Source organism: Salvelinus namaycush, chromosome 2 (genome assembly GCF_016432855.1).
Source record: "Salvelinus namaycush isolate Seneca chromosome 2, SaNama_1.0, whole genome shotgun sequence".
NCBI classification, from domain to species: domain Eukaryota; kingdom Metazoa; phylum Chordata; class Actinopteri; order Salmoniformes; family Salmonidae; genus Salvelinus; species Salvelinus namaycush.
This window is the reverse complement of record NC_052308.1, coordinates 60,029,169-60,173,347: the sequence shown is the minus strand read 5'-3', so window position 1 is coordinate 60,173,347 and position 144,179 is coordinate 60,029,169. Positions and strand designations below refer to the sequence as shown.

Below are 144,179 nucleotides of genomic sequence, written 5' to 3'. Positions count from 1 at the left end.
CGATTCCCCCTTGTTTTACCTGGATTGTTTCATAGAATCGTGTGACTTGTAATATATACGTGGTGGTAGATAATCCATAGAAGTTTATGCATTACGTAAGTGTACATCATGCGGCCTGGGGGCTCCTTGTGTTTTGGTGCATAGGCGCTAATTCCATGCTATACAGTCATGTGATCTCCCAGGTGAATGCGTTGCTAATACAGGGTCAAATAGGGCGCTGTTCCAGGTGGTCTTTTCTGCCATCACTCTGTAGAAACGATCAGATCGCACAACGTCTAATCTGCACAGCACGACTCCGAAAATAAAAGGCCTGAAACGCCACCAAGGTGGTCTTGCACCTTGACCTTTTCGACAATGTTAAGTTAATGTACTATATGCTGCAAACATTTTTGGGTGGTATACCGCAAGGCTCTGTCATCAGACTTGCAGATTTGACATAGTAGCCTACAACGATGTGCCATGTTCAGGGATAAGCATAAGCACAAACAAACCCCTGAGCGACACATTCAATCTAAAGGGCAAACAAAAAGATATCTATAGGGGGAAAAAATCTAGAAGACATCAAATATCATAACGCCTGTTGATAGTGCCCAAATGAACATGTGAGAAAATATTGTGGCAGGGGGATGTTTTGTTCTCCTTGGATCACAGGGGAACACTAAAGGAACATCAGAAGACTATGAACAGATCTCTGAGGAATGTCTACACTACTATCTTCTAGTACACTGAAGCACTTAGGGAAGGACATGAGTTATATGCCCTGGAAAGTGTGTCAGAGAGAGAAACTGCTTGACAACAGCTGAAGACAGCCTGACCTATTTACAAGATGCGATGTGGACAATATCCCAGGGACGCAGGCAGCTCACCCCGAGGAGAACGTCTGCGTGACGTCTAGCCATTAGGAAAAAACCAGCAGTAAGGCGGCATCTCCAAGAGAGCAATCTTCCATCCAGCATCCCTGCTCTCACTGACTACAGAGAAGAGACGCAAGCCATATTAATGTTGCCAGAACCATTTGTGTATGGTATGGTGTGGGTGTGTGTCAGGGGCGTCATGCCTACTGAAACAGAATGTGTATCCGTTTGTATGCTGAAAATACAGATGCTATTGTTTATTTTATGCTGAGTTCATTCTAAGACATCGAATTTGGCCATGAGTGCCCCCTCCAGAAAATAGGTTGCATGATGCCTTGTGTGTGGAATGTATACTGAGGAGCAGGCTTGTTAGCAATTCCACAATCCCTCTGAACTCCACCACAAGCAAACCCCTAGCAGCCCTCTGATAATGTGTCTATTTTACTGTAAAGTGTACTGAAAGTGTGTAGATTTTTTGTCGCTGTTGGTGAATTCCAGAATGTACCAATTAGAAACTACAAATTATGATTACGATGTGTGTCTTACTGTACAGTACTAGAGACTAATAGATAATAGCACTGTTAGATCAAGTACTCCCTAGACTCCTACTGTTCATTGTTCATTACTTACTTAATCCTCCTTCATCCCCATTGGGACATATGGCCACAATGAGGCTCCCTCCACTTCTCTATGTCCTTGGCGTCAAGTTCCTTGTTCATTGGTTTGTAGTAGCTGGCTGTCTAACAGCGCTGGGTGTGTAAGCCCCCATGGTATCACCTGTCATGGCCGACTAATTGTCTCAATGCCAGAAGGGGTCACTCTGACACTATCAATAAGGTGTCTGCTCCATCCAGCAATGGAGATAGGGCCATTTCACCGTCTCCTTCTCAAGGCTGTAGTGACTGAGTGAGAATGTGTGTTTGTTTTTCTCACAGTCTTGGTCTTTTAATGACGACCTATTGAATTAGCACTGGTTAGCATTAATCGCACGTTGTTAATACGTTATATATGCTGCAAGCAAAGGTCATTTTCTTCATTGGGGTCACGGTGTAGCTTATTGACTTGTCATTGGTACTAACCTCTCGGGGTCATCTCTAATCGACGTATTAATTACCTGACGTGACACTTGAGTGATTTCCTTGCTATGCATCGCCAGCTAATTATAGCTTGGCCTTGTTGCTCTTTCACAGCATAAGCATAGGCATACGATTTCAATGACCTACTACTGTATGGAGTGGAAGCGTTTAGGTGTAGTAAGTCCCAATTGTAGGCTATCTGTGTCAGTAACACAAGCCTATTACAAGCCTTAATATATAACCACAGAGTTCGTAGTTCTGCAGATGGCACCTACATGCAATTGAATAGGACAACATGAGAGCCGATTCATACAATAGCCCCTTGATGGCAAAGTTCTACTTTTCCTCATGAGGACATTTCCTCCAGGCATGTTCATGAAACATTAATGTCATCATTAGATCTGCCCACCTGCTCCTTCCCCAACTAACAAATGAGTCACATTATTCATTATAAGACTTAATTAATTAATTCTTTTTTAAAACATTTTAGTCATTTAGCAGACACGCTTATCCAGAGCGACTTACAGCATTGAGTGCGTACATTTTCATTCGAACTGGTCCCCCGTGGAAATCAAACCCACAACTCTGGCATTGAGAGTGCCGTGCTCTACCAACGCGATATTTTATTCATCTATATTACTTTTCTATATTCTATTCTACCCTATATGCGCCTAGTCCTATAGGACTTCCTCTGCAGATGGGGTCCCTGGAGCAAACCACACTGTGTTAGGCTGTAAATGAGTGTGAGACCTGGTCTCACTCAAGCTGATGCCTCTCGATGTGTTACAGGAGGGGGGGGGGGGGGTTAAGATGGTTGCCTGCCTACACACATCTTATATAGCAAGTGCACAAATGTCTAGGGGCATTGTCCTATTGGTGCTGTTAGGTACTCAGTATTACCACACACGCACGCACGCACGCACACACGCACAATTGTTGTTCTTCACATGAACCAGTGGTTTTCTTTTCAGTCGTACACACTGCGTAAGTGTGGATAATGTATTCGTGCTGTGTCAAAAATGGACTCCCACCACTACAATGTGTCAGTTGAACGGTTTTGGAGTGTTCATATATACGTGTTGTAATGTTAATTCTACTACTACTGCAAAGCCAAGCAGACAAATGTGTCTATGTCTCAATTTAGGGTTGCACACTACTTTTGACCAGGCCCATATTCTCACTCTAATCACCATGATAACTTAGTGCGATTGACTGGATTTGAACCTGGGTCTGCTGTATGTCACAAGACTGCGTTACGCTACTGAGCTACGGGAATTCTCCAGGTTTTAGGCAAGGTTACTTATCACATGAGCTTGTATCAACGAGCCACCTCAAATCAAATCAAATCAAATGTATTTGTCACATACACCTGGTTAGCAGATGTTAATGCGAGTGTAGCGAAATGCTTGTGCTTCTAGTTCCGACAACGCAGTAATAACCAACGAGTAATCTAACCTAACAATTTCACAACAGCTTCCTTATACACACAAGTGTAAAGGGATGAAGAATATGTACATAAAGATATATGAATGAGTGATGGTACAGAACGGCATAGGCAAGATGCAGTAGATGGTATCGAGTACAGTATATACATATGAGATGAGTAATGTAGGGTATGTAAACATTATATTAAGTGGCATTGTTTAAAGTGGCTAGTGAAACATGTATTACATAAAGATGGCAAGATGCAGTAGGTGGTATAGAGTACAGTATATACATATGAGATGCGTAATGTAGGGTATGTAAACATTATATTAAGTGGCATTGTATAATTATATGGCTGCAAGCCCGAGGTCGGTACACCTATGACAACATCCCCCACCCCCCCCCACACTGATTAGCATCGCTAGCATAGCGTCACAATTAAATAGTAGCATCTAAATATCATTAAATCACAAGTCCAAGACACCAAATGAAAGATACAGATCTTGTGAATAAAGCCACCATTTCAGATTTTTAAAATGTTTTACAGGGAAGACAAAATATGTAAATCTATTAGCTAACCATGTTAGCAAAAGACACCATTTTTCTTTGTCCACCATTTTTTCTCAACACCAGTAGCTATCACCAATTCGGCTAAACTAAGATATTGATAGCCACTAACCAAGAAAAAACCTCATCAGATGACAGTCTGATAACATATTTATTGTATAGGATAGGTTTTGTTAGAAAAATGTGCATATTTCAGGTATAAATCATAGTTTACAATTGCACCCACCATCACAAATCGACTAGAATAAATACACAGAGCAACGTGTATTACCAATTTACTCATCATAAAACATTTCTTAAAAATACACAGCACATAGCAATGGAAAGACACAGATCTTGTGAATTCAGACAATATTTCAGATGTTCTAAGTGTTTTACAGCGAAAACACAATAAATCGTTATATTAGCATACCACATGTGCAAACGTTACCAGAGCATTGATTCTAGCCAAAGAGAGCGATAACGTAATCATCGCCAAAATATATTAATTTTTTCACTAACCTTCTCAGAATTCTTCCGATGACACTCCTGTAACATCATATTACAACATACATATAGAGTTTGTTCGAAAATGTGCATATTTAGCCACCAAAATCATGGTTAGACAATGACAAAAGTAGCCCAGCTGGTCAGAAAATGTCGTGCGCCATATTAGACAGTGATCTAGTCTTATACATAAATACTCATAAACGTGACTAAAAAAATATAGGGTGGACAGCGATTGATAGACAATTTAATTCTTAATACAATCGCTGAATTACATTTTTTAAATTATCCTTACTTTTCAATACAGGTTGCGCCAAGCGAAGCTACATCTAACAAAATGGCGGCATAAGCGATTAACATTTTTCGACAGAAACACGATTTATCATAATAAATTGTTCTTACTTTGAGCTGTTCTTCCATCAGAATCTTGGGCAAAGAATCCTTTCTTGGGTCTAATCGTCTTTTGGTCGAAAGCTGTCCTCTTGCCATGTGGAAATGCCCACTGCGTTCGGCATGAACTGGAAACGTGCCCAGAGGTTCAAAGTGTCTCAGAAAGCAATGCCTCAAAATCGCACTAAACGGATATAAATTGCTATAAAACGGTTTAAATTAACTACCTTATGATGTTTTTAACACCTATAACGAGCAAAAACATGACCGGAGAAATATTACTGGCTAAACTAAAGCTTGGAAAAAGAGCAGGTCCGTGTCCACCTTGCATCAGGCGCAGCTGGAAAAGGGACACTACCTACACGTTGTGTTGTTTTATAGAGGCTCTGATTGCGCAATCGACTCCATTCAAAGCGTCACCACGTAATGACATCCAGGGGAAGACGTAAGCAGTGTTTGTATCCTCATAGCATTCACAGGGACCTTTAAACTGACTCCAGATCAGGGGCCAAGATGTCTGAAATCTGACTCCATGTCAGGGAAAGTGCTGTAGAATGAGTTCTGTTCCACTCAGAGACAAAATTTCAACGGCTATAGAAACTAGAGAGTGTTTTCTATCCAATAATAACAATAATATGCATATTGTACGAGCAAGAATTGAGTACGAGGCCGTTTGAAATGGGCACCTATTATCTGGCTACTCAATACTGCCCCTGCAGCCATAAAAAGTTAAAGTGGCTAGTGATACATTTTTTACATGTATGGCAGCAGCCACTCAATGTTAGTGGTGGCTGTTTAACAGTCTGATGGCCTTGAGATAGAAGCTGTTTTTCAGTCTCTCTGTCCCTGCTTTGATGCACCTTTACTGACCTCGCCTTCTGGATGATAGTGGGGTGAACAGGCAGTGGCTCGGGTGGTTGTTGTCCTTGATGATCTTTTTGGCTTTCCTGTGACATTGGGTGGTGTAGGTGTCCTGGAGGGCAGGTAGTTTGCCCCTGGTGATGCGTTGTGCAGACCTCACTACCCTCTGGAGAGCCTTACGGTTGTGGGCAGAGCAGTTGCCGTACCAGGCGGTGATACAGCCCGACAGGATGCTCTCGATTGTGCATCTTGTAAAAGTTTGTGAGTGCTTTTGGTGACAAGCCGAATTCCTTCAGCCTCCTGAGGTTGAAGAGGCGCTGCTGTGCCTTGTTCACCACGCTGTCTCCGTTACGTTAGCGCGTTTCATAAATCGACTATTGTTGTCATGCTATGCTATAGAGTTGTCAGAAACACCAGATGGGACCAGGCTGAATTAACACATTATCCATGTCATAAACATAAAACAAAGATGAATGATAACAAATTCAGAATAATCTGACGAAGAATTGATATAAAACGGATCCATAGAGACGGAAAACCCGCCAACACTACCTCTTTCCCATGCCTGCCTATTCAGACATTACAGTACGTTTGTTTATGCTAATTTACGACATGCAAATGACCTCCACAAAGCAAACAGAGAAGGTCTACCCCAATCTCACAAGAATCTAAATTGAAGGGAAAGACAGAGAAAAAAAATGTCCACAATCTCCACATAAACTCTGACAGATTGACAAAACCCATATGCAAATGAACCAGGATGCTCAGTTGGAGGAAAACCACAGTGTCACCCAAAGGCCGTTTCTCTCCTCTGCTTTGCGACAGACAAAATAAAGAAATGTTCTTTCACTTCTCCTCATCAACCGGACCAGGGAATGACAAGTCAACAAAGGAGAATGCAAGAGGGGAGCATCCTAAAAAAGGAAGCCATTGCAGGGTCCTGCTGAGCCGGTCGTAATGCCAGTTGCACAATTAACAGAGGCAGTATGAGGAAATGGAAGGAAGACATTAAATATTGATCCCATGGCAACAGTGTGTGGCAGCCATGCTATGTTCCTAACTGGATAACAACCGGTGCCTTAGGACAAAAAGGGTACCTTAAATGTGCCCTTTGGTTGTGCTGCTTTTGGACAACGGGCCTTTTTTAGTGAGTGAGAAACAAACCGATGTAGGACTGTCATTGTGTCCTCCAGCCCCTATCCTACATAATTACTTTGACAATATCAGTAGGTCTCCACTATTTCTCATAGAATCTGCACAAAATGGCACAAATTCTTAAAATGACATATGGATTCACTGAAAAAGAAGAAAAGGTCAACTTGACGACAGCAGACCATGGGAGAGGAGATCCAAGAAGAAACACAGAGACAATCTACATAAACTGACAACAGTATGGACACATGATTGTCGGATGGGTGGTGAAGCAAGTGGAAGGTTGACGTCTTTGAGGAGAAAATGATCGGAACAGACAGGAGACTGACGGCTGAAACAAGGCCTGTGGCTCCTTTTCCGTCAATCAAAATGATTGACAGGTTAGACGGCATGGGGGAATCTCAGTTCCTCCAGGCACTAAAGACAGCATTCTTAGACCCCTTACCAGCGCTCAGCATAGGCCCTATAAGAGTAAATGTGTGTGTGTGTGTGTGTGTGTGTGTGTGTGAGTGCGCCAAGGGGAGGCCTACCCTTGGTGGGAGTCGTTTTCCTCATCAACCTTGTACTTGTCAACTAAGACCAGAAGTAGAGACCATTTATCTTCTTGAAGGTACATCATCAACCCTCTAAAAATAAGAGCTACAACTGACCCCCATTTCTCTCCTGTTGGCTACATTACAGAGAGAGAGAGAGAGAGAGAGAGAGAGAGATTGGGTGCTCTCCAGTCCATTTTTCTATGTTCTGTCTCTCTCCTCGTTATTTTTAGGATGGTTATCTGTCAATGCTTTGTGGTGCTTTGTGACAAGGCTGGCAAGGAATTTGTTTTGTTGTACACAGACAGCTCGAAGAATCCATCACTGTGCTGCGCTCGCCTTCAAAAGTTTCTTGCTCTTGGCCAATGACCTTTGCCAAGCTGTTTTTTTTGAAGTTTTAACATGTATTGGAAATGACAAATGGGAGCACTATTTTTCTACCAAAAGATTAAGAAGAGAGAGCTTGCACTAAAGACCTGCAAAGGAACAAATAAAGTTTGGAAAGATTTTTTTTAAAGTTCAAGGGACACTTAATTTTTTTTAACACGTATTTAATATCTCCAGCATCATAACAGTGTCTGTCAACACATTTGACAATGATGATTTTCTACATTCTGTAGTCAAAAAGATTTCATATAATATTGACACTGGTGATGCTTAATGAAGTGTCCCTTTAACATTCAGCAATAAGATCCATGTAAAAATGAAGCCATAAAGCTGTGTACTACCAAGTTCTAAACCACAGCATGGTTATCATTGGAAAATCATAAAAGAGTTGTGAGAGATGAAATTCGAAATATTTGCATAGATTTAACTGGTTTCTATTACGAGGACAACCGATTAAACATGTCCATGGTTCTAAAATGGCCTCCAATGAGAAACATGACTTGAAAGCGTTCCACAGGGATGCTGGCCCATGTTGACTACAATGCTTCTCACAGTCGTGTCAAGTTGGCTGGATGTCCTTTGGGTGGTGGACCATTCTTGATACCAGTGGAGGCTGCTGGGGGGAGAACGGCTCATAAAAATGTAAAAAAAAAAAAAAAAAACGGAGAAAATAGATTGGCATCAAACTATGTGTTTAATTTATTTGATATCATTCCACTTATTCCGCTCCAGTTATTACCACAAGCCCGTTCTCCGCAATTAAGGTGTCACCAACCTCCTGTGCTTGATACACACGGGAAACTCTTGAGCGTGAAAAACACTGGTACCTACTACCATACCCCGTTCAAAGGCGGTTGGTGGCACCTTAATTGGTACCTACTACCATACCCCATTCACCCTCTGGAAGGCCCACATACAATCCATGTCTCAATTGTCTCAAGGCTTAAAAATCCTTCTTTAACCTGTCTCCTCCTCTTCATCTACACTGATTTGAAGTGGATTTAACAAGTGACATCAACAATCATTTAAGGGATAATAGCTTTCACCTGGATTCACCTGGTCAATCTAAGTCACGGAAAGAGCAGGTGTTCTCAATGTTTTGAACACTCAAGTGTACCTTTTCCATCACTCCTTTTCCTTCAGATGTTATCATCAGGATTTCTATCGTTCTCTATTGAAGCATCAATATTCTATATCGCACCGTTCCATCAGTTCCATTTAATTCAATCTACAGTATATGTCGGGGGGAAATGGCCCTTCAAAGAATTATCGTTATTTTACCTCTCGATAGAAAATTCTACAGAACCATGAAAGCAGGGTTCCAGCTACATTGGCTCTTGGCGAGCATTAAAGAGATGGTCCACTCAAAATATCTAACATGATTTATCCACTTATCTTGGCTATAAACAAAGCGTGAATCACTTTTCCCACAGTTCTTTGCCTGGGCCAGTTCATATCGCCCACAGTTTACTGATGGAGGTGACAGAGACACATAGTCAAAACATGACAACACAGGAATGGGTTCATTTACTGTGCTTGTCACATGTAATTCGTTACTACTGTAAATACATATGGCCTCTAAATGTGGCCTGTTGCTGGGATCAGAATCCTCCAGAGTTGAGGCATGAGTGACTGTGACACTGCAGATAACTGAGATGTGCCTGTATGTGAGGAGCCTGTATTATGAGAATCGAAGATGTGGTCAACATCATCTCACAGAGGAATCTGAACCAGTTTCAGATTGTTAAGGTTTTGAAATGCGTAACACGTGTATGTCCTAACACAAACTCCTTTCCTGGTGTTTTTCTTCTCAGCGGTATAGTTGCGCTGCCATCACCTTTATTCATAGAGTATTCCAACAACTACAGGCACTTTTTTTTGTGTGAGAACAAAATTGTTTAGGTACAATATACACATACATATAATTTCATATTCAATTCATATTGTATTTTCCATTCATTTTTTCCCATACGTTAATTTACACATACTGTACATATATATACCTTTGGGCTGCCTTTTGTTTTGACATAAATACAAAGTATGAATATAGCAGGTAAAAGAAGAGAAACAAAAATAAGTGAGCCTCCCCACAACCTCCAACCCCATTCCCCCAACCCCACCCATCCAACATGTCTCCGTCCAACCACCCACCTCCTGTGCCAGTGCTGCCTGCCAACAGTAATTATCTCTGATTGTTTTAGATATTCAAGGAGCTATCATCGTTAAGTAACATAGTAGATCCAAAGCATTGCATATTTACATTCATGCACTTAGAAACACATTTTGTAACTTTGTCCCAGAAGCATTTAACTGCAGGGCACTCCCACATCATTTGAAGGAATGTGCCTGCCTGATTTAGGGGACCCAGAACTATAGGCAACTCTAACAAAATGGTGTTCTGCATTCTGTTTTATTTCCAACAAGCTCTCACAGTCTCACGTCAAAATTAGACGTTCACCCATGTTTCTCAAACGTCAGATTTCAAAGTTGTTACAAATGTAAAATGTCTAAGTATTTAAGGTTAGGTTTCGGCATTAACTCCCAATAGTTAAGGTAAGGGTTAAGGTTTGGGATAGGCTTAAAACAAAGATTTAAAAAACGTTATATCACTGGATTCGAACTTGAAACCTTTGGAATCAGAGGCAGCGCTGTCACGTTCTGACCCTAGTTCTTTTGTTATTTCTTTGTTTTAGTGTGGTCAGGGCGTGAGTTGGGTGGGTAATCTATGTTCGTTTGTCTATGTTGGTTTTTTTGTTTGGCCTGGTATGATTCTCAATCAGAGGCAGGTGTCGTTAGTTGTCTCTGATTGAGAATCATACTTCCGACCTTTTTCCACCTGGGTTTCGCGGGTGGTTATTTCCTGTTTAGTGTTTGTGTGTTTCACGTTACGGGACTGTTTCGGTTTTCATTTTGTTTCACTTTGTTAGTTTGTATTTTGTCGTATTCATTTCTCATTAAAAGTCATTATGGATACGTACCACGCTGCATTTTGGTCTTCCGATCCTTCCTACTACTCCTCATCAAAGGAGGAAGAAGAAAGCCGTTACAAGCGCTCAATGTTGCCCCTAGTGGCTGGTTTCCACATCATTTCCCAACATTCTCAGACATGGATGGACGTTGAATGCTGATTTGTATCACGGGTGACCTGGGTTGGCTGGGCTACAAAAGGCAATCAAGCCATACGTCAAAACCTATTTAATTTACGACTCCAATTGCTTGTGAGAGATGTAATGAAACATTTAATTTGGCCTAAAATCCCTTGAACATTGGTCAGTGTATTAAGCTGTTTTGCAAAAAGCCAAATGGATTTTCATGAATAAGTTAAGGACGCACAGTACAAATTATATGTCAGAAGCTTGTAGGGTAGTGAAGCCTAAAGTGGAATGTATCAGAGCCCTTTGAAAAGTAGCGTTGGGGTGGACAAAACTCTCCTCATACGGGGCACTAAAAATAATGTTTTTCATTTTTTTTAACAGATTTTTTAAAAATTGGGCAAACGTAACCATTCCTAAAAAGCCAGCTTCAATGACACATTGGTGAACCATGAAATTAGATAAAAAGCCTTACTGGCTGAATAAGGCCACTCTGGTACACAGAGTACGTGGTTTTGTAGCTCAGTTGGTAGAACATGGGGCTTGCCACGCCAGGATAGTGCACGCATGACTGTAAGTCTCTTTGGATAAAAGCGTCTGCTAAATGGCATATATACACTGAGTGTACAAAACATTAGGAACACTTGCTCTTTCCATGACATATACTGACCTGGTGAGTCAAATAAAATAAAATTAAATGTTATTTGTCAAATGCGCCAAATACAACAGGTGTAGTAGACCTTACTGTGAAATGATTAGTTTCCAAGTAACCAACAATGCAGTTCAAGAAATTTGTTCAGTTAAGATAGATAAGTTAAGTTAAGATAAAAAAAATAAAAAAAATCCTAGTAACACAATAAAAGAACAATAACGAGGCTGTATGTAGGGGGTACCAGTACCGAGTCAATGTGCGGGGGAACAGGTTAAAGAAGGATTTCTAAGCCTTGAGACAACTTGTATTGTGTATGTGTACCATTCAGAGGGTGAATGGGCAAGACCAAAGATTTAAGTGCCTTTGAACGGGTTATGGTAGTAGTTGTCAGGCGCACCGGTTTGAGTGCGTCAAGAACTGCAACGTTGCTGGGGTTTTCAGGCTCAACAGTTTCTCGTGTGTATCAAGAATGGTCCACCACATGCGGAAAGCATTGGAGTCAACATGGGCCAGCATCCCTGTGGAACGCTTTCAAGTCATGTTTCTCATTGGAGGCCATTTTAGAACCGTGGACATGTTTATTCGCTTGTCCTTGTAATAGAAACCAGTTCTAGAATCCATGCCCCGACTGAGGGCAAAAGGGGGTGCAACTCAATATTAAGAAGGTGTTCCTAATGTATATATGACGCCATGACATTACATGACAGATGGCATTAGCAAATGTGAGTTTGCTTCCTGTGAAGGAAATGCTTCCTGCGAAGGAAATGCTTCATGTTCCTGCACGGTGGTGTGACGTCTACGTATACAATTCTTTCAGCCTTACACTGTATGTTGTATTCCTCTCTGAAATCTATGTGTAGCAATGCAAATGCCTTGTACATCTGGCCTTGTGTGTTTATGGATGTGTGCGTGCGTAAGGGAAATGGATGTTGTGTTTTGCATTGTATACTGACGCAATGCTCAGGGGATTTGAGAAGAAGGCCTTGTCTTTGTGGCAACTTCATTGCCGATTACATGATTTGTTGGCACAGTAACCAGGTCACCCGCAGGATATGACTGTTACAGTCAGCCTCCTCTGGTGAGTTAGATTTCCACTGTGCATCCCTCACTGTTGCACTTGGAAGTTTGCAGACTATTTGTTTCAAGTTTTTTATTTTTTTATTTTTTATTTCACCTTTATTTAACCAGGTAGGCTAGTTGAGAACAAGTTTTCAATTACAACTGCGACCTGGCCAAGATAAAGCATAGCAGTGTGAACAGACAACAACACAGAGTTACATATGGAGTAAACAATAAACAAGTCAATAACACAGTAGGGGGAAAAATGAGTCTATATACATTGTGTGCAAGAGGCATGAGGAGGTAGGCAATAAATAGGCCATAGGAGCGAATAATTACAATTTAGCAGATTAACACTGGAGTGATAAATCATCAGATGATCATGTGCAAGTAGAGATACTGGTGTGCAAAAGAGCAGAAAAGTAAATAAATAAAAACAGTAAGGGGATGAGGTAGGTAAATTGGGTGGGCTGTTTACAGATGGACTATGTACAGCTGCAGCGATCGGTTAGCTGCTCAGATAGCAGATGTTTAAAGTTGGTGAGGGAAATAAAAGTCTCCAACTTCAGCGATTTTTGCAATTCGTTCCAGTCACAGGCAGCAGAGAACTGGAAGGAAAGGCGGCCAAATGAGGTGTTGGCTTTTGGGATGATCAGTGAGATATACCTGCTGGAGCGCGTGCTACGGGTGGGTGTTGTTATCGTGACCAGTGAACTGAGATAAGGCGGAGCTTTATCTAGCATGGACTTATAGATGACCTGGAGCCAGTGGGTCTGGCAACAAATATGTAGCGAGGGCCAGCCGACTAGAGCATACATGTCGCAGTGGTGGGTGGTATAAGGTGTTTTAGTAACAAAACGGATGGCACTATGATAAACTGCATCTAGTTTGCTGAGTAGAGTATTGGAAGCTATTTTGTAGATGACATCGCCGAAGTCGAGGATCGGTAGGATAGTCAGTTTTACAAGGGTAAGTTTGGCGGCGTGAGTGAAGGAGGCTTTGTTGCGAAATAGAAAGCCGATTCTTGATTTGATTTTGGATTGGAGATGTTTAATATGAGTCTGGAAGGAGAGTTTACAGTCTAGCCAGACACCTAGGTCCACATATGCTAGGTCGGATTCGTCCAGGGTGGTGATGCTAGTCGGGCGGGCGGGTGCAGGCAGCGAACGGTTGAAAAGCATGCATTCGGTTTTACTAGCGTTTAAGAGCAGTTGAAGGCCACGGAAGGAGTGTTGTATGGCATTGAAGCTTGTTTGGAGGTTAGATAGCACAGTGTCCAAGGAAGGGCCAGAAGTATACAGAATGGTGTCGTCTGCGTAGAGGTGGATCAGGGAATCGCCCGCAGCAAGAGCAACATCATTGATATATACAGAGAAAAGAGTCGGCCCGAGAATTGAACCCTGTGGTACCCCCATAGAGACTGCCAGAGGACCGGACAACATGCCCTCCGATTTGACACACTGAACTCTGTCTGCAAAGTAGTTGGTGAACCAGGCAAGGCAGTCATCAGAAAAACCGAGGCTACTGAGTCTGCCGATAAGAATATGGTGATTGACAGAGTCGAAAGCCTTGGCCAGGTTGATGAAGATGGCTGCACAGTACTGTCTTTTATCGATGGCGGTTATGATATCGTTTAGTACCTTGAGCGTGGCTGAGGTGCACCCGTGACCGGCTCGGAAACCGGATTGCACAGCGGAGAAGGTACGGTGGGATTCGAGATGGTCAGTGATCTGTTTATTAACTTGGCTTTCGAAGACCTTAGATAGGCAGGGCAGGATGGATATAGGTCTGTAACAGTTTGGGTCCAGGGTGTCTCCCCCTTTGAAGAGGGGGATGACCGCGGCAGCTTTCCAATCCTTGGGGATCTCAGACGATATGAAAGAGAGGTTGAACAGGCTGGTAATAGGGGTTGCGACAATGGCGGCGGATAGTTTCAGAAATAGAGGGTCTAGATTATCAAGCCCAGCTGATTTGTATGGGTCCAGGTTTTGCAGCTCTTTAAGAACATCTGCTATCTGGATTTGGGGAACGGAGAAGCTGGGGACGCTTGGGCGAGTAGCTGCGGGGGGGGGGGGGCGAAGCTGTTGGCCGAGGTTGGGGTAGCCAGGTGGAAGGCATGGCCAGCCGTTAAGAAATGCTTGTTGAAGTTTTCGATTATCATGGATTTATCGGTGGTGACCGTGTTACCTAGCCTCAGTGCAGTGGGCAGCTGGGGGGAGGTGCTCTTGTTCTCCATGGACTTTACAGTGTCCCAGAACTTTTTGGAGTTAGAGCTACAGGATGCAAATTTCTGCTTGAACAAGCTAGCCTTTGCTTTCCTGACTGTCTGCTGCTTGTTTCAACTATGCAAAGTTGCTAACCATTATCAACAGAGCTGTAACTACATATGAGGACACCAAGGTCCGGACCTTGGTAATAAAAATAGGTAATAAAATAATAATAATACAAATATATATTTTGTACACAATAAAGAAAATAAATTACGGGTCAACATTTAATATTGCTCCTAGTGTTTGATTAAAGCTCAGATTGCTTAGGCTATATTATTTTTCTAACTGAGTTCTAACCGTGCCTGACTCTTTGCTAACAAATGGGATCATGAACAGTGGTTTCTTCGTTATGTTTGCCTGCGTTCCCCGGATTTGCCTTCCGGATTTGCATTTTTAGCAGCACATTCACCACTTACTTGTTAGATATTACTGCACTGTCGGAACTAGAAGCACAAGCATTTTGCTACACTCGCATTAACATCTGCTAACCATGTGTATGTGACAAATATAATTTGATTTGATATGATTTCACTCAAACGGCTAGCACTGCCAACTCGCGGCACAGGCCGGGGGCCTGAGATGTGAAACGAACTACCCCAACTCATAGTCGGGTTAAGTAGGCAACTAGAGACGCAGCCGACAATGTGTTTGCGAGATACCGGACAAAAGGCCATTTTAAAACCAGACTCATGCTGTGTCTACAGACATCCCCCAAACGAACAAAAATACACTCTCGGAGAATGAGTGCACAACTGGTAAATAGTCGCTTAAAGATATGTGAGTCAGGTGGCTAGCTGCCGGCAGCGACTTCTATTGCAGTAATGTTGAAGAGCCAGCTAGAAGGATGAAATAAGAAGCTAACACTGAATACAGCCTAACGCAGCAGGAACAAAAAATCTGCTGTTTTTGTGGCTATGACTGTAGTATACTGCAGTATTTACTGTAGTGTTTTTGCCGACAATACTGCATTATTTACCCTAGTATTTTTGCTTTATTATCTTTGTCATAGAAGTGGGGGCTTTCTCCTTGAGGACACGTACTGGACAAATACTAAAATAATACATTTTCCATAACCTGTAGGTAGATAGGACTTGAGTCTGAATGGATAGTTTAGAGCTTCTGCTCTTTTCTATTACCTGAAGGGAACACAATATACAGTCTATACTTGGCATGTACAGTTGAAGTCGGAAGTTTACATACACCTTAGCCAAATACATTTAAACTCAGTTTTTCACAATTCTGACATTTAATCCTAGTAAAAATTCCCTGTCTTAGGTCAGTTAGGATCACCACTTTATTTTAAGAATGTGACATGTCAGAATAATAGTAGAGAGAATGATTTATTTCAGCTTTTATTTCTTTCATCACATTCCCAGTGGGTCAGAAGTTTACATACACTCAATTAGTATTTGGTAGCATTGCATTTAAATTGGTTAACTTGGGTCAAACATTTTGGGTAGCCTTCCACAAGCTTCCCACAATATGTTGGGTGAATTTTGGCCCATTCCTCCTGACAGAGCTGGTGTAACTGAGTCAAGTTTGTAGGCCTCCTTGCTCGCACACACTTTTTCAGTTCTGCCCACAAATTTTCTATGGGATTGAGGTCAGGGCTTTGTGATGGCCACTCCAATACCTTGACTTTGTTGTCCTTAAGCCATTTTGCCACAACTTTGGAAGTATGCTTGGGGTCATTGTCCATTTGGAAGACCCATTTGCGACCAAGCTTTAACTTCCTTTAACTTCCTGCTTCAATATATCTACATAATTTTCCTTCCCTCATGATGCCATCTATTTTGTGAAGTGCACCAGTCCCTCCTGCAGCAAAGCACCCACACAACATGATGCTGCCACCCCCGTGCTTCACGGTTGGGATGGTGTTCTTCGGCTTGAAAGCCTCCCCCTTTTTCCTCCAAACATAACGATGGTCATTATGACCAAACAGTTATATTTCTGTTTCATCAGACCAGAGGAGATTTCTACAAAAAGTACGATCTTTGTTCCCATGTGCAGTTGCAAACCGTAGTCTGGCTTTTTTATGGTGGTTTTGGAGCAGTGGCTTCTTCCTTGCTGAGCGGCCTTCCAGGTTATGTCGATATAGAACTTGTTTTACTGTGGATATAGATACTTTTGTACCTGTTTCCTCCAGCATCTTCACACGGTCCTTTGCTGTTGTTCTGGGATTGATTTGCACTTTTTGCACCAAAGTACGTTCATCTCTAGGAGACAGAACGCGCCTCCTTCCTGTGCGGTATGACAGGCTGCATGGTCCCATGGTGTTTATACTTGCGTACTATTGTTTGTACAGATGAACGTGGTACCTTCAGGCATTTGGAAATTGCTCCAAGGATGAACCAGACTTGTGGAGGTCTACAAATTTTTTCTGAGGTCTTGGCTGATTTCTTTTGACTTTCCTATGATGTCAAGCAAAGAGGCACTGAGTTTGAAGGTAGGCCTTAAAATACATCCCCAGGTACACCTGCCATTGACAAAAATTATGTCAATTAGCCTATCAGAAGCTTCTAAAGCCATGACATAATTTTCTGAAATTTTCCAAGCTGTTTAAAGGCACAGTCAACTTAGTGTATGTAAACTTCTGACCCACTGGAATTGTGAAACAGTGAATTATAAGTGAAATAATCTCTCGGTAAACAATTGTTGGAAAAATTACTTGTGTCATGCACAAAGTAGATGTCCTAACCGACTTGCCAAAACTATAGTTTGTTAACAAGAAATTTGTGGAGTGGTTGAAAAATTTGTTTTAATGACTCCAACCTAAGTGTATGTAAACTTCCGACTTCAACTGTATGTTTCTCACTCAGGGGTGGCACAAATTGGGATATGGGTAAAAAAAAAAGCAAAACTATTGCTAGGACTGTCTGGGAGTGGTCTGAGGGGAAAACTAAAACTATCTCTTATTGGCAAAGAGGTTTGTTATTGGGTTATTATTATTCTATATATTCTATAGTATACTACAAAATTCCATCCTAAGTATTAGAAATGATTTAGGGATACTACAGTATGTAGTGTATTCTACAATATACTACAAAATTCTATAGTAAGTACTACACATGATTGAGGGATAGTACAGTGTGTAGTATAGTATTCTAGAGTATACTACAACAGTGTATATTAAACACTACATGATCAAGTGATACTACAGTGTGTAGTATAGTATTCTACAGTATTCAAAAAAGTCTAGTAAGCACTACACAATCAAGGAATACTACAGGGTGGAGTAGAATATTCTACACAGTATACGATACAATTCTAAAGTAAGCACTACATAATTGAGGGATACTACAGTTTGTATTTACAACAAAATTATATAGTAAGTACCAAACATGATCAAGGGCGGCAGGTAGCTTGGTGGTTAGAGCTTTGGCCAGTAACCGTAAAGGTTGCTGGATCGAATCCCCGAGCTGACAACGTAAAAATCTGTCTTTCTGTGCTGGAAAGTACTGGATTGTGCAAAATTTGCCCATTATTATTTTCAAGCTCTGTCAAATTGGTTGTTGATTATTGCTAGACAAACAATTTCAGGTCTTGCCATAAATTTTCAAGCAGATTTAATTCAAAACTGTGTAGATTTAGCCTTGTGTTTTAGGTTATTGTCCTGCTGAAAGGTGAATTCATCTCCCAGTGTCTGGAGGAAAGCAGACTGAACCAGGTTTTCTTCTAGGATTTTGCTTGTGCTTAGTTCCATTCCGTTTAATTTTTATCCTGAAAAATTCCCCAGTCCTTAAAGATTACAAGCATACCCATAACATGATGCAGCCACCACTATGCTTGAAAATATGGAAAGTGGTACCTGGTAATGTGTTGTATTGCATAAGCCCCAAACATAACACTTTGCCAAAATAGTATTCTTTACAGGCTTCCTTCTTTTCACTCTGTCAATTAGGTTAGTATTGTGGAGTAACTGCAATGTTATTGACCCATCCTCAGTTTTCTTCTATTACAGCCATTAAACTCTGTAACTGTTTTAAAGTCACTCATGGCCTCATGGTGAAATCCCTGAGCGGTTTCCTTTCTCTCCGGCAACCGAGTTAGGAAGGACGCCTGTATCTTTGTAGTGACTGGGAGTGTTGTTTTTTAAATTTTATTTAACATTTATTTAACTTTAACTTGATACACCATCCAAAGTGTAATTAATAACTTCACCATGCTCAAAGGGATATTCAATGTACCAATAGGTTCCCTTCTTTGCGAGGCATTGGAAAACCTCCCTGGTCTTTGTTGTTGAATCTGTGTTTGAAATTCACTGCTCGCCCGAGGGACCTAACAATAATTGTATGTGTGGAGTACAGAAATGAGGTAGTCATTAAAAAAATACTGTTAAACACTATTATTGCACACAGAGTCCATGCAACGTATTATGTGACTTGTTAAGCAAATGTTTACTCTGAATTTATTTAGGCTTGCAAAAACAAATGGGTTTAATACTTATTGACTGAAGACATTTCAGCTTTTCACTTTTAATGAATTTGTAAAAGTTTCGAAAATCATAATTCCACTTGGACATTAATCAATCAATCAATCAATCAAATGTATTTATAAAGCCCTTCTTACATCAGCCGATGTCACAAAGTGCTGTACAGAACCCCAGCCTAAAACCCCAAACAGCAAGCAATGCAGATGTAGAAGCACGGTGGTTAGGAACAACTCCATAGAAAGGCTGGAACCTAGGAAGAAACCTAGAGAGGAACCAGGTTCTGAGGGTGGCCAGTCCTCTTCTGGCTGTGCCGGGTGGAGATTATAACAGTACATGGCCAAGATGTTCAAACGTTCATAGATGACCAGCAGTGTCAAATAATAATAATCACAGTGGTTGTAAAGGATGCAACAAGTCAGCAACTCAGGAGTTAATGTCAGTTGGCTTTTCATAGCCGATCATTCAGAGTTAGAAACGCACGTCGGGTAGAGAGAGAAGGTCGAAAACATCAGGTCTGGGACAAGGTAGCACGTCTGGTGAACAGGGCTATTGTGTATTGACCATTGACAATAAAATAAAAAATCTCTTAATTCAGGCTGTAATACAACAAAATGTGGGAAAAGAAATCTCCTTATTGTCTGCCTCAACAATGCAAACTAAGGAATAACTCTGGATACAGATACTAGAGAAAAGCAGAGACCAGACGCTTTTCTTGAGTATTATGTGAATTCGAGCCCAGATGTTTTCAGCAAGAGAAAAACAGATGGAACAGGCGGTATCTCCACGGGGCTTTGTTATAAGCCCTTTATTTCTCCAGTCCAGAGGAGACAAAGACATCCACTCTCCGTCACACATAAATGGTGTCGATTACAAAACCCACTGGCTGATGCGGAATTACAGCACACCCAGAGGTGTCATGCCCATAGGGGGCGCAAGGGCATGTGCCCCCTCAGATTTGTCCTGCTTCTTCATTTTTCAGATGTTAAATGAATGAGTAAACTTCATTTTTACGCCCACGCTTGATCACAATTATTTCTACAAAAAAGATCTGTCATGGTTTCTTCCAAGGTGCACCACGGAGCAAAGGTAGGAGGTATGTTTGTAAATGAATTTGATCAAGCTATGTTAGCCTATTGATTCCTTTTTGATGAATAATAAAACCGTTCTGGTGTTTCTCTGTAATGCCTAGTAATTTTATGAAGTTGGCTTTAACTAGCCAGCTAGATAGGTTCCCAATCTTCCAACGTCAAAACTAGCTACCAAGCCATTTCAGGCTATCAATCAAGTTAGAGTAGCTTGTCTAACTATCTTAGCTGGCATGCTTGCTGGCAAGGTTGCCAGACTTTAGAAAATACCAAAATTGCTTTAATTCTTGGGTTATGATAGAATATACCACTGTACTAAACTCCTAAGGGCATAAACATTGTTAAAGAATCAATGTGGATCATTCATTTAAATTACAATTGAACAGGTAAATACCTATGTTTAGATAACCTATGCAGAAAAATAGACAGAAATATGTGCCTGCAGGATCTCTTGGAGATCAGAGGGGAGATGTAGTGTACACAGAGACACTGACATCTGGACCTGTGGCTCTCTCGATTGGATAGTCGCCATGTGTGGACCAGTATTGTGGTTGTGAGAGACGCTGACAGTTTTCAATGCATCGATGCCACAGTAGAAGCCATATTCTTTTTATGTGTTCTAGTGCCGATTATAAAAGGAATGCTGAGTTTCTATGGTGATACATCCTGTGGGGAAAGTCAAAGTACAACAATTCCTAGCAGATCTAGTTGATCCTTCTGTTCAAGTCATTATCACATGCACGTATAGCTCATAACATAAGCCTTTTAGTGACTTTAAACACTTTATTGAAAAAAATGGGTGCCACTTTAAACGGAATACAGCTTATGTAGCATACATAAAGGCTTCATAAGCACTACATAAATGCTTCACAAATCATCTATAAGTGTAAGAGTAACGGATGTGAAATGGCTAGCTAGTTAGCGGGTACGCACTAATAGCGTTTCAATCGGTTACGTCACTTGCTCTGAGACTTGAAGTAGGGTTTCCCCTTGCTCTGCAAGGGCCGCGGCTTTTGTGGAGCGATGGGTAACGACGCTTCGTGGGTGACTGTTGTTGATGTGAGCAGAGGGTCCCTGGTTCGCGCCCGAGGTCGGGGCGAGGGGACGTACTAAAGTTATACTGTTACATTGATGCTGTTGACCCGGATCACTGGTTGCTGCGGAAAAGGAGGAGGTCGAAAGGGGGGTGAGTGTAACGGATGTGAAATGGCTAGCTAGTTAACGGGTACGCGCTAATAGCGTTTCAATCGGTTACGTCACTTGCTCTGAGACTTGAAGTAGGGTTTCCCCTTGCTCTGCAAGGGCCGCGGCTTTTGTGGAGCGATGGGTAACGACGCTTCGTGGGTGACTGTTGCCCGTGTCGGGGCGAGGGGACGTACTAAAGTTATACTGTTACATAAGTCATACTCTATAAATGCTGTAGAATGTTACATTTGCCAATTCATCATACTGTGGGAAAGGTTATGTACCCTTAATACACCATTTATAGAATATGACATAGGCTTAAAGATGACTTGTGAAGCATTGTTGTAGTGCCTATCTTTATCTTTATGTCTGCCTTGATCTTTATGCATGCTATATAAAGCCTTTATAAATAATATTTTGCTTAAACTGGGACCAAAATATGTTTCGTTTTTCTGAGGCAGTAGCCTCAAGGCTGGAGAAGCAGGCCAGTAAACAAAGGGTTGCTGGTTCAAATTCCAGGGCTGACCGGGAACAATCTGGCGGGAGCAAGGTGCCACCTACTGCCGTTATGCCGTTGAGCAAGGCACTTCCTAAACTGCTCCAGGGTGCTCCTCTTTAGCTGACCGTGTGCTGCTTCCAGGCTCTCGTGTAAGTGTATGTTCATATGTCCGAAGGGGTTGGGGGGAAAAAAACATTATACAGCAGACACATTTCCATTTTACAATAACAGTTGTATTGTATTTTATTATGAAACGCTTACTTAAAGGTAGACTCAGCGAAATGACGTTGCCACGGGCGGCACCGCAGATATTGCGATGAGCGAGAAGCCAAGACTTCGCTCCTACACAGTCGCACAGTATCTGTGCGCGTGCACGGGTTCACTTCGCGCTGTTCAAAACAGAGGTGAAGTAGAGCCTTGCGCTTCAACGCTCTCAGTTGTTGTGGAAATTGACCCACTATGCTGTTAACTTTCTGCATCTACTTCATAACGCTGAGGCTGCATTTAATGTACTGAAAGGTCAGACACAAAGGTCCTGTGTACCGTCTTACATAGACAGTGGGGTCCGGAATTATTGGCAGATGAGCAAAAAAAGACTGTATAAAATAAATAATACAAATACTGAGCTAAAAATGTAAAAATATATTATTATATACGAATACAATTGCTCAGAGAAATAGATGTTGTTTAACAAGTCATAAAACAAATCTCAAAAAGATTGGATCAAAATTATTGGATCCACTATTATCAATACTGCAGCATCCTCCCCTTGCAAGGATAATAACACTGAGGCTTTTTCTATTGGGGGGGTATTAGACCACATTGGGAGGGATATTAGACCACATTGGGAGGGATATTAGAACACATTGGGAGGGATATTAGAAGACATTAGGAGGGATATTAGACCACATTGGGAGGGATATTAGAACACATTGGGAGGGATATTAGAACTCTTCTTACGAAGAGGAGGAAATCTGCCGTTACAGAACCACCCACCAAAACCGGACCAAGCAGCGTGGTAAAGGACAGCAGCAGCAGCGGCCAAGTACACAGGACTCCTGGACATGGGAGGAAATTCTGGACGGTAAGGGACCCTGGGTTCAAGCTGGAGAATATCGCCGCCCTCGTGAAGAGCTGGAGGCAGCTAAAGCCGAGAGTCGGTGGTATGAGGAGGCAGCACGGAAGCGTGGCTGGAAGCCAGAGAGGCAGCCACAAAAATTTCTTGGGAGGGGACACACGGGGAGTGTGGCGAAGTCAGGTAGGAGACCTGCGCCAACTTCCCGTGCTTACCGTGGAGAGTGAGAGTACGGGCAGACACCGTGTTATGCGGAAGAGCACACGGTGTCTCCTGTACGTGTGCATAGCCCGGTGCGGTACATCCCAGCTCCTCGTATCGGCCGGGCTAGAGTGGGCATCGAGCCAGTTGCCATGAAGCCTCCAGTGCGTCTCCTTGGGCCGGTGTACATGGCACCAGCCTTACGCATGGTGTCCCCCGTTCGCCAGCACAGCCCAGTGCGGGTTATTCCACCTCGCCGCACTGGCCGGGCTAAGGGGAGTATTCAACCAGGTAAGGTTGGGCAGGCTCGGTGCTCAAGAGCTCCAGTACGCCTTCACGGTCCGGTATATCCGGTGCCACCTCGCACCAGCCCAGTACCACCAGTGCCAACACCACGCACCATGCTTCCTGGGCGTCTCCAGAGCCCTGTTCCTCCTCCACGCACTCGCTCTGTGGTGCGTGTCTCCAGCCCGGTACCACCAGTTCCGGCACCACGCACCAAGCCTCCTGTGCGTCTCCAGTGCCCTGTACGCCCTGTTGCTGCTCCCCGCACTAGCCTTGAGGTGCGTGTCCTTAGCCCGGTACCACCAGTTCCGGCACCACGCACCAGGCCTACTGTGCGCCTCAGCAGGTCAGAGTCTGCCGTCTGCCCAGCGCCGCCTGCGCTGCCCGTCTGCCCAGCGCCATCTGAGCCGCCCGTCTGCCCAGCGCCATCTGAGCCGCCCGTCTGTCCTGAGCCGCTAGAGCCGTCCGTCAGTCAGGAGCCGCTAGAGCCGTCCGTCAGTCAGGAGCCGCCAGAGCCGTCCGCCAGTCAGGAGCTGCCAGAGCCGCCCGCCAGTCAGGAGCTGCCAGAGCCGCCCGCCAGTCAGGGGCTGCCCTGCAGTCATGAGCTGTCCTCCAGTCATGAGCTACCATTCAGTCCGGAGCTGCCCTTCAGTCCGGAGCTGCCCTTCAGTCCGGAGCTGCCCTCAGCCATGAGCTACCTCTCAGTAATGAGCTACCTCTCAGTCATGAGCTACCTCTCAGTCATGAGCTACCCCTCAGTCATGAGCTGCCCCTCAGTCCTGAGCTGCCCCTCAGTCCGGAGCTGCCCCATTTAGTAGGGTTTCCAGGCCAGGGTCGGCGGCGAGGGTCGCCGCTCAAAGGAGGACACTAAAGCGGACAAAGACTATGGTGGAGTGGGGTCCACATCCCCACTCCACCAGATGCCCACCCAGACCCTCCCCTATAGGTTCAGGTTTTGCGGCCGGAGTCCGCACCTTGGGTGGGAGGTACTATCACGTTCTGACCATAGTTCTTTTGTGTTTTCTTTGTTTTAGTGTTGGTCAGGACGTGAGCTGAGTGGGCATTCTATGTTGTGTGTCTAGTTTTCACGTTTCTATGTTTGGCCTGATATGGTTCTCAATCAGAGGCAGGTGTTAGTCATTGTCTCTGATTGGGAACCATATTTAGGTAGCCTGTTTTGTGTTGGGTTTTGTGGGTGGTTGTCTTCTGTCTTTGTGTCTATGCACCAGATAGGACTGTTTCGGTTTTTCACATTTGTTGTTTTCGTATTTTGTAGTGTTCACGTTTATTGTCTTAATTAAAGTCATGATGAACACTAACAACGCTGCGCTTTGGTCCGATCCCTGCTACACCTCCTCTTCAGGCGAAGAGGAGGAAATCTGCCGTTACACTCTAGCTCACTTTGGTTTCTTCCCATATAACATACACGTTGCACTGTAGATATTAACTTCTACAGCTTATGTGTAAATATTTAATTTGAAAGATTATTATTTTAAAGACCCCATTTGAACTGTTCCAACTACTCAACTTATCATCAAGCCCTTGATTAGTTTGGGACAGAAACAATGTTCCAACTTATTTGAAATGACTACGCAGAGAAGAGAAAAGATGGAGGCCGAATGATGCTTAGGTGAAGCTATACATGGTCGGTCACATACACAACAATATACTCCAAATTACAATTGCATTCCCATGATTATTTTTGTAAAATGTTCTCATGTTGGCCTCAGGCTCACTCCTGAGAATACACTCTGGCCTAGAAAGCGCAAACCTTCGGGGCACCACTGCTGAAAACATTGTGCAATTTGCAGCTTCACCCCGAGCCATAGAGGTCTCTGATCTTTCTCTACACTCCCTGCTTTCCATTGTGTGTGTAGAACACAGTGAAAAACGCCAATGCATTGATCTTTTTTCCCTCTCTCACAGCATTTTTTTTGTGAAACCAGGTCATCGAATCTATGAGTTATAGATCCCTCTCCATGACAAACTCCGGCACTAACAACATTGTGTAGCTTCCTTTGTCCCTTTCGGTTGAACACTTCTGTTCGGGATTTAGCATGCCTTGTGCTTTGCAAGCATCTTTGTAAAGTGTTGTTCCATTAAGTCATTGGGAGGGACGGGGATGCAGTGTCTTCTCATTTCGTGTCAGATTCCTCGGGTCGGGGCTCTCATCCTAACAGCACTTCGTCATGCGGCAGGTGCTCCATACGTTTGCCACGCAACCACCAAAGTGCTTAATCAATAATGAAAATACTCTGGTCGGCTCCAGTGAGGAGAACGCTGGGCTTTTGAAATGGAAGGTGAAACATGAGCTAGAGTAAAGGGGGTGACAATGGCACTCAATGGCATTCAATGGCATTCAATATTCAGCACTCCATCCATCCAACGTCTACCTTTTCTCTTCCATTCATCTTTAAAAAAAACTAACTTTTAACTATTTCCTTGGCCCATTTGTCTTCCCCTCCTTGCAGGATGCCTCTCCTGTTTCATCTCTCTTCTCCTCAATGTCTCTCCTCCTCTCCTTTCTGTTTCTCTCGGGGCCTCATTTTTTGAACTCTCTTCTTCATCTCCAACCAAACCTTGCTACTCCTCCTGGACCTCAATGACGTGCATGCCTGCTCCCAATTGCATGTGCGAGTGAGTGTGTGTCTCTCTCGGTTCCTCCACTTTTTACATCTGCGGTCAAACCATATGGAGAGAGGTGAGGTAATGGGACCTAAATTGGGTGGCTGGAGGCTGCAGGAGAGCCATCTGGGACATAGGCCTACTGTTGTAGTCAGGCTGGGCTGACAACTGTACAGACTTTCCCACCAAACCACAGGCTATTGTCCCTAAGGGATGAGAATGTTCTCCATCTGCCATACATAATGGCTCATCTGTTGGACACAATGAGAGTATGTTGCCTTCTTAGTTGGACATGAGAGTTAAACTGGTGTCGACCAAATCTAGGACTTGTTTTCAAAATGTATTTGAGGTTTTCATAAGAGACTGGTTTACTAGTTTAGTTGTGTGGGGTTTTAGGAAAATTCTATGCTCGGATTTCTCAACACACAAAACATTCCAATATGTGAAGTCTAACCGAAAAGGAATAAAAACAATTATAGTGCGATTAATATTGTGTGAATTCTACAGTACAAGAGGAAAGGTTGACAGATATTTGCACTCGGAGCAAAATTTCACTTGTGCCACCTTGCCATAAGAGCTAGTAGGCCTAGTCCGGTAAAAGATATATCTGAGCCAAATACTTTACAGTACCATAATTTCTGGGCAAATATAAACTACCATTCAAAAGTTCGGGGTCACTTAGAAATGTCCTTGTTTTTGAAAGAAACATTTTTTTGTCCATTAAAATATCAAATTGATCAGAAATACAGTGTAGACATTGTTAATGTTGTAAATGACTATTGTAGCTGGAATCGGCAGATTTTTAAAATGGAATATCTACATAGGCGTATAGAGGCCCATTATCAGCTACCATCACTCCTGTGTTCTAATGGAACATTGTGTTAGCTAATCCAAGTATATCATTTTAAAAGGCTAATTGATCATTAGAAAACCCTTTTGCAATTATGTTAGCATAGCTGAAAACTGTTGTTCTGATTAAAGAAGCAATAAAACTGGCCTTCTTTAGACTAGTTGAGTATCTGGAGCATCAGTATTTGTGGCTTCGATTACAGGCTCAAAATGGCCAGAAACAGAACTTTCTTCTGAAACTCGTCAGTCTATTCTTGTTCTGAGAAATGGAGGTTATTCCATGCAAGAAATTGCCAAGAAACTGAAGATCTCGTACAACTCTGTGTAATACTCCCTTCACAGAACAGCGCAAACTGTCTCTAACCAGAATAGAAAGAGTGGGAGGCCCCAGTGCACAACTGAGCAAGAGGACATTAGAGTGTCTAGTTTGAGAAACAGAAGCCTCACAAGTCCTCAACTGGCAGCTTCATTAAATTGTACCTGCAAAACAACAGTCTCAACATTAACAGTGAAGAGGCGACTCAGGGATGCTGGCCTTCTAGGCAGAGTTGCAAAGAAAAAGCCATATCTCAGACTAGCCAATAAAAATAAAAGATTAAGATGGGCAAAAGAACACTGAACAGGGGAACTCTGCCTAGAAGGCCAGCATCTCGGAGTCGCCTCTTCACTGTTAATGTTGAGACTCTTGAGACACTCTTATGTCCTCTTGCTCAGTTGTGCACTGGGGCCTCCCACTATTTCTATTCTGGTTAGAGACAGTTTGTACGATATCTTCAGTTTCTTGGCAATTTCTCGCATGGAATAGCCTTCATTTCTCAGAACAAGAATAGACTGACGAATTTCAGAAGAAAGTACTTTGTTTCTGGCCATTTTGACCCTATAATCAAACCCACAAATGCTGATGCTCCAGGTACTCAACTAGTCTAAAGAAGGCCAGTTTTATTACTTCTTTAATTGGAACAACAGTTTTCAGCTGTTCTAACATAATTGCAAAAGGGTTTTCTACTAGCCTTTAAAAATGCTAAACTTGGATTAGCTAACACAACATGCATAGGAGTGATGGTTGCTGATAATGGGCCTTTGTACGCCCATGTAGATATTCCATTAAAAATCAGCCGTTTCCAACTACAATAGTAATTTACAACACTAACAATGTCTACACTGTATTTCTGATCAATGAGATGTTATTTTAATAATGGACAAAAAGTGTTTTTCTTTCATAAACAAGGACTTTTCTAAGTGACCACAAACTTTTGAACAGTAGTGTGTGTGTGTGTATATATATATATACATATATTTCTATTTCTATTTTTTTATTAGTTCCACATGGATCCAGGATCCAGATCTGAAAATTCTATTTCGAAAGGAATACAATGATATTTCTTCCAAACCATGAATTATTCAAAAGGTTCATATGGATGATGCTTGTGGACACTGGTGGCCCATCTGGGTCTAATAAGATATGATGACAGTGTGCTACACTCCAGAACACCTGCTTCCAGCCAGCCAGGCATCACTTTTGCTAGATCCTTTAGAGAGCCGTTTTGAATAATGGCCTGACCTATAAAAAAAGGCACATCTGCTACTATGCAGATTCCCAATTGTGCCTAATATGTGATCCCTGTACAAGTGTTACCCATAATTCAATAGGACAAATGACTGCATGGCACGACAAAACACTGTGGCACTGATTATAGTCGATTTTTGTCAAGAATGTCAACTAACCAGTTCATCAGGGACATACTATAGGCTGTCTCTTTAAAGACATTTTCTGTCCGCAAAACAGCCCCGAACTTTACAAAAAAATACCTTAATACTCACAAACGTTGTCGCTGGAATTAAATGACAGTGTTAAGTCCATTTTGTTTTTCCAACATCCTACATTTATTAAAAAAGCAAACCTTTTGTCCCATCTTTAACAAAACACCTTACAAAGAAAGAAAGGCATACAAAACAACAGGCTGTATTCTAGAAGCATCCAAACGTTGGACTTCCCAGAAATAACCCTTTATATGTATATAGTATTTATATCTTATCTCTTGCCAACTATACAGATATTGCCAATAAGGAGCCATTAATCTTTTTTAGTGCAGAAAGGAACAAAATACTCAATATTAAAATAAACAATTTGGAGGGTAAATTTAAATAAGAGTGTTAAATACAAGACACTTTCTCTGAAGTACTGTACAAAGACCATCAAACACATTTTGGCATTGAAAATACATAATTCATACACTTGGCGGTACCTTGTGTACCTGCAAGTGTTCGGGGTCAACTGCATAAGAATACTTATCTCTGTGGCAAAAATAAAAAGGTAATAACATCATGGTAGACATCATTAGTGAGAGTAGTTGACAAGGCGTGGGGTTGGAAAAGGACGAGGGACTACAACAACAGAAAAGACTACAGTATCCATACACCACTAGTTAAAGTCAGGCACATTTTTGTTCCTGCAAAATAAACACTTCCAAGAAATCCAATACAACCGCAATCTCGACAACACCACAATCAGTGCTAACCATTAATAACAGTTTTGTGACTATCACCATATTTATTGCTAGGACAATTTCTATTTTTTTTTGTTCAAAACAGTGGAGTACTTTACAAAACTTACTAAAGATTAGCTTTTTTTATACAAGAACCTTATAACACCTTAGTTATTTCGGTTGTTTTATAATACATTAAAAGTCAAGGTAAAGTTGAGTCATTTTATTTGGGTGAACTTCTTTTCATTGTTGTTTACTGAGGGAACTGATACGTTTTACATTTGCCTTATTCGGCAAAAGAATATAGATTTCACATAAGTTACATTCATTTGTTTTAAATTCACATGTTCCTTCCTATAAGCAAATAGCCAAAAACATGAGGTCTGCTACATTCTTCCCTTCCTCCCCTTTATCTAAACCTTCTATAAATGTATCCCTTTACCCTCCCCCCGGCCCCTTGGTATATTTACACTAATTCATGTTGTTGTTTTGATTTCAAAACAACGCTACTAGCATTAGCACGCTAACTCGCAACTTCTCGTTCTCATGCGATGGCTATTCACTTTGAATCACTGCAGACATCGTCCCTCTTGACATGCCACTGGCTCAGGTAATGTGGAGTTAACGGCCATGTTGCCGTGTGTGTCAGTGTGTGTGCGTGTCAGTGTTTTTTCTCTCAGGGCTTCTTGTTGTCGACCGAGTGTAGGAACCACTCGCTGAACCTCCTGAGCTGGGCGGCTGCCGTTTGGCTCTCCTCGTGCAGACGCATGTTGTCCTGACGCAAGTGCTGGACCTGCTCCTGCAACATGGCCTTGTCCTCTTGCTCCTGTGGTGAGGGAACACACACACACACAGGTTATTACGCAACCTGGCATGACGGCATTGGCTTTTACATATGATCACCATTTGGCACAGAGGACAACATGTATCTTCATTATGACATAATTGTCTGGTTGTACACTGGTTTTCTGAATGAGAAGACGTATAACCAGATCACAACCAAGTGGTCTCTGTTACAACCAGGTAAAGATGTATATTATATGACGACGTCAACACATCACGGGAAAGCAATCATATTCTGGTTGTTTATCTGGTCCGATAAAGAGACATTTTGTGGTTGCTGAAAAGACATACAAAACATCCTTTTACAATCAATATACAACCTGACAATGACAACCGGTTTTGCCTGCTGGGGTTGTATGATTTACAAAATACACCAACAGAGAGGAGTACATTTTAGAACAGATAAATTGTATAGACCATTCTAGTACATCATAGTAGAATACTGATTCATGTGTTAGCTGCACATTACTTTGGATAAAATTAATCTGCTAAAATTACCATGTTATTATTGTTATATATGCTAAGTGGTTCACTGGACATGATGTGCTTCGGGGAGTTGACTTTACCTTTCTGAGGTCGAACTGCAGCTGTCTGAGGATCTCTTCCAGTTGGAGGACTTTGCCCGTGAGCAGAGCAGGAGAGCCATCCCTATATAGAGATAGACAGGCTTCTTTAAGTTTTGCAAGTCTAAAGAGCAGTCTTATAGAAATTGACCTCTTCATCATGTCTGTCTTCGATGGTATATGCTTATATACATCATCAAAATCAGATCACTCTATGAAGCGAGGCTTAACAACTGACAAACACCGGCATTGTTTACTTGCAAACTTCAGGTGTGACCAGGTCACGGACTTAAAACATATTTAAGTGAACAGTGTTGCGGGTCCACAATCAAAATCAGAGTGAAGGTAAGTTATGAAAATTGGTGTAGTTATTAGTTAATCAATGAAGCCGTTTTTATCTCAATATCAAATAATTTCTGGTTAACAAGCAAGCACCGTACTGTGATTGTTTTCAATGAAAATGGTCAAAAAGAAACAAAAATAGCTTCTTAGCAAAGAGCAATTTTTTAAGCAAAGACTGCTAAGACTGTCTATGAGAGGTCTGAGTGGGCAGAGAGGTTTGGAACCCTTTCTTATTGGTCGTTTAACTAATTTACCAAAACTCCATCCCACCAAAACAGGCTGAAATTTTAGGCAGCCTTTTCAAAAAGCTCTTACACTAGAAGGGCATTATCATAATGTATTACACCAACCTCGGAGTGAAAACCCCGCCCCACACACACACACCTTTAGAGGATGAACAAAGTTTCGGCATTCATGCTATTGTCAGTGCATTCAGTCAGTAAGTAGTGTTAAACATACGTATATGTAAGACCTTCAATAACTAAATCCCCTTCTCTGCTAAGTCAGGCTCCTTTAACTGCCTGCCCCACCCAAAGGCGCAGTACACCTACCCTGCCTTCAGAGCGGCGGCCTCCGACGCAGCCACCCTCCGACTCAGCTCATGGGAGAGCTCCATGGCTTGCTGGGCCTGCTCCACGTCCAAAATGGAGCAGAGTGAATCCTGGTCCGCTGCTAAAGAAACGCACACAAACAATACTATTAAAGCTGCAATATGTGACTTTTGGGCGGTAGATCTGTTCTATGTGCTCTATATCTATGCGTCCCATTCTCGAGTTTCGTTTTTGCCACTTTTACTTTGTTTTTGTACACCAGCTTCAGACAGCTTGAAAATACACTGAACAAAAATATAAAACACAACATGCAACAATTTCAAAAGACTTTACTGAGTTACATTTCATAAGGAAATCAATCAATTGAAGAAAAAAATAATAATTAGGTCCTAATCTATGGATTTCACATCACTGGGAATACAGATATGCATCTGTTGGTCACAGACACCTTAAAAAAAAAAGGCAGGGGCGTGGATCAGAAAACCAGTCAGTGTCTGGTGTGACCACCATTTGCCTCATGCAGTTTCGACACATTTCCTTCACATAGAGTTGATCAGGCTGTTGATTGTGGCCTGTGGAATGTCGTCCCACTCTTCCTCAATAGCTGTGCGAAATTGCTGGATATTGTCGGGAACTAGAACATGCGTTCGTACACGTCGATCCAGAGCATCCCAAACATGTCTGGTGAGTATGCAGGCCATGAAAGAACTGTGACATTTTCAGCTTCCAGGAATTGTGTACAGATCCTTGCGACATGGGACTGTGCATTATCATGGTGAAACATGAGGTGATGGTGGCGGATGAATGGCATGACAATGTGCCTCAGGATCTTGTCACGGTATCTCTGTGTATTCAAATTGCCATTGATAAAATGCAATTGTGTTGGTTGTCCATAGCTTATGCCTGCCCATACCATAGCCCCACTGCCACCATTGGGCACTCTGTTCACAACGTTGATATCAGTAAACCGCTCGCCCACACGACGCCATACAAATGGTCTGCGGTTGTGAGGCTGGTTGGACGTACTGCCAAATTCTCTAAAACGACATTGGATGCGGCTTATGGTACAGAAATGAACATTCTATTCTCTGGCAACAGCTCTGGTGTACATTCCTGAAGTCCGCATGCCAATTGCATGCTCCCTCAAAACTTGTCATTTTAGAGTGGCATTTTATTGAACCCAGCAGAAGGTGCACTTGTGTAATATTCATGCTGTATAACCAGCTTCTTGATATGCCACACCTATCAGGTGGATGGATTATCTTGGCAAAGGAGAAATGCTCACTAACAGGGATGTAAACAAATTTTAGCACAAAATTTGAGAGAAATAAACTTTTGTGCATATGGAACATTTCTGGGATCTTTTATTTCAGCTCATGAAACATGGGACAAACACTTTACATTTTTGTTCAGTGTACAATATTTTCAGCTATGGAAAATACATTTCACAGCAGTTTAGATGGCACAATGATTCTCTACACTACACTTGTTTGCTTAGTCACTGAAATTAGGCAAACTATTAGAATTTTAGCAACCAGGAAATGGCGGAGCCATTTCTGCATAGTGCATCTTTAAACACCATGACACACATCTCGACTTTAAGAATGTCCATAACTGCATAGAAATGTCATATTAGAAGAGGAGAGCAGTTTAGTCAGGCGTTTTAATGCTAGGCTGGAACAAACATAAGCAGGAGAAAACATCACAATGGAAGAAGTGGTTGAGGTAACACTAGGCAGAGGCACTAGGCAGCTAGTAGTAGAAGGTGGTGGTAGAAGTACAATGGTAGTGGTAGTAGTAGCTGCTGTAGTGTGACAGAAGCATTAGCTGTTGTAGTAGTAGCTCTGGTAGTATTGACAGAAATGCTAGTAGAAACCCGAATTGGATTTGGTTTCATACTAAATAAAAGTGTAGGAGTTATAGAGGTAATAGCAAAAGCACCAATGGCAGTAACTAACTAGAGTAGTAGTAAAAGTCAAGTAATTCCAGCGAAGAGGAAAACAGTAGAGAGCTGTGTTGAGCAAAATGTCATGTCACCTAGTGAGTCTTTCTGACTGTCTTTATCACACAGACGACTGGCATCCTTGTCGAGCTCCAGACCTGAAAACACGAGAGACAGCATATCCCTCAGATACAGTTCAGCTACCCACACGGTGTTTAGTCCACTTTCAGTGCAAATAAGCTACAGTAGTGCTTAAATGCTCCAAAAGCAATGTTCTAAGGAAAGGCACATTCTGGTGCAGCCCTTTTAAGCAGTCCATTCTTGCAACCATGGAGGTGGAGAGCATGATTAATAGGGAGCGATGTAGAGCAGAATGGATCCTGTTGAGGTGCTATGGTTAGCTCCACCACCCCTAAACCTTTGCCAAGGTCTATTCTAAAAGCAATAATTATGTAGTGATAATGCTGTGCAAAAGTATTTTCCCCCTTTCTAATTTTCACTACTTTTACATATTTTTTCATACTGAACATGATCAGATCTTCAACAAAACCTAATATTAAATAAAGGTTCAAGATGTGATAACATTCAGTATCAACAATATGCAAAAATAGGGAAATCAGAAAGGGGGCAAATACTTTTTCACGGCACTGTATATAACAATTGGATCCACTCTCTCGGTGGGTGAAGAGGGTCACACATGCAGGCGGCGGGTTAAATATGAGAGCAAACTGGATTTCACACAGTTAAGGCCCCACTCACAGTATAATATACAGTGCCTTCGGAATGTATTCAGACCCCTTCTAAAATGGATTTAAAAAAATCCTCAGCAATCTACACACAATACCCTATAACGACAAAGCGAAAACAGGTTTTGACATTTTTACAAAGGTATAAAAAATTATTTGCATAAGTATTTAGACTCTTTGCTCAACTTCGAGTCTCATAGCTCAGGTGCACCCTGTTTCCATTGATCATCCTTGAGATGTTACTACATCTTGATTGGGAAAGGGGGATACCTGCCTTCAACTGAAGTGTGTCTTCTGCATTTAACACAACCCCACTGAATCAGAGAGGTGCGGGGGGGGCTGCCTTAATCGACATCCACGTCTTCGGCGCCTGGGGAACAGTGGTGTAACTGCCTTGCTCAGGGGCAGAACGACAGATTTTTACCTTGTCAGCTCGTGGATTCGATCCTGCAACCTTCCGGTTACTGGCCCAACGCTCTAACCACTAGGCTATATTGGAGTGGTAAATTCAATTAATTGGACATGATTTGGAAAGGCACACACCTTTCTATATAAGGTCCCACAGTTGACAGTGCATGTCAGAGCAAAAACCAAGCCATTAGGTCAAAATAATTGTCCGTAGAGCTCCGAGACAGGATTGTGTCGAGGCACAGATCTGGAGAAGTGTACCAAAATATTTCTGCAGCATTGAAGGTCCCCAAGAACACACTGGCCTCCATCATTCTGGAAGAAGTTTGGAACCACCAAGACTATTCCTAGAGCTGGCCACCCGGCCAAACTGAGCAATCGGGGGAGAAGAGCCTGGGTCAGGGATGTGACCAAGAACCCGATGGTCACTCTGACAGAGCTCCAGTGTTCCTTTGTGGAGATGGGAGAATCTTCCAGAAGGACAACCATCTCGGCAGCACTCCACCAACCAGGCCTTCACGGTAGAGTGGCCAGACAGAATCCACTCCTCAGTAAAAGGCACATGACAGCCAGCTTTGAGTTTGCCAAAGGCACCTAAAGGACTCTCAGATTCTCTGGTCTGATGAAACCATTGAACTCTTTGGCCTGAATGCCTAACGTCACATCTGGAGGAAACCTGGCACCATCCCTACGTTGAAGCATGGTGGTGGCTGCATTATGATGTGGCAATGTTTTTCAGCGTCAGGGCCTGGGAGTTAGTCAGGATCGAGGCAAAGATGAACGGAGCAAAGTACAGAGAGATGCTTGATGAAAACTTGCTCCAGAGTGCTCAGGACCTTACACTGGGGCAAAGGTTCACCTTCCAACAGGAAAACAACCCTAAGCACACAGCCAAGACAACACAGTAATGGTTTTGGGACAAGTCTCTGCATGTCCTTGAGTGGCCCAGCCAGAGCCCGGACTTGAACCTGATCGAACATCTCTGGAGAGACCTGAAAATAACTGAGCAGCAACGCTCCCCATCCAACCTGACAGAGCTTGAGAGGATCTGCAGCGAAGAATGGGAGAAACTCCCTAAATACAGGTGTGACAAGCTTGTAGCGCCATACCCAAGAAGACTCGATTCTGCAATTGCTGCCAAAGGTGCTTCAACAAAGTACTGAGTAAAGGGGACTGAATAGTTATGTAAATGTATTATTTCAGTTTTATTTATTTTTGTATAAATATGCAAACATTTCTAAAAACCTGTTTTTCTTTGTCATTATGGGGTATTGTGTGTAGATTGATGAGGGAAAAAAACAATGTAATCAATTTTAGAAGAAGGCTGTAACCTAACAAAATGTGGGAAAAGTCAAGGGTTCTGAATACTTTCCGAAGGCACTGTAAGCCAGTGACTCTCAACTCCAGCTGTAAAGACCCACATGACTGCACATTTGTGTACTAGTGCAACACTGACACAATTGATTCAACTAGTCAACAACTCAAACAGCCCGTGGTTAGTTGACTCAAGTGCGTTAGCACTGGGCTAGAACAAATTGCAGTCCGATGGGTTGCCGAGTTGAGAAGCCAGTACCCTTTCTTAGTAACCGACACGGCACAGCACACTATTGTTACCTTCCAGATAAAGAGCATAGGACAATTCTGGATAAGGAAGAAAACAAGAAAAAACAGACTAAGCTTGTGAGAAGTCAGAATAGCCTAGCAGATGTCCGAGTCGGCATCACATATCAATTTAGAAAGCCAAGGGGTCTTAGTGAGGAAATTGAGGTTAGGTTTCTTGCAAAAGGGCAGCACCAACCATCCCCCACTTGCGTCTGTCTTCTCAATAGTTGGACGGTATTGAGAGGTGACGCGGATGTGGTATGTGGTATTTGAGGACAGAAAGGAGGGAGAAGGGGAAAGGGATGGGAGCTGTTCTCTCTAAGATTGTTCCCGCTAAGGAGTGAGAAGAGGGGAGAGAGAAAAGGGGAAGTGCGAGTGAGAGGTAAGAGCGAGAGAGGGAAGAGAGATGAAAGTGGTTCTCACTAAAGATAAGTGTCTCACTGAAGTTGCTTCTGAGAGACAAGCGAGAGACCGAAGCTGTGAAAATCTCACCCATAATTACACATCCCTCTTTCTCCCTTTTAACAATCACTCTCTGTTTTAATTCAGTCTCAACATTGGCTTAACGCTGATTGAAGTAAATCACAGGTGAAGTGATTACCATAGTGGAAAACAAAGAATACAAAGGAGGGCAAGGGAGAAAGTAAAGAAGAGAGAGATCTATAACAGAGTCAGGTATTCATTTTCCTTCAATAAAAAGACTAGCCTATATTGAGTTGGAAACAAGAAAAACATCCCATGACATTCTTTCTGTATTGTTCAATATGGAAAACAAACAAACGGTCTAAGATAAATCTTGAGGTTAAGTTATCATCGATAAATATGAATCACAACTGAAGAATGAGACACGTAAGGAGAAAGGAATGTCTATTTCGTGTCTGTTTCGCTGCACTCTTGACTGTGAAAGTGAACCATTTGTCCTGTTCTAGTATGCGTGAGTCTACGGAAACAGAAATAATGCTCGCTAGTTGCTACTAACGCTCACCACGCCCTTTGCCCCCGGCATGCTAATGAGGGCTAGCATGCTAGAGTTTCTGCGTGCTTAGCAACACTTCCTTGAGAACACACAGCGAGCACCACGAAACTAAACAAGCCAACTAAATGACACAACAAGCCCGGGCTAATAATGCCAGGGTCAGCACTCCCACGACTCTCCAAGCAAATTAGTTCCCCCTCTTTTCTCTGTTGTTGACTTCTATGCAAATCGAAGGCTGCTGTGCAGCCCAATGCTAGTCAATGGAGTCCCCGGCCCCACCCCTCGTTGCTCAGGGTAAAGAAATGTGGTCACCGGTTCCAACCTATCCAGTCTATAAACATCAGTTGGTCATGAAGGAAGAATTTAAAAAAGAATTATAATAAAATAAAAAAAATAAAAAAAATCGGGAGTACATCATTCTGTAGCGCAGGTAGTGTAGTCTAGTGGGCGGCAGGTAGCCTAGTGGTTGAGCATTGGGCCAGTAACCAAAAGGTTGCTAGCTGATAAGCTAAAAATCTGTTGTTCTCCCCCTGAACAAGGCAGTTAACCCACTGTTCTTAGGCCGTCATTGTAAATAAGAATTTGTTCTTAACGGACTTGCCTAGTTAAATAAAGGTTACATTATAAAACCAAGTCATTCCAGGTTACCAGAAAAACACTCCCCGGCTTCCCCTGAACACAGTTGACCGAGGTAGCGAAGCTATAATTGCCAGAGAAAGTGTGCAAGAAAGGGCTGCAATTACGGCGCAAAGTGGGTTTGAGTAATTTGGCAAAATGGTTCCTTGCTGTGCGCTCCATTGTGATAATGCTTAGTTTCTCAAGTCCCCAAATACTCTCGCTCTCCTTCCACTTCCTGCTAATTAGCACCTCGCGGTAGACAGACTGAGTTCAAGGCAGACACAGACAATGGGAGAGACTGTAGATTTTGACTGGGTCAAGATGATATTGGGGATCAATTTGAATGAATGTACAGTCACTTTAATTGGACGACGTACAATGAAATCACATCTGAACATTACGAGAAAATATATATATATTTTTTTATAATGGTCTTTTCACACATTGAATTTCACGCCAAATAAGATACCTAAATTGACCAGAGTGGGAAAAAAACATTGAGTACAATTTAGACACTGAATAAAGGCCAGGAATTGTCCTATTGAGTGAACAAAAGGGTAACAGTTAACGCGCTGAAAGCCTGATGAGAACTGGGGACAAAAGATTTGACAGCACGACACCTTGGTAGCAGCAAATGTTAATCAGGTACCACTTACACCTAGCTAACATTTTTGTGTTCCCAGAGCATTTCTGGTAGGTTAGGGAACAACGTTTCTGGTAGGTATGGAGACAACATCCCCATAGCCTTTGTTGGTCCAGGTTTAACGTGCTTTAAGAAAGTCCGTCCATAGGGATGTTCCTCGAATGTCGAGTTACAACACAGATAACGTTTCCCTTTCAACATTGTTCAAACGTATCCCGCTTGAATGAAAATGGTCCAACAAATGTGAAGATTCCCCTTCTGAAGATTCCCCTTCACATCACAACCAAATGGGTACCTGACAAAAACATTCTATACTGTTCTAGGCAATGTTAATTGTTAGCTGGGTAAGCTTTTGGGAGCATCAAAAGGTCAAACAGTGAATAAGTACACAGTTTTGTTTAATGCCATGCGGGAGTATGATGAATCTAGACGTTATATTACCTTCAAAAGCCCTTGCGGCATCAACAAGATGGGACCAGTCCAGGCCAGACACTGCTTCCGGGAGGGGCATCAGACTGCCATCGGCCATTTTGCAACGGTCGGCCAGGGAGCTGTCAGAGAACCACAGCTCATCTGTAGAGATGAGACAATTCGGTTTAGATAAGTGAGCGACAGCCTCACCGATTTGGGTGAAGGGAACAGTTGGTGCTCCCTCCCTCCCTCCTCCCTCCCCCCCCCTCTTTTCCCCCTCCCCCCCCCCCCCCCCCTCTCCTGTCTACCGATAATGAGACATCAGTGCTCATCCATTCTCCACTTGGAACACCTGCTCCTGCTTGCAGATTAACAAAGTAATTTCGGGGTTTTAGGTTTCAAAGTCAGTAAAAACATACATATCAAATATACAGTTTAAATAAGATGATACTCTAAACGAATGAAAGATGGGCATTTTCCACCAAAGCATAACACAAACATCTCACACCTTAACATACATTTTTCAGGCATCTGCAACTCCCCTTAAGCAAATACAATCCACCCTGTTCAATTTGCGAGTCTCCCCCCCCTCCCAAAATGTGAAAAAATACAAAACAATTGCAATCCTGCTTGGAAAACTGCCAAGAACACGGTTACTTATTTTTTAACCCAATGTCACAGTCTGCTGTTGAAAGCTGATTAGAGGACGGAGACTAAGGGGGAGCTTCCCACCGCCAGACAGACAATTAACCTGCATCCAGGGGACGCCCACAGGGGTCAGCTTTGGTGTACAGATTCACACAAACCTAGGCACACAAATGTGTGCATAAAAACACACATAGGCACACATGGGTAACTTAATCTCGCACACAGCTGGAGATTCATGATCCTTAATTTTGGTTTCTGAGCCCCCCCCACAGAGTTAAATAAGACACCGCAACCACATATTCACACACACCTCCACCCTCAAATGTGGGGGAGGGGTATTCCTTTCATAAGGACTGGATTAGCAGCCCCTTTTTCTCATTGTGAAATACAACCAGTGGATAGAATGCTTCAACAAAGAACGCAAGGAGGACCGACAGTGAAAGGGTTATTAATATCGTGCCTACTCAATGAGCACACACCGGGATGTTTTTCCCAGTGGAAAATATCCAATATCTAACTGTGTTAAAAAAAAAAAGACTAAGCTTTTTAAAATCGGTTTGCATCAATTTAACACCTATGAATTCTCACCTAATACAAGACAGATGGGAAATTGAAAGTGGCATACGCTGTAGCTTTTACGATAGGTCTCGTAAAGTTCAGCTTCAGACTGGCAAGGGCGTTTGCATTTAATTGACCACAATGAGCTCACAGTTAGATATTTTTTATTTCTATAGCCCACTCCTTAATTTGAAAATCAAAATGGCTGCCCCGCCACTTTGTTCACTATAAAGCTGAGGAATGAGGCTGGAGAAATATAAAAGTGGCTGTAAATATCACAGAGTGGGCCTTTAAGTACTTTTCAGGAGTAGGTGAATGCAGCTTTCCACTCAGCACCATTTGCCTTGTTACTACACCTCAGTAGCATTCCATCTTTGGCAGATACATTAATGATTTCGTAACACGCGTTCCATTCCTAATTGAACGTCCGAATCAACGAAATGTACTCCAAGGTTTCACTAATATATAATAAATGTAAAGCAGACTTTGGTACTTTAACACTGATTCTAAGGTAAAAACGGCATTAGTTGAATCTGGTGGGTTAGAGCAGGACTGGAACAAAAGTGTATACATCCTGTAGTTCTCCAGGAGAAAGGTTGACCAACCCTATTCCCTCTCAACCATAGAGATACATTCAATTATCTAGTACCTATCTGTTCTATTGAATTCTATGCTCACAAACCGACAAGACCTAGCTAGCTAGCCAGCTAGGTGGCGTAGTCTCACTCACTCTTGTGTAGCGGCGCCCCATGGCTGTGGCCGAGGTTCATGCGAGGTGGCAGGGTGCTGTGGTAGGGCCCAGCGGCGGTGCTGAACAGGATATCGTTGGGCAGGGCCTGGTCCAGTAGAGAGCTCCGGGAGCTGACCAGGGACAGGGTTTTCCTGTGGCTGCTGCACAGGCTCTCGTCCGACAGGGTCCGGTACAGGGACCTCCGCGGGGACATGGGCAGGCCGCCAGGACCAGTCAGACTCTGCGGGAAGAGATAGAGAAAATTAGGGAGGGAAAAAGGGTGACAGAAAATTCGGAGACATTTTACATCTCGGAGGGCTGCACAACGGAAGGAGTGATTAAAGCGCCAACTGGTATGTGCTAAACTAGGAAAAAAACAGCTTGAATCTTCCACAAAATTGGCAAAACAGTAACTTCGGTGTACCACAGTGCCAAAAATGAGAGCCAATAATTTCCCCTCAATTATCTTACAATAGCTTCCCTGTGCATAGTAGTTGGTATCAATGCAGGGCTTCAGATAATGATAGACAAATCTTCCATCTATTACAGGAGGATATGTCAAGACTATTTATTTTGTTGCTGGCAGCCATTTTCTTTCATTCCTGTGATGTATTTTTCAATCAGTGAACAAAGAGGTCTGAAGAGCAGCTTGCTAGCGCCCAGATCAAATCCATTTGTATCAACCCCTTCCCTTCCCATTCCACCTCCACCCTTGTTTCCTGGCCACATTTTCTTCTTCTTCTAATTACCCAAGAGCCTTCGCATCAAGTGGGTGGGCTTTTCCCCCCCGACGGTAGTCGCCATGGCCGGTGGCATTGAACGGGAGACGTCTAAATTAACCTTTCGATAAGCGGAAGGAATCTGTGCTAGGAAAAGGTTAGCGTGAGTCTGGCGCCTTATAACCACCCTTGGTTTTAATTTCAGTTCATTTGAAAACGGTGCCAGCCTTGATTTTTAATATCACAAGCAACCCGAATGGATTATGTCAAGCGGAGGAAGGAGCCGACTGAAGGAGGGAAGGAAATTAAAGCAAGACACTCATTGTCAGAGGAGGAAACGAGGAACACTACACTAGAGAATCATGTCAGCTCTATGTATTACATGTCTATCGGTAACATTCCAGACATTTCCTTTCACTGAACACAGCCCAGACAGTATACGAATGAACCAGAGAGTTGGGAGTGATAGTGAACCAAGTAGTATGGAGAAAAACCTAGAGGGAACAGTGGCTCACCTTGCCACAACCTCCCTCCTCAGGGGGACTGTCGGGCAGCATCATCTTCAGGAAGGCCTCTCTGGTCAGGCTGGGCTGGACCTGCTGGAGCTGGCCGTCTGCACCCAGCATGGCCCGCAGCCTGCTCCCCAGGGGAGGATGGGGGATGCAATGGAGAGAGGGGGGGAGGGGGAGACGAAGAGGAGAGAAAAGAAAGTGAGATAGGGTTGAGAGAGAAAAAGGCATAAATGAAGAAAGATGGTAAGGTAGAGAATATAGTGAGAGTAGAGAGAAAGTGAGGGTAGAGAGAAAGTGAGGTGGAGAAACGAGGGAAGAATGAGAGAGAGGGGTGAAAAACAGGCAGGGAGAGAGTGTAGATGGGGGCAAAAACAAAGGTAAGAGAGTTGCATTGGAGACGAGCTTATAAGTTTAATTGAAGTTTCTTGTGAATTGTACAAGGGTAGATGGAAGGCAGACTCTCCTGAACAAAGAACGCATCTAAAAATAACACCCCATTCCTGGTCAAAAGCAGTACACTACATGGGGAATAGGGGGTAATTTGTGATATGCCCACAAGAGGTGAGGTAAAGGAGGGGGCAGTGACACGTGTGGGAGACTGAACAGTAAGAGCAAAAACAGTAAGACCAAAAATAGAAGCATAAAGCTAACAGAAGTAAGACCAGGCAGTACATTACACAGCTCTTTGGGAAAGACAAAATAATAAGCATGGTCATAAGAAAGAAGGATACTACAAGAACTACTGTAAAGGGTTATTGAAGGTTGACTCTCCACACACACACACACACACACACACACACACACACACACACACACACACACACACACACACACACACACACACACACACACACACACACACACACACACACACACACACACACACACACACACACACACACACACACACACACACACACACACACACACACAGGGGAGTAATCTTTTACAATACGCTGTTCGGAACCAGTCAATCACAGTTCTTCAACTGGAGGGCATCTAAGTTTGGGGAGTAGCCGTTTCCAGGCAAACACACAGAGTGGGGGTGGGGTGTCACGGAAGGCACAGGTTGCGTTGTGTACAGACACCATGCGAGTGACAAAGTGGGCAGATTTATTTTACCACCCTATTTCAACCGGGCTCCGCCCAATATTTATGAAGAAATGATGCACTTAACTTAAAGAGACTTCCACACAACCAAATGGTGATTTGAATCTCAAAGAAGTAAATATGATATAATCCCAATTGTACAATGTCATTTCTTAGCAAATACTATGTAAATAGAGGATTGTAAAATAAAGCGTACATAGAGGTTTATTGAACCAAACGGGCTTCTGTAAAGCTAGTGTACCTGGATCTCAGTGTTAGAGTCTTTAGTAGGAAAGACAATACGCCTTCCACTCCACTGATGTAGAAAACCCCAAGTGAAAAAAGGAGGAAAATAATGGTAATGTACATTGAGATGTAAACAAAAGCTGTACATGGCTGATATGCAAGCATATAGCTGTCAAAATGTCTATGCTACTTAGGAAGAAAATATGGTCATACCTCAAATAACATTGGCCTTATAAAGCAGACTATATAATAAACCTGTTACTTTTGTGTTAAACGTTTCTGTGCAGTGGTAAGTACACTAACTACTTGTTCTTGCATACCTAGTACAAACTAATTACATAGTTACCTTGGAATAAGGCCAATGTGATGTAAAGTGTGGATGAAAATTCTGCTCTACTCTTGTTATCCTCCACCAACCATAACAATTACAATGAAACCTGTCATGCCATGATATAATATAACAGCAAAAGAATGTCCATGAATGCTACTCCTACACTATATACACAAAACTATGTGGATACCACTTCAAATTAGTGGATTCAGCTATTTCAGCCACACCCGTTGCTGACAGGTTTATAAAATTTGAGCACACAGCCATGCAATCTCCATAGACAAACAGTGGGAGTAAATTGGCTTTACTGAAGAGCTCAATGACTTTCAACCTGGAACCGTCATAAGATGCCACCTTTCCAACAAGTCAGTTTGTCAAATTTCGACACTGCTAGGAGCTGCCCCGGTCAATTGTAAGTGCTGTTATTGTGAAGTGGAAACGTCAAGGAGCAACAACGGCTGAGCCGCGAAGTGGTAGGCCACACAAGCTCACAGAACGGTACCGCCGAGTGCTGAAGTGCGTAGCGAGTAAAAAATTGTCTATCCTCGGTTACAACCCTCACTACCGAGCTCCAAACTGCCTCTGGAAGCAACGTCAGCAGAAGAACAGTTCACCTGGAGCTTCATAAAATGGGGTTCCTTGGCCGAGCAGACGCACACAAGGCTAAGATCACCATGCACAATGTCAAGCGTCGGCTGGAGTGGTGTCAAGCTCTCAGAAATGCGTTCTCTGGAGTGATGACTCGCGCTTCACCATCTGGCAGTCCAATGGACGTGGAATTTGTTTCCTTCTTAATGCGTTTGAGACAATCAGTTGTGTTGTGACAAGGTAGGGGTGCTATACAGAAGATAGCCCTATTTGGTAAAAGATCAAGTCCATATTATGGCAAGAACAGCTAAAAAAAGCAAAGAGAAATGACAGTCCATCATTACTTTAAGACATGAAGGTCTGTAAATACGGAACATTTCAAGAACTTTGAAAGTTTCTTCAAGTGCAGTCGCAAAAACCATCAAGCGCTATGATGAAACTGGCTCTCATGAGGACCGCCACAGGAAAGGAAGACCCAGAGTTACCTCTGCCGCAGAGGATAAATTCATTAGAGCTAATTCCACAAATTAACTTTTAACAAGGCACACCTGTTAATTGAAATGCATTCCAGGTAAGTACCTCATGAAGCTGGTTAAGAGAATGCCAACAGTGTGCAAAGCTGTCATCAAGGCAAAGGGTGGCTACTTTGAAGAATCTCAAATGTAAAATATATTTTGATTTGTTCAACACTTTTTTGGTTACTACTTGATTCCATACGTGCTATTTCATAGTTTTGATGTCTTAACTTTCATTCTACAATGTAGAAAATAGCCAAAATAAAGAAAAACCCTGAAATGAGTAGGTTTTTGACTGGTACTACATTGATGGAAGTTGTCCCAGCTTCCATCAATGTAATTGTCTGCCTCTTTTTAAATCCCCCATACATTTTATATATATATATATATATGCACATTTGTGGCCTGCTGGAGGTCATTTTGCAGGGCTCTGGCAGTGCACCTCCTTGCACAAAGGCAGAGGTAGCGGTCCTGCTGCTGGGTTGTTGCCCTCCTACGGCCTCCTCCACGTCTCCTGATGTACTGGCCTGTCTCCTGGTAGCGCCTCCATGCTCTGGACACTACGCTGACAGACACAGCAAACCTTCTTGCGACAGCTCGCATTGATGTGCCATCCTGGATGAGCTGCACTACCTGAGCCACTTGTGTGGGTTGTAGACTCCGTCTCATGCTACCACTAGAGTGAAAGCACCGCCAGCATTCAAAAGTGACCAAAACATCAGCCAGGAAGCATAGGAACTGAGAAGTGGTCTGTGGTCACCACCTGCAGAACCACTCCTTTATTGGGGGTGTCTTGCTAATTGCCTATAATTTCCACCTTTTGTCTATTCCATTTGTACAACAGCATGTGAAATTTATTGTCAATCAGTGTTGCTTCCTAAGTGGACAGTTTGATTTCACAGAAGTGTGATTGACTTGGAGTTACATTGTGTTGTTTAAGTGTTCCCTTTATTTTTTTGAGCAGTGTATATAATGTATGGGGGATTTAAAAAGAGGCAGACAATTACATTGATGGAAGCTGGGACAACGGACCTGCCCCAATGCATAGTGTTAAAAGTTTGGTGGGGGAGGAATAATCGTCTGGGGCTGTTTTTTATGGTTCGGGCTAGGGTCCTTAGTTCTAGTGAAAGGAAACATTAACTCTACAACATACAATGACATTCTAGGCGATTATGTGCTTCCAACTTTGTGGCAACAGTTTGGGGAAAGCCCTGTTTCAGCATGACAACGCCACCATGCACAAAGCGAGGACCATAAAGAAATGGTTTGTCAAGATCGGTGTGGAAGAACTTGACTGGCCTGCACAGAGCCTAGACCTCAACCCCATCGAACACCTTTGGGATGAATTGGGACGCCGACTGCGAGCCAGGCCTAATCACCCAACATCAGTGCCCAACCTCACTAATGCTCTGTGGCTGAATGGAAGCAAGTCCCCTGCAGCAATGTTCCAACATCTAGTGGAAAGCCTTCCCAGAAGAGTGGAGGCTGTTATAGCAGCAAAAGGGATGACCAACTCCATATTAATTCCCATGATTTTGGAATGAAATGTTCGACGAGCAGGTGTCCACCTACTTCTGGTCTTGTAGTGTAGATGCAGCAATCCAAACTTGTTTTGTTTTAGCTATGTGCAGTCCCTTCCATTTCAAATGTTGTTTTTATTTTGGGGGCACTATGCCCCCAACGGGGGCTGTTTTGTGAACAGAAAAGGTCACACAGCCGATGGACACTTCACACTAGCTAAATGAGAGACCGTACTCGAGGACTCTGCTTCAACTCCTACTTATTAATAAGATAGGACATGTGTCAAGAGGATTCTGTCAGAGCATCAGGTCATCAGTGGTTACTTTTAATATGGCTGTCCCCTTTGATCAGAACCTGTCTAAAATGGGTAGGTTAATATGGCAGTATGACTTGCAACCTTTTCAACAGGACCAAAGCAGACAGTTTGTCAGCGCGCCATCTTTCTTTCCAGTTCAGTTAACTTCACGAAGAAAGACCTTTTGAGGGCCGAAGCCTCGCTTGCGAGGTCAACCTGGCCAAAGGTTAGCAGGAAAGTACTAGTAAAGTTGACAAGCGTACCTACTTGTGGCTTCTTTATTAAAATAGGACGACGGGCTATATTTCAACGGTTTACTGAGAGTCGAGGCTGGAAACTTGTCAGTGGGAGGGAGAAAAAGGATGTGTGGCACCGGCAACTATTATGATGCTGTAGAACATTGACAGTGCTCTAGGAGCAAGTTTTATGTCCAAGTAAGAATACAACTCCACAAAACACTGCTTATTTACTCACCTGTAGTCTTTTGGCCTGCCCAGATCCTCCATTGGAGAGCCATCCTCGGCTTTCTTCCAGCCAATCAGATACTCTTTGCCTGGTGATTGGCGGGCGTGGACGGCAGCATTAAGCCCCACCCCTGTCACCATGCCGCCGGAGGAGACGATGTAGACTTTGGAAGAGTCAACCGAGGTGGAGGTCTTAGGACCACGTTCCGAGGGGCTGCCAGAGTGCCGTGAGCCACTAGGGAAACAGAGACAGAAACATGTGATCACAGTTGGCCAATTACGTCAAATATGAGTGGCTACCAAAAATCCACGGTTTGGGGTCAGTCCATTTTATATCAGTCAAGTCATGGGATAATCAGGAGGGATAACTCCCCTCCTGAATTGAACTGACCCAAACCCTGCTACCCATATCAGTGGTTCTCCTCACGATGGGCACTGTGTGGTTCTCGGAGCAGGTTTTGATCCCATCTCATATGACTCCACTAGCCTACTACAGCAGAATTCATGCCAACCCTGCCTATGCGGACAACATAGTGATGATACCAATTGGGGCATGATGACACTGCACTGGTGCCGCTGGCAGCGAAGGGCAAATGTGTCACACCTCATTAAATGCTGCATTGTGCCCACTGCGGGGGAGGCAGGATCATGCCATGGCCACAGTGAGCCTGCCACAACATGGCAGACCGGTCATCACCTTTTAGCATAATCTTGTTCCCAGACACTTTCGCCCCAAATGCACGTCTGGTGGACCAACACATCCAACTCGGCCTTCATTAGCCAATACAGAGAGCCTGGAGAAACACCCAGCGCACAGGCATTTGTTAAAATCGGCTTAATCTACCAACCAATCGTCTCCCAGAACACTTTCCCCTTAACCCTCCCCGTACACTAGCACACCATAAGCACAGAGCCACACCACGCAGTCGTGTAAATGACAAATACATTGCTCAGTAGAGTACTTCCATGACCTAAAATGGAGAACGTGACGTCGCCGCTCAGACTGAAACAGCATGAAAATTAAGACTATTATCTAGTCCCATCTGACCCAAAAATGGAGGTACTGGTGTCACCTCTCAGCCTGGCCCAGCAGGAAACTGCAGAGTTGGGCTCATCCCGTCTGACCCCGTAATGGAGGGCAGGAAACTGTAAACTCTATTATATTCGGTCTAACTCAAAAACGAAGGACATGAAATGTTGGAAAGGTAACCTTGACTCCAGGCTACTGTGCACAAGCTTGGAGAGGAAGTACAAAAATAATGGATTGGGAATCCGGTGGGGAGATTCTGTGACGATGACGACATGGGGGTTTTTGCTTAGTAGCTGGCTACTTTAGCTGCGTCATTATCGATGCTGATGTACCTGGTGTCTATGTGAATAAACGTTTTTATTGTGCAGGCACAGCCTTGCAACAATTACCTATTTAGCCTTACAGTAGTGGACTAGCCATCTGGAGCACCAAAATGGCTAACACTACAGGGGAATCATGTCAGCTCTATTTATTACATTACTATCTGCAACGTTCCAAACATTTCCTTTCACGAACACAGCCCAGACAGTATACAAATGAACCAGAGAGTCATAAGTGAGAGTGAACCAAGTAGCATGGAGAAAAACTAGAGGGAGCAGTGGCTCCCGTTCACGAGAAGTTGAGCTAGCTATAAAGAGAAGTCCGCTTAGGAAAACTCCCAAATCAACATGGAAAAGTAACACCACAACACCCTTACCACACAAAAAAAAAACGCTAAGGTGGGGTCGGAAAGTTAAGAGACAAAAAAAAAGTCCCTCGAGTCAGATGCAGCCAAATGTAGGAAATTAACCGACTTATTCAGTAGTGCTGCTACTAGTGGTAGTGCTAACGTCAACGTGCATGTAGCCCATGCCAAGGGGGATGCCACAGGCCCTGGACAAAGAGTTCTAGCAGAAGTAAAGGACAGTGACAGCCGATGATTGTGAGCATGGCACAAGCAAAAGTCAGTGCAGCCGAAGCGGTAGGCAAAGGGGATCCAGGGCAGGGAGGGAGACATGGATAACACAACATCAATATTGGGCTAACTAACTAACTATAGCAGTAACATGATGCCAGTCAGACAGTTTCTTGATTAATGTGCATGCCAGCCATAGTCATTTCAAGCCCTATTCCTCAACTTTAGTTGAATAGGAACTACAACATATTATATTTCATATTTTAATCATATTTTTTACTATGTACTTATGTGTATGCGACCAATAAATTGGGATTTGACTAATGACAATAGTAGGGCTTCAAACAAACACATTAAGCAGATGTTATTGCGGGTGTAGTGAAATGCTTGTAAAGTCAGCCTTTGACACAGCACAGCCGCCTTTTCTCTATTAATTTTATGATGATTAATTCCGACTAGAAAAGCTATTGTTTCCACTACGTTGCTATATTTATAAATCTGTAGCTAAAACTATGAATACAACTGAATTTGTGTGCTGAGCTAGAGGAAAGTGAGCTGCTGAGAAAGCTACTCTTCCAATAAGTTCGCCAAGGACATTTGTCTATAACTTGCTTACTTACCATTCACTTTACACCCAAAATGCAGGTGTCTTTTTTACTGGTTCACTGTGTAGTAGTGTTGTCTACTACTTTGACATAGCGAAGCCAGCCAGTGCTCGGTCTCGCTGAGTATTTTAGCTATTATACATTCTCTGTTTTACGCTCGGCTTCAGATGATGGGATGTTGTTCAATCATGACAATTCAGAATGTGTCCTGTAGAACTCTTATAACAGTCTACAGTATGTGAGTTCTGTACCACTATAGTACTGCATTTGTGTACAGTAGCTGTGATGCAGGTGGTGGTATTAGGGCCTGGTGTGTGTACACGTGTGTGCGTCGGCAGTGGAATATCCGCGGGCTGGTTGTGGTGGGCCAGTCTAGGTCAAAGTCCAGGGACGTTTTTTGTCCCAGTCCGTCCCTGCTTACTCATCGTGCCAATGTGTAATGTGTGTACATGCCTAGAGCAAAAATAACTCACATCCAATAATGACAGACATTGAAAACAGGCGCAGTTTGACCTCACATTATGAAGTGTCATTGGGAGTGGTTGAATTGAAATGAAAAGGTACCAGAACTGATTTCAATTGTACAGTACCAGGGTTCATTTTAGAGTGAATATTCTACAATATAATCCGATAATCAAGCAGAACAACATTTCAGATGCTGGTACTCTGTATCGGTGAGCCGTGGCCACAATTCAAGCACTGGTCACTGGTCAGACAAAAGGGATCCAGTCAGCCTCTTGGTGTAGGGAGAAGTTACCCCTAGACGCTGATCGTAGGTCAGGTTTGCGATTTCCCCACTAATGGACTAGGGGATGGGAAGCTGATCCTAGATCTGTACTTAGGGGAACTTTATCTTGGAGTCACACCTTACCTGGACATGGAGGAAATCTCGCTCAGGTCGCCCAGGCTCCCGTCCGTTACGTGCCCAGCCGAAGTGGCCTGGGTGCTGTAGCCTTGTGACGTCAACCCTTCTTCCGGTGTCCCCGCTCCGTGATAGCCCCCCGTTCCGGAGTACTCCACTACCCACTGCTCCCCTCGGGCATCCTGGGGGACTGGTCGGCCGGCCGAGACCCCCGGTACGCCACCTCCGCTGCAGCCAGGTAGAGGGGGAGGCGGCGGGGGCATGCAAGTCACCGTGTCGATGCCGCTGTCGGTGGACGCGCCCTTGATGTAGATGAGGCCCAGGGCATCGGGGTCCATGGGATCGCCCGAGCCGAAGCGCTTGTCGTCGCTGCTGCCACTGGAGGCATTGCTGGAGAGAGTGTTGCTGCTGGAGTGACTGGAGCCAGACTGGGAGATCAAACACAACAATAGTTAGTGGTTAGCGGCATTCATTTGTGTCTGAAAATTAACGGTCAAATCCTTGCTTCCTCCGGCCTTGTTTCCTCAGTTCCTCTCAAAGCGCATTGGAGTAAAGGATCCAAGACCCCTCCCTCAGACATCCAATGAGCTTTGAGAGGAATTGAGGAAACAAGGATTTCGGCAACTAGTATACATTAAAAAACGATGATACATAAGCTATGTATCCTTACGCCACAATTCAATCAAATCTCAGATATAGCGGAAAAACACATTGTGGGTTTATTCACCGGTTCGGGAATATATTAACCGCTTAAAACTTTAGCATTATGGAATTGGGACCCTGGGAATGTTTGGCAGCCTTTACAGTGCATATGAAACTTTAATGCGGTCTGCATAGGGAGACAAATACATTCTACCCCTCTTCCTGTTCATCAGCAAAAGCAGCAGCATCCCCTCAAGCTTCAAACGTTGCAATATTTTTCCAGGGCCAATTGTTGGGATGCTTCCTCATTCATAGTAATATTAATGAAAAAAATAATGCACATGAATCGATATTCACCATGCGTCGCCATTACTTTCAATACACATTTCAATTGATTTCAGATTAGGTGGTGGGGGGGGGGGGGGTAGTACAGGAGAATAAATCCAAAGCGACAGCAAAAACGTCACCACCGACAAGGGTAAGCTGACCTAATCTAGCCTGATCCGTCAAGGACGAGAGGAGGCGGGCCTCGATCCCTGCAGGCATAGCGCTACACACCATGGTACTGTGTAGGCTTGGGGCTGTATGGGTAACCGAGCCGTTCTCTACTGCTAGGTGCGACCCTAAAGATCAGATGACAATATGTACGGTATCATGGCCTATCATGGCCCATCTGTCAAGGGTGTCGTGTTGCAGTCCAAACCGACCATGCATGTTGCTAGTAGGGGATAAGGTGCTCTGGGAGCGCATAGGTAGGTCTACCAAAGCCTTTGTCGATTGACGAGACAAAGTCCTATGGGATATATTCACCAAATGGCCATGATGTTTTGTCATTGGTTTCATATGAAACCAATGAAACATATGATTTATTTATTTAAAGGGTCTTACAACTAACTGATTTTGTCCTGAAACAGTGTTACAAGACATACTTCCCATTGACGCTCAAATGTAGGCTATTGCATGACATGACAGACGCAACAAACTAACCCAAATGCAACATGACAAGAAAAAAGCATTACATTGTAAAATCAAAGTCAACCTGGCAACCCTCATTAAACATTAAAATAACTAACTCTTTCCAAGTATGAGTACTCACATGTTGGTATTTATTGGGGGAGTCCTTTGCTCCTTGTCTCGGCTGGCTTCTCTCCCTCATGTTCAGAATCTTCGTGGAGGGATGGTGCCACTTGGCCTCTGCAAAAGAGGAAGACAATTTGTGATAATTATATCTCAAAGAAAACTATCTCATTAAAATACTTGTGGTACAATTTCTACGATACTGTCCATTAGAATTGATGTCAGGTCAACTCTTCATATATACATATATATATACATATACATATATATATATATATAGGACTTGAACTGGGTCATATTCACTACGAACCAAATGGAAGCAAACAGATTAAAGTGGGGAGGGACTACCTGAATGTGTCCAATAAGAAACGCTTGTTTTCATTTCCCATTGCAAAACCTTTTACTACAGTGTGAACTAATGAATATGACCCTAGTTGCCATTACTGCCATTTATTCAATGCAGTTCCTGAAATTCCCCCAAAATTAATTGGAATGGCAATTACTTAGTCATTCTATTTTAAGGTACAGGCTATGAAAGCACATTTGTCATTTGTTGACATCACAACATGACACGTTTGGTAAAACTTAAATGTGAATGACAATCTTGAATCTGTAAGAATGACAGTTAATATTGCTTTCTGTTTTGTCTGTCTCCAGCGGACCTTTTTGCTGCATTTCTACTGACTGTCTCTTTCATAGCACAGTTGATGATATTGGTGATTACATGATGATGCTTATGATGGTGATGATGATGATGCTGGTGATGAAGAAGAGTAACCCATACCTGCAGACTTGGTCCTCTCCAGCTTGGGCTCCCCCTCTCTCCGGCCCTCTCCCTCCTTGTCGCTCGGCTGGTCCAGGTGCAGTGCAGGGGACTGGCATCTACAGGTGCACGAAAGAAGAATAGGACATAAAGCTAGAGGTATCAGCAAACTGGTTTAAAACTTCAAAAGAGGGAGGCAAGATATGACGTCTTTGTTGAACATTCTAACTATGAAGACAGTCAGTCAGTGACGCGCAGGTCAGCCATTTGTTTTGTTGTTGCTCGAACAGACTCAGTTTTTTTTCTCAACTGACCCGCACCTGCATGATCCAATGTAGAGCTGCCAGATCCTACCACAGGGGTTGACAACCCTGGTCCTGGAGTGACGTAGGCACTTCCTGTTTTTGATGTAACCGACCTGGGAGACCAGGTGTTTTGAATTTAGGCAACCATTTAACTGACCAATTACCTCAGTTGGTTAGGTGTGGTACCTAGTTGGAGCAAAATCCTGCAGTGTCTGCGGCACTCCAAGAACAGGGTTGCCTACCCATGCCTCACCTAATCACAACTGTATCAACTTTCAATGCAATAAGTATGTCAAATGAGAATTGTTGTCCTAAACTCATGCCTCAAAGGGAAAAGAGAATGCTAACCAGCATATCATGGCTCCCAAACATTACAATTGAGAAAATGGGTTTAAATGAATCTTCTCCCACAGCATCCTCAATGCCATTGATTTGCGTTGGAACCTTTAAAGTGCATTGTAATCCTTATCCACCCCACTTCCTGCTTTTCGCACCACTGGCCATTGTTTCACTGTTCCTCACCACTTGGCTAGTCACACTGAGCTATTTCAAACCTTTCCCTTGGTGTGTAACAGTATCCGTTAAACTGTGGCTGCCCAGACACATTTCCACAATGTGTCTGGATGCTGTGGGGATATTGAAGGAATGCCTTGCAACCTGAGAGCCTGGGTCCGGCTGGGGCCTCTGGCCTGGCGACTATAGACTTGTCTGGACTGCAGAAGGTCAAGGAATGGGGTCCTGGAAGAACCAGGATGGGGGGGGGGGGGGGGGGGGGGGGTGGTAATGGCATTGTTCTGTCCTAGATAGAGGAGACGGCCTATCATATGACACACGACTGGTCCTACTACATATACTGAATATATGGGTCACTGTATTGAATCTATACACTATGCTGAATATATGTAAAGCACTTTGTGACAATGGCGGAGGTAAAACGTGCTTTTAAAATAACTGGGATTGAAGTTGATTGATTCAGATACACTATTGGTCACGGTGAATGCTGAACAGTTATGAAAATCGCTTTGGATAAAAATGCTAAATGACCATAGTATTATTATTATGGTCCTCTTTCTGTATAGATTATGTGCCGTCTATGCACAGGAGGGGATAGTCTGGTTTAAGAGGGTTGATAGGAGTGTAAATATGAATTGAACTTTCGATGTAAATACGTAGACTGTTGCACTTTTCATATGATTTTTAATTGTGCATTATGCTGCGTTTCTATGTATTATGTACTTTGTCTTTTTAAAGCACATGTCCAAATGAATATCCCCCTGTTGGGATAATAAAGTCGATCTAATCTAGGAGCAAAGAAAAGCACCTTATTGGATGACAGCCATCTCTCCCATTCATTTGTGCTTGGGGTCTGTAGATTTCGCCAACAGATGCCATCAAATATGGACTTTTCTTTCTTTTTCTTTCTTTTCTATTTTGAGGAACGTAAAAATCTATCAAACTTTGATTTTGGACTGAACTATCCCTTTAAACTGATAGGTGGGCGGGGTCTCTACTTTTGGTACTATTCCATCGGCACCATTGCCCCAGACAAGCTCAATCAAGCGCAGATACAGTATTTGAATATTATTGTACTCAAACCCAGTCTGCTGTGTATGTAACTCTCCATCGAGTGGCCGAGGCATGAGGTTGAGAGTGTCTTAAAATGTACACCATAGTGGTCCTAAAATATACACCATAGCTGTCATAAAATGTGCATTGCAGCGCTGTGCCCTAATGCACTTACCCGTTAATGTATCCAGCCTTCTGGGACCAGGTGCCACAGGGTCCGGGGTCACTGGACGTGGACTGGTTGCTGGGGGAGCTGCAGTACAGTTGTCCAGGTTCCCGACTGCTACAGGAGGCCGTAGGGGATATCTCATATTCTTGCAGTACCCTGAAAACCACAAAAGAACGTTTAGGGGACGTTTAACCAAAACGGGCCTCGACCGCCAAAGTGCCCCACCTGTAGGCTACAGCTTCAATGGCCCTGTTGAATGGGAAGGGTTAGTTGTTAGTTGGATTCTCAAAAAGGGCCACACACTCCAGATCTAAGGAAACACGTTGACTGTACCTAGCAGACAAAACTAAATTGCCCACTGGGTGGGTCACTTTGGATAAACACATCTGCTAAACGACCATCTTATCACTCATGTTATTCTCAAAGAGCCTTCATGTCAATACAACTCATCACCTAGTCTGGACATATGATACATGTGCTCCTGATGTCTGTTTGTTTTGTGTATCCTCATGTGCATTGTGCCAAAGGTCAAATTACACAGTGTAGATAAGATGTTTTCTTTTTTATTGTTCGATACTGACAATACAAATAGTAGTTCAACCATTAGACAGTGACGATAAAGAGCAACTGGACTACTAGAATCTCATCCATTTATGAAGAGTGTTTGGGGAAATACTAGGGGAACATAGCGTAAGTCCGCAGTTAGGCAAGGCGTTATTCTTAGCCTGAACAGACTGTTCCAAGCCTCCGTGAGAGTGGGAGACGCTCGAGCCTCCGACTCGTGAAACTCGACTCTCCCGCCGGCCCGGGAGGAACGCTGAGCCCCCGAAAAAAAAACACAGAATCCCGGATCATATGGAAAAGCTGAGATGGGATCGTAAATGTGCAATGGGTAAGCGAGCGTAATAGAGGGTATATATTGTAGGGCGGGGAGTAAGGGATGAGGTGGTGTGAAAGGGAGGATAATTGTGCATATTCAGCAGCTTTGGAGCAGGCCTGCTTCGCAAGGCGTTGGCAGCTGCAAATTGAGTCCCACTCCCTCTTAATTAGCTGGCGAAGCTCCAACTAGGAGTGGAAGCCACAAAGTGTTTGAATTCAAACAACCCCCGCACAAACATATGCAGTGTCTCCATGTCTTGCTTCCCCTTAGGAAAACATGTCACCGTAAGGGTTCCATTGTACTACCTCGGAGTCTATCACGTCTGTTTTCTCTGTAGAACCCAGACAAAGTGTCACATATGACAAATACGGTATGGTAAAAGGGTGCGGGAAATGTAATGTTACGTGAATCATAAACCAGAAACCGGATGCTCGCCCATTTTGACTCCAATGCTGCCCACAGTTGTGTCAATAAGGAAACATAGCTTTCACATGGATTCACCTGGTCAGTCCATGTCATGGAAAGAGCAAGTGTTCACAATATTTTTGTACACTCAGTGTAGACTTGTAACGTCTTTCATACAGACATTTACAAGGACACTCCAATCTGAAAATAGAGTTTTGACTCCTGAGAGGACAATCTATGCCAGAATCATTCCTGTGAAACCATTGACTAGAAAGGAATCACTTCATCTCAATTTTCCGCCACGATAAGGAAAAATGACAGCCAACAGGCTGTGCTTTTCTTTTTACAAAAGGTCAAACTCATCCCACAAAAATGCACTACTCCCACATATACACAATCATACCGGTATGCTTGCATGCACACACACAGTTGTCACACAGTTGTAAAAGGACATGCACACACTGATTAGATGAAACACCACACACACGCATGGCATGGACACACACACGCGTTCAACCTGATGCACCCTTGCATAGCTGACATGTAATGCAACACTACCCGAAAGACCAGTGCTGAGGTAGCCTTACTGTCGCTGTGTGTGTGTGTGTGTGCGCGCGCGTGCGTGTACAGGCGATCGAGGACAGACCACAACAGAGGGGCAGTGCAAGGCTGCAAACAAGAGCCTCAACACTCAGGAGCTCAATAAAACATTCACATGCCTTGACGCCCTGCTAGCTAACCCCACAGCCCCCCGCCCTCAACCCCTCACCATCTTCCATGCTGTGTGCCAAGTTCAGTAACATGGGAGGTCGATCCTCATAGACAGAGTGAAAAAGTAGATGCTTATGGAGTGATATTAGTGCCAACAAAATGAAACATTTCATAATACAAATTCTGATAAATACTCTGTTGCCAGAAAAAAATCATCCATAAAACATGACCAAACATAAGGGCAAAAACAAAAAAAATAGGAAAAACCTTAGTCTCTTCTGTTTGTTTTTCTGTTAGTATTATATCAAGTGCCAAAGAGTGCTTATCATCTACATTCAGCATTGATTCAGTTGTTTTTTCTAGTTCTGGTACCCACTTTTTTGTGTGTGCAAATACCATCTGAAGCAATGTCTGTGAGAAACACTGCTTTAAGTATAGTAGCTACAGTATGTTAGAGTTTGAATTAGAGTTGGGTCGAGTTCATTAGGGATCAACGGTAGAAAACAGACAAACAGGGATGGTTTACCTAGACTTGTCAAATAACAAAAGCTCATTCCTGTTTTCCATTGCAAATCGTTTTAAAACACTCAGTTGCTTTCCCTAATGAACATGCCCCTTCCCCCATCTTGTTTTTCTTCCCTGCAGAGCAGTCTCAGTTTCCCAGTCATGTATTTGCCACTTAATTTTATGCTAATCACATTACAAAAACCTTGACCTCATTATGCACGGCCTATGCTAATGTCGTGCAGTGTCAGTGATACTAAGGATAGAGGTGCCATTGTGTCCGTCGGGAAAATTATACAATTTCACTAACAAAAACAGGTCAGCAATGAGTCCTATTCAATTATTAGTACAGGTCCTTGGGAGGAGTCAGACATGATTGGTCAGCAAATCTGTATATGTATATGAAATCTGAGTGAATCTTTATGCCAAGCAAGGAAGCATGTTTGATGTAATATACACTACCATTCAAAAGTTTGGGGTCACTTAGAAATGTCCTTGTTTTTGAAAGAAAAGCACATTTTTTTGTCCATTAAAATAAACATCAAATTGATCAGAAATACAGTGTAAACATTGTTAATGTTGTAAATGACTATTGTAGCTGGAAACGGCAGATTTTTTTTGTAATATCTACATAGGCGTATAGAGGCCCATTATCAGCAACCATCATTCCTGTGTTCCAATGGCACGTTGTGTTAGCTAATCCAAGTTCATCATTTTAAAAGGCTAATTGATCATTAGAAAACCCTTTTGCAATTATGTTAGCACAGCTGAAAACTGTTGTTCTGATTAAAGAAGCAATAAAACTGGCCTTCTTTAGACTAGTTGAGTATCTGGAACATCAGCATTTGTGGGTTCGATTACAGGGTCAAAATGGCCAGAAACAAAGTACTTTCTTCTGAAACTCGTCAGTCTAATCTTGTTCTGAGAAATAGAGGTTATTCCATGCGAGAAATTGCCAAGAAACTGAAGATCTCATACAACGCTGTGTACTACTCCCTTCACAGAACAGCGCAAACTGTCTCTAACCAGAATAGAAAGAGGAGTTGGAGGCCCCGGGGCACAACTGAGCAAGAGGACAAGTACATTAGTGTGTCTAGTTTGAGAAACAGACACCTCACAAGTCCTCAACTGGCAGCTTCATTAAATAGTACCCGCAAAACATCAGTCTCAACGTCAACAGTGAAGAGGTGACCGGGATGCTGGCCTTCTAGGCAGAGTTCCTCTGTCCAGTGTCTGTGTTCTTTTGCCCATCTTAATCTTTTTTTATTGGCCAGTCTGAGATATGGCTTTTTCTTTGCAACTCTGCCTAGAAGCCTAGGAGTGATGGTTGCTGATAATTGGCCTCTGTAGATATTCCATTAAAAATCATCCGTTTCCAGCTACAATAGTCATTTACAACGTCTACATATTTTAAATGGACAAAACATTTTATTTTCTTTCAAAAACAAGGACATTTCTAAGTGACCCCAAACTGTTGAACGGTAGTGTACCTCAAGTTTCTTTTGGTGACACACTTTGAGCATGATTATGAGTGTCAAAGGCAGGGATACTCAAATCTGGTCTCCAGATTTTGGTCTCCAAGTACTGCTGGTCTCCAAGTACTGCTGATGTAAATTCTTCGCTCTAAGACAGTGCTCGTGAGTGGAATCTCTAACCAACCAGTGACAATGAGTTTACTCTGTTCGAAAAGAAAACCGGCAGCACTTTGACCCTCCAGGCTAAAATTTGAGTACCTCTGATCTAGGGCATTTGAACTATGAGTCAATGAAGATGGAGGTGGGTGCTGAGGTGTACCTGGTCCCGTCCTGTTGCTTCCTGTCGAAGGAGGTGCTGCGGGAGATGGCCCCCTGGGCGTAGTGGAACATCTGCTGCCCAGGGCTGGGGCCCTGTGTGGGGGAGCCCCGGGACATGGACGGGCCGCCACCCGGGGCGGTCGAGACGCGGTGCCAGCCGGCAGCCGTGGTGGTCTTGTACTCCACCACGGGGACGCGGTACATCTCCGAGCAGCTCCTGACAGAATAAATCAAAAGACACATTAGCAATTCAGCATCTTACAAAACAATCTTAAAACGGTAAAGTACATGTACTTACATTATACTGTAAGAGCATGAGTAAGTGTTGTTACTGTGTTATTAAGTGCATCTAATGTAAAAAGTGTGAATCCTCTTTCTTGCCAAATAGGCTATACTGTAAGTCAATGGGAGAGTTAAGTTGAGATTTGGCAGATGGACTGCATTTTAAGAGTTAGGTATTTTGAGATTTTTCACTGCCCGATACATTTTTCCTCAAACCTCACTAATTGATATGTCCATTTCCAAACTGGTATAGCCCCGTTCCAACTCTTTCTTGCTTGATTTAAACGTCAGAATATAGTATTAACCCAATATTCTGAGTGCAAACTTCCCATTGCATTTGGGACCAGTCGCTGCTAACTTGTGTCCAACTTCATCCCAATTTACTGCTACTTTGCTACAGTTAAATATGTAAAAAATTTGCTGATGGATATGAGCTGCATTGACTAAGCCTGTGGCCGATTGAAATCAATAACACTGGTATTAGTATTTTTTTGGATCCCCGCTAGCGGTTGCGAAAGCAGCAGCTACTCTTCCAGGGGTCCACACAAAACAGAACATTAATAGACAACATTGATTAATTTAACAAGCCCATTAGGTCATGACTACAGAGATCATTAGCTTTGAACTAGCCAAGTCCCAAAAGGCATCATATTTCCTACTCTGAACAAAAATATAAACACAACATGTAAAGTGTTGGACCCATGTTTCATGAGCTAAAATAAAAGATCCCAGAAATGTTCCTAACGCACATACAGTACAAAACTATGGATAATGTTCTCTCTTTCACCCTGCTTGGTTCCTGTTAAAACATGATTTGGCAAGTCTCAAGTTCTCAACACAAGAGTTCACCAACCAACCCAACGACTACCTTGGAATGTCCCAAGAAAATTGGCACAGCACGAAAACCCGGTCTTGATTCATACATGTTGGCCCAGTCTCAAATGGCACAGGCCCATAGGGCTATGGACAAAAGTAATGCGCTACGTACGCTGAACAAAAATAAAAAATGCAACAATGTCAAAGATTTTACTGAGTTACAGTTCATATAAAGAAAAAAAATCGGTCAACTGAAATAAATTCATTAGGCCCTAATCTATGGATTTCACATGACTGGGAATACAGATATGAATCTGTTGCTCAAAGGTACCTTAGAAAAAAGGTAGGGGCGTGGATCAGAAAACCAATCAGTATCTGGTGAATTTGCCTCATGCAGTGCAACATCTACTTCACATAGAGTTGATCAGGCTGTTGATTGTGGCCTGTGGAATGCTGTCCCACTCCTCTTCAATGGCTGTGCGAAGTTGCTGGATATTGGCGGGAACTGGAACAAGTTGTCGTACACATCGATCCAGAGCATCCCAAACATGCTCAATAGGTGACATGAACACTGAGTACGGCAGTACCGCCATAACTTGATTGATGTGACGGCTAACATGTCCTGACATGTCCTTTTGCGGCCTTTTATGCATTCTAGTAGAGTTAAATAGTTACACACACACAGCGGTCTACGGCACTGCATCTCAGTGCAAGAGGCATCACTACAGTCCCTGGTTCGAATCCAGGCTGTATCACATCCGGCCGTGATTGGGAGTCCCATAGGGCGGCCCACAATTGGCCCAGCATCATCCGGGTTTGGCCGGGGTAGGCTGTCATTGTAAATAAGAATTTCTCTTAACTGACTTACCTAGTTAAATAAAAGGTTGCACAGACACATACACCAAAAAGTTATTTTGTTGGAATTTACGTATGTCCCCATTACCAGTAAAACATAATCAAAACCTATTTCTTTCACTTACTTGCTGTGCTGTTTCATTGTACATTTGTTTAGTCGTTTCATTCTCAACCAGGATTTCATCATACATGTCAAGCAGTGAAGTTTTAGCTCTGTACGTCCATGATCTCTCTTCCTCGGTGCGCACTGTCACTGTGTCCGTTTCCATCTTGTCCAGCAGTGTATGTAACGTTTCACGTAAACCCTGTTTCTTGTCTGCATCGAAGTAGCAGTCCTTGTACCTAGCATTGAGCATGGTGGTGACACAGTAAAGAAGCTCAGAGAGAATACCACCGAATGGCTTATTCCCAGCCTCGAGTACTTTTGTACGTTTTAACCCCACGGTCTGTGACAGCAGTTTTGTTGAGCAGGTGTTGCAATGCCATGACAGAGGGTATCATGTCTGCTGCAGATGCAGTTGAGCTTATTTCTCGAGTGGCGCTAGGAGTGTGTTCATGTTTCCAAGTTTCAAACATGTTCTCAAATGCCATTGAAATGGCAGCAGCGGTATGAGAACCAGCACGTTCTTGAGCATGCAATACAGCTTTCCACAGTACGACATCCTGGTCGGCCCATTGTGCTGTCAGACTCAGCATGCTCATGGGACTGACATCGCTGGTCCAAATGTCAGTTATGATGCCCATAACAAGTAGCATAATGAGATCCATTATCTTGGGTTTTAATGGATTTCGCCTTTGAGTTGTCTCGCTGAAATTTTCTTACTCTTTCAAATGACTGCTCGACTTGAATTTGTTTAGCTGTTGGAAGTGTGCGCTTAGTATTTTTCTGCTTTTTTTCCTGTGTAGCGCTATATTTGTGGCGTCATTACGTCATCTACTTACGTTATATATGTATGCACTTCAGTTTGACATCGGTTTTGCACATCGGTGTTAACTTCTCTAGGGTAGGGGGCAGCATTCGGAATTTTGGATGAAATGCATGCCCAAATTAAACGGCCTGTTTCTTGGGCCCAGAAGATATGATCTGCATATAACTGGTAGATTTGTATAGAAAACACTCTAAAGTTTTCAAAACTGTTAAAATAGTGTCTGTGAGTTTAACAGAACTGATTTGGCAGGTAAAAACCTGAGAAAAATCCATTCAGGAAGTAGTTTTTTTTTTGGTTTGTAGTTTTCTATTCAATGCCATTACAGTATCCCTTGACTTAGGACTCAACTTGCAGTTTCTATGCCTTCCACTAGATGTCAACCGTCTTTAGAATGTGTTTCAGTCTTGTATTCTGAAAAATGAGGAAGTAAGAGCAGTCTGAATGAGTGGACCCTAAAGTTTCACGGAGCTTTTTCCTGCGCAAGAGTGCGTTTCTTGTTTACATTTTATATTGACGATGTTATTGTCCAGTTGAAATAGTATCGATTATTTAGGCTAAAAACAACCTGAGGTTTGAATATAAACATCGTTTGACATGTTTCTATGAACTTTACGGATACAATTTGGATTTTTTTGTCTTCCTGTTTTGACTGCGTTTCAGCCTGTGGATTACTGAAGAAAACGCGCGAACAAAACGGAGGTTTTTGGGTATAAATAGACTTTATCGAACAAGAGGAACATTTATTGAGTAAATGAATGTCTGCTATATGAATCAAAGGTAAGGGATTCATTTTATCTCTATTTCTAAATTGTGTAACTGTTCTATCTGGCTGGCTACTGTTTGTAATGATTTGTCTTGTGGGCTATGTTCTCATAATCGTAATGTATGCTTTCGCCGTAAAGCATTTTTAAAAATCTGACACCGTGGTTGGATTCACAAGAAGTTAATCTTTAAACCTATGTAAAATATGTTTTGTTTTCTGAATTTTTATAATGAGTATTTCTGTATTTGAATTTGGCGCCCAGCAGTTTCACTGGCTGTTGAAGTGGTGGGACGCTACCGTCTCACGTGCCCAAGAGAGGTTAAACTAGACATCAGGCCGATGCCGATGTTGGCATTTTTAGCTAATATCGGCCGATTCCGATATGCTCGCCGATATATCGTGCATCCCCAATTTACATCCCTGTTAGTGAGCATTTCTCCTTTGCCAAGATAATCCATCCACTTGACATATGTGGCATATCAAGAAGCTGATTAAACAGCATGATATTTACACTGGTACACCTTGTCCTGGGGACAATAAAAGGCCACTCAAAAAATGTGCAGTTTTGTCACACAACACAATGCCACAGATGTCTCAAGTTGAGGGCGTGTGCAATTGGCATGATGACTGTAGGAATGTCCACCAGAGCTGTTGCCTCACAATCACAGACCACGTGTAACCACGCCAATCCAGGACCTCCACATCCAACTTCTTTACCTGCGGGATCGTTTGAGACCAGTCACTCTGACAGCTGATGAAACGGAGGAGCATTTATGTTTGTAATAAAGCCCTTTTGTGGGGAAAAACTCATTCCGATTGGCTGGGCCAGGTTCCCAAGTCCCATGCCCACCCATAGCTGCGCCCCTGCCCAGTCATGTGAAATCCATACATTAGGGCCTAATACATTTATTTCAATTGACCGATTTCCTTATATGAACTATTACACAGTAAAATCGTTGAAATTGTTGCATGTTGCGTTTACATTTTTGTTCAGTGAAAGAATAAAACAACGCTTGGGACAGATGTTTTTGTAAGAGCTATTAAGCTTAGTTTAAGTTAAGTACAAAGAAGGAGGAAGTGGTGTTTAACCTACCTCCTGGGTGTGCCGTCCTCATGGGGCTGGACGATGACCACACTGACCGTGTTGGACGTGCGCAGCAGGTCGATCATCTGCTCGTGGGACAGTGTGGCCACGGCCACCTTGCAGATCTCCATCAGCCGGCTGCCCGGACGGAGACCCACCTGCCAGGCGAAGCCGAAGGGCTCCACGTCTGCCACCACACCCTCGAAGTTGACGTGGAATCCCAGCTGGCCCAAACCGTTCCGCCGGAGGGTCATCTCCACTGTCTCGCAGCCCCGGGTGACAATCTAGGGCGACATGACCAAGAGAGTAAATTTCAGCCTACTTTGATCTAATGGCTTTATTAGGGTTTATCCATGTTGGTAACTGTTTTGAAAAGTTATGAGCATTACCTTATAAGGCCTAATGTAGATCAACCTTTACCCCAGTTAAAGTTGCTAATTTCTGCCTCTCCGTGAGGTTGTGGTTTGACCTAATCCACACAAATACAAAACCTTAATAGCACCGAAGCTGATGAGATCTTAAATTATTATCCCTTTCCATTGTAAAGTTGGTTGAAAAGACTAAGGCCTCCATTCAATAAAACTTGGCAACAAAAACAAAATATAGTCCAAACGTGGCCTGAGCTGGCCTCTTGAAGTGCAGGAAACAGTTACAGGATTTGACAAAAAAAGTTTGCCATCAACAGGAGAAATACCTAGATAATTTCAGAATAAACCAGCCAATCGCACAATGTCAAGCTCTGCAGAGATTAGGGTCGTCACGATGCCAAAGGTTAAAAAATACCAGCTCTGTTTGGAGTGGCAACGTGTCACTATTTTTATCCAGACTCCCCAGTTCTTCACCACTTTTTAGCATCTTAAAACTTCTTTGGGATAGGTGGGACGGTAGCGTCCCACCTGGCCAACATCCGGTGAAATGGCAGAGCGCCAAATTCAAATTAAATTACTATAATATTAACCTTTTCTCAATAGGGGGTGCTGTTGGCACTTTGTAATAATTTTGTTCCCAAATTAAACTGCCTCGTACTCAATTCTTGCTCGTACAATATGCATATTATTATTACTATTGGATAGAAAACACGCTCTAGTTTCTAAAACCGTTTGAATTATATCTGTGAGTAAAACAGAACTGGAGTTAGAGCAATTTTCCTATGAGGACGTGAGAATGCTGAATTCTGCTGGCTGTTCTGAGGTCGGTTTATAAATTTGCCTGTCTTCTATTGGTTGAGATGCACTGCATACGCCTTCCCCTGGATGTCAGCGAATAGTGAGAATTGAAATGGAGTTGCTAGGCAGATCTGAGAGCTTATAAATGGGCTGGGAACGTGGGGTCCGTCCTTTGTTCACTTCGCCAGGACGCAGAAAGGACCTCTGGGTGTCGTTATAGAAAGCTCCCTTTATAGCCCTTAGATATATCCGGCTCTGTTTTTATTCGATATAGGTGTTAAAGACATCATAATGTTGTTATTTTAAACCGAGTTATATCAGTTTATATCATTATATTGCGATTTTCGGATATTTATTTATGCTGTGTTTTAGTGAGTTGGGCACGTCTTTGCCACATGGCTAATGTTTACTGCTAATTCCAACGTTGAAGGCGGCAATCTACAACCGAGCAACGATTCTTTTGGACAAAGGACACCTTGCCCAAGATTCTGATGGGAGCTCATCAAAAAGTAAGAAGTATTTATGATGTTAATTCGTTGTTCTGTTGGAAAATGTAAAAATACTATTCCGCCATTCATTTCGGTGCGGTCTCGCTTTAACCCACGCTGTATGTCGTAGTAACGTTAATTTTAAAAATCTAACACAGCGATTGTATTAAGAACTAATGTATCTTTCATTTGCTGTCCAAGCTGTATTTTTTTGTCAAGTTTATGATTAGTTACTGATTAGAATAGGTGCCTCTCCCAAGATTTCTCCCGACATATTGTTGGCAGCTTGGCTACTATTGTCATTGTATAACCACGATTTGTGCCGCTAAATATGCACATTTGCGAACAAACTCTATATGTATTGTGTAATATGATGTTATAGGACTGTCATCTGAAGAAGTTTGAGAAGGTTAGTGAAAAAATTAATATCTTTTGCTGGTTTATACGTTATCGCTATTGTTGGCTTGAATCAATGCTGTTGTGTGGTTGGCTATTGTAGTAAGCTAATATAATGCTATATTGTGTTTTCGCTGTAAAACACTTAAAAAATCTGAAATATTGTCTGGATTCACAAGATCTGTGTCTTTCATTTGCTGTACGCTGTGTATTTTTCAGAAATGTTTTATGATGAGTATTTAGGTAGTTCACGTTGGTCTCTGTAGTTATTCTAGTTGTTTTGGTGAGAGTTGTGATGGTGGCTGCAATGGTAAACTATGATTTATACCTGAAATATGCACATTTTTCTAACAAAACATATGCTATACAATAAATATGTTATCAGACTGTCATCTGATGAAGTTGTTTCTTGGTTAGTGGCTATTTATATCTTTATTTGGTCGAATTTGTGATAGCTACCTATGCAGGAAAAAAATGGTGGAGTAAAAAAAGTGGTGTCTTTTGCTAACGTGGTTAGCTAATAGATTTACATATTGTGTCTTCCCTGTAAAACAGTTTAAAAATCAGAAATGATGGCTGGATTCACAAGATGTGTATCTTTCATCTGGTGTCTTGGACTTGTGATTTAATGATATTTAGATGCTAGTATTTACTTGTGACGCTATGCTAGGCTATGCTAGTCAGCTTTTTTTACTGATGGGGGTGCTCCCGGATCCGGGATTGTGATGAAGTAGAAGTTAAACTTTCATGAAATCACAAGTGCAATACTTCAAAATAAGGCTTAACTTGTTGTTAAGGTGTCAGATTTCAAAAGGCTTTATGGCGAAAGCAAACCATGCGATTATCTGAGGACAGCGTCCAGCACACAAATGCATAACAAATCATTTTCAACCAGGGAGTTGCGACACGGAAGTCAGAAAAAGCAATATAATATATGCCTTACCTTTGAAGATCTTCTTCTGTTGGCACTCCAAAAGGTCTCAGTTACATTACAAATGGTCCTTTTGTTCGATAAATTTCTTCTTTATATCCATAAAAACTCAGTTTAGCTGGCGCGCTTCAGTCAATAATCCACTCGGTTTCCATTGGTCAAAATGAATCCCAAACGTTACCAATAAACTTATCCAAACAAGTCAATTAACGTTTATAAATCAATCCTTAGGTACCCTAATACGCAAATAAACAATACCAATTTAAGACGGAGAATCGTTATTGTCTTTACCGGAGATAAACAAAAAGAACGCTCTATCTCGACCATGCGCATGGAAACACTACAGCCAAAATGGGAGCCTTTAGAAAAACGACTTCTTCTCCCTCATATTTCCAAAAACCAGCCGGAAACTTTTTCTAAAGACTGTTGACATCTAGTGAAAGCCCTAGGAAATGCAATCGGGCACGATTTCGCCCTAAAGTGCCAGCCATTGAAATCAATTTTTGGGGGGATGGTTTGTCCTCGGGGTTTCGCCTGCCATTTCAGTTCTGTTATACTCACAGACATTATTTTAACAGTTCTAGACATTTTAGAGTGTTTTCTATCCAAATCGACCAATTATATGCATATCCTAGCTTCTGGGCCTGAGTAGCAGGGAGTTTACTTTGGGCATGCTTTTCATCCGGACGTCAAAATACCGCCCCCTATCCCAAAGACGTTTGAGGCGAATGGTATTGTGACAACCCTAGCAGAGGCTTTAGACACCTTTGGATAATCCCATTTAACCGAAATGAAAAGGGCTTGGGATAGAGAGCTCAGAGACACCCGACCCCATACGACCTCTCGTCTCCCCCTAAATAATACAATTATCAACCAAATGACTCAATCAATTCGTGGGAAAAAAGCAGGAGGAAAGTACACGCCCCGGCAGGCCTTTATTACCACCAGTGATTCAAGAACAGTAACTTATAACAACAAACATATTGTTGTGAGGCTGAGGTAAAGTGGCAGTATAATGGGGGACATCTGCTGACCTGCTGGCTAAACTGCTGTGACTTGGGCTGGCTCGCAGGACTTGAGTAATCATCTCACTGCAGTGTTCACCCATAGTAAACTATTTAGCTTAACAAGATCTTTCCACATCAGATCTTTTACAGAGCTGATCTGACTGGTCAAAATACAAATTAGTTAGAAGAAAAAAAATCTTAATTGGGATGCCTGTCGAAACGCAGCCAAATACTGAGGTACAAGGTTTTATGCAAGTGTCTTATGATACTTATGTATCAGGCAGAGGTGGCCAATCTCTCTGGGCCAGTGTGGGTACAGCCAAGCAGTAACAAAACCAAGTGATCAACTAAACCTAGTCTTCAGTAAATACGTGGAGAAGTTGAATCAGATATGTTCCTTGTGGGTCCGATTGACGATCCCTGGTTTAAACATTGAGGCGTGGTTTCCTGGACACAAATTAAGCCTCGACTAAAAATCATTCTCAATGGAAAATCTTAATTGAAAATGCTTTTTAGTCCAGGATTAGGCTTAATCTGTGTACAGGATGTGTAGCACTGAATTATGTTGTCTTTAAGCCTCCCACAAAACCTTCTTACCTCCAACCTCTGCATGATCTCCCGGACGTCGTCCCAGCATCCTTCCTGCGTGGAGAACACCACACACTCGCCTCGCTCGTAGAAAAGCCGGACGCTCCCGGATGTTGAGCTCCAACCGAGGACGTCGCGGCAGTAGCAGTTGAACACCACCTCCTTGGACGCCTCTTCGATCAGCACCACAAACTCATTGGAGACGGCCAGCAAGCAGCCAATGTCTGCTGACTGGCCAAAGTCCCGGGCCACCACAGCCCAAGTGACCGCCCCGTAGCTCTGGAGGTGGGCGTTGCGCCGGGGTCGGCTGCGCTCCTTCTTCTTGACACCCAATGAGATGAAGCTGAACTTGGCCGCCGAAGAGTCGACGGGGGTGGCGCTTACAAAGTTCTCGGCCAAATCCTTCAGGTACTCTTGGCGCGTGCGCATGGCCATGGCGCGGAACTTGTCCGACTTATGCACCGCATTCTCGCCGTTCATCATCTTGGCCAGGAGGAAGTCCCGGAACATGGCCGACTTTGGGAAGAACACCCCCTGGGGGATAGGAGGACCGAAGGCAGGCACGTCTTTACATCTGGTGACCGCCACACTAAAAAAATAAAGACAAACAGCCATTTTAATCCCTCTGTCGTTTTGCTTCATAATCTTTTCTAAGTAACACAAATAGGTCATAACAATACATTTGAGAGAGATCTGTTGGGAGATTTTGAAGTACAGCCATTACGGCCACTCCCTGGAAATGGAAAGGTTTCAAACTGTTGTTCTGCTAATCCGAAAGAGCAATTACAAGAGCAGAACAAGTGGTTTCACGACCAACTGTACGTCATATTAGATAGCTAAAGTGTTGTTCCATTGCGTGAATATAATGGACTACACTAGCATACTTTTATAATGCTCTATTATAAATAGAGGTGTGTTTTCAGTTTAAACAAATAGAGGTAATTTCAACCCTCACAGTGGTGTAGGTAGTGACAAGCAACTGGTGTTTCTGTATGATCAGAATTCTGATTTAAGACTCAGGTCCTCTAACAGTAAGGGCCAGAAATCATTGTTGTGGATTTTCAGAAGTTTCTTTGAATTGTACAGCAGCATATCCAAACCCAAATTAAATTAAAACAGATTTGGAGATGTTATCACAGGTGCAGCAAAATGCTTGTGTTTCTAGCTCCAACAGTGCAGTAATAGCTAGCAATTAAAAATCATAAAATACACAATCAAGAAAAAAAACTAGTAATGTCAAGAGACTGGAATATATATACACATAATGATGTGTAAAGGCAGTATGGACAGTATTGTACAGCAGTAGTTATACAGGTTGAGCCATGACTAGAATTCAGTATATGAAGTGAATTCGGAAAGTATTCAGACCCCTTGACTTTTTCCACTTTGTTACATTACAGCCTTATTTTTCACTCATCAATCTACACATAATATCCCATAATGACAAAGCAAAAACAGGTTGACATTTTTATTTATTTATTAAAAGTAAAAAAAACTTTATTATTATATTTACATAAGTATTCAGGCCCTTTTCTCAGTACTTTGTTGAATCACCTCTGGCAGCAATTACAGCCTCAAGTCTTGGGTTTGAAGCTACAAGCTTTGCACACCTGTATTTGGGGAGTTTCTCCCATTCTTCTCTGCAGATCCTCTTAAGCTCATCAGGTTGGATGGGGAGCGTCGCTGCACAGCTATTTTCAGGTCATTCCAGAGATGTTCGATCATGTTCTAGTCCGGGCTCTGGCTGGGTCACTCAAGGACATTGAGACTTGTCCCGAAGCCACTCCTGCATTTTCTTAGCTGTGTGCTTAGGGTCATTGTCCTATTGGAAGGTGAATCTTAGCCCTCAGTCTGAGGTTCTGAGCACTCCGGAGCAGGTTTTCATCAAGGATGTCTCTGTACTTTGCGTTGTTCATCTTACCCTCAATCCTGACTAGTCTCCCAGTCCCTGCCGCTGAAAATCTCTCCACAGCATGATGTTGCCACCACCATGCTTCACTGAAGGTATGGTGCCAGGTTTCCTCCAGACGTGACACTTGGCATTCAGGCCAAATAGTTCAATCTTGGTTTCATCAGACCAGAGAATCTTGTTTCTCATGGTCTGAGTCATTTAGGGGCTTTTTGGCAAACTCCAAGTGGGCTGTCATGTGCCTTTTACTGAGGAGTGGCTTCCGTCTGGCCATTCTACCATAAAAAGGCCTGATTGGTAGAGCGCTGCAGAGATGGTTGTCCTTCTGGAAAGTTCTCCCATTCCCACAGAGGAACTCTGGAGCTCTGTCAGAGTGACCATCGGGTTCTTGGTCACCTCCCTGACCAAGGCCCTTCTCCCCCGATTGCTCAGTTTGGCCGGGCAGCCAGCTCTAGGAAGAGTCTTGGTGGTTCCAAACTTCTTCCGTTTAAGAATGATGGAAGGCATTGTTCTTGGGAACCTTCAATGCTGCATAATTATTTTTGGGACCCTTCCCCAGATCTGTACTTCGACACAGTCCTGTCTCGGAGCTCTACGAACAATTTCTTCGGCTTCATTGCTTGGTTTTTGCTCTGACATGCACTGTCAACTGTGGGACCTTATACGGACAGGTGTGCACCTTTCCAAATCATGGTCAATCAATTGAATTTGCCACAGGTGGACTCCAATCAAGTTGTAGAAACATCAAGGATGATCAATGGAAACAGGGTGCACCTGAGCTCAATTTCGTATCTCATAGCAAAGGGTCTGAATACTTACATAAATAAGGCATCTGTTTATTAAATTTGTTTAATTTGCAAAGATTCCTAAAAACCTATTTTCGCTTTGTCATTATGGGTTATTGTGTGTAGATTGATGAGGAAAACAATTAATTTGATCAATTTTAGAATAAAGACTGTAACTTAACAAAATGTGGGAAAAGTCAAGGGGTCTGAATACTTTCCGAATGCGCTGTAAATATAAAGTGGTTAAACAGTATGTAAACATTATTAAAGTGACTAGTGTTCAATGACTATGTACATAGGGCAGCAGTCTAAGGCGCAGGGTAGAGTACCGCATGGTAGCCGGCTAGAACAGTGAATAAGGTTCAGGGCAGGGAACTGAGTGGAGGCTGGCTAGTTGGGACTGTAACAGTCTGATGGCCTGGATATAGAAGCTGTTTCTTAGTTTCTCGGTCCCAGCTGCCTTCAATATGGTAGTGGGGTGAACAGGCTGTGGCCCGGGTGGCTGAGGTCCTTGGGCTGAGCACACACTCCTGTGAAGCCCCTGTGTTGAAGATCAGCATGGCGGAGGTGTTGTTGCCTACCCTTACCACTTGGGGTCGGCCCGTCAGGAAGTCCAAGACCGAGTTGCACAGGGATGGGTTCAGACCCTGGGCCCTTAGCTGTAATCGATGAACAGTATTCTTACATACAGTACCAGTCAAAAGTTTGGACACACCAACTCATTCAAGGGTTTCTCTTTATTTTTACTATTAGAATAATAGTAAAGACATCAAAACTATGATTCCATATGTGTTATTTCATAGTTTTGATATCTTCACTATTATTCTACAATGTAGAAAATAGTAAAAAATAAATAAAAACTTTGGAATGAGTAGGTGTGTTCAAACTTTTGACTGGTACTGTAGGTATTTATCTTGTTCAGGTGGGATTGGGCAGGGTGCAGTGCAATGGCGATCGCCCGGGGTCTGTTGAAGCGAAATGTGAATTGGAGAGGGTCTGGGTTTCAGGTAAGGTAGAGGTGATATGATCCTTAGCCTCTCAAAGAACTTCATGATGACAGAAGTGAGTGCAAGGGGCGATAGTCATTTACCTTCACTTTCTTGGGTACAGTAACAATGGTGGACATCTTGATGCAAATGGGAACAACAGACTGGGATATGGAGATGAAATATGTCCGTAAACACTTCAGCCAGCTGGTCTGCACATGCTTTGAGGACGTGGCCCTGGCAGTCTGGCAAGGGTTAACACGCTTAAATTACTTCCTCGTGAGCGTCGGTGGCCATGTCGGGGGCTCGATGTCATTTTCCTCGAAACGGGTGAAGGTGTTTAGCTCGCCCAGGAGCGAGGCGTAGATGTCCGCGGCGTGGCTGGTTTTCCCTTCATAAAATCGGGGATTGTCTGGAGTCCCTGTCACATATGTATCATGTCTGAGCCGTTTAATGCTGTGTACTGTTGTTTTGCCTCTTGATTGTGTTACTGAGGTCGTAGCTGGTCTGCTTGTACACATCCATGTTCCCAGTCACCTTGCCAAGGTTAAAATGCGAAGGTTCGCGCTTTCAGTTTTGCGCGAATGCTGCAATAAATCCACGGATTTTGGTTTGGACGAGTTCTAATCGTCACAGTGGGAACAACATCCTCTATACAATTCCTTATTAACCCATTCTCCGAGTCAGTGTGTACGTAAATACTGTTCTCAGAGGCGACCCAGAATATTTCCAGTTCCGCGTGATCAAAACAATCTTGAAGCATAGATTTCAATTGGTCAGACTAACATTGAGCAGTCCATACCACAGGAGCTTCCTGTTCCTGTTTTGCATAGCCCCAAAAGGGAGAGTAGCAATGACCCACGGTCCGTGTTGCGCATGTAGCACAGGAGATGTGTTGATAGAATTTCTGTAGCGTTATCCTCAGATTTCCTTTATTAAAGTCCCCAGCTACACTAAATGCTGCCTCAGAATAAGCGGTTTCCAGGTTGCACATAGAAAAGTGTAGTTCCCTGAGTGTCGGCTTGGGTGGGAATACACACGGCAGTGACGATGATCGAAGAAAATTATTTTGGGAGGTAATGCGGTATTCCTGATTGGGAGAACGTTACCACAATCACAGTTGTTAATCATGAAACTTATTTTATTTTTCCTATAGAATTTTTTCTTCCTGTCTGTGCGATGGATAGAGAACCCTGCTGGCTGAATGGACATGGACAATATGTCCACAGATAGCCATGATTCTGTAAAAAAACACTATGTTACAGTCCCTGATGTCTCTCTGGAAGGAGATCCTCGCCCTAAGCTTGTCTACTTTATTGTCCAGGGACTGAACGTTAGCAATGGAGGGAGTTGACACTTGATTCAACAATCATTAAGAGGTACTTCTGAATGATTGACTCTTGTAATGATTGGATTCCAGCCTTATTGAAATTGGGCACTTAGGTACATGAATGATTGAATAAATGCAAGTTAATTTAAACCAGCTCTACACATCTCTCACACCAAGTGTTTTAGAAGTATCGGCGGTCTGCTTTGCTCACCTGTAGCAAACATTTTCTGTGCAAGGGTTGTGGACTTTGACGATGATGAACACGTGCTGGAAGTGCGAGCGAATGTTTTGGGGAGTGAAGGGAAGAGCACCAGGTTCCTGGAAGATGACGGTGACAATGTCATTTCCAATGTGTCTCTTCCTCAGTAGCTAAATGGCAAGAAAAGGAAACGGAAAAGAAAAAGCACATTAGAATTCAGAAAAGTAAATGCCCTTACAGTACATGAGAGACTATGACAGTGTCTCAATGGTCCCAAAAGGCTGATGACCTACATGGTGGAAATATATCCCATTCTTTATCACGAGTCAAGCTGTTAATTGGTCAAGGAAAGGATATGGAGGACAGTAAAACCTGTTTATTTGGAGTCTATCAGAGGGCATGCGGGAGCTACAGTACTGTCATATTGCTTACACCTTGCCAATCAACAGAAGTGCTAAAGGCAGTGGCTAGGGTCCAGAGGTTTCTAACAGGGCGATAGCCTCCTCATCAGGAGGCCATAGTCTGTTAAGTCCCTTGGTGTAGGGTAGGTGGTAAACAAACGGGATGAGGGGTGGAATAGGCCGGATCAAGGGGCTCAAGTAGTGGCAGAGCCTTCGCAGACCGTTGGGGGGGGGGGGGGGGGGGGGCTTACGGCTAATCTCAGAAATCAAATGGGATCCCAGGGGAGGAATGAAACTTCAAATCCTGATAATCAAGGCCCAAGACACATGCGATGCACAAGACATTTGGCCCGTTCTAATTTCCCTAGAGCTTGGAAATGACACTGACCCTCATTCCTGTATAGGTGGCTTTCTATGAACGCGGGCAGTTTGTCATCCTGATTCCTGGACATACTCTGCAGAGGGCCACAGCTTTAAGATGGCCTAAAATCTTTATTTCTGTAACTGAATTTCAGACCTCCAGAATAGTTAATTAATTAAAAAAAACTGCGAATTGAATTAGAGGTCGACCGATTAATTAGGGCCGATTTCAAGTTTTCATAACAATCGGTAATCTGCATTTTTGGACGCCGATTATGGCCGATTACATTGCATTCCACGAGGAAACTACGTGGCAGGCTAACCACCTGTTACGCGAGTGCAGCAAGGGGCCAAGGTAAGTTGCTAGCTAGCATTAAACGTATCTTATAAAAAACAATCAATCTTCACATAATCACTAGTTAACTACACATGGTTGATGATATTACAAGGTTAACTAGCTTGTCCTGCGTTGCATATAATCAATGTGGTGCCTGTTAATTTCTCATCGAATCACAGCCTACTTCGCCAAACGGGGGATGATTTAAGCGCATTCGCGAAAAAAGCACAAGCGTTGCACGAATGTACCTAACCATAAACATCAATGCCTTTCTTAAAATCCATACACAGAAGTATATATTTTTTTAAACATGCATATTTGTATATATTTTTTTAAACATGCATGTTAGCAGGCAATATTAACTAGAGAAATTGTGTCATATAAAAAATTTAAAAAATTAAAATTGGTCGATCTCTAATCTGAATGCTGTTCCCAAGAGCTTTACGTAAAATACTGCTTACAACTGCAAAGCAAATAGAATCAACATGGTGCACATGACAATTCATTTATAGACCATGTTGCTACGGTCTAGATAGAAAGACCCACCCAAGCATATTCAGACACCAAGCAGAGTGGGGAATTTAATTGAGTGCATGCGAAATCGTTGTCGTGGCAACATCTCCAGCAATAGCATTTCCAATTAACAAGTCACTGACTGGGGGAAATTATGCACGACTCCGAAATGATGAGTGCCAATTTCTAATATTGGAGAGCAGATTGTGACTAAAGGATCAACATGGCAAGCTACCAGTTGTAGTAAATGGGTAGAAACTAAGGAATGTTCATGATAATGATCACTATAATGTTGATAAAAAAAGGGTTGCAGTTAGAGTCATTGACGTCAGTGAGAAAAATATACATTTTTCAAAGCAGCATAATTTTCTTTTTCGCTTGACTTGAGTTTCTGGGGGGGGGTTTACTAAGCTAACATATGGAATTGTTTTAAGATGGTCATAGCAAGGATCATTTAGCCATTTGATGTTGAATTTTAGAACCCCTTTATGTATCCCCCAAAAATATTAAAACATTACTGCAATTAAGCCCATAGAAACACATTGATAACTGATTCATACATGGAAAAGCAGATAGTAAAACAAACAAAAAAGATTATTTTTGCACATTTTTAACCCAATATGTTTGGTCTGACAAACACAGCCGTAAGCTCAGCCACCTTCCACTGCACATGTGGAAGGCCACCACTAGCGGATGCGGTGGATTGATACGCAGCCCAAGCAATAAAATAGATACAACTATCTTAAAACAGACGGATTTTGATGGGGATGTTTTTATTATGGTAATTACATTTCCGCGGGGCAGCGGAAATTGACTCAAGAGGGTTATGTGCAGTGGTGTAAAGTACTTAATGAAAAATACTTTAAAGTAAGTTTAAGTAGTTTTGTGGGGTATCTGTACTGTACCATTTAGTTATAAGTTTTACTTCACTACATTCCGAAAGTAAATAATGTACTTTTTACTCTGCACATTTTCCCTGACACCCAAAAGTACTCTTACATTTTGAATCCTTAGCAGGACAGGAAAATGGACCAATTCAGGCGCTTATCAAGAACATCAATGGTCATCCCTACTGCCTCTGATCTGGCAGACTCACTAAACACACATGCTTAATTTGTAAATGAGTGTGCCCCTGGCTTTCCGTAAACAAAAAAAAGAACAAGAAAATGTCACCATCTGGTTTGCTTAATATAAGGAATTTGAAATTATTTGTTCTTTTACATTTGATATTTAAGTATATTTTAGCAAGTACATTTACTTTGATACTTAAGTATATTTAATACCAAATACTTTTAGACCTTTACTCAAGTAGTATTTTACTGGGTGACTTCCACTTTTACTTGAGTAGTTTTCTATTAAGGCATCTTTACTTTTTCCTCAAGTACGAAAATGGAGTACTTTTTCCAGCACTGTTTATGTGCACATCTCAAGTCAGGATTCAGCCCTTAATGTTTTGAAAAATCTGACCTACTAGATCTTTGTGTTAATTATCAAAGTGTTCAATAGCTCTTCTGAAGTGGCACTCCTAAATCTGGCTTTAAGGGCAGTTATAACAATATTGAAATACCTGTGGCAGTGACGTTTGCCAAGACCAATCTCTCAGTTTACTTACACAAATGTTGGGGGCCCACTGCGGGTGGACACAGATTGACTAGTGCTGCTTTAAAGGGATACTTTCGGATGCTGGCAATGAGGCCCTGTATCTACTTCCCCAGAGTCAGATGTACTCGTGCATATACATTTTACGCATCTGTGTCCAGTATGAAGGAAGTTAGAGGTAGCGTTAGCCCAATGACTGGAAGTCTACGATATCTACTAGCATGCTAGCAGGTACCCAAAGACTTCCAGTGTCCACTCACCTGTTGTCGGTTGTTGGGGGTGTAGGGGAGCAGTGTGGACACGTGGAACATCAGCTCATAGTCTTTGTAAGTAGTGTAGAGAGAATGTGTTCCAGTGGAATCCGCTGTAACACCCAAACAAAGAATTTAGGTCAGAGCAGCTCAGACAGAGACATTCTAAACAACAGAATTTAAAATAATGTAATACTGTAGTCTCTGGAGAAAAAAGAAAAAAATCTAATTACATGATCTGCAATAAGATCATTGTATACAGCAGTAATAATCCTGTGGTATTGCCAGGGACAGACTGGGACCAGAAATGGGCATTTCCAACACTCTGGACCATTCATTTCCTTGAGGCCCTCCCATTATTAGTCAAATAACAATAATACTGCACAAATTATTTTTTAAAAGACAGATCAGCCAATCTTGCATTTGCCTGAAATGCCCAGTCTGTTTGGCCAGTCTGTTTCTGGGTTTCTGTTTCTGGGTATTTCTAAATGGCCCGTTCTCTTTCACCAGAGCTCGGAAACGACACTGGCCATTGTTCCTGTTTAGGGTGCTTTACATGAACGCTGGGCAGATTGCGTGTCATTTCCAGGAATCAGGATGGACACAGCTTTAAGATGGCTTAAAATCTTGACTGCTGTAACTGAATTTCAGACCTCCAGAATAGCCCATTAATCAAAAGACTGTTATCTGAATGCTTTTCCCAAGAGCCTTATGTAAGATGTTGCTTACAACTACGAAACAAATAGAACCAACAGAGTACACATGACAATTCATTTATAGAGAGTGTTGCTATGGTCTATATAGAAAGACCCACCCGGGTTTATTCACAAACAACAAGTCGAATCAAGCTTTATTTATATAGCTAATTTCAGACATGGAATGCCTCACAATGTGCTTCACAGGAAAAAAGACGAATACAAAAAACAAGGAAAAGAAAAGCTGAAATATTTACTACTACACAACAAACAAGAATAAAAACTAAAGTGTGACAAAAACTGAATAACTAAAAAGCACCCCAAGGAAAAGCAAAGCAAAAAACATGAGTTTTAAGATCTCTTAAATATATGTTCACAGTTTTGGCCCCCCTCAGGTTCTCTGGCAGGCTATTCCAGAGGCTGGGGGCATAATAAATATAGACTGCCTCTCCACCAAGCAGAGTGGGGAACTTAACGGAGTGCATGCGACCAGCCCATCTTAAAATTTGACTGAACTGCCCAATGGTAGGTCTTCTTCTAAATTCCTGTATTTCAGCAGAGAGATATACATAAATCTCTATATCTATATTAATTTACACTGAGCAAAAATGTAAACGCAACATGTAAAGTGTCGGTCCCATGTTTCATGAGCTGAAATAAAAGAATCCCTGCAATTTTCCATACGCACAGAAACCGTATTTATCTAAAACTTTGCACTCAAATGGATTTACATCCCTGTTAGTGAGCATTTCTCCTGTGACAAAATAATCCATCCATCTGACAGGTGTGGCATATCAAGAAGCTGATTAAACAGCATGATCATTACACAGGTGCAGCTTATGTATTAAAGCCCTTTTGTGGGGTAAAACGTATTCTTATTAGCTGGGCCTCCAAGGCCCGCCCATGGTTGCACCCCTTCCCAGTCATGTGAAATCCATAGATTAGGGCCTAATGAATTTATTTCAATTGACTGATTGCTTTATATGAACTGTAACTCAGTAAAATCTTTGAAATTGTTGCATCTGTCTGTCTGTCTGTACAGTATATACACTACCGTTCAAAGGTTTGGGGTCACTTAGAAATGTCCTTGTTTTTGAAAGAAAAGCACATTTTTTGTCCATTAAAATAACATCAAATTGATCAGAAATACAGTGTAGCCATTGTTAATGTTGTAAATGACTATTGTAGCTGGAAACGGCAGATTTTTTATGGAATATCTACATAGGCGTACAGAGGCCCATTATCAGCAACCATCACTCCTGTGTTCCCATTGCACGTTGTGTTAGCTAATCCAAGTTTATCATTTTAAAAGGCTAATTGATCATTAGAAAACCCTTTTGTAATTATGTTAGCACAGCTGAAAACTGTTATTCTGATTAAAGAAGCAATAAAACTGGCCTTCTTTAGACTAGTTGAGTATCTGGAGCATCAGCATTTGTGGGTTTGATTACAGGCTGAAAATGGCCAGAAACTTTCAGAACTTTCTTCTGAAACTTGTCAGTCTATTCTTGTTCTGAGAAATGAAGGCTATTCCATGCAAGAAATTGCCAAGAAATGGACGATCTTATACAACGCTGTATACTACTCCCTTCACAGAACAGCGCAAACTGGCTCTAACCAGAATATAAAGAGGAGTGGGAGGCCAAGGTGCACAACTGAGAAAGAGGACAAGTACATTAGTGTATCTAGTTTGAGAAACAGACGCCTCACAAGTCCTCAACTGGCAGCTTCAATAAATAGTACCCGCAAAACACCAGTCTCAACGTCAACCGTGAAGAGGCGACTCTGGGATGCTGACATTTAACACCCCTACTCTTACGATAAGTGCCATGGGAACTTTAGTGACCACAGAGAGTCAGGACACCCGTTTAACGTCCCACCTGAAACACAGCACCCTACACAGAGCAATGTCCCCAGTCACTGCCCTGTGGCATTGGGATATTTTTTTTAGACCAGGTGCCTCCTACTGACCCCCAACACCATTTATGCTATAGTAAAAAATCGTATTAAGTATGCAGAGTTTAAAAAACATCCTGGCCATCTAATGCGAGCATTTGTCAGTGTACAGAGAGACATGGACTTAAAAAAAAAAAAATTGTTGTTGCAATCTACCACATTTTTTCAAACTTCCAAGTTTGCTCCTATCAAAAGATAAATCATTCAAAACGGAATTCTTCTTCTTTTCAGTTGGTCTGTACAAGAGGATGTCCAGCTGGGCCCTCATCCTCTAATTTATTGAACATTTATCAAGCATATGATAAATCAAATGATAATAAAATATATAAAAAACAAAATGTGTGTGTTGAGTCATGAACTCTTACTTTTGTTGTCCAGCTGGGCCCGGTACTTGGTGAAGCCCTTCAGCCTGACCCTCTGGCCCAGCAGCTCCATGAACTCCTCCAGGGCGGGGCTGGCACTCTCATTGTTGTACATCTCCTCTTCGGTGCTCTGGCCCGCCTGGCAGTACATGATGCCCACCTTGTGCTGGAAGCTCAACTGGAATGACAAAGAACAATAAGGGTGGGGTTATGACATGCCAATGTCTGCCCAATATCTGTTTATGCTACGCTAATGTGTGGAAGAACCTTGTAATTTAGGGGTGGGTTATAACCTGGGGTTATGACCTGCCTATGTCTACCTAATGTCTGTTTATTATACGATAATAAATATATATTTAAAAAAAAATCTCAATTCAAATCTTATAAAAAGGTAACTAGCGTAACGCTTATGAAACATTTCTCCAAATACTTGGGCGCATGACCAAATTACAGCAGGTGTTATTTTTCATAAGACACTGAGCAACACTAAGATGGGACATTCAGTATTCAACGATGCATTCCTCCTTATCTACACTCTTGATTGAAATGCTCTGTAGCGTCAGAGACGGTTGCCGGCGCCGGTGTATGGTGTCAAATTAGACTGAAACGCTCCTGTAAGCACTCAGGGAGGGAAGGATATATCAAGCGTTGTACCAGCCCAGTGCATTTTATCTCCTGCTATCAATACCTATTACCTGACACCAGGTGCTGAGATAGCACACTTGGCGCTAGCCATCTGAACAATCAGAGGAGTTGACACACACAAAAGAGGACATAATTACAGTGTGAGTGGCCCTAAGACCACACCTAACAGTTGGTCCTGAATAATTTATTAATCTTAGAAATGCTGTAAAACCTTTTTTTTTTGTGTGTGGGGGAGGCTCGGGGGGGGGGGTGCACGAGACCAGGATCAGCAGAACCTTTACGAAACTCAAAGAAGGTCCTCATAAGACAGTGGAGGTGCTCACTGCTCACAGCTAAGCAACATGACAAGACGAGCGGTCAAAAGAAAAATGCATTAAATCGAGAAGTCTCAATTTGCGTGGCTGGTCTCTTCCCAGCTCTCACATTGTCGTGGCAACACTGCAAAAATTCAGTGGGAGGTGAGGCCATATTGTTTTGGATAAGGGGAACGGAAGCTGTGCCGCCTTAGTAAATGATTCAAACTTGAGGGGGATAGGGGAAGTACTGCTGGTAAAGCGAAGTTAGATTGCCATTGATGGTTGTCTTTACTACGTATATCCACGGTTGCTTAACGAGTAGCTAACAATAATAGCATTCCAGTCCTACTTACAGTAGATATAACCGGTGAAAGATCATTATGATATTATCACATCAATGAAATGTAACATAATTAAACTTAGTTGAATTAAAGAACATGGAATTAAACTTAATCAAATTGAGGAATAAGAGAGTTGACCCCTAGACATTCCTTGAGGTCAAGATTCCCCCTCCTCACCTCTCGCCAGCTTTGCTCCAATAGATTTACAAACCTGCCACGCTCCCCAAATGAAAGAAGCTTGTATGAAACTTGATCTCATCAATACTCTGATATTGCACCCTGGTGCCATTTCTCCCCCTGCTGTTACATGCTTTAGGGATTGATCTGTCTTGATGCACGTCTCTGGTTACCCAGAAATCCAGTTACATGGCAATACCGCTTATTGTTTTTCCCCTGTCCAGAGATGAGTGAATATTCCACCATATTGATACTAGATACCGGAGCCATGGTAGCATAGAAATATAATTACTAGAATGGGAGAAAACCCCTCAGACGGTGGCAATTGGATTTCTTTGCATGGTAGTCATAATTGGGAAAATAAATGTCATTAAAGTCTAGCCTCTGACAGTGGTGAGTTGCGTATTTGTACAATTTCCTGGTTTCCCGCTGTGCCAGACATAGCCCGAAAGGCAGGATGCTGAATCCGTAAGTGTTTGATTGATGATAAGGGCTCAAAAACAGGCAAACTACATATCTGGGTTTTTGCTTAACACAGTAAAGCAATCAAAATCTGCAGTGTAATCCCTTGTTGTAAGCGGAAATACCTACTTGTGACAACAGTGATGTATAAGATATGTGATTGTATTAGGATCATATTGTGCACTCAATTGTAATACAAATACCCTAGTCATTTACGGGGCACATTAAAAGCCCCAATGCAGTCAAAATCCTGTGTTTTATATATGTTTCCACACTATGGAGGCTGGAATAACACTGTGAAAATGATAATGCCCTTTTAGTGTAAGAGCTATGTGAAAAGACTGCCAGAAATGTCAAAAGGTTTTGGTGGGATGGAGATTTGGCCTTCCTGGTTATATAACCAGGCGGTAAATTAGTTAATAGACCAACAAGAAAAAGAATCCCAAACCTCTGTGACAATAACATCTAGTTTTTAGTTTACCACTCCCCACTCAGACAGTCCGAACAAAATTATTGTATGAAAAATTGCTCTTTGCTAAGAAACAATTCTTTCTTTTAGACTTGTGGTCACCAACCGATCCGTCAATCTCCAAGGCATTCCTAGTCAACCACCAAACATTTCTGTAATTCTTTTTTTGGAGTTGTTTGGTGCTGTTGGCGGTGTGCACTTGATTCAGCAGTCCTAGCACCGGAAAGGCAAACAGTGCCTATTTTGAATCATTTCATGTGTCTGAATGTAGAACCGGTTGGCCCAGAGAACAAATTAAGCGCACCTATAGGCTTACCACTGGCCGATCAGATAGCTCAGATCACTGTGTCAAGAACTGCAACTCTGCAAACTCCTGGATTTTCCACGCTCAATAGTTTCCCGGGGGTGTATAATAATAAAAAATATATAACATTTAGAAGATTATTTTATCCAAAGCAAATTAGTCACGCACGCCTCGTTTTCTGGGGGGTATTGTTGGTCGGGTGAATTGAACCCATTATCCTGTCATTGCAAGCGCCATGCTCTACCATAAGCAATGTTACGATGCAGAGCAGGTTAGAACCTTTTGTATTGACCTGTGGCTTTATTATGAAACTCCATCAGTACTTCCATTAACTTTAGCGAGCTTAACTGCAACCATTAAGTCAAATGAACTGCCCTGAGATCAGCAGAAAGGTGACTCCAAGAAGAGAGAGTTTGTTAGGATCAAAAGAAATGTAGAATTAGCAAAGCCCAGGTAAAAAGTTAGATGAAAACCCACCTCAGTCTTCTGCAAACCTAACCCTGGGGTAGAAATGTTATTTTTCAGCAGGTTAATTACACTATTTGCAATGCCAAAAAACACTCCAGAATGACACCAGAAAGGTTTGAATATTGCTGCCCGCCAACGATTCCCAACCAAATTTACTATTTTGACAAAAACAATGGATAAATGTTGCCCTAAGAGTTGTGCAAAGGTGGAAGAACATTTTTCAAAATGATTCACAGCTGGAATGGCTACCAAAGGTGCTTTCATCAAGTATATATACAGTTGAAGTTGGAAGTTTACATACACCTTAGCCAAATACATTTCATCTCAGTTTTTCACAATTCCTGACATTTAATCCTAATACAAATTGTCTTTATTGTTTGTACAGATGAACGTGGTACCTTCAGGCATTTGGAAATTGCTCCCAAGGATGAACCAGACTTGTGGGGGTCTACAATTTTTGAGTTTGAAGGTAGGCCTTGAAAAACATCCACAGGTACACCTCCAATTGACTCAAATTATGTCAATTAGCCTATCAGAAGCTTCTAAAGCCATGACATAATTTTCTGGAATTTTCCAAGCTGTTTAAAGGCACAGTCAACTTAGTGTATGTAAACTTCTGACCCACGGGAATTGTGATACAGTGAATTATAAGTGAAATAATCTGTCTGTAAACAATTGTTAGAAAAATTACTTGTGTCATGCACAAAGTAGATGTCCTAACCGACTTGCCAAAACTATAGTTTGTTAACAAGAAACGTGTGGAGTGGTTGAAAAATGAGTTTTAATGATTCCAACCTAAGTGTATGTAAACTTCTGACTTCAACTGTACACACACACACACACACACACACACACACACACACACACACACACACACACACACACACACACACACACACACACACACACACACACACACACACACACACACACACACACAGAAAATGTGGAGTAGGTTTATACATTTTTTAGAAAAACATTTAAAATCAAAAAAATGTTAAGACTGTGCAAGGGGTGTGGAAACTTTTACTAGCGACTGTCTCTATGATCACTCACCCCCTGTTGGTCCAGCTTGAGGAGCTGCTCAGGGACCTTGGGTGAGCTGGTGGCCAGCCTGAGACACTGGATGTTCAGCTCTGGGACCACATACTCCAGCACCTCCTTCAGCGGTAGGCCCCTGGCCATGCCATGCTTGGCGGTGGAGGGCACGGCGTCTTCCAGGATTGCCCCTCGGAGAGTGGTGAGCTGGGGAGAACAGAGAGAGAGGCTGGAGGTTAGCTGGGGGTCTAGCCCTGACGGTTGAGTTGGATTTTGAGTAACAATTTACAAACAACTTTCATGAATAAAGTTGCAAATTATAAATACGTTAGAAATAACTGTTTCATTATTTGCAAAAGTTTAACCCCCTAGAGTGTCCATCAACATCCATCAGTTTAAGCTGTGTTTTTTTGGTTGCATAGGCTGCATCTCAATCCACCACATCGCCTATGTCACCCTTCCACATCTGTGGTGAATAGTGGCAGAGCTACAGCACTGTTTGTCAGACCAGGAGACTAGAGGTCGACCGATTAATCGGAATGGCCAATTAATTAGGTCCGATTTCAAGTTTTCATAACAATCGGTATTTTTGGACACCGATTGGCCGATTTTTTTCTCTCATCTTTATTTAACTAGGCAAGTCAGTTAAGAACACATTCTTATTTTCAATGACGGCCTAGGAACGGTGGGTTAACTGCCTTGTTCAGGGGCAGAACGACAGATTTTTGACCTTGTCAGCTCGGGGATTAATTTTTGCAACCTTCTGGTTACTAGTCCAACGCTCTAACCACCTGCCTTACATTGCACTCCACGAGGAGCCTGCATGGCAGACTGACTACCTGTTATGCGAGGGCAGCAAGAAGCCAAGGTAAGTTGCTAGCTAGTATTAAACGTATCTTATAAAAAACAATCAATCTTAACATAATCACTAGTTAACTACACATGGTTGATGATATTACTAGTTTATCTAGCTTGTCCTGCGTTGCATATAATCGATGCGGTGCCTGTTAATTTCTCATCGAATCACAGCCTACTTCCCCAAACAATGGGGTTTGGATTTAACAAGCGCATTTGCGAAAAAAGCACTGTCGTTGCACCAATGTACCTAACCATAAACATCAATGCATTTCTTTAAAATCAATACACAAGTATATATTTTTAAACTTGCATATTTAGTTAATTTCGCCTGCTAACATGAATTTCTTATAACTAGGGAAATTGTGTCACTTCTCTTGCGTTCCGTGCAAGCAGTCAGTGTATATGCAGCAGTTTGGGCCGCCTGGATCATTGCGAACTGTGTGAAGTCCATTTATTCCTAACAAAGAACGTAATTAATTTGCCAGAATTGTACATAATTATGACATAACATTGAAGGTCATAACATTGAAGGTTGTACAATGTAACAGCAATATTTAGACTTAGGGATGCCATCCATTAGATAAAATACGGAACGGTTCACTGAAAGAATAAACATTTTGTTTTCGAAATTATAGTTTCCGGATTCGACCATATTAATGACCAAAGGCTCGTATTTCTGTGTGTTATTATGTTATAATTAAGTCTATGATTTGATAGAGCATTCTGACTGAGCGATGGTAGGCAGCAGCAGGCTCATAAGCATTCATTCAAACAGCACTTTCGTGCGTTTGCCAGCAGCTCTTCGCAATGCTTCAAGCATTGCACTGTTTATGACTTCAAGCCCATCAACTCCCGAGATTAGGCTGGTGTAACCGATGTGAAATGGCTAGCTAGTTAGCGGGGTGCGTGCTAATAGTGTTTCAAAAGTCACTCGCTCTGAGACTTGGAGTAGTTGTTCCCCGGCTTTTGTGGAGCGATGGGTAACGATGCTTCGAGGGTGGCTGTTGTCGATGTGTTCCTGGTTCGAGCCCAGGTAGGGGCGAGGAGAGGGACGGAAGCTATACTGTTACACTAAAGTGCCTATAAGAACATCCAATAGTCAAAGGTATATGAAATACAAATGGTAAAGAGAGAAATAGTCCTATAATTCCTATAATAACTACAACCTAAAACTTCTTACCTGGGAATATTGAAGACTCATGTTAAAATGAACCACCAGCTTCCATATGTTCTCATGTTCTGAGCAAGGAACTGAAACGTTAGCTTTTTTACATGGCACATATTGCACTTTTACTTTCTTCTCCAACACTTTGTTTTTGCATTATTTAAACCAAATTGAACATGTTTCATTATTTATTTGAGGCTAAATTGATTTTATTGCTGTATTATATTAAGTTAAAATAAGTGTTCATTCAGTATTGTTGTAATTGTCATTATTACAAAAACATTTTTAAAAAATCGTCCGATTAATCGGTATCAGCTTTTTTTGGTCCTCCAATAATCGGTATCGGCGTTGAAAAATCATAAAATCGGTCGACCTCTACAGGAGACATCCCGAAAATCGGTCTTCTCCGTCTGTAGCATCCTAACAGTTTGTCACGGGATTCGTCTAAAGTCGGTAACGCTGATGTACCAACGTTTGACTGTAGTGTCCAAACCATTTGGGCTACAAACTAATATGACCCCACTATAGAAAGGGGACTATCACAAACAGGATGGTGTTCTCCATTTTGCTCTACACTATTCACAAGTGTCACGGGACTCGTCTAACGGTAACCCAAACAAATGAATGAATGTAAGTATGGAGGTAGTTGTGCCAAATTAGTAAAAAAACAACAATATTTCCTGAGTTTTCTTATATCTCCTAGATAAAGGACATACACTTCAAAACCTTATTCCTAATGATACATTTTTTGTGTATTTTTTGCTATTTCTGAATGAGTAATTCAATGCATTTCTATGGGTTACAGTAGTAAAAGGATGATCCATGGTATGACATTCTTAAAACAATTCCATACGTCAGCTTAGAATCCCCCAACGGCTTAGACTTAAGAATTAAGCATTTCTAGGCATTACAATCATTACAATTCACAAGCTTTTAGTTACGAACATTGAAAGTCATTCATAAAGTGGAGGCATTTATAAAGGCTCATTCGTGAAAGTTGTTATTAACAGTTGAAATCTTCTGCACCCACGTTTCAAGAGCAACATGTTCCAAAAATGTTTGTAACACATTAAGTGAGTGGGAATCATCGAAGTGTTTGGCTGTCTTAAGTAATGTAGCTATGATGTTGTTATTAAAGAAGAATTCTGTTTTTTTTTATGGAAAATGCTTACAAATTATGAATAGAAAATAAAGTAAACTACATCAGGAAGAAAATGTAAGAGACAAATTACAAATTACTTACAAAGAGCTTAAATTTCCCGCTGCACGCAGCTAAACGTCTCTCTCCCAGTTCTCTAGGTTAAGTTGCATCGGGAATTAGCTTTTAGTAAAACTAAATAGATTAGCTTTTAGCATTAGCGTGTCATAAGAAGTGCAACCACAAACTCCCCACTTACAATATCTCATAGGAGAACTAACATATCGTGGGATCAAACTTTCCCCATTAACTTGCCGGATTAAAAGTTGTTTAATGTCCCATTGGTATGATAATACAAAATGTCTGCTTATCTAGTCCACTGTGCATCATCTCAGAAAGTTTCTATGGTTCTATGGAAGTACTTGGTTTAGTTTGAATTCAATCTTGAGGTATTTTCTGTTTCACACCATTTGTGGTCTTATAACTAATTGATTATTCATTATGTATGAAGGTATGACAACATTCTACCACTTCAGAATTAATTTTGCCTGCTGGTTAGCAATGTGAGAGTCCACAGTAAGAACCTGTGTACAGCATACATCTTAGGACACTCTCAGCCTTTTGCGACATCTCCCCTTTTCGATTATTTACCTCGCTGGTCCGGAAGGTGACCCGGTAGTTGTACTGTGCTCCCTCCTTTCCCTCATCCAGCTTTTCCCGGCGGATACTGACCGCTACGGGGCCCAAGTTCTCATCCGTGCCAAAGTAGTTCTGGTGATCTGAGGGAAAATGGTAAACGACGGTACAACACAAATGTTAGCTGTGGTTTGGATTATGAAAACATAAGAAATCTTTATTTTCCATTAAATTCACATAAAATACAAATTTGGCTTTAGCACTCAGGCTTACAGGTCAAAGGTAAAAACAGACCTGCAACAAACACAGTTCAACTTAACATGATTTGCCTGATTGGACATTCCTTTGCATTCCTTAAAACTCCACGAATAGGGCCTACACATCATAGATTATAACACTAGCAAAGCCAGAAAAGTAGATCAAATTCATCAAATACATGCTAACCCATAAAGATATTCCTAAACTTAGTGTATCAATAACTCAATGAGTAGACAGATACATTTCATGTAGTAATGCTCCCTTTACTGATTAATTGACATGTAGGGTTGCAAAAGACATGTAACTACAGGCTCATTTCAATAAAACCTGCACGGACTGAAACCTGCACTGCAGAAAAAAACTGTCTTTGTAGTTCCATTAACTCCAGTACGGGTTTCATTAAATTCATCCCTAGGATGAAGTGTTTTTCCTCACTCCCTAGAGCAGGGGTGTCAAATGAATTTTTCCCTGGGGGCCACATTCGGACTTCAACGTGGTCCAGCGGGCCGCACCATTTCCTCGGTGTCAAAATTTACTCCTGACTGTCTAGCTGTAAATGATGTGATTACTAGTGAGCTGGACACAGTCAAGAAACTGTATAAATGTAGGTCAATTAACATTTCCACACAGTTGCGATTTGGTTTTAGTCATGTTAAAGTACATACATACATACATACATACATACATACATACATTTTCACTGCTCAAAAAAATAAAAGGGAACACTAAAATAACACATCCTAGATCTGAATGAATGAAATATTCTTATTAACTACTTTTTTCTTTACATAGTTGAATGTGCTGACAACAAAATCACACAAAAATGATCAATGGAAATCAAATTTATCAACCCATGGAGGTCTGGATTTGGAGTCACACTCAAAATTAAAGTGGAAAACCACACTACAGGCTGATCCAACTTTGATGTAATGTCCTTAAAACAAGTCAAAATGAGGCTCAGTAGTGTGTGTGGCCTCCACGTGCCTGTATGACCTCCCTACAACACCTGGGCATGCTCCTGATGAGGTGGCGGATGGTCTCCTGAGGGATCTCCTACCAGACCTGGACTAAAGCATCCGCCAACTCCTAGACAGTCTGTGGTGCAACGTGGCTTTGGTGGATGGAGCGAGACATGATGTCCCAGATGTGCTCAATTGGATTCAGGTCTGGGGAACGGGCGGGCCAGTCCATAGCATAAATGCCTTCCTCTTGCAGGAACTGCTGACACACTCCAGCCACATGAGGTCTAGCATGGTCTTGCATTAGGAGGAACCCAGGGCCAACCGCACCAGCATATGGTCTCACAAGGGGTCTGAGGATCTCATCTCGGTACCTAATGGCAGTCAGGCTACCTCTGGCGAGCACATGGAGGGCTGTGCGGCCCCCCAAAGAAATGCCACCCCACACCATGACTGACCCACCGCCAAACCGGTCATGCTGGAGGATGTTGCAGGCAGCAGAACGTTCTCCACGGCGTCTCCAGACTCTGTCACGTCTGTCACGTGCTCAGTGTGAACCTGCTTTCATCTGTGAAGAGCACAGGGCGCCAGTGGCGAATTTGCCAATCTTGGTGTTCTCTGGCAAATGCCAAACGTCCTGCACGGTGTTGGGCTGTAAGCACAACCCCCACCTGTGGACGTCGGGCCCTCATACCACCCTCATGGAGTCTGTTTCTGACCGTTTGAGCAGACACATGCACATTTGTGGCCTGCTGGAGGTCATTTTGCAGGGCTCTGGCAGTGCTCCTCCTGATCCTCCTTGCACAAAGGCGGAGGTAGCGGTCCTGCTGCTGGGTTGTTGCCCTCCTACGGCCTCCTCCACGTCTCCTGATGTACTGGCCTGTCTCCTGGTAGCGCCTCCATGCTCTGGACACTACGCTGACAGACACAGCAAACCTTCTTGCCACAGCTCGCATTGATGTGCCATCCTGGATGAGCTGCACTACCTGAGCCACTTGTGTGGGTTGTAGACTCCGTCTCATGCTACCACTAGAGTGAAAGCACCGCCAGCATTCAAAAGTGACCAAAACATCAGCCAGGATGCATAGGAACTGAGAAGTGGTCACCACCTGCAGAACCACTCCTTTATTGGGGGTGTCTTGATAATTGCCTATAATTTCCACCTTTTGTCTATTCCATTTGCACAACAGCATGTGCAATTTATTGTCAATCAGTGTTGCTTCCTAAGTGGACAGTTTGATTTCACAGAAGTGTGATTGACTTGGAGTTACATTGTGTTGTTTAAGTGTTCCCTTTATTTTTTTGAGCAGTGTATATATATATATAATACGGTATGACTTTACTCACATAAAAACTGTGGATGGAAATGAGGAGTATAATTACAAAAAGATGTCTGTATCATGTACGGTTCACAGATCCTAAGGTCTTACAGGAGAGGAGGCATGTAAAGATCTAAAAAGGGCCTGAAATGGACACTTTCATCATGATTTATGATCTTTTCATGATTGTGATACAAATGTAAAATGCATGTCAAACATTCTTCCTCCCAACAAAGTTTCTATGTGAGGATTGCCAGAACAATCTGAGATACCAAACATATGTTCCACCTAGGCAGGCGTGGAATCGCCCATAGTCAAGTTTAGTTCAAGTCTGTAAAATAGCTGAAAAAAAGCTATTAGCAACATCTTGGGTTTGATGTGGATCATATTATGGCTAATATAAAATGTATTTTCAACCTATGGATACTGACAAATGTAGAGGGAAAAACTCATGTGCTGCATTGCTGCGGTGACTCAAGCATGACTAGCTTCAAGAGTTGTTCACCTCAGGCAATGTCACGCACTGACATAAGGGACATCTAAGTGCCACGGAAGTCACGGTCAACTAACAAGCTAGACTTTTGCAGTATAAATTGCAAAGTGGAAAATTGCAGATTTTACATGTACCCTGCTATCTCAGGTATCATGTTGATGTCTACTCCAGTAAACTATTTCCTCATTCAATGAGCAGGTCATAGATTTTCAGCAACGCTCAAATTTTGCTACACATGGCTAGATTCTATGGCGTGTCTGCTAACGTTGTGCATTTGTAAAACACTGCAAAGCACATCGTAAATGAACTTGAAAAACTGAAAAGCCCCATCTGGCTCTTTCTTTAAGTTGCTAGAGTACTTTATAGTAAGGAAACAATTTAGTATTAGGTAGGTAGTCAATGCCTCTCTTACCTTTATTGTAAAAGTACTTGTGGTAGTAGTAGGCCCCCTGGTCAATGTGTTCGATTATGTAGCGCTTGTACATGTCCCTGTGGAAGGCCTGGCTCTCCCTTGACACCTCGAGGACCGACACCCCTGCATTGGTGCACCGGGTGCTGAGCGATGATTCCACAGAGTAGCCTTGTCCTCCACCCCCATAGCTAGGAGCATAGTCTCCGCTCCCATAGCTGGCACTGCTGGCTTTGCTCAGGGCCACCTTTCTCTCGCCCTCGCCACCAGTCTCGTTACGGAAGTACGGGCAGCTGAGCACCAGGGTATTGCTCTTCCCATCCCCCTCATCTGCGTCCATGCTGGCCTTGTGACCCACCTCCTCGCAGCTGCCTACGGGCGACTCACAGATGGGAATTGGCGTGGCGCTGTCTCCCAGCCCAGAAGCCGGGGCCTGGCACTGAGAGGCGGCCGATGCCCCAGTGGTAGTGTTCTTCCTGCGACCCAGGTCGGCGCGGTTGGCCACCGCCTCGCTGATGTTGAAGAGGACGCTCTGCACGTCGTAGTGGGCGAAGCACTTCTGGAAGCTCAGGGGCCTTCCGAAACGCCCTCCGTCCTCCTGGTCCAGGTACTCGCCCTCGCTCTTCACGTTCCGCAGCCTCCGGAAGATGGAGGTGTCGGCCTTCTCTGCCTTCATGCGTTGGATGAAGGACTTCTCCCGCTCACGGCTATAGAGCAGGGAGCTGTCCACGTAGTCGTAGCCCGGGATGCAGACAATGTCGCCTCGCGCAATCTGGGCGGCCGTCTGTAGGCTGGGCGACAGGGTGGTGTTGAGACGCAGCAGCTCCGGGAAACTCTGTGGAGGAGGTGCGCTGGGTTGGTCCGAGCGGTCCTCCATGTGGTAGCCCCTCAGGGTGCCCACAAAGCCTTCGCTGGTGCCGGACAGACCCTGCTTGTCGAGAGATGATGTGCTCCCATACTCACGGCGCAAGGTGGCCCCAGTGTTGGGGTTGATGGTGGTGTGATCCAAGTCCTCAGCGCCGATGTCGCTAATGGTGACCTCACTGTTGCTCCTCTTGATCCCGGGGAACCCCTTCATGGGGGAGTGGCTCAGGAGGTCGCACAGCGGATACTTGGTCTCTGGGAACTCGGGACTGAGCAACTCCTGGCTCTTTTGGAGGATGACCTCTGTGGTAAGTTTTGACGGTCCCTTCTGGAAGGTCGGCACCAGGCTGTCATAGCGTGGCGGAGGCTGTGACTCCCAGCCATCCTTTCGCTGTGGCCAGTCCGACACCCTCGCCCGGACACCCATCTTGGGCATGGCTGGCGTTCCTTGCACGTTGGCGTTTGGAGGTCCCATGGGCCTCTTTAACGCTTGGAGTTTCTTGTTGAACGGGTTGTCCGACTGCATGAAATAATTGGAGCCCTTTGGTTTGCCAGCTACTCCAGCAAGATTCGCTATGTCCTCAGTCCAGAGGCTAGGCACATTCATATCCTGTGTACAGGCACCTTACAGTCCCAAATTTCATGACTGGTTTCCAATACAAGCCATTTGTTCTGGAAACTGCTACCATGTAGTATTAGACAAAACCCAAATCTGGGGTTTCACTTCGCCAGGTCCATAATCCATAGAAAAGGATTAGATTGACAGATCTGCTTGGGTCTCTGAAGGACAGTGCAGCATCGAAGGTGAAGATCCTTTCCTGGTCCACATCAAGCCAATAACAGCCACATGGTGATCCTTTGTGGATTCAGATCTTAAAGTGAGAAACATAACATGGTTAATTTCATTCAAATTATAACATCAAAATAAAAACAGACCTAAAATTGCATTTCACCTTCAATTTGTGCAAAGGCCTAAACATAATGAACATCAATCGCCATTTCATTGCTATTTCGGTTGAATCAAATCAGACCGAAGGCCTACAAACAATGTTCATGTACCAATACTAGAACAAAAAGACATTTTGTATTGCTTTGATAAGGTTTTCGGCAGCTTTTAACACATTGGGAATGGTGAGGCTGAAAGATTAAAGGCCTTTTCAAGTTCAACGGCTCATTTGCAATAATTCAGAAGTATTGCATTATTAATTATTAATTATTTCATGTCTCTAGGTGCTGTGAGCTACATGCCTGCAAATGGCCCACAATTTGAAAGAATTTGAAAGATTTATCGCAGGTATCTGATCTGTATTAACGTAACATGACAAATCGTCCATGCAACAACATAGAAAAATGTCATGCATTGAGCGAACACTTCTTAAAAACTCACAATGAATGCCTTCCAGGTCTTAGAGAGGAGTAACAATGTCATATGAATCATCCTCTCTCTCTCTTAAAGTCAACTATTTATCACGCTGCCTCTGGACAGTGGAGTCATTTATCATTTTAAAGTTGAGGAGGGCAGGATTTCAGAAAACAGCTTAACCATTATGTGGTTAGTCATCTTGGAATGTGATTAACCGTGTGAACATGTGACCAACATTTCAACCTTCCTGATAAGTACTGTATGCATTTGAAAGTCATACTAATTAGAACTGTGACAACATTACTGTGGAATTGCCCGTATTAAAATGTTTAAAAAGAGTGGGGGTGTTGATGTTAAGGTAGTTAGATTATGCAGAGGATTTATTTCAAAATAGGCTACAATGTTCAGGAGCAAGGAGAAATGTATATTCATACCTGATTTGAATATCCATAATTCACCATTTCCTGTCGTAAACGTCGACAGATTTAACACCAGGGGGTATATTCGTAGTCTTTTATTTAACCTTTTTATAACTAGGCAAGTCAGTTAAGAACAAATTCTTATTTACAATGCTGGCCTAACAAAAGGCCTCCTGCGGGTGCGGGATTAAAAATAAATTAGGACAAAACACACATCACGATAGGAGAGACAACACAACACTACCTAAAGAGAGAGACCTATGACAACAACATAGCATGGTAGCAACACATGACAATACAGTATGGTAGCAACACAACATGGTAGCAGCACAAAACAGGGAACAAACATTATTGGGCACAGACAACAGCACAAAGGGCAAGAAGGTAGAGACAACAATACATCACGCAATGCAGCCACAACTGTCCAAGTGTCCATGATTGAGTCTTCGAATGAAGAGATTGAGATAAAACTGTCCAGTTTGAGTGTTTGTTGCGGCTCATTCCAGTCGCCAGCTGTAGCGAACTGAAAAGACGAGCGACCCAGGGATGTGTGTGCTTTAGGGACCTTTAACAGAATGTGACTGGCAGAACAAGTGTTGTATGTGACGGGTGACGGCTGCAGTAGATATTTCAAATAGGGGGGAGTGAGGCCTAAGAGGGTTTTATAAATAAGCATCAACCACTGGGTCTTGCGACGGGTATACAGAGATGACCAGTTTACAGAGGAGTATAGAGTGCACTGATGTGTCCTATAAGGAGCATTGGTTGCAAATCTGATAGCCGAATGGTAAAGAACATCTAGCTGGTCGAGAGCACCCTTACCTGTCGATCTATAAATTACGCCTCCGTAATCTAGCATGGGTAGGATGGTCATCTGAATCAGGGTTAGTTTGGCAGCTGTGGTGAAAGAGGAGCAATTACGATAGAGGAAACCAAGTCTAGATTTAACTTTAGCCTGCAACCTTGATGTGCTGAGAGAAGGACAGTGTACCGTCTAGCCATACTCCCAAGTACCTGTATGAGGTAACTACCTCAAGCTCTAAAACCCTCAGATGAAGTAATCACACCTGTGGGGAGAGGGGCATTCTTCTTACCAAACCACATGACCTTTGTTTTGGAGTGGATCAGAACAAGGTTAAGGGCAGAGAAAGCTTGTTGGACACTAAGAAAGCTTTGTTGTAGAGCGTTTCTAACATAAAATCCAGGAAGGGGCCAGCTGAGTATCAGACGGTTTCATCTGCATATAAATGGATGAGAGCGGAAAATACCAGTCTGAATACATCCCAAATGGCCCCCTATTCACTACATAGGCCCCAATATTTTGACCAGACGGAAAAGGCCCCTACACTTTGAGGATAAAGAGTCCTTATCCTTTTATCTGTGTCTCTTGCCTCATTGTTATGAATGGTACTGATTGGATGCTCATTTGAATTAAGGTTACCTTAAATAGTGTACAAAAATTATTATAAAAAAAATAAAAAAGAGTATGATAACTAGAATAAAGTAACTCATCTTGGGTTTGTTGAACTTGTTATAGGATACTTTGAAAGTGCCACATCCAGTTCAACTTTATTTATTGACTAGTTTATAATCAAACAGTCTCAGCAAGAGCCAGACAGACTATTGCGCACTAATCAGTGCAAAAACACCTCTAACAGACGGCTGTTTAAAACGAGCATTAAGCATTCACAACATCAAGGTGTAAAAGTGATTTGCAATCACTACAGAGGCAGCCGTGCTATGATTGGACACGGAACACTGAGGGGGCCCAAGGCGGAGCAACCGATGCCATCCGCCCCCAATGATGCCCTATTCCATTATTAAAAACACCCGAATAAAATGAGGAAGAAATGGAATATGAGAAAAGGGTCCTCATTAAAAATGCATGGCCTTGATGTCCGACCGCTTGGGAGCAAACAGATCATGAAAGCGTGAGATGAAAACAGCTTGTGACACGTCCATTTTCCCCCGTCAGTACTCGTCATGAATCTTCTGAAAGGTTCCTGCCTTGCCATAAGAGGACAACTTTGGTTCTAAGGCTTGAGTCAGTTATTTCATCTACAAAGCCGAATCGCGTGGATACGGTTTAGAACTATTTCATACTGTTTTACATATCAGTATGTATACTTCCTATTGGCCATCAAGAGTCTGACTGATGCTGCAGCAGGGTCTGACTGATGCTGGAAGTTAGGACAAGCTAAAGTATGATGCTGCACTGCATCGGACGCTTGATTCTTCAATATGTCAATGTTTGTGTTGTAATACGTCTCATATTTTTGGGGGGCACAAAAAAGTACATACAGCACTAAATTAAGCAATATGTTGTTATGGAGAGACCGACAATTGCAATACAAACAAATAGTAATTATCAAGAGTCAGATAAATTGCACAAACATTGTGTTCGGGCATCAGTCCCATCCCAGATGGTCTTTAAAATAAGACCATCTAAAAAGGGGGAAAGAAAACAAATAAAAACAGACAAAACGCAGTCACAAATGAACAGATGACACCGTCCATCAAACGTCAGCCTGAATGTAGGCTACAGTCTCGCCACTGCTGGTTAATGACAGACCTGCTCCAGTTGGTTCCACGAACCAGCGGGGCACACCGAGCTTGGTCGTTCACCCAAACATAACGGTAATCAATGAGGGAACAGCGCAAATGCTTGGGTAGTGACATGGTCTGGGAGCAACATTTGGCTGGGAGGCAGGGTAATGTTGTTTTGGTTGAAATCTAGAGAATGGACACTCAGTGAAGTGGATGTCAGTACTGGATATTGGATTCCGTGATTTGAGAGAGTTTGAGATTAATGGTGTGTGGCATCTAGAAATGAGCTAGGCCTAACCCGTTGCTGGCTGCAGAGGTTTGTACTTGCTATGTCTGTCTGCATGGCTCAAATCAATTTCACATACTGTTACACTGAACTATAGATTTATATGTGATCTGGAAATTGTACTTGAGCTATAATCTTATGCGATGAAGCTATTATTTCCAGCAGTACAGTTCTTCTGTGACATTTTGGAAATGCTCATGCAGTCCATTTGTCATCAGACGTCATTAAGCACGGGAACGAGCTCACTGGCGCAAGTGGCGATGTCCTTTGGGAACATCGGGTACAGATTAGGAAAGGCGGACAGACGGACCTCCACTTTGAGGTATGATGAGGTGGGCGAAAACAATGACGGAGAAAGGAGGTCAGTGAGCAGTGGAAGCGCACGCTGTCCAGTTCCAAAAGCCCCAGAGACAGACGACGCCATCATTCCTTTGTTCTACTTTGACATTTTTGATGTCATCCATTGGAATGAGTTCCAAACAATGTCACCTGTACTGTAGTCGACACCTGCCAGCCTGTATAACCTATTATTAAAGCCTCACTCCACTCCATGAATTCAGCCCTCATGTTAAATAAAAGGTAAACCACCCAGAATAAATATAGAAGTTATTTGATTGGCTGTTTTGGACCTGCTGGACAAAAATGGTTCAATGTGAGCTTTATCTTTACCATTAAAAATGATTCAAGAAAGTAAAACATACTGTATGTATTTTTCTTTTTTTTTGGGGGGGGGGGGGGGGGGGGGGGGGGGGGGGGGGGAGTATAAAACGAGATTCAAAATCACACAGAGGGATTGACCGCAATATGCAGTGAAGCCTTCGAATCAACGCGCTCATATGTCTCCAGCGGCTGATTGGGACCGTATCCAAACCAGGGGGCAAGAATACAATGGCGTCAAGCCCGCTTCCAACACCGTACATGGGTGTATCCCTTTAACTTTAACTGGCAACCCACCCTGGTACTCGCATAACCCTCACACATCAATAAGACAGAGCTAAGCTAGCGGGTTCCCCATCCATCTTCCCACTGCCTGTCTTGCTTTGCCTTGTTAGGTGCACTAAGCACCCAGGCATTCAGGCCCCTGGAAGAACTACGAGATACACCCAGTCGCAAGCCCTAATGCCTTCCGTGTCAGGGGGAGTTTCTCCAGGATTTATTCCAAGCGGAGGCAGGGTGGGGTGAGGGGGGGTACAGACGGGGATCAGTTCACATACACATTCCAGTGCGGTCCTCCACCACGACATGCACGTGTACGTTTGATTTTGACTCCCGAAGAAGAGGCAGAGTAGTATGCGTTTAGTTTAAAATGACTACTCCCTCAAGAAGGCAGGTTGGTTGGGGGGGGTGGGAGAGGTTGGTCGTCCGTCGAGAACATGGTTTAGTTGTGGGGCTGTAGCTAGTGAAGAGGGGCGGTGGCAGTAGGTGGGCCCAATGAAGGTATGGAGCAAGGCCGAAAATAAACAAATAAGACAGTAAATGCGGAACATCAAGGAAGTGAACGTAAACACCGATGGCTCTGCAGGGGCTAAATGAAAGACGGACCCCTGGGAAGGTTCTGGGGGGGGGATAGTGCATCTGGACGTTAACATTGGTTTTGTTATTGTTGTGGATATTTTCTCTTCTGGTCGGTCTTTCTGTTTACTATATAAAGCAGACCACAGGGGAATACTACAAAGCAGGATCAATGAGCTTGCCAACTAACTTGCCTAAAAACTTTGAAATGGGCATAGTCGAATCGAGTCAACAACCAAAAACACTAAAGTTTAGATTTCTTAATTAATTAAGTTTAGATTTCTTAATTCAAATTGATTTCTGGTTGTTTATCAAAGTTAGCTGGCTAACTCATTGATCCTGCTTTGTAGTATACCCCTCAGCACCCACCCTGGGCTACTTCAAAAGGTTGGGCCAAGGGCTATTTACATATCACAGTAGCAGAGTAAATATACCTTTACCCCAATAGCAAAACTGGGCAAAGCTGGTTGAAATTATGTAATTTCAGGTTGTACATTTATTGGCTTCTCACAGTGGTTGCTCTTCCATATCCTAATGTACATGGTTCAGCTATTCATGTTGGAGTATAAAGTACTGTATCATTACTTAGTCAATGCGAGGGGCTGCCAATAAAGCTCTCGTTGACTTTTGTTGAAAGTGGGATGGCTACGCTCTGGCTCTGCTGACTGGCCCAGTCGACTTGAATCAGCTGTTCAAATAAATCAAGGCCAGAACACACCAGAAGCCCTTTTCACCCTGCCACCTAACCCCCGCCCAACTCAACCCTCCACAGCTGAGCTCCAGGCAAGCTGCCAGGTGGAACCAAGATAAGGGGGTTTGTTTGCATCGATAAAGCACTGATGACATCTCTCAACAAGTTATGGGAACTGTATGTCGGGCTATTGTTTGATTAGCAGCATGGTTCTCCAGGCTCGATCGCTTAAGAGCCCACGCAAGGAGCTCCCAGCTGAGATGGAACTGCTGGACGAGGACAGTGTTGACTTTTGTTTGTTTCTCTTAGGGGGTCTGACATTTTGTTCAACTCCCCCATCTGGACATCTCATGCTGGGAAACCCTCCCACGTTCTTCTCCTTATTTCCCTTAACAGGAAGCATTGGAATTCGGGGGCAATTAAGGGTGTTAAGGCTCAGTTATTCTAATTTCTAACTTTTAAAGTAATGCATACCATATGCCTTGCAGCATGCAACAATGCCACTCTTTTAGAGGCTAAGGACCAGACGGGGATGTGACTGTGTTGTTACCAAACAACTTGGAACGAGTTTCATAACTATAGCACAAGGATGGGAGGCCCAAGACCAAAAAACCTTTCAGCTGCATACTGTTGCTGTGTCTACCTATAAAGGCTCAAATCGTGCGCCATGCATTTCCTGTTTCGTTTTTAAACTTCAGCACACTAAACACAAAACTTAGTCCTGGGGGGGGGGGGGACTATGTAAGCAGCAGACTCTTCATGAAATGGCTTAAGTTTTTTGCAATTCGTTGAAATAAAAAAACTACGAAATCACCTGAAAAGGCAGCATCAATCCTTTGAGAGCATCATTTTTAAAAGGTGAGCTTGAAGACAAGACCAGCATATAGGGCAGTCTCTCAGAACCAGGTTGGGAGGGAAAAAGCCCTGTTTGTGAAGGGGACGTGGTCTGGAACGAGACTGTTTGAGGAAATGGACTACAGGTGAGCCTGAAGATACAAATGAAAGGCTCGCAGGTTGGTCAGGAATTGTTTGGAAAGGACAGGTGCTCGAGACAAGACGGTTTACTGTGTCACTGCATCTTACCACTCGTCTTAAAAACAAAAGCGAGGAAAACAGTAGTAGGACATACAAAAAAAAATTCTCCACTAAACAGTACAGCTGCTATACAAATATGAACTTTACAGCATTCACAGGCCTGTGGACAAATGTGTCTGCGTGGTGGTAACTGTTTGCTGCGTAACAAGAAACACAAAAGAAATGGGTCAGCCCTCGGTTGATGACATCAGTTGGGTTGCCACTCATAACACGGCTGGTTTTGGGCTCGTCACTTGCTGCTGGTGCAGACACTTTGCTCCTGGGCACATAGGAGGGTGTGCACAAAACATACAAGAACAGGCCCTGTGCACGCACACAGCCTTGGTGTTCCCTTTCATTTCTATATTGATTTTATACTAAAAAGGGCAGTGCTATCTCCAATGACAATGGCAGCAGACAGAGGGGGAGAGCGAAACGAGAAGACTGGGACAGGCTGTTTTTTTTGCAAGCCTATTTACTGCCAGGATTTTCCCAGAGAGATATTTGAGGAAAGCCGCCTGTTGCATTGTCTGTTGACATAAAATTAACCCCATTGGGTGGGAACGAGGAGGAATCATTCATGCTAGAATGCTAATGAAAAACAGGAGAAAGAGAGGCGGCAACTGAAGACTCCTACGAAGATGAAAAAGGAGAAAAAAAGAAGAAGAAAAACAGAGCAGCAGGTAGCTTGGTTGCGTTCCAGTCGCTCTGCTTTGCCTGAATGAAGTCAAGTCAGTCATCCCATATCGGCCTATAGCCAGGCCTAGTTGTCAAACAACAACACCTTTAAGTAGAAGTACATCCATCCACCCCCAAAATAGTCAACCATCTGGTGACTGAGAGGGAGCTCTGAACAGAGAGCTAGCGAGACTCCCCTCACACCCTACTGTGAGAGGGAGGGCATGTGTAGCTAGCTACCCCCAGTGTGTGTCCTCCTTGAACAAATGCCGACACCTTCCCCCCCCTCCCCGAAACTCTCAACCCCACAACTCCTGTCCCCAATGTTCCTTTGGCAAAGGGATCACCTCATTTCCATAACCACACATGTAGGCTGTCCTGCTGCATCCTCTCTCAACTGACACCCTTTCGCGATCAGACGACACACACAATGGAGTGAGGCGGGGGAAAACACCTTCCCAGTTGGCAAGAGAAGCCAGACTTGGCAACTGTGTAGCTACAGTAGGAGAGGGGCAGACTTAGTAGTTCTACTGATTCAAGAGGAATTTTCACAAGAGTACAAGGTTCGTTTTGTCACGGGAAAAATGGCAGTTGGAAGCAATTAGTTCGACAGATGAGTTGTTACAGTTAAGATGGATGCATAGGAAAACCTGAAAGTTGACATTTCCGAAACATGTACATTTGTTCTGAACATGGTGATTTCTTTGACACTCCATATGGAAATGAGCCCCACACACACACACACACACACACACACACACACACACGGCTAGAAGGATGGGGGGGGGTGATGAGATTGCAAGTGTAGGGGGAGGATATGACCTTAGCACTTAACAGTCCCACACACACACACACACACACACTTCGCATTGGTCAAACATTGTTTGGAGGCATGCAAACAACCCGAGACACTAATAGTAGACAACACAGCTGCCATCCTACCCAAACATATGGAATTTCATGTACTGCTCTATTATTTACCTGCATTAAATTGAGGTTTAAGAGTCTATAAAACAATCTTTTACATTTTAAACTTTGGTGAAGAGGTAGTGACACCATGTCAAACGCAATTAACTAAATGTAATTAGGCTTTTTCCTGTCTTTTTCAACCAAAATCGGGTCGCCTTTTTAATGATTCATTCACATTATGAATAATGCCACAGGCTCTTCTCCTATTACCTCCACTGGTAAAGATTTGACCCGCAATTAGGGCAGCTGCTTGTCTGTTTTTTTCTTCTTCCATAGTGAATATATAGTACATGAGAGAGACTGACAAGAGGAAAAAAAGAAAATGAAATGGAGTGAATGCCTGATTGCAGCTCGTGTAGCTTCGCCCCAACTGATAATCCTCTATCCTCCTTTTGACAACGTCTCCAACTGCCGAACTGATTGGGAGGCATTAGCATGTGTATAGAGAAAATGGACACCGTGACATTCAGCTTATCGGGATGGCAGATACAACCTGATTGTGTCGCCCACAATAACCCCGGTCCACGGCGCAACCCCCCAATTTCTGAGGGACTGAAAGAGTCTTAAGAGGGGGAACAGCAGGATTGAAGAAGGGCCTTTCAATTTATTCTGAGGAGGGGGACAAAATAAAAGAACTGCTCCCCTTTAAATTCCTGAGGTTTTAAAAGAAAGACGCAAAAAGAGGCAAAGGGATCTGGTGCTTTCAGAGCTTCAAATAGGACCTTCTATGGGCCATATGCTGTGGCTGCATATTTTTGACTTCCTGTGGATTGCAGCGAAATAATAGGACAAAGGTATGGAGGGAGAGAGAATTTTCATAGAGATCACAAGCGGAGGTCGCGATTTTGGCCGGTGTGTATGTGTATACGTGTGTGTGTGTGTGTGTGTGTGTGTGTCTGTACATGCATGCGTGTCTGCACTAAATTCACCTCCCCACTCCCTTTCACTTGGGAGCGTGTTTGGGAAGCGTTACCAAGTCTGACAAGAGATAATCTGGGATCAACCAAAGTCTAAGAGAAACATCCTCAACAAGAGCATGATGCTTCTGCTTAATCCTCAAGTACGCCGCCACCAGTGCCTCTATTTAGACAGACTAGAGAGATCGGTCTCTAAGTCAATAAGTAACACTTCTTCATCTGTTTTACACTGGTCTTAACTGTATAAACATCTTACAATACCAGGGTTTGATGCCGAGGGCTTGATTCTGTGTGCTCAGAATCAAGCCCTGAAAACATCTGTCTGGTGCAACCTAAAACAGGCAAAAAGAGAAATATCGTTCAGTTTGTTTAGACTCTAGGGTGGGGGGGAGGGAGCTGTAAATAATGCTAATTTAATCATTCTTCTACATGCTTAAAATGCAGTGGTATGTTTTACAGCGGTAAATATGAAAATAAAAGTGAAAACACCCCCACCTCTCAGTCATGGTTTAAACCGTTTGTATGTGGTGGCGCTGTCCATTCAGTAGTGCTGAATTTCGGCCACAGCTGAGCTCCTTTACGCATAGGGTTTGCTTTGTACTTCCTCATTTTCACCATTTGTTTGCCACGCGTCCTTAAAAAAAGCTGTTGATTTACCATTGTTGGCTTTTGTCAGTCAGCTGTTTAGTGCTCATTGCTTTGATTCAGGTGCATGCGGGTACTGGTGTTCTCCGTGCCTAAAAGTATTCAATTTTCTATAAATATTTGTTTTCTTTCTTTTATCAGCTGATGGTTGACACTATCACTAGACAACTAGCCTACAGCTGGACACCAATGCGCATCCAATCCATCCAACAAGTATACGTTCATGACAGTAGGCATATAATTAACTTCCGGTTAGAAGCATTCGATTTTGCAACGGTATAGGCCTACGTTATTTTGGATTTGTGCCCATGAGAACTGTTTTCCCGGTGAAACATAATAACATGTTACGCAGGCACAGCTACACATACAGGACATTTTCCCAGATATCTACGATCGATGATCCAAACAGGGTTTAAGGTCAATTGTTAAATGCTTAAAAAGGACACGTAACGCCGTCATAAATGTAATGAACTGTAAGGAAAGGTAGTGTTACGTCACATGATCTGTAAAGACTCCAAGCATTAACACATTAAACACAATTTAATTTTACCGGTACACATTCGCTACCAGTAGGCCTATTAGAAGTTGATGGTAATACACATTGTAGACTGGTATTATAAGTTGACTGCGTGTGTTAGGGTGTTCATCACGTTTCCCCCAGGACAGTTTCAGACGCATTTTAGGTGTCCCGACTTTTCAAGCTACAAAAAAAGGTACATTTGTCAGCAAGACGCATCAGTTAATGTAGGCCTAATCAATGGCAAATCGATGAATGTTACAGATGTCCATTTCCATTCATAAATTGGTGCGCGTACACATGCAGTTGTGTATACTGGAATTATTTTAGAGTACACATGCACCCTAGTTTTTTTTTATTGACTTGGACAATGATGAAAATACCATGACTGGTAATTCATGTTGACTGTTTAAATTATGTGTTTATTATTAGGCCCATAAAAAAAATGGTGCAAGCGAACTCAATACAGACCAGCCCTCACCTTCCCTAATGTCACAGTGTATTTCGCACTCTGCTTCGGAGTCACACATGCAATATTAAAACGAGCGTCATTGTTACTTAGCGTTTCAGAGTGCATCAAATGCCACGCAAGATCTCACGCAACGTTAATGGTTTAAGCCTACGAAAAAAAAGTCAGTGAAAGCCAGTCCCAGTGGTTACAATTTCAGGATTACTCTGTCAGTCTTTTGCTCAATCACGCAACAGCAGATTCGTAAAAGCTTTTAGAAGGCTTGTCTCTTCAAAACATATTTAGGTGTCTAACCCTCAACCACTCTCCTTAGTCGTAAAATGTGTGGTTCCCATTATACTAATCCACATTTGACACAAACACAAATCACCGGCAGTTGTTCTCCACACCCCATTGAAAACTTTCCAACAGACAAGTCGTATTTTTTAAATAGATCTTAGTGGGTGAGGGATGAGTGTGTGTAAATGGACTGTGTGTGTGTGTGTGTGTGTGTGTGGGGGGGGGGGGGGGGGGGGTTAGCATTTCAGTCTGGTGGAGTGCTGTAGATCACTGCCTCCCAAATCAGACCGCTGTCAATTGTGTGTTGTCTGTGGGCAGAGAGAGGACAAGAGACAGAAATAAGAAAGAGTGGGGCTGAAATGGACAGACGCAAAGAAAAGAGAGGGAATAAGAGTGGGATTGATAAAGATGGAGAGAGAGGAGGGAGAAAAAGCAATAAGGGGAATAATAATAGGGGGAGAGATACAAATGGAGACCGAACGACAGACATGGAAGGAGATAGAGGACAGGAGAAAGACAAAGTCTTTAGGTCAACCCTTTTCTTCTCCTAACACCAAAAATATCCTAATGCATATTTGGACACGTTCACTCTGCAGCCACAACAACTAGAGATTAAAAAGACCTGAACGACCCTGGTGACCCCAGACTGTTTATCAACATACACTACATGACCAAAAGTATGTGGACACCTGCTCCACTCTTCTGGGAAGGCTTTCCACTAGATGCTGTAACATAGGAAGCAAGTCTCCACAGCATTCAGCCACAACAGCATTAGTGAGGTCACGCACTGACGTTGGGTGATTAGGCCTGGCTCGCAGTCGGCGTTCCAATTCACCCAAAAGGTGTTTGATGGAGTTGAGGTCAGGGCTCTGTGCAGGCCATTCAAGCCCCCCCCCCCCCCCCCCCCCCCCCCCCCCCCCCCGATCGACAAATAATTTATGTATGGACCTCGCTTTGTGCATGGGGGCAATGTCATGATGAAACAGGAAAGGGCCTTCCCCAAACTTTACATTTAGGACTATGCATTGGGGCAGGTAGCGTTCTCCTGGCATCTGCAAAACCCAGATTAGTCCGTCGGGCTGCTAGATGGACTGCCTAGAAGGCCAGCATCCCAAAGTCGCCTCGACACTGTGGACGTTGAGACTGGTGTTTTGCAGGTACCATTTAAAGTAGCTGCCTATTGAGGACTTGTGAGCGTCTGTTTCTCAAACTAGACACTCCAATGTACTTGTCCTCTTGCTCAGTTGTGCACCATGGGCCTCCCACTCCTATTTCTATTCTGGTTAGAGCCAGTTTGCGCTGTTCTGTGAAGGGAGTAGTACACAGCGTTGTACGATATCTTCAGTTTCTTGGCAATTTCTCGCATGGAATAGCCTTCATTTCTCAGAACAAGAATAGACTGCAGAGTATCAGAAGAAAGGTCTTTGTTTCTGGCCATTTTGAGCCTGTAATCGAACCCACAAATGCTATGCTCCAGATACTCAACTATTCTGAAAAAGGCTAGTTGTATTGCTTCTTTAACCAGAACAACAGTTTTCAGCTGTGCTAACATAATTACAAAATGGTTTTCTAGTGATCAATTAGCCTTTTAAAATGATATACTAGGATTAGCTAACACAACGTGCCATTGGAACACTGGAGTGTTGGCTGCTGATAAGATAATATTTTTTTTTTTTTTTATCCGCCGTTTCCAACTACAATAGTCATTTACAGCATTAATAACCTCTTGAGCCTATGGGGGGTGCTATTTCGATCTTGGAAAAATTAGTTCCCAAATTAAACTGCCTCGTACTCAATTCTTGCTCGTACAATATGCATATTATTATTACTATTGGATAGAAAACACTCTAGTTTCTAAAACCGTTTGAATTATTTCTCTGAGTGAAACAGAACTCATTCTGCAGCACATTTCCTGTCAGGGAGTGAGATTTCAGAAATCGAGGTCCCTGTTCTAGGGTCAGTTTATAAGTCCCCATGCAAGCTATGGGGCTACATGCACTGCATACGCCTTCCTCTAGATGTCAGTAAGCGGTGAGAATTTGAATGGAGTCGATTGCGCAATCTGGGACCTTATATAAGACCGTGGTACGGAAGGACCGTCCTTTTCAACAGTGCGCCTGACGCATGAAGACATCACAATGGCGTCCTGCAAACGCTTTCGTTTTAGTAGTTCTATATCTCCGGTCATGTTTTTATTCGTTATAGGTGTTAAAGACATCATAAGGTAGTTCATTTAAACCGACTTATAGCAGTTTATAGCAGTTTATTGCGATTTTCTGGGATTTCTTTGTCATGCGCTTTCACGAGGTGGACACCTCTCCAGTTGGTGGCTATCGTTAGCTGCTATTTCGACCGGACAAGAGGACATCTTTCAACCCAAAGACGATTGTTCTGGAGAAAGGACACCTTGCCCAAGATTCTGATGGAAGCTCAGCTAATAGTAAGCAGTCTTTATGCTGTTAATTCGTACTTATGTTGACAAATGTCAAATAATATTTCCGCCATGAATTATGGTGCGGTCTCGCTTTGGCGCACGCTGTATTGCGCAGTAAGGTTAATTTTAAAAATCTAACACAGCGATTGCATTAAGAACTAATTTATCTTTCATTTGCTGTCCAACTTGTATTTTTTAGTCAAGTTTATGAATAGTTTTCGATTAGATTAGGTGCCTCTCCAAGATGGCGCCGGACAGATTGCTTGAATTTTTGGCCACTAATCACATTGTATAACCACGATTTGTGCCGCTAAATATGCACATTTTCGAACAAACTCTATATGCATTGTGTAATATGATGTTATAGGACTGTCATCTGAAGAATTCTGAGAAGGTTAGTGAAAAAATTAATTTATTTTGGTGGTTTATACGTTATCGCTATTTTTGCATTGAATCAATGTATGCTATTGTGGTATGCTAATATAACGCTATATTGTGTTTTCGCTGTAAAACACTTAGAAAATCTGAAATATTGTCTGGATTCACAAGATCTGTGTCTTTCAATTGCTGTACGCTGTGTATTTTTAAGAAATGTTTTATGATGAGTAATTAGGTAATACACGTTGCTCTCTGTAGTTATTCTAGTCGCTTTGGGGAGAGTTGTGATGGTGGCTGCAATGGTAAACTATGATTTATACCTGAAATATGCACATTTTTCTAACAAAACATATGCTATACAATAAATATGTTATCAGACTGTCATCTGATAAAGTTGTTTCTTGGTTAGTGGCTATTTATATCTTTATTTGGTCGAATTTGTGATAGCTACTGATGCAGTAAAAAAATGGTGGAGTAAGAAAAGTGGTGTCTTTTGCTAACGTGGTTAGCTAATAGATTTACATATTGTGTCTTCCCTGTAAAACATTTTAAAAATCAGAAATGATGGCTGGATTCACAAGAAGTGTATCTTTCATCTGGTGTCTTGGACTTGTGATTTAATGATATTTAGATGCTAGTATTTACTTGTGACGCTATGCTAGGCTATGCTAGTCAGCTTTTTTACTGATGGGGGTACTCCCGGATCCGGGTTTGGGAGGAACTAGAAGTTAATGTCTACACTGTATTTCCGATCAATTTGATGCTATTTTAATGGACAAAAAATGTGATTTTCTTTCAAAAACAAGGACATTTCTAAGTGACCCCAAACATTTGAATGGTAGTGTATATATATTTTTTATTTATTTATTTATTCTCAATCTACACACAATACCCCATAAGGACAAAGCGAAAACAGGTTTTTATACTTATTTACATAAGTATTCAGACCCTTTGCTATGAGACTCGAAATTGAGCTCAGGTACATCCTGTTTCCATTGATCGTCCTTGAGATGCTTCTACAACTTGATTGGAGTCCATCTGTGGTAAAGTCAATTGGTTGGACATCATTTGGAAAGGCGCACACCGGTCTATACAAGGTCCCACAGTTGACAGTGCATGTCAGAGCAAAAACCAAGCCATGATGTTGAAGGAATTGTCTGTAGAGCTCCGAGACAGGATTGTGTCGAGGCACAGATCTGGGGAAGGTTACCAAAAAAAAAAAAATGTATGCAGCACTGAAGGTCCCCAAGAACACAGTGGCCTCCATCATTCTTAAATGGATGAAGTTTGGAACCACCAAGATTCTTCCTAGAGCTGGCCGCCTGGCCAAACTGAGCAATCGGGGGAGAAGTGCCTTGGTCAGAGAGGTGACCAAAAACCTGACGGTCACTCTGACAGAGCTCTACAGTTCTTCTGTGGAGAAGGACAACCATCTCTGTAGCACTCCACCAATCAGGCCTTGATGGTAGAGTGGCCAGACAGAAGCCACAGACACTCAGAAGCCACCATGAGAAACAAGATTCTCTGGTTTGAATATTGAACTCTTTGGCCTGAATGCCAAGCATCATGTCTGGAGGAAACCAGGCACGGCTCATCACCTGGCCAATACCATCCCTATGGTGAAGAATGGTGGTGGCAGCATCATGCTGTGGGGATGTTTTTCAGCACCAGGGACTGGGAGACTAGTCAGGATTGAGAGAAAGGTTAATAGAGCAAACAACAGAGAGCGCTCAGGACCTCAGTCTGGGGCGAAGGTTAACCTTTCAACAGATCAACGACCCTAAGCCTACAGCCAAGACAACAGGGGAACAGCTTCGGGACAAGTTTCTAAATGTCATTGAGTGGCCCAGCCAGAGCCCGGACTTGAACATCTCTGGAGAGACCTGAAAATAGCTGTGCAGCGACGCTCCCCATCCAACTTGAGAGGATCTGCAGAATGGGAGAAACTCCCCAAATGTTTTTCAATTCACTATAATGGAGGATTCTGTTTTCGGCTGACAATGCATTATGTACTGCTGTTGGCCTTAAACTTTTGTGGCTTCAATGAGAGGGGGCAGTCATTCTCCCTTGATGTGTGCAATAGGCCACCACGCAATGCAAACATTTTGCAATGGAAAACAAAAAAATAGTTTCTTATTGGACAAGTACAGGTAGTGCATCCCTGTTTCAGTCTGTGTTATTCTGTTTGTCACGTAACGAACATGACCTAGTTACCCACCATGTTCAGATGAAAGCAGTGCCAGCCACAAGTTGAGTGATCTGCTGGACTGGTGACGGAGTGTGAAAGCAGGGTCATTCAACTACTCTCACATGCAATAATTCACATGGGTTTGAAGTTATACAGTGCAGGAAAGAGGGAAGGGTAACAAAATTATTAGGCAATAATGGAATAGGGAAGAGAGTGGAAGTATACGAGGTAGAGATATACAGGGAGAGATGGAGATTGTATGATCACAGCGAGTATGTTTATGCCTCTCTTCTTCCCCGTCTCTAGGCAACAACCAACCCGATTGGACTATTTTCTTCAGAGACAACAACCGGTCGGCTGGGAAGGCGTGCACCGTATCATTGAAGAGGAATTTGATTGACAGAATGTGCCTCTCTGTTTGGCTTAAGGCCTGTTGGGAAAACATTTTAGAGGGGGATAGACTGTAATTTAAAGCTCTTTCAAGCCTGTATAAAGTGTGGCATTGCTTCAACACATCTGGTGGTTGGGCATGTGTGTGGGAAACCAAGAGTGGGAGTGTTTTGGGGGGGATAGCCAGCAGATGTTTCTACCACCTGACACTCCCATGTTAAAGAAGTGACGTGCCAACTGTTCGGCAGCCCGCTGTGCCAAAGTCAACAAGCTACGAGTTCGTGGTCCACTTGAGTAAAGGGTGTGTTGCGTTTGTGCGAGTGGGTTGAAGGGGGGAGGGGGCAGATTTTTTTCCTCTCCCAGAGGGCCCTGTGTAAAGGAGATAAGCTGGAAGAATAAGATAGAGATGGTGCCTTTGCTTTCAAGATTTATCATGCTGTATTCACCTTGTCATATTTGATGGCAAGAGCCTAAAAGCAGGAAGATTTTCATGCCTGTCGGGCTAGCACACATTAATCCACGCTAAAGTGTGTGTGTGTGTATACAGGCATGGTCCAAAAACAATGTACCTACTGACACACAAATGATCATAAACGTTGTAACAGAATGAAAGGCTTTCTCTGGAGCAAAACATAACTGTTTAAGGTCTCGTAAATATGGCTGCCGAGCTGAAGTTCAATGTAGAGCAAGTTATTTACATTCCTGTGTATGCTAGTGGAGGGGTATGGTATGTCCATTCCTCATCTAGGGAAAGAAGGAAAAGAGCAGTCTAACATTTACAAAGTCAACTGTAGGTTTCATCAACCAGGCTTGCTTTATCATGCAAATATCCTCTACTATACGGTGAAAATACAAATAAAACGCTTCATTTGTCTTCGTGGACTCTCAAAACTCCCATCTCACACACGCACAGGGGTGGCACGGCACGCGAGCGAGGCTGCTTGCATGCAACGCTAACGACGTAAGCAATTTAGCCATCGCTAGCTTTAATTACCGTCTCCCCCCTCCGCGGAGCCAGAACACCTGCACTATATCAGCTCTGAGGTGAACGGGAAGCTTGATGCTAATGACAGACAGACCAGGGGTTCTCTTGTGGTGGTTACAGCGGCATATTGGACATTTCTGTTTGACATTTAGGTCTCGCTGAGAGAGTACAGTCGGCCTCTGAAGGACTGGGGCTTTCTTTAAGGCTAGACCCAAACATTTTAGTTGGTTGGCCTCCATGCTCTAACCTTTTCGCATGTTTGTTTGAGGTATATAGTAGACTCTAGGCAAATCCTGTGGTGGCTGTCATGGCCGTAGGGGTTGGCAGCAAAAACAGATACGGGACGAGGATATCTGTGCTGCCTGACTAGGTTTTTCGTCGTCTTTGTTTTTACAGGTCACACATGTACAAGAGTAACCTGAACAAGTGTGTGGTGCGAAAATGGAAATGTATTGTATTTTTTGCATATAGCAATGAGACACCCTCGGAGAGTGGGGCCACGGCCAGGGATCAGCCATTATTGACAGCGACCCTGGAGCAATTAGGCTTGAGTGCCTTGCTCAAGGGCAGAACAACCGATTTTTCACCTAGTCGGCTCTGGGATTCGAACTAGCAACCTTGCGGTTACTGGCCCCTAGCTCTAACCGCTAGGCTACCTGCCGCCCGGAGACAGGGTGTGTGTGAGTCACTAACTGGAGTTTCAGAACTCCCTCTTACAGTATGTTTGTTTTCCTGTTCCAGACTGATAGCAGAAGACCTGTACATGGTGGAGTGAATTTGTACAGCCGCACAGCAGATCTTTCGGGAAACTGACCAATGACTATTGCAGTGTTTTCCACAAGCACATGGAGAAGCCAGCCAAATAGAAAAAGTAGCCGGCCAGGCTCCCCATGGATTAATTATCGGAGTAGAGGACCTTGTTATTTTACCTGAAATGGACAACTCGATGTTTACATCCTAGGACAAATTAGCAAAATAGCTAGATAAATAGGACAAATTAGCTAGCAACTGCAAGCTAGCTAGCTAAATTGCCATAAATGTTTAATGCTTTTCGACCTGTCCCCAAATGAATATATTTGGTTCAGAGTTTGTTTTGATATTTCAACCTTCGTGTCGTGATCGCGTTTGGTGTGGGGACAAAATCAATTTGCACACTATGGCGGACGCACACTCACGTCCGGTTTGGGCATGGTGTAATGCTAGATTGCATTTTCAACCAGCAACTGTCAAGAAATAACACTGATCAAATGTTTTCACACTTTTACAGTGTTACTTGCATCAACTGTTGTACAATATGATATAAAAACACAGGAAAAACTGAATTTTGACTGCACTTGGCCTTTAAAGAAAGCTGTTAGAGTCAGTGGAATTCCACAGGTGTCAAGCATCCTTTTAACAGGCATTTTCTCAGCTATTTGCAATACAGGTATGATTGAAGAATGAAGCAGGTGTAAAACATGGGCTTTGCTACACAGAAAGCAGCAGATGACTACTCCATTGTCAACACTTGGATGAAATCTGTAGACCTATATCAATATCTTTGAAAATATCATATACAGTGCAGTGACAAAGTATTTCCCCCCCCTTTCTGATTTTCTCTATTTTTTTTTTTATAATGAATGTTATCAGATCTTGAACCAAAACCTAATATTAGATAAAGGGAACCTTCGTGAACAAATAAAACAATGACATACTTATTTCATAAACAAAGTTATTCAACACCCAATGCCCCTGTGTGAAAAAATAATTGCCCCCTTACACTCAATAACTGGTTGTGCCAATTTTATCTGCAATGACAGCAACCAAATGCAGAGCAATTACTTTTTCACACAGGGGAATTGGGTGTCGCATAGTTTTATTTATTTAATAAAGTTATACTTTTTTTGTAAACTCCGGTTTCCTTTATCTAATATTATGTTTTGGTTGAAGATCTGACAACATTCAGCAGAAGAAATATGCAATTCGAGAATATCAGATAGGGGGCAAATACTTCTTCACAGCACTGTAAGCATCATTAGGAGAACGACTATATTCAGTCAGTTCGACATCTTTTATAAACTAGTCAAGCTTGCTATTTGTAAAATCAGAGCACAGTAAATAGCTTATGCGCCACCACTCCGTAGCTGCATAAGAAACACACCAGGGTCCAACATTAGCTTTTTCTCTCACCTGGACCAGTTGGCCAAAAATCTACTGGCCCGAACAGAATATCTACTGGCCCGGACCTGGTGTAGCTCTTATGGGGTCATGCAGTACCTATAGGGTTGGCATGCTTTCTCTCCATATTCAGCTATTAACAAGCTACATTTGGTTATTATATGTATTAAAAAAACGGTGTAATATAATTTAGCAATGCAAGTCATTACTTTATTCTTTAGAATTGTATTATATTAGTTGCATTAATTTTTGTTTCTAAAGTATGTAATTGAGAAGATGCCCCTTTAAGACAAACTTTCCAAACGTGAAAGACATGGCTAAAGTAGGCTAGCCAAGACAAATGCTAGGTGTCTTTTTGTAGCGTTCTTTTTGCAGACTATCAACAGTAGCCAACATATGCTAGTACGTTCACTATTGGAGGTAAAACACTTTCCCTAAAATAAATAAGCTCAGCGAGTAGATTGATGGGTGCTTCTTTTTGCTCTGGACAGCTCACGTGTCCTGTGTGAACGTTACTTCTGTACCTGCCGGCGGGGCGGGAGTAACAGCCTTGGGACGGAAGTAACAGCTGACGAGAAGTGCACAAAATATGTCTTATCGCCATGTTTCTGGTTTGCAATGCTCATTACTTTCAACAAATGTACTAATCAGCCATAATTTCATGTGGTGTCGATTTGAATAATTAATGCTATTGGTTAGGAATGTATGACAATGAACCTTGAGCGAACATCGCAATGTTGCACAACCACAATATTAAATCGGACTAAAATGGATCATCTTATGATATTAGCCATAATTTTCTCATCTCACTTTAATGGGAATGTAGTAGGAGATGGTTTCCCCCAACTTCAATTACTATTCATGCTTAACCCAACCAATCAGGTGTGCTCCAGCTGTCCTTGTCATGCGTGCTCCTCGTCTCTTGATAGAAAAAAAAAACTGTTTTATTCTCCTCACAAAACGGCAAACTCGTCATGCCCATCACATTTCCATGGTTTGACATAAGGTAATTAACTCTCAGAATCAGAAACATATATTTCTAACCACTAACCTGTCGATACAAGTGAAAGTAAGAAGCTGATCCATCAAGGTAATTGATTAAGGCATAATTCTAATGTCATATATAATTTTTAAATCAGTCACTTTAAATCAAATCAGTCACCAGACTAATAACCAACACTAGCTAGCAGGATACTTGAAACCTATGCTGTAATTTAGTGACTAGATGGGTTAAGAAAATGACATACAGTACCAGTCAAAACTTTAGACACACCTACTCATTCAAGGGTTTTTCTTTATTTTTTACTGTATTCTACATTGTAGAATAATAGTGAAGACGTCAAAACTATGAAATAACAAATAAGGAATCATGTAGTAACCAAAAGAGATAAATCAAAATATATTTTACATTTTTCAAAGTAACCACCCTTTGCCTTGATTACACTCTTGGCATTCTCTCAACCAGCTTCACCTGTAATGCTTTTTCAACAGTCTCGAAGGAGTTCCCACATATGCGGAGCACTTGTTGGCTGCTTTTCCTTCACTCTGCGGTCCAACTCATCCCAAACCACCTCAATTGGATTGAGGTCAGGTGATTGTGGAGGCCAGGTCATCTGATGCAGCACTCCATCACTCTCCTTCTTGGTCAAATAGCCTTTAAACAGCCTGGAGCAGTGTTGGGTCATTGTCCTGTTGAAAAACAAATGATAGTCCCACTAATCGCAAACCAGATGGGATGGTGTATTGCTGCAGAATGCTGTGGTATCCATGCTGGTTAAGTGTGCCTTGAATTCTAAATAAATCACTGACAGTGTCACCAGAAAAGCACCATCACACCTCCTCCTCCATGCTTCACGGTGGGAACCACACATACGGAGATCATCTGTTCACCTACTCTGTGTCTCACAAAGACGTGGACGTTGGAACCAAAAGTCTCACATTTGGACTCAGACTAAAAAAAGGACAGATTTCCACCCGTCTAATGTCCATTGCTTGAGTTTCTTGGCCCAAGCAAGTCTCTTCTTCTTATTGGTGTCCATTAGTAGTGGTTTCTTTGCAGCAATTCAACCATGAAGGACTGAGTCACACAGTCTCCTCTGAACAGTTGATGTTGAGATGTGTCTGTTACTTGAACTCTGTGAAGCATTTATTTGGGCTGGAAACTCGAATGAACTTTTACCGCTGCTGCAGAGGATCTCTGGGTCTTCCTTTCCTGAGGCGGTCGTCATGAGAGACAGTTTCGTTATAGCACTTGAAGAAACGTTCGAAGTTCTTGACGTTTTCCGGATTGACTGACCTACATGTCTTAAAGTCATGATGGGCTGTCTTTTCTTATTTGAGCTGTTCTTGCCATAATATGGATTTGGTATTTTACCAAATAGGGCTATCTTCTGTATACCACCACTACATTGTCACAACACAACTGACTGGCTCAAACGCATTAAGAAGGAAACATTTCTCAAATTAACTTTTAAGAAGGCACACCTGTTAATTGAAATGCATTCCAGGTGACTACCTCATGAAGCTGGTTGAGAGAATGCCAAGAGTGTGCAAAGCTGTCATCAAGGCAAAGGGTGGCTATTTGAACAATCTCAAATATAAAATATATTTAGATTTGTTTAACACTTTTTTGGTTACTACATGATTTCATGTGTCATTTCATAGTTTTGACATCTTCACTATTATTCTACAATGTAGAAAATAGTAGAAAAATTAAGAAAAACCCTTGAATTAGTAGGTGTCCAAACTTTTGACTGGTGCTGCATGTTTGGAACCTTAAACAACTCTAAAACCGAAAAACACTTACGGATCTCATATATAAGGAAAGGGGGATACCTAGTCAGTTGTCCAACTGAATGTATTCAACTGAAATGTGTCTTCCGCATTTAACCCAACCCCTCTGAATCAGAGAGGTGCTGGTGGCTGCCTCAATCGACATCCGCGTCTTTGGCTCCCGGGGAACAATGGGTTAACTGCCTTGCTAACTATCTAATCTATCTATAGATACACACACAACATTCAAAAGTTTGGTGTCACTTAGAAATGTCCTTGTTTAATAAAGAAAAGCACATTTTTTGTCCATTAAAATGACATCAAATTGATCAGAAATCAGCAAATGACTATTATAGCTGGAAACTGATGATTTTTAATGGAATATCTACATAGGCCCATTATCAGCAACCATCACTCGTGTTCCAATGGCAAGTTGTGTTAGCTAATCCAAGTTTAGAATTTTAAAAGGCTAATTGATCATTAGAAAACCCTTTTGCAATTATGTTAGCACAGATGAAAACTGTTGTTCTCATTAAAGAAGCAATAAAACTGGCCTTCTTTAGACTAGTTGAGTATCTGGAGCATCAGCACTTGTGGGTTCGATTACAGGCTCAAAATGGCCAGAAACAAAGACCTTTCTGCTGATACTCGGCAGTCTATTCTTGTTCTGAGAAATGAAGGCTATTCCATGCGAGAAATTCCTAAGAAATTGAAGATCTCATACAACGCTTTGTACCACTCCCTTCACAGAACAGCGTAAACTGGCTCTAACCAGAATAGAAAGAGGAGTGGGAGACCCCGGTGCACAACTGAGCAAGAGGACAAGTACATTCGGTATCCTGCACGTTTTCAAGTTAAAAGTCTCCATTTTAAGGCCTCCCAAGAGGTGCAACGGTCTAAGGCACTGCATCACAGTGCTTGAGGCATCACTACAGAACCCGGGTTCGATCCCAGGCTGTGTCACAACCGCCAGCCTCTCCCGAGCCCGTTGGGGAGTTTCAACGATGAGAACGTAATTGGATATCACGAAATTGGGGCGAAAAAAGGGGTAAAATACAAACAAAACTTCATTTTCGATTACTCCTCAGTTGAGTTTACTTCACATTTAGGTAGCTAATGTAATGGATTTGTTTGCTAGGGCAAGTCTAGATAGCAATAGCTGTATTATGCCTACAGTGAAGTTTCAGTCAGCTAGGTGCATCTCTACAGTATGGGCAAATCTCTGGGTGACAGACATCCCCATGCAGGCATCTTATCAAAATATGATTGATTCAATATTGCACTGTCCCATTCTCTGGGCTCTGTCTGCAATCACAACCAGTAGTATCTACCAGGAATAATAAAACAGATTCACCAAACATCTAATATTATTCAATGAATTATCTTTGCCACTCCATTTTTTTTTTTTAAATATATAGAATATTTTGATATTTATTGCATCACTCAAAATCTTGCCAAAGCATATTCTGCAATATTCTGCAATATGATTCCTTTTTTTTTTAGATGATTTATATGAAAATTCAGTCATGAACATACTTTGAAATTAATAAGGGAGAGGTTCAAACGCAGGCTAAGTCTGGCATAAGCTTAATCCCACACTTTACAATAAGTTGAACAGTGCGTCCTCCAACACATTGGTGCGGCTGGCTTCCCGGGTTAAGCGGGCGGGTGTTAAGAAGCGTGGTTCGGCGGGTCACGTTTCGGAGGACGCATGACTCGACCTTCGCCTCCCGACCCCGTTGGGTAGTTGCAGCGATGAGACAAGCTCAAAATTGGAGAGAAAAAGAGGCTAAAATAAAAAACAAAGAGGGAAAAGAGCAAGTGAGGCCCTACAAAGGAAGAGTAGAGGTCAGACTGAATGACAGAGAGAGAAAGAGCTATAACTGAGCATCTGAAAACAGAGAAATCATTAGTAGAGTGAGAGAAGACACAGCAGACAGCCACTGAAGAAATAAAAGATTGAGTGAGGGAGAGAGCAGACTAAAAGCCTCAAGAGAGACGGAGAGCAGAAATAAGACAATGACAGAGGAAGAGTGGAGCGAGTGAGTGAGAGAAAGAGAATGCATGTTTAATGCCCCATTGGGTACATCAGAGCCCATCCCCGACCCGGAGGCAGGTCTGGAAAGCCTCAACCAAGACAGTGGTACTCCACTCCCCCCACCCCCCTTTACTTCTCCCTCCACCCCTTCTCTCCTCAGGGAAAATAATTTGGGGGCGGGCACGGGGCCTGCCTACATCGAGGCTTCCTTCAGCGAACATGTCTCCTGGAGCAGTATGTCCAGAGTCTCTGAAGAGTGGTCACCTTTGACCTCTCGAGTCTTTCAGAGCTAATGATCTCATGTAGTCTGCAAGACTTGACTTTTTAAAGGAGGCAGGAGGTCAGATAAAAATGTGTATCCTCGGTTAGGAAAGAAAGAGGGGAAAAGAGCGCATGAGGCTTTTGGGAAATGCTGACTTGTTATATACAGCAGAATAGTTCAAGGCAGTGACGACTATAACAATCAAAACAAAATTCTGGTGTTACATTACTAGTTCAAATGCCTGTGTGTGTGTTTTGGAGCCGTTTTCTCTACTCTGAAAGTGCACAATGAGTGCTGAGTAAGGGAGGATTAGTCAGCCCTACAAATCCCTGCTCCCACACACACACCATATATAAACCAGACACCAAAACACAACAGTCTAGTCTAGTAACGCAAACACCCACCCAACACACGATTTTCCAATTACGACAAACTCGCACATTATGACCCAGTCATCCAACAACACATGGACCATGCAGATGAGAGCCAAGATTTTCAGACATTTATGCTAGATGTCTATATCACACATGAATAGACTAGCCCCATACATAGCCTTAACACACGAAAACCCTGGCCCCATGAATGATATCAGAAGAGTATTTCTGCCCATTATGGTGGTAATTTGAACAGTGGCTCCACCACAGTGGAGTGAGATTTGACCTATGGCCTTTGAGTGTTCATGGCCTTGTTGGCCAGAAATGACCATTGAATAATCACGTATGAAGACACCATCATCCTAAATCAATAAAAAGTCGTACTATTGGGATTGATTACTATAGCAAACTACGCAAAGGGCATGTTATATGGTGATTCCGGTCACTACCCATTCTCTTCCAATTACCCTCGAAGAGGACTGGGTCGTCTTCCATCTAATGGTTCCCTTTGTCGAATGGCGCCGGTAAATCGATTCATCAGCGGTTCGTCGCGAGGGCGATGAGCACAGTTAGCATGTTCACTATATCATTTCCACAGTTGCCGGAATGGCTTCGATTAGATGGCCGAAATGGGACATCGATGGGCTTCCTGGTTAGCGGGGTCAACTTAGTGTCAATGTTATCCGGCTGCATGCGTGTGGCAGAATTGAGTGCAATGCCAGCAACAAGAGAAAAACAGTTTTTTGGTATGTGAAGCTGTTATACTAAGGCAATACGTAATCCATGAATTATGAATTCAATCCATAAAAAAGCCTATGTGAAATCAAATCTCTTGTTGAGTAAGACACGGAGTAGTACTTTTAAAAGATTTCGATTCTCTGACTGAAACATATGGTGGAAGCGCTTGACTGATTCAAAAAAACATCTCTTCCTCCTGTGGGTGGTGAGGCCTACAGTGCTGAGGACCCTCTACAAACACATCCAAAAGGTAGCAGAGCAGCTGCTCCCAAAAGTGAAGAAGATTTAGAAGACTTAGTTACGCAATAACATTTCAAAGGGTCGGTACCAAAAAAAAATGTGTTATTGTATCCCCAAAGCTTCTTACAAAATCCCTTTTGGGAGCAGTAAACTGTGAGTAAACAGTTTAGTGTGGTGGCAGGGATAAACGTTTGAAGATTTGAAAGACATGTGGATCAGAAAAATAACCAAAATACACAGATGGTGTAAACAAAACAGAAGATTTTAAAACCTATAGGGAAACTGTAATTAAAAAAGCATGACAACAAAAATAGTACTCGATACCAATCCAAAGCCACTAGGAGTAGTTCACACTGTTGGTAAACGACTACATAACGAAACATCGGTCATGAGGTCTCATGACTCTAGCTGGTTGGTAGTAGGGCTGGTGATACGCCCTAAAAATCATATTTCGATTTTCCCCAAACTTATAGGCAACTCATGATATACATCTCAATTTCTGTAACGTTTTCTCTAAATAAGCTGTTGGACAATTAAAGGTCAATGCACTGCATTTCAAACAGTCAGGAATAATCTAATGAATTCAAGGCATGCAATATTATACCTAGGGTAAATATAAGCATTCCACGATCATAACACCCACAAATAGTTTCATTATTAATCTGCTTTTTTTGCAACAATCACTGATCTGGCTTTCAAGTATGTCTACGAGAACTGTGATTTTTGGTTACAAATTTAACCAGAACCATGCACATCCACTAATAATGACCGACTTGTTGTAGCAGGCATTGTAGAACACAGGTCTCATACACAAGCCCTCAAGCACAAGGCCACATGCTTGTGAGTAGACAGCTCATCTTTATATAAGTCTAGACAACGTGGTTCTATTTGCTTGCTAACAAGGTAGAACATTTGAACTGTTATGAATAGACCCTCCAGTCCATTTACAACTGTTTGAACAACATAAAAGTGAACAAATGTTCACTTTAAGATATTGAAATCAGGTGGCCTACCAGGACAAGACGATCCTTATTTCTCAGAACGAGTTGCCAATTCCTTACATAAATGTGCATTTTTATGCTAATTTATCATTTAAAAAACAGACTAGACAGCTAGCACATAAGTGTGTGGCTAAAATGATGCTAGCGCCACGTGGAACCGCAATGCCACGCACGACAGAAACTTAGCATACATTTTCCACAATCGTGTTCATTGATACTCTCGTTCTAGTAGGGTCTGCTCCGTTCTACATGTTGATAGTTGACACGTGAAAGGGGTATCATCAGAAAGGTTAAGTTCTCATCTATTACAGTAAAATGGTGTCTAAGCGTCTTGGTGTCCATATGACCGACTCTGTTGGACCAAACCTCAAATGCAAATAGCGAGTTGAAACTGCTTGTTGTCGGAAAAGGAAGAAGTTGCCGTTCGTCTTTGTTGTGAGTGGCGATGTATAACTCTATACATTACCCGGCCCTAGTTGGTAGTCATGCACTAGTCTGATAGCTTGAATGAGACGAAATTGTCGGATTCAGATCATTCCTCTAACATGCAAGCCACCATTGTGACAGTAATCAAAAGCATTAGGGAAATATGGTTGTTTAGCATCCAAAGCCACTTAGGCCTCCAGTACATGTTGCCTAAAATGGAATCAAACCCACACCCTTGGTGTTCCAAGCACTATCCTCCAACCAACTTAGTCCTTCTTGGTTCCTATAATAGCTGAACTACCAATATGGTGTCATCTTTTTCTACCTTTCGAATTGTCTGCCAAAAATGTTCACAAAGACTGAATGTGTGATTGCTAGTACTCGTCCTTTAAAAACTACCAGCGACAAACAACTTCCTGCCAATATCAGAACACCCATCATTTCCCTCAGCCAGCTCTGCTCGCCAGCACTTGAGGAGATGACTTCCCATCCCAATTCATAAACGATATCAGTGGAGATAGAAGAGTCAAGTGATCCAGGAATGTCAAAGCAGATCCCGGAGGGCTTCCAAAGGGCTTCCTATTGAGATGGCACTTTCGCCTCAATGAGGGTAAGGAATGCAGGGAGGGAAGGCCGGTAATCTTCTTTTTATCTCCCGTTCGAGGCTGGGGCCAGTAAGCCCCTTCTGGCCCCAGCCAGAACAACACATTCCCCCAGGTTGTCTCGCCTCAGAGGAGCTGCAGTTAACCGTAGCATGGCCAGAGAGGTTATCACAAGCTTGACTTCTGAGTCAATGACATGGCAAACTTTGCTTTTCTGACTTTATATGAAAATAACTGGTAAGGTGGGCTTCGTTTTTTATCTGAAAGATTGAAAAATGTGACTATTTTTGCATGGTATCCTTTATTTTAGCCCTTTAAAATGTTTCAGTCATGAAAGGTTATGAAGCCAAATGACACTTATTTATAATACATTTTTTATTCCCTCTTAATCTTTTACAAATATTGAATTTGGAAGACAGCTGTAAGCCCTTATAAAGACTTAGTAAATCAGCCCCTTCAACTTAGCGACACTAAGGGAAGAACTTCAGAGCAGTGATTGGTCATTTACAGGACTTTTACTTTTGACATGCAAGTCCTCAGAGAATTGGAGGATTCCCGGGGTTATACAAGGGTTATGTGAGTGACCTATCATAGTTCGACGTCAGCAACCTATAGGGATTAGGTGAATACACCGCTCTGGGAGCTAAACAAACAGAAAAGGCTTTATCGCAGCCTTCTGATTTGTTATTCGTTTTATTTTAACCTTTAAATAACTCGGCAAATCATTGATTGAATTTAAAACTATAATTGACAGACGTGGGTCAGCCACATTGAGGGCACTTGCACCTTGACCCCCAAAATCATGAGTCCATCTGCCACCCCATGAAATTGGTTGCGGTCTACAAATGGGTCTAACAATGCCATCACCCACCCAATGTCATTCTGTCATTATCCCAAAAATCATTCTAATGATAGTGTATTCCAGAAAAAGGATATTGTTGTACTATTATTTATCACCATCCACTGTAAATTACAAAGAATAACAATACTTTCATATTAAAGCAGTCAGAGCAAACAAATCTCCCTTTACAGCACAAGAGAAAGGTTAAGGAGGATTACATAAATTAATTTAGGATATACGGCTCATCATCCACCCACACAAACAAACCCACAAAGAAAAATTGAAATGTCATGGGAAATCACATCAGCGTAATATGGAGGGAATTGTAGGCCACAAACAACATAGTTTGTACCCTATTGTCATCGCGAGGACATTTAGTCGACATCCTCATTAATTCTTAGACAAATGGCTCGAAAGTTATTGTCTCCTCTGGCAATGAGAAATGGAAATACGAAATGGTTCCCATGTCGTTGCTGAAATAACACAAACTGTGGGATTCTCATTTGGAGTTGATAGCTCTGAGGGACTAAATGTAATAAACTACGATTAGTAAATCGAGCAAACAAATATGACGCATAGAAATGGAGAGAAGTGTACCCCAAGGGCTAACGTATGCATTAATACAACAACAAAGTCGCTTGTCATTCACTAATAATTGCAGAACCATTGTCACTGAAACTGTCATCCGAAAAAAAGCCTTGCCCAATCCTCAAATCCATTACTAAAGTGTTAAAGAGAAAGACATAAGAAACGTGTCAGCACAGCTGTCAAGATCCAATAGATAACTTAAAACGAGAAGGTGACCAAATATGCAAACCTTTTTTGATTTAACCAGTAAAGACAAGCCCCAGATGCTCGTCTCTGTAGACACCCAATCTACTGCTATGTAGCTCCTCGCTACTCAATAGTTACAAAGGCCTCCGAGAACCATAACACCAAATAAACCCACAGTCTGTCTTTTGATTGCTTTTCTATAGCATACACGTGCACGACAACAACTGGTGTTGCTTCACCAACCTTTTGGCAGGTGTTTCTACAATAGCATAAGTCTGCTCTTTCTTCTCATAGACCTATCAAGCTTGATTCGTTCTTTTGTGGTTCCCCAGTGGACACCAACCGAGGAAGTGCCTGTCAATTAGAGGTTTATTAAGAGGTGAAATTCTTCACATTTTCACCCGGAGGCGTTTGCTGACATCCTGAAAACACTTTCAACCGTGGGGAAATTAAAGGTGGCTGTCTACTTTAAACACAGTTCGCTGTGAGCAACGTTGCACTTGTCTTTGTTAGTAGTCTGATGTAAAGTTCAAAATGTCTTAAGATCTTAAAAAATTACCTATACTGAGCACTCTGGAAACAAAGGGTGTACTTAGCAACTGTGCTAGGCCCTGGCCTATTATTACTACTAACTCAAAGATTTCAATGACCATACATTCAGCCAAATTAAAACGTTACGGTAATAAACTCTCAGCACATCAGTCAAAAATACCCTTTGCACAAACCAATGAAACAAATAAATTTACAAAAGGCCCAGTCCTCAATTATAGTTGTCAGCAAAAAAAAAAAAAAAAAAGCACACAGCATCCATTTGTCACATTTAATTTGCAACGCATCCAGTAGGTACTGCAGTTGAAGGTTGATTAAAAGCTTCCCGAGCCAAAGCACACAAGCATTCAGGCACACTTGAGTGGTCCACATTCATAGCAATCCACAGCCATTTTCAAATATTAAACATGTTGTCAACAGACTATTTTCACCCAGAAAGGGAAGGAACGTGTGGATGACTTATGAATGGAGATGGCCTATCTATTCTATTGGTGGTGATAATGCTTGGTCGTCAGTTTTTAAACAGTCTTTAATAGAAACAAACGTGTCTCTGAGGAGAAGTCGAATTGGATTGCAGTGTGGGCTATGGTGTCAGGTGTCGAGGCAGATGGCTGCATGTTTGGGAAAGGCCTTGCCAGCAGCCTGATCCACTCCCTTGGGAGTCTGTGGTGCTGGCTAGAGAGAATTTCAGATGATAGCGTAGAGGCTCCAAACTGTTACAGAGACTGGAAATGGGGTTACAACACAAGAGTGGGCTAAATGTTATCCTTCCTTACAGGAGTATATTAGAATAGCAGTAGTGTTGATTCAGTCATTGTTATTTCTCCAAGGACCCCACAGAGCCATAGCTATGAAGAAAAGCAGACATATTACACACCAGAAATTATTTAGCACTCTTCGAAACGCTGAAAGTAGAAAGTTCATCAGAAGGTTGCTTCAGTATTTAAATATTTGATTGGTTTAACTCCTTCACTTAAATTAAGCCAATCCACTTAATTGAACTTAAACCTTGACCGTGGTCTGTGACCTAAGTCACCTGACCAGTTTATGGAGCCAGCCCAGACACCACGCAGGCCCACAGTCGCCGTATAGTAATTACAGCTAATAATAGATTAAACACACAAACAAGATGAGCAAATAAAGCCGTCTGCACTGGTAAACCTGTTAATCCCATTTTTCACCCTGCAAGGGCTATGGCCCCTGTGACTGACTAGCTGGGCTGGCAACGCAGGGTGCTAAGACCAGGTGATTCATGTTTGAATGTCACCGCGATCAGTAGAGCAGAAGTGAGATGCCTTTCCCCGAGCTCTTTAGGGCTCTCTGCTGCTATCATGGGGAAGGAGATGTTTCTTCATCGACCTGCAACTTAACTCTCTGTGGAGTTTACGGAGATGTGGCGCCTGCCTGGCCACAGTCTCCTTTCTCCTGTGGTATGGAGAATTGGGAATGAAGGGAGGCGATTGTGGAGGTAGCTCCTCCCTCCAGCTCCATGGTGAAATCAAATCATTAAAAGACCCCAGGGTGGCCCAGATGCATAAGGACGTCAACGGGGGTTCCGGCAGACACTTCCGGACTCCATGCAGGGACACCAAGAAAAAGCCTGGCTACCGCTGTCTTTCGCACAGATGGCCCCGGCTCGCTAATCCCAGTCTGCGTCCATGCATTCCCTTGTTACCTGATACCGGGTCATGACAGAGCTGATAAAGGCCGTTTTAAAATGTGTTTACCCACTTCTAAAACCCCTTGTCTGTAACACTATCATGCAGCCTTTCTAGTCATGCACATTGAAATAGGTCTACAAGCTGGCCTGCGCTCAGGTTACACATGTGGATGATTCGATGTGCAGACTCTCCTATCGCCAGTGGCCATTTTCCTGTTCTGCACCAGACAGGGTTTGTGTATAGAGAAAGAAAGGTGTGCGGCACAAAGTTGCAGACACCTGGTTAGGAATTGAAATATGTGCGGTACACTACTCGGCAGGGTAAGCAAAAGGCCAAGTGAAGGACAATAGGATAACTTGTTTAGTCTACAGGAGTATGGCACTTAGTCCTTCCTCTCTTGACCTTGTTTGGAGGAACACGAAACACATCCGGATTGATTCTCTCTCACTCAATTATCTATAATCATGCAAACTGTGCACATGATCTTCCCTGCCATGTAGGATACTGGCGATGAGATCACACTCCAATTATTTAACCTCCCCGGGGGAACCAACGAAGCAGGGGTACAAAGAGGTGGGGAATATGGAGATAAGTAGAGAAACTCGACTCGCAAACAACAGATCCAGCTAACATTACACTCCAATGCCCTACAGTAAGAAGTACTATGTGTTTTCAAACATCAAGAGTGGGGAGGAGGAAAAGGGGAATGCAGATAGGGATTTGTGGATTACTTTCATCTACAGTGAACACCTTGCAGAGGGAACGACTTTGCCTAGCCTGCTTAAGGGTACCTTGATGCATACATAAAATACACTGAATACACTGCTCTGGAGTGTGGACTGCATCTATAAACGGGCTTGGCTCGTCTCAGCTGTCCAGCATTCCAGGAACAGGATTAGAAAACTGAGTGGAAACAAAAGCTATGCTTTTTAATTAGCTGCCTCCAGTAAAGAAACTTGGGAGCCCCATTGAGCGGGCTTGAGTGCTGACAGGCACTTTTGCAAATTCAGATAAAAGGAGCTAATCTGGCCAAGCAAATCACCCTTAAGCTTGTCTTCTCAGGCGCTTGGCAATACAAATGCTATTGATTTTAGCCATATGAGGAGGGTATGCAGGCTAGTATTGGTTGCCAGTTATGAGCATTTTAGGCATGTTCATGAGTGGAAGGATTTTGGGAGCCAAAGGACCACAGCACTTCCCTTGTTCCCATAGCCATTTTTTTTGTAGGGATCCTCATAGGTTTTCCGAAATAGTAAGTCCCCGAAACAAAAAGGGATCTTGACTTGACCAAGCATAAGGAGATTATTTTGCATTGTGAACTCGGTTTGAATGATAATCTAGGCTACTCTATTCTTGACTGCCTCTTGAACTACGAAGGTCTATCCTGGAGAAAACTACACCCCTTTTTCAAAGTTGAGCATTTCTGTCCGATTCATTTTCTCATGGCCGATACACCACTTCACGAGTCATTGCGTTTGACATCTCAAACACGCAACACATCAGCGAGCGACACGCAGATGTACTTAGCAGGTGTTCCTCCAAAAGTCCGAAATCAAAAGTACCGCATTGTAGGCTGATGAAGACAACAGCTGGACTGTCAAGGTTAGCACTGCCACACGAGGTAGAAGAAACAGACATGGCTTCAATATAACCCAAACTCTTACACAGGTACCAGCTAGAACAGTTGACAAATTGTCCTCATGTACGCTTGTGTGTATGAGACTTATTTTGATAGCATAGCGATGACAATATCACTATGTTATCATTATTACAATATCAAAACACAATTTTTAGCAACAGCCTACACACTTAGGACAGTTTCATTAGAAACTATACAAAATGGTGTGTAGAGCAAACTTAGCCAATTTGAGAAGGCATAGTGATGTAGTGGAGGGTATACGCAAGTATGCACCACTATGCCTTCTCAAATTGGCTACGCAAGTATACGGCGTATAACCATTTATTTTTCAGTGGTCATTGTGTATATTCACTTCTTAATGCGCAGGATGCATACCATCAGAGACAGAAATATCAATTTGAAATGTAGAAAGGGATCTAAAGATGAAACAACCATCATGGGTTGCTAATATGACTAGGAGAGATGCCTTTGGCTGCTAGAGAATGAAAGAAAGTGGAAAGAAAACCAATTGAACAGGAAAACGCATATGAGGAAAGCTTCATAAAATCAATTTTGGCTATAGGCTACTTTGAAGCAAGGTAAGAAATGCCTCATAATATGAAATAAAAATGTCCAGGTTTCAAACAATTAAAGAACAGGAAAAATATAGCAATGCTAATGATAGGCCTTAAACGTCTTCAGGTAGATGGAAAGGCTTTCCCAAAAACCTTCTCAATTAAACATTACCTAGCAACAATGTAGTCTATGCCTACCTTGCAAAATAATATCATGATTATTATTATCAATCCAGTCGCCATTTGTTTTGCAAACTCCATCTCATGTGCCCCAGAAACACCACTAACCACACACAGTGTTAGGTACCAGAGCCCTTGAAATAAAGGGTAACTGCATTCAAAAATAGAAAATGTCTTCGATTTTTCCCAGATCTCAAAAGTTGTTTTCTGATGTGGTTTACGCATTTTGTGGACTTAGAAAAACAACATTAGATCTTCTTTTTTCTTTTTAAGTGTGAGAGCGAAAGCTTGAGAGAGAAAAACATGGCGCAAATCTGAAACCTGTGAATTTCTGACTCAGTTGACAGACTTATTTATGTGTTTCAATAGTAGGTCTACTATTAGCAGGCCCAAGATGTACTCTTAAGAAGCCTAACGTTACCGTTACTCCTAAAGGTCAAAGGACCTCATGTTATTTTCAGAGGTAGACTGGCTCTGGCTGCCAAAACAGCCAAATGTACCATCTAAATGCAATACGGTCCTAGAAACATAAACCCCTTTACTTTCATATCCCAACAAAATTATTTCACAAACGCAAAACACACTGTTTTAACCAGCTTTATCACAGTTGTAGCCAATGTGACGTTTCAAGCAGCCTTCTTCCATTACACACACAGGTGTTCGGAGCATGCTAGATAACTAAATAGCACAGCGGTCCCTCTGTCTTACGTATTTCTTCTGTAAACACGGCGATATGGCCTTGTGGGAACACTAACCCTATAAAAAGGTGTGTATCAATTGAACGTTTCTCGTTGATATGAAAGATAAGGTCGTTATACTTCCAAAACTGTACCACAAGCAATGCATGTTAAGCAGCACCCACCCGAAGCACGCGCTCCAGCAGGTATATCTCACTGGTCACCCCCAAAGACAATTCTTACTTTGGCTGCCTTTCCTTACAGTTCTCTGCTGCCAATGACTGGAACGAACTGCATTTTTTTTTTTTATAAATCACTGAAGCTGGAGACTCATATCTCCCTCACTAACTTTAAGCACCAGCTGTCAGAGCAGCTCACTGATCACTGCACCTGTACATAGCCCATCTGTAAATAGCCCATCCAACTACCTCATCCCCCATACTGTTATTTTGCTCCTTTGCACCCCAGTATCTCTACTTGTACACTCATCTTCTGCACATCTATCACTCCAGTGTTTAATTGCTATATTGTAATTATTTTGCCACTATGGCCTATTTATTGCCTCACCCCCCCTTATCCTACCTCATTTGCACAACCTGTATATAGACCTTTTTATTGTATTATTGACTGCATGTTTTTTTATTCCATGTGTAACCGATGTGAAATGGCTAGCTAGTTAGCGGTGGTGCGCGCTAATAGCCTTTCAATCGGTGACGTCACTTGCTCTGAGACCTTGAAGTAGTGGTTCCCCTTGCTCTGCAAGGGCCGCGGCTTTTGTGGAGCGATGGGTAACGATGCTTCGTGGGTGACTGTTGTTGATGTGTGCAGAGGGTCCCTGGTTCGCGCCCGGGTCGGGGCGAGGGGACAGACTAAAGTTAAACTGTTACACCGTTTTCCTAGCCACCGTGCTTCTACACCTGCATTGCTTGCTGTTTGGGGTTTTAGGCTGGGTTTCTGTACAGCACTTCGAGATATTAGCTGATGTACGAAGGGCTATATAAAATAAATAATTTATTTTTTTAAAGTTCAGAACGAGTGTCGGGGCTCATAACAAAACTCCCCCGTACAGATGACGCCTTCATCCAATGACTTATGTGAAATGTAAAGGAACGGAATCATGATCAAGGGCTAACTATCAAGGCTTTCGCATGCTTCAGTTCAGCTGGCACCTTGCAAAACGAGTGTGCTCGCATATTCCCTTAAAATACCTTCGCTTAAAACAAGCATAAAGCAGCAAATGTACTGTTTGTCCATCTTGAGTAGCCATACAATTCCTCAAATCGTCAGAATGAATCTTAGATAACTCAAGAAATCTGTCATTAATTTAGACTTTAACTGAGGATATCTTAATCTCGCAATTTGAAATACAACGTTTTTTGGTGCAGTATTTCTCAAGTTAAAAAATATGCATGATAACAAGTCGTCTACCGTTGAATGACAAAAAAAAAAACTAATTTGAGGATCCCTACTGTTGACCAATGACCGACAAAAGGGGCGTCGACTGGCTACAGAAATTCGGCTTGCCTCAAAAAAATGTGTGCGCACGAACAGCCGAAGAAACCCTTGCTGAAGACCAAAACATCACAAAATGTCATTATTTCGGACGGGAAGCATGCAGACACCTTTACGCCTTCTGCATGCTTCGGCTAGGCGAACCAAACGAGGGTGCTTGCATACTCCCTTATAAGACCTTCGCTTGAAAAACAAGAAAAAAGCCGTATCTTGAAACGCCGTAGCCAGATACACTTCCTCAAAATAGTCTGAATGAATCTAAAATAACTGAAGAAATCTGTCATTAATTTTAACTTTTGTCAAGGAGATCGTAGTTGAGCAATTTTACAACTAAGATGTTTGGTGCAGTATTTTTCAATTACATTTTTTTTGCATAAAACCATTAGTCCTTGAATTACAAACAATTCATTGAGAATCCCTACTGTTGACCAATCATTAATGAAGGGGCGTTATCTTCGCCTACCGACTTCGGCTTCCCTCAAGAAAAGAAATGTGCGACGAACAGACGAAAACTCGCGGAAGACCAAAACGTCAAATGTGTTAATATATGCACGAACTGTTCCAGATGGGAAGTATGTGGACGACTTTAGCTTACATGAACAGCTTGTCCTGACAAAGACCAATATGGGATTTATAATTTTAGGTGTGTATGTCACTTTCTCAGAATTATTCACAAAAATGTTAAGTGTAATTTTGGCAATGTTTGTATACCCACTTCTCCAGGCACCACTGTTTTTACTTCTTACATTTGAATCCAACAGAACATGCAGTGAGTTTTGCAAACAATCAAAATTGGACTCAAAGGAAATAAGTTGAAGTTGCGCGAGCAATGATATTCGTAGAATCACGAAGCAGTATCGTATCAATTTTGGCTACAAAATATCAGTCCAGTTTATAATTTATGAACGGTGTTTTGCTTCTAATGAAAAGTTAATGTAATTTGGGCTAGAGAGCCCGCTGTTGAGAGCGAGCTCGCAGCACAATAGAATCGAAGACCCCTTTCAGATCTCGCTGTTGTTTTTACCATTCGACACCAGATTTAGATGGTCAGGCCGACTTATAAAGTAGCATTCGGTTAATACCAACTTATGCCAAAGTGTTATTCTTATAAGTTTGGCTACTTTAATCGAATTACTTCAACAAAAAAAGCAACACTTCAATGAAAAATATCTTACCTCCGACGAGATCTAGATAACTCCAATCCCATTTTATCCAAAACGATTAACTTGCAGGCTTAACATCCTAGTTGAAGAATAAACTGTGTTTATCAGTGACTTTATGCAATTGTAACTAGACAAAGCCCCGTCCCTACAATTCATGAACTGTATCAATAGGCCTAGCTGTGTGTCTAATACAACTAGTTTCTGTTGAGTCGCGCTGGCAGAATCGGAATAAGTCCCGCCTCCCCCATGCGGTCATTTGTTTAGGGATAGGCTGTCTACCGTGACGTTGATGCTCGTTTGTTCTCTGAGATGTCAATCATCACTTGTAATTACTGAAACATATACACAAATAATGCAGAAAGAATGAGCATACAGTAATGAAAAATGAGCATAAATAATAGTAGTGACACATTATCTTTCCAGTGCTGCTCGACAATGAATTACGTAATGGCCTAGATTGTGTCCACATAAAGTAGCCTATATAAATGAAGCCTTTTAAATGGTCCATTACTGGCCCCAACTGGAAGTTTGCTGAGCCACGAATTGGACTACAAGTTGGCTTGCTTTTTGTAACAGTAATAAGGTGAATATATCTGAGCCTTACCATCTAAAATATCTACGCCTAAAGCCAATCTTCCTATATACGTCAAATTCATTGAACGAGTATGAGAACTATGAGAAGTATGAGGTTGAACTTCATGATAACCTGAAAAAGGTCTCTCTATTACAACTAATGAACTGACAAACCACTTCAATTCAATATGAACAGAGACTGCAAATTCTTTGCTTTATTTCTCTTTTTTTTTTTTTTTTTACAAAAGTGATTAAAATTATAAGTGATAGTCTACTGTACAGCAGATTAAAATAGCAGTTTATTTATGTGCCCTGCATGCAATTCATACACAGTTGAAAGAAATAAGACACCAAGTGGCATTAAAGAGACAGAGCAAATACATTTTGATCATCTTGTATGGTATTCAATGGGGTAAGTCCATTCAGTTCAGTGTATTGCACTATTTGTGACCCTACATGTCTGATTTCTTCAATACAGTAATGTTATATTGTTTTATGTTGTATCATACACTCAAGTCGTGTTAACAGCCAGTAACCAATGGAAAGAGTCACAAAGAAGACTGTAGTGCTTCGGCCCTCCATTGGCCATTGACGTCCATCAATTATTGAGTGGAAATCTGTCTTTGCTATGTGAAGTTAAACGGGTGTCCTGACTCTCTGTGGTCACTAAACATACCATGGCACGTATCATAAAAGTAGGGGTGTTAACCCTGATGTCCTGGCTAAATTCCCAATCTGGCCCTCATACCATCATGGCCACCTAATCATCCCCAGCTTCCAATTGGCTCATTCATCCCCCACTCCTCTCCACTGTAACTATTCCCCAGGTCGTTGCTGTAAATGAGAATGTGTTCAACTTACCTGGTAAAATAAGGGTTAAATAAATATAAAAAAATAAAGGGATGATACCTAGTCTAAATCCCAGTTAAGTTTAATATGGGGAATTCTAGCCAATTTCCCTTATTAAAGAACCATTCCCATCAAAGCATTACACAGGGAAAAAAAGAAGACATGAATCCTTTTGTACAATGTGGCATCACAATACATTCATGACTCCTTTGGTCTTGTATGGATGTTTTCTTCTGTAGTGAGATTCTTGCAGACTGCTTGCCAGAGGTGTAAAGTACTTAAGTAAAAATACTTAAATACTACTTAAGTAGTTTTTTGCGGTATCTGTACTTTACTATTTATATTTTTGCCAACTTTTTTGTTTTTTTATATATTTTTGACAATATTTTTGCCAACTTTTAATTTGACTACACTAAAGAAAATAATGTACTTTTTACTCCATACATTTTCCCTGACACCCAAAAGTACTACTTACATTTTGACAGGAATTCGCACACAGTCCAATTCGCACACTTTTCAAGACATCCCTGGTCATCCCTACTGCCTCTGATCTGGCGGACTCACTAAACACAAATGCTTAGTTTGTAAATTATGTCTGAGGGTTGGAGTGTGCCCCTGGCTATCTGTTAAATAAAACATTTATTTTCAAATTGTGCCATCTGGTTTGCTTATTATTAGGAATTTGAAATGGTTTATACTTTTGACACTTAAGTACATTTTAGTAATTCCATTTACTTTTGATACTTAAGTATATTTAAAACCAAATACTTTTGGACTTTTACTCAAGTAATATGTTACTGGGTGACTTTTACGTGAGTCATTTTCTATTAATGTATGACAATTGAGTACTTTTTCCATCACTGCTGCTTGCACACGATGATCCTCTAATGTCACTGAGGCAATGTGAAGTAAAAGTCCATGGAGTCAAAGTTGGAAAGGGGGAGAATAAGCTGATCCAAGATCTGTGTCCGTATCCCACAAAGCATCTCAGAGTAGGAGTGCTGATCTAGGATCTGTCCACATAATCTTATTAATTTTGTTCTAAAAGGCAAACTAATCCTAGATCAGCACTCCTACTCTGAGACACTTTATGTTTAGGGCCACTTTAATCTCTGGCTGGTTGGTCACTGGTCTGTGCGTCAGTGTGGCATTGCCACCACCTGGTGGGAGAAGGAACATCATGAAAATACGTTAAAGATTAAAATTGAGTTGTTCAAGGCAAAACCAGTTCAATCTATTTCAGACAATGGTTCACTCAGAATGTTCAGGCTATATCTGTGTTAAAACAGACATACATACACTACAAGATTTTCCTAATGCGGTGTCCATGTAAAACTGATTTAGAATTGAAGTGTTAAAGTCTGAAATCTAAATCACTTTTATTTATTTACTTAGGCTACACTTTGCAGTATGTGTGTGTATTTTATGAGAATTCTTGATCATCATGAAACCAATTGACTGTCAGCATATGGTCAAAATTATTTTATGATGTACAAATGTATGCATATTTCATGAGAATTAGGATCATGAAACTCATCAAGAGAAACTGATGTTATTTCTGCTTATCAATGCATGCATCAGACCTACCCAATCCCTAATATTTCTGTGTGGAAATGCTTATCAATTTATTTTTTGTTGCTTCTTTGAGTATCCATCAGACGGTGCTATTGATTCACAAGCCATTGCATTTACCCAACTCACACCTCAAACTTGCATATGTGGAAAAGAGCCACCTCAGAAATCAGTTGCTTTGTGCGAAGAAAAATTGATGCAAGAATGTACAGTTGTGGCAAAAACTTTTGAGAATGACACATTCATTTCCACAAAGTTTGCTGCTTCAGTGTCTAGATAATTTTGTCAGATGTTACTATGGAATACTGAAGTATAATTACAAGCATTTCATAAGTGTCAAAGGCTTTTATTGACAATTACATGAAGTTGATGCAAAGAGTCAATATTTGCAGTGTTGACCCTTCTTTTTCAAGACCTCTGCAATCCGCCCTGGCATGCTGTCAATTAACTTCTGGGCCACATCCGGACTGATGGCAGCCCATTCTTGCATAATCAATGCTTGGAGTTTGTCAGAATTTGTGGGTTTTTGTTTGTCCACCCGCCTCTTGAGGATTGACCACAAGTTCTCAATGGGTTTAAGGTCTGGGGAGTTTCCTGGCCACGGACCCAAAATATCGATGTTTTGTTCCCCAAGCCACTTAGTTATCACTTTTACCTTATGAGAAGGTGCTCCATCACGCTGAAAAAGGTATTGTTTGTCACCAAACTGTTCCTAGATGGTTGGGAGAAGTTGCTCTCAGAGGATGTGTTGGTACCATTCTTTATTCATGGCTGTGTTCTTAGGCAAAATTGTGAGTGAGCCCACTCCCTTGGCTGAGAAGCAACCCCACACATGAATGGTCTCAGGATGCTTTACTGTTGGCATGAAACAGGACTGATGGTAGCGCTCACCCTGTCTTCTCCGGACAAGCTTTTTTCCGGATGCCCCAAACAATCGGAAAGGGGATTCATCAGAGAAAATGACTTTACCCCAGTCCTCAGCAGTCCAATCCCTGTACCTTTTGCAGAATATCAGTCTGTCCCTGATGTTTTTCCTGGAGAGAAGTGGCTTCTTTGCTGCCCTTCTTGACACCAGGCCATCCTCCAAAAGTCTTCACCTCACTGTGCGTGCAGATGCACTCACACCTGCCTGCTGCCATTCCTGAGCAAGCTCTGTACTGGTGGTGCCCCAATCGCGCAGCTGAATCAACTTTAGGAGACGGTCCTGGCGGTTGCTGGACTTTCTTGGGCGCCCTGAAGCCTTCTTCACAACAATTGAACCGCTCTCCTTGAAGTTCTTGATGATCCGATAAATGGTTGATTTAGGTGCAATCTTACTGGCAGCAATATCCTTGCCTGTGAAGACCTTTTTGTGCAAAGCAATGATGACGGCACGTGTTTCCTTGCAGGTAACCATGGTTGACAGAGGAAGAACAATGTTTCCAAGCACCACCCTCCTTTTGAAGCTTCCAGTCTGTTATTCGAACTCAATCAGCATGACAGAGTGATCTCCAGCCTTGTCCTCGTCAACACTCACACCTGTGTTAACGAGAGAATCACTGACATGATGTCAGCTGGTCCTTTTGTGGCAGGGTTAAAATGCAGTGGAAATGTTTTTTTGGGGATTCAGTTCATTTGCATGGCAAAGATGGACTTTGCAATTCATCTGATCACTCTTCATAACATTCTGGAGTATATGCAAATTGCCATCATACAAACTGAGGCAGCAGACTTTGAAAATTAATATTTGTGTCATTCTCAACTTTTGGCCACGACTGTATGTATATTACACAGATGCATTTTGTGTGTGTGTGTGTGTGTGTTTTAAGTGCAGATACACTACCATTAAAAAGTTTGGGATCAATTAGAAATGTCCTTGTTTTTGATAGATAAGCACATTTTTGGTCAATTAAAATAACATCAAATTGATCAGAAATACAGTGTAGACATTATTAATGTTGTAAATGACTGTTGTAGCTGGGAACAGCTGATTCTTTTATGGAATATCTACATAGGCGTACAGAGGCCCATTATCAGCAACCATCACTCCTGTGTTCCAATGGCACGTTGTGTTAGGTAATCCAAGTTTATCATTTAAAAAGGCTAATTGATCATTAGAAAACCCCTTTGCAATTATGTTAGCACAGCTGAAAACTGTTCTGATTAAAGAAGCAATAAAATAATACCCGCAAAACACCAGTCTCAACGTTAACAGTGAAGAGGCGACTCCGGGATGCTGGCCTTCTAGGCAGAGTTCCTCTGTCCAGTGTCTGTGTTCTGTTGCACATTTTAATCTTTTATTTTTATTGGCCAGTCTGAGATATTGCTTTTTCTTTGCAATTCTGCCTAGAAGTCCAGCATCCCGGAGTCGCCTCTTCACTGTTAATGTTGAGACTGGTGTTTTGCGGGTATCATTTAATGAAGCTGCCAGTTGAGGACTTGTGAGGCGTCTGTTTCTCAAACTAGACACTCCAATGTACTTGTCCTCTTGCTCAGTTGTGCACCGGGGCCTCCCACTCCTCTTTCTATTCTGGTTAGAGCCAGTTTGCGCTGTTCTGTAAAGGGAGTAGTACACAGCGTTTTACAAGATCTTCAGTTTCTTGGCGATTTCTTGCATGGAATGGCCTTCATTTCTCAGAACAAGTATAGACTGACGAGTTTCAGAAGAAAGTTCTTTGTTTCTGGCCATTTTGAGCCTGTAATCGAATCCACAAATGCTGATGCTCCAGATACTCAACTAGTCTAAAGAAGGCCAGTTTTATTGCTTTTTTAATCAGAACTACAGTTTTCAGCTGTGCTAACATAATTGCAAAAGGGTTTTCTAATAATTACCTTTTAAAATGATAAACTTGGATTTGCTAACACAACGTGCCATTGGAACACAGTTGCTGATAATGGGCCTCTGTACGCCTACGTAGATATCGCATCAAAAAAAATCTGCTGTTTCCAGCAACAATAGTCATTTACAACATGAACAATGTCTACACTGTATTTCTGATTAATTTGATGTTATTTTAATGGACAAAAAATGTGCTTTTCATTCAAAAACAAGGACATTTCTAAGTGACCACAAACTATAAGATGGATACTTTTGTTGATCTACGTACCTCAGAGTTTGGGACCACAGTAATTCAAGGTGCTCTTTCACGGTCTGTGCAATTCCAAATATCCTCCAGCTCCTCTTCCTCCTCCTCAAACTGCCAATGATCAGGATGAATATGATCTGGTTCTCTTTTGGGTGAAGTTTCTTTTCCCAATACCATCATTGGTGCCTTACTGTCGGAGCACACGCAACAGTTGTCCTCAGAGCACACAATGACTCGTCCAGAACTGCGCACACCCATCCATGTGGAGTCTTCAGACACAGTAGACAAGCCCTTGATCTCTACAACTCGAAGGTCACTTTGGAAAGCGAATTGCCTCTTTGCAGAAGGGATGTATATGTGGTTATTGAGGTCTTGAATCTTAGTGTGAACACTTAAACAGTTGTGCTTGTGGTTCGGTGGCGGTTCAGTGCGGGCGTGGTCATGCATCATCGAGCTGCTGCAGTTTGGTTCAGTGTGTTGCTTTTTAGAGTCCAAAATGGCTACTGGAATGGAAATCTCGACCTTATCCTCATTGTGGATGCCAACAGTGCTGGAGAAAATGTTCTCATGTCCAGCAGCAAGGGCAGGACTCCTTGTGGCGCTTCTGGGGTCGTGATAGATGTCGTCTTTCTCAGGAAGCGAGATACACTGAACCAAAAGAGAAACAGACTCTGAGCTGACCTTCTGCGAGTCCTGCCTAGCTGTTTCGCAGCTCCTTTCTTCTTTCGGACTGAGGGCAAAAGTATGTCCAATCACTTTGTGAGTCTGACTGAGTGTATTTGAGTCTGCCAATTTGTATAGATTCAAAGGTGAACCATTTTGAACAGCAAAGTCCCCTGTTTCGCATATACTTTCCTCCCCTGAACTCAGGGTGAAATTCTGCCCAATCACTTTGGACAATACGTGAGTCTGACCGAGTGTGTTTGAGCCTGATGGTCTGTACAGATTCAAAGGTGGACTGGCATGGTCCCCATTGGCTTCAAAAGGCACTTTCTCAGGTGTGAGGTCTTTTGCATTTATCTGTGAGATTTTCCCCCAATCCTTGGGCAGGTCAAAACTCAACATCGACCCAAGACGGATAACGCCATAGTGGCTCTTGTCTTGCCTAATGGTCATCTCATTGGGCCCATGCAAGAAATGCCCCTGGATGGTAGGAACGGGAGGAATGCTTGACGTGCCTGAAGAGTTGCCATCCATGACACTCACCACAGAATTATTTTTGATATACAGTTGGAGTTCTGTATTAACTGGACTCCCTTGTGTGGCATGGCATTCCTTCTTATCCTCCAGTGGCCAGGTGTGAGCTCTGTGTGTGGCACCGATGGGCACGGTAGTAACCCCCTCTGGCTTGGGCATTGCGACAATTCCAGTCACAGTGTGCCTGTGTGTCATTTTCTTCCTCCTCTTCATCAGTCCCTTCAGGTTTAAGGTAGAGGTGGAACTGGTTCTGGGTAAGGTGGGGAGCAAGACAGTCCTGACTTGGGGTATGAAAGTAGCGTTGATTGAGCTTGTGGAAAAGGTGGTTGACACGTGGCTCGTGTCAGTAACATGAGACGATGCCACATCTTCAAAAACAGGACTTCCATCTGTGACTTGCAGATAGGTGCTCACCTGAAAAAGATTAAGATAATTAGATGTATTAAAATACAAAACTCTGCAAAATGTGACCTTCATGTTCCTTGAAATTAAATGCTTATGCAATCATGATCAAAGACATCTTAGATTCATTTACGGAGAACCAATTTCTGATACTCGTGCACACTTTATGAAATATGTAGTTGATTCTGTATAAAAATACTGTACGTTATTTTAAGACATCACTTCAGCTGCAAGCCTTCAAAATGGGATCTTACATTCCGCAAACCTTGTGAAAATCACATGGAGATGAGGTGGTCTCATACCCAGCTGCAGTGGCAATGGCTTGACCATGACTAATCCATTGAGTGTGAGCCAAGTTGATGAAATACCACTTCTGGAATGGGGGACCTGACAGAAATCTTACAGCACATTCCTTTCCTAATAGCTGCTCTAAGCCATTAGGATCAGCTCTCCCTATCCCAGTCCCAATCTAAAGCTTTTTAAGATAAACACAGTAGAAATGTGCCTGAACGTCTTCAGGTTCTACAAGATGTTTTGTATTATTAGCTGTGGGGATAGGTTTATCGGCCTTGAAATACACTGCATGGCCAAAAGTATGTGGACACCTGCTCTCGAACATCTCATTCCAAATCATGGGCATTGATATGGAGTTGGTCCCCACCTTTACTGCTATAACAGCCTCCACTCTTCTGGGAAGGCTTTCCACTATATATTGGAACATTGCTGCGGGGACTTGCTTCCATTCAGCCACATTCGCCATTCGGCATTCCAATTCATCCTAAAGGTGTTCGATGGGGTTGAGTTCAGGGCTATGTGCAGGCCAGTTAAGTTTTTCCACATCGATCTCGACAAACCATTTCTATATGGACCTCGCTTTGTGCATGGGGGCATTGTCATGCTTAAACTGGAAAGCGCCTTCCCCAAACTGTTGCCACAAAGTTGGAAGCACAAAATCGTCTAGAATGTCATTGTATGCTGTAGTGTTAAGATTTCCCTTCACTGTAACTAAGGGGCCTAGCCCGATCCATGAAAAACAGCCCCAGACCATTATTCCTCCTCCACCAAACTTTACAATTGGCACTATGCATTGGGGCAGGTAGCATCCGCCAAACTCCGATTCGTTTGTCAGACTGCCAGATGGTGAAGTGTGATTGTGTGCGGCCGCTCAGCCATGGAAACCAATTTCATGAAGCTCCCGATAAACAGTTCTTGTGCTGACATAGCTTCCAGAGGCAGTTTGAACTCGGTAGTGAATGTTGCAACCAAGGCGAGACGATTTTCCCACGCTTACGTACTCGGCGGTCTCGTTCTGTGAGCTTGTGGGGCCTACCACTTCATGGCTGAGCCGTTGTTGCTCCTAGATGTTTCCACTTACAGTTGACCAGGGCAGCTCTAGCAGAGCAGAAATTTGAAAACTGACTTGTTTGGAAGGTGGCATCCTATGATGGTGCCACACTGAAAGTCATTGAGCTCTTCAGTACGAGCCATTCTACTGCCAATGTTTGTCTACGGAGATTGCATTGCTGTGTGCTCGATTTTATACACCTGTCAGCAACGGGTGTGGCTGAAATAGCTGAATCCACTAATTTGGCCATGTAGTGTATTTGTGCCTTTTCGGGAGACTTGACAGTATAACATCATTATACACGTTGGGTCAACTACCTGCTTACAGACATCAACAGCAACAGAATTCAAATCTGACTGTTGTCCAAAACTTTGCATACTCCCTTTTTAATTTGGTTGATGTTGTCTTGTGGTATGTAGATATGAATATGTGGTGATCTATACTCACCCTATGCACAGGTTCCACTGCCTGCTTTGGCTCCACTGGACCCTGTTGCAGACCGCCCCCTGGTGGCTGTTGGTCAAAACTGAGGATGAGGTTGATGCTGCTGCCCAGTGGGGTGACAGTAGCACAGGGCTCTTCAAGGATAATGCTGGGCGAGTTGACTGCCACATCCAAGGGGACGTGTGGTGTTACGTTTACTGGCTTGGCAAAGTTTTCTGCATGGTGACCTATCCCTGGTTGGGATTTTTGTGGTCCTTCAAACTGGCTCGCCACCATGAGCCTGTGCTTTGTGGACAGGCTTTCAGAGGACTTGTTGTGTTCTGCCAGAGAGGATAGATTCTGCAAAGAAAACCAAGATTTGGGCAGGTAGAATATAATCAGAAAGCATTTGGTCTTCTATACATATTATTACGGTAGCTTCATAACAGCGATGTAGTTCAGTGCTTTAAATGTGTCTAATTTCAATAGAACAATGGTATTGTTCTGATAGAATTTGTTATAAAGAATAAATATCATATTGGTGTGAAAGCAGGGATATCCTTTTTTAAATTTATTCATTTATCATTATTAGAATTGTTATACCTTTTTTAGGGGGTAGCAGGGATATCCTTTTTTAAATTTATTCATTTATCATTATTATAATTGTTATACCTTTTTTAGGGGGTAGCAGGGATATCCTACGTGGGGTTGACCTTGTGAAAATCTGGTTGCGTCTCCTTGAGGGTCATCACTTCTTGAATCGCTTGACCTCTCCCGACCCAGCTGGTCTTTCTGTGCCCTCCAGTACACCAGGATCCATCCCAGAATGCTTTGCAGTTCCTCAGTCCTCTCCTTTATCTGTATTAAACAGTTGCCAGATATTTTCAGTCTCTTCTAATGGTTGGGTCATTGGGGTTTGTGCAACTAGACTAGTTCAATTTTTTAAAACAAGTGAAAGTACAAATCATTGAGTTAATCACAGTCTTTTCAAAGGCTGTGGTCCACAGGGCAAAAAATATGTTTGTGACCCCTGTTGTAAAAGAACTCACAATATCTGCCAAGTGATGTCGCTCCTTGATAAGCTTCTGCCCAGCAGCAGCGAGCTTGTCAAACTCGTCAAACTTCTGCTCTATCCTCAGATCTAGCTCAGATGGAACACTCGATTCTGCCAATCTCCACTGCTGGACTGAAGCCTCTGAGAAAATGCAAGTCTGCGTGTCCTCTGTCCATGAGCTGTAGGGTAGACATCAGAGAGAGAGAGAAAGAAAGAGAGAGGGGGGGGGGACTCAGTAAGTACATTGTGGTTATTACAATAAACATAATACGCATATTCATGAGCACTTAACATATACATGTGCATTATTCAGGACAAAACAGGAACAACATTTCAGTTGTATCAAGAACCAATTGTACCAAGAACAATATTTGACATCATACTGTATGTGTAATTGCTCACATCATGGCCAGGTAGGCCTTAAGAAAGTCTTGCAGTTGCTGAAATTGTTGGAGGTTGCATTGGTTCTCTGCCATGCTCCAGCCCAACTCCTCCCAAGCTTGCTGGGTCGCATGGATGTCCTCCCCCAAAGCCCCTGTCATGTCAGGTAGGAGGACCTGTAGTCGCAAAGCCAGTCCCTCCATCTCTTCCACCTCCTCTTTTATGACCTGATAGTCCTTCTGAAAGAAGATCATACTGTATGTTTTATGTGGAACAATTACACTTTTGCAGGTGACTTGAATATTCTTGCATCAGAGTTTAAGCCTGACAGAGGCTCAAAACCAATCAAATTTAGTGAGTTCTGAACTAATAACGCCTGTCATAATCTTATGCTAGATAATGGACATAGGGTTGCATTCTGCTATGAAAACAAAATCGATTTTTTTTCAGGTCTTTCATTCTATAGAGGGCTACCATGGCTAGTATGATTGAACTAATCATGTACCATGACTGGATAGCCAAGCATACACTATTGACGGGTATCTGCTGGATAGTTTGAGAGAACTATCCCTTTATTAATGATGTTCGTAAATTTTAACACAAGTGTAAAGTCTATGAATCTGAGATGAGATCTGACAATTCAAAGAAAAAAAGTTGAATACAATGCAATAGAGAGTTAAAGCAAACTGAAGCATACACAATATCTGCATTCAGAAAGTATTCAGACCCCTTGACTTTTGACTTATTCTAAAATTGATGAATTTGTCCCCCCCCCCCCTCATCAGTCTACACACAGTACCCCAAAGCAAAAACATGTTTTTATGATTACAGCCTCGAGTCTTCTTGGGTATGATGCCTCAAGCTTGGCACACCTGTATTTGGGGAGTTTCTCCCATTCTTCTCTGCAGATCCTCTCAAGCTCTGTCAGGTTGGAAGGGGAGCGTCGCTGCACAGCTATTTTCTGGTCTCTCCAGAGATGTTCAATCAGGGTCAAGTACGGCCTCTAGCTGGGCCACTCATGGATATTGAGACTTGTTCCAAAGCCACTCCTGTATTGTCTTGGCTGTGTGCTTAGGGTCGTTGTCCTGTTTGAAGGTGAACCTTCGCCCCAGTCTAAGGTCCTGAGTGCTCTGGAGCAGATTTTCATCAAGGATCTCTCTGTACTTTGCTCTGTTCATCTTCGCCTCGATCCTGACTAGTCTCCCAGTCCCTGCCGCTGTAAAACATCCCACGGCATGATGTTGCCCCCACCATGCTTCATCATAAGGATGGTGTCAGATTTCCTCCAGAAGTGACGCTTGGCATTCAGGCCAAAGAATTCAATCTTGGTTTCATCAGACCAGAGAATCTTGTTTCTCATGGTCCAAGGTGGTGCCTTTTGGCAAACTCCAAGTGGGGTGTCATGTGCCTTTTACTGAGGAGTGGCTTCCATCTGGCCATTCTACCATTAAAGGCCTGATTGGAGGAGTGCTGCAGACATGGTTGTCCTTCTGGAAGGTTCTCCCATCTCCAAAGAGAAACTCTGGAGCTCTGTCA

General features: G+C 42.6%; 1 protein-coding gene across 3 annotated transcripts; it reads right to left on the bottom strand.

Annotated features, from left to right (window-relative positions):
• Positions 1 to 29,002: 29,002 nt before the first annotated feature.
• Positions 29,003 to 131,964, bottom strand: LOC120065226 (signal-induced proliferation-associated 1-like protein 2). 3 transcript variants are annotated; one of them, XM_039016035.1, is made up of 22 exons: positions 131,795 to 131,964; positions 92,021 to 93,753; positions 88,595 to 88,722; positions 84,801 to 84,989; positions 80,586 to 80,760; positions 77,579 to 77,682; positions 74,121 to 74,278; positions 68,909 to 69,488; positions 64,333 to 64,607; positions 59,596 to 59,811; positions 55,308 to 55,457; positions 53,283 to 53,380; positions 52,518 to 52,615; positions 50,789 to 51,207; positions 47,398 to 47,622; positions 42,342 to 42,462; positions 41,108 to 41,348; positions 39,202 to 39,333; positions 33,863 to 33,925; positions 31,826 to 31,946; positions 30,936 to 31,017; positions 29,003 to 30,352 (listed from the first exon to the last, which is right to left on the bottom strand). In XM_039016035.1, the coding sequence occupies exons 2-22, from the start codon at positions 93,486 to 93,488 to the stop codon at positions 30,203 to 30,205; spliced, it is 5,193 nt and encodes a 1,730-aa protein (XP_038871963.1). In that variant the 5' UTR covers positions 93,489 to 93,753; positions 131,795 to 131,964; the 3' UTR covers positions 29,003 to 30,202. The 3 variants fall into 3 exon arrangements, with proteins under 3 accessions (XP_038871963.1, XP_038871972.1, XP_038871980.1); XM_039016044.1 differs by lacking the exon at positions 33,863 to 33,925; XM_039016052.1 differs by lacking the exons at positions 29,003 to 30,352; positions 30,936 to 31,017; positions 31,826 to 31,946; ... (1 more) ...; positions 39,202 to 39,333; positions 42,342 to 42,462 and having other exon boundaries at positions 41,243 to 41,348.
• Between the last annotated feature and the right edge of the window lie 12,215 nt (positions 131,965 to 144,179).

Excerpts from the sequence above, each read along its gene's own strand:
- LOC120065226 (XM_039016035.1), bottom strand. The coding sequence starts at position 93,488 with ATGAATGTGCCTAGCCTCTGGACTGAGGACATAGCGAATCTTGCTGGA. Across the intron at positions 84,990-88,594 it reads TCACCTTCCGGACCAGCGAG|CTCACCACTCTCCGAGGGGC; the intron begins GTAAATAATCGA and ends TGTTCTCCCCAG. Across the intron at positions 55,458-59,595 it reads AAGCAACAGGACGGGACCAG|GGTACTGCAAGAATATGAGA; the intron begins GTACACCTCAGC and ends TGTGGTTTTCAG.